This window comes from Phlebotomus papatasi, chromosome 1 (assembly GCF_024763615.1).
Source record: "Phlebotomus papatasi isolate M1 chromosome 1, Ppap_2.1, whole genome shotgun sequence".
Classification (NCBI taxonomy): Eukaryota; Metazoa; Arthropoda; class Insecta; order Diptera; family Psychodidae; genus Phlebotomus; species Phlebotomus papatasi.
The window spans coordinates 37,820,394-37,964,572 of NC_077222.1; the positions used below are offsets into that span (position 1 = coordinate 37,820,394).

Here is a 144,179-nt window from a genome sequence, read left to right on the forward strand (position 1 = left end):
AATTTTCTTAATTTTATTTTTTCTGTCTCATATTATATTTAAAATAACACGGGAAATTCTAGAACAATAAAAAAATGATAATTTATTAAAAGAAAGAAAAAAACCGTTGGGAATTTCAAAAAAAGTTGTGCATATTCAGAGAGAGAACTGTCAAAAAAAGTACCCAAACTGTGCATGTAGCGAGACAGCACTGTATAAAAAAAGGTTAATCGCACCCCCGTTTTTATCTCAGTGTATGCAGTAATTTTTAATCAAATTTCTGAAAAATTCAAATTTTGTGTTTAAAACCCAAAATATTGGGTCATGTAAAAAGTTCTAAGGCTTTTAAAACTTTATTTTGATGATGAAAATTATGATTAAGCTCAAAGGAACACGTAGAAGTTAGCCGAAATACACCCGAAAAAAGGTTTATGTCTTAGCTGACCCGAAAGGCTATAAGCCGACAATTAGTCAGTTAAATCAACATTTGTCGTAACTTTCTTTTGACAACTTTTCTGGAGACTAAATTTTCAGTTCAGCTTTATTTTCCTTAACTGTGTTATCACACTTGCACATTAAAATTTTAATATGATTCACATTAATTGTCGCTGGTGAGAGTCCAAATGTGTAATTTGTGTGTTTCAATCATTTTATATTCAAAATTTGATCTATTTTTTGATAAAAAGGTAGACTTGGCCCGCAAAATTTGATATAAATTGATTTATAGCATTAATGCGAAAAATTAATGCAATTTTCTCTTTAATTTTTTAATGTGAAAAATATTTATGCTTTAGGTAAATTTAAACTTATTTTAGCAGGCCAATTCCACTTCTTTATCAATAAATAGAAAAACCCCAAATATTAAGTGACTCAAACACACAAATAACATATTTGGACGCTCACAAGCGACAATTAATGTGAATCACATTAAAATTTTAATGTGCAAGTGTGATAACGCCGTAAAATGAGCCCTAAATGCGATTACTTTTGAGTCAAAATAATAAAAGTGGTGCTAATAAATTGTAAACAAGAGGGAGAATTAGGGTTGGAAGTGGTGTACGGTTGAAAATGAAGTGCTTGGAAGTCTTTGGAAGTGGATGTGCCCGATTGTAATGTCTTTTCTGACTAATTTCATATTTTTGAGACTACGCTTCTTTTAGTTAAGATTTTTAATTCGAACGGTAGTGTAATTTGAAAAGATCTTTTTTGACAATTTACAAGTTCGGTTATGGCAATGAAATGGAGCAAATATGCTCAAATTTATTACAGCTTAATTTGTGTTGTAATTTTTCCGAGGAAATATTCAGCTGAAAAAAAATTTGCTTTAATTTTTACAAGTATTTCAAATTCATATAGTTGCTCAGAAATAATGATATAGCTATTGCAATTGACTTTGAATCAATTTGATATATTTTTTTAATAATTTATCGTAATATGTATTGGATGATTGCATAAATTCGTGGGACTTTTTCGCAAATGTAGTTATGGGGTATCCCATAGATAGAACATATCCACCTTTTTTTTGTTAACGTTTTTGCATTGCTGGAAAGGTTTTAGTCGTTTTAGTGTATTACGTCTCCTCAAAAAGGTCGATTTCTGCTTTTCAGAACTTTTACAAAATATGAGAAACAAAAGGAACATTTGAATTATTTAATGTTTGCGTAATTTTGAATAAATCTAAGTGATGGTCTTTCGTAAAAGACCATCAAGCAAGTCTTTCCTTGCTCTAAAGATGATTAAAAGTGGCTTTGAAAATTTCGAAATAGGGATTTATTCTTCGAAATATCAATTCTATTTTAAATGGTCTCTGATATTGATGGCTATATTGTGAGTATCGTAGTGGAAGAAAATTTTTCTATAACAATTGAAGAGATTATTCAAATGTTGGAAAATAATTTTGGAGAAATTTCTCTATAACGAAATAACGAAAAAGGTCCTTCAAAAAATAACCAAGCTTGTTGCAAAAGTTAATTAGCAATCACTAAAAACCTTTCCCAAGAGTTCAAAACGTTTCAATTTTAAAGAATTTTAAAACCTGGGAGAGGATCGAGCTTAATAAAATGTGAAGATACATCTGAAGTGCTGAATTAGTTGTTCCACTCGTACTTTTAGATTCCTACAGACTTTCCAGCACAGCGTGAATAATTGCAAACGACAATACATTTTTTTAGAGATTCTATTTTCCAAAAGTAGCTTCACTGGTCTTTTAGGAAAATTCAAAATATGTTCATAACCCTTCGTAAAACAAAGATAATACAGTGGGTCCTCGATAGAGTCAACTAATTATTTCCAGGCCTGTTGACTCCATTGGATTCGGTGATTCTATCAGAGTCCGGAAAAAAATCAACTCAAATTTATTTAAGCTGTATTGATTTCCGAATTGTTCTGAAAAACTAATTTTTATTTACTTACTTAATTCTTCAATAACTTTTCACGAAAAGTTTAGAAACTTTGTGTTTGCAGTTTGCATTCTGATTGACATATTCTTTTTTTTTCAATACTTTTTCCAGGTCTGTGAAAAGGTGGAAAAAAGCTGATTATATAATTGCTCTTTCTTTGAGTTCAAGCAGTAAAAAGAAAAATGTGTTGAAATCAACAGAAGACATTTTGTAGATAAAAGATAATAAATATCGTTCATATCGTGCTGAGATTGTGGTTTTTCTGGAAATGCTTTTCTCTTGGCTTTTCTATTCTATCCACCGAAAAAAAAGATAGATGCATGTTCGCGGGTAAAATTTGATGGCTTTGAATGGAAAATGGTGAACAAAGCTATAAGTAATTTATATAATGTACAGCAGACAGCTTCATCCATTTCCCAGTATTTTCATGGATCAGGGCGACTGAGGGGCTGGGGGACTTGATGGTGTCTGGAGCATCAATGGCACTTGTCCAACAGAAGCGGATGACATACAATCAATTTGTGTCACTCAATCCATCCACAGTGAATTTCCGACCTTGTTGAACAACAAAATTAAACGTCTTTAATACTTTCCAACAAATCAATTTTATTCAATAACTGGACAGAAATTCGCGTCTTATTTCTACCAATACACTTTTCATACTGACAGCCGTCACGATCGCCTCTCTCCGTTCGCCTCTCTCCGTTCGCCTCTCTCCGTTCGCCTCTCTCCGTTCGCCTCTCTTCGTTCGCCTCTCTCCGTTCGCCTCTCTCACTCTCTCTCTCTCCTCAACCCTGCAGGCAAACACCTCCGACTAAATCCCATACTTCCTACAGACACATCTTCCGAACTTCCAAAAATCTAATCTTAGCTCCTGCATTCAACATGATCTCCCCCCGAATTGGGCCGATCTTTCGGCTTCAATTCATCGTTGAGCAATTTGGGAGTTCTGAGGATGATTAACTTCGCTACTGGTCGCTTAAACACTTTATGCTCATCTTCAGTTCGGACCAGAACCACTCGAACTTTTCCATCTTTCCCGGGGTACAACTCGACTACTCGTCCAACAGGCCACGTATTACGCTCCAGATTAGGATCCACGATCATAACACGGTCTCCAACTTTGACATTTGGGTTGTTGCTGTGCCACTTGGGTCGATGTGTCAGTGTTGGGGTGTAGAACTGCAGCCACTTCTTCCAGAAGATGTCAGTGAGACGTTGTGATTTACGCCATTCCTTTCGAAGTACAAGGTCTTGATCGGTGAAGGTTCCAGGTGCTTGTAGTCCAGACTGACGGTGGATCAGAAAATGATTGGGAGTAAGGACTTCATTTGCATCGCTGACTTCAGCTAACGGACGTGAATTCACTAGATGTTCAGCTTCTGCTAACACAGTCTGCAACACTTCTTGACTTGGAGGGTGTTTGGAGCTCCCGATCGCTAGCGAGATTGCCTTTTTCACAGGAGCTACCAGTCTTTCCCACGTCCCACCCATATGGGGTGCATGAGGAGGGTTAAACTTCCAAGTCACTTGACGTTTCGCAAGAGTCGACGTGATGACATCATGTTTGATTTCGGCCAGAGACTGACGAATTTCCCTTTCAGCTCCTTTGAAATTCGTTCCATTGTCGGATAATATTGTTTCGGGTTCCCCTCTTCTTGCCATGAAGCGACGGATAGCTAGTATACAGGAATCCGTAGTTAAATTTTCACATAATTCTAAGTGAATGGCGCGGGTCGTCAAACAGGTAAATATTGCTCCATATCGTTTCACCTCACTTCTCCCTGTTTTGACATAAAGGGGTCCAAAGAAGTCACATCCAGTATGAGTAAATGGATGTACATGTGCAGACAGACGTTCCTCAGGAATTTGGCCCATAATTGGTACATTCGGTTGTGATCGTGCTTTCTGGCATGTGATACAATCCATTTGAATTTGTTTTAATGCCTTCCTTCCGGTAATAATTTCAAAGCGTTGTCGTAACTCTGCCATCACCAAAGGAGTTCCCCAGTGACCAAGTTCTTGATGATAATGGGTCAACATTAACTGTACTGCCCGATTTCCTGCATGAAGCAGGATAGGATTTTTGAAGTCTTCGCTAGCTCGTGGCATCATCTGAATCCTACCGTAAGCACGAATTATTCCGTTCTCATCCAAACCTGGATTCAATTTATAGATGGTGCTTTTCTTTGAAAGCTTAGCGTTTACGTGTCTATTATTTTCGTGGTTCTCCAATGTACGTGATTGTGCCAAACACTCAAATTCTGCATGAAAACATTCTTGTTGTGTCTGTCGAATTATGCATCTCTCGCCACCCTTGTAGTCACTGGCAGTCAGAAATATTTTTCCGTTTGGTTCTATTAAGTTATTAGTTCTGCGGCGCTGACGACAGGCATCAATGAATTTGTACACATAACCGGCGACTTTTAGCATATGATCCCAACGCATATAATTTTCCGGATCCAATACTGATTCGTGCAACCTGTCGTCATCTGATGCTGTCGGCTGATCTAAGGTCACAACGTTTATCGTTTCAAAATCCAACTCATCTTCGTTTTCATCTATTTTCGTGTCCCGAGTACCGGGTGCAGCCGGCCAAAGGTTCTCATCTTTCCACAAGAATATCGGGCCTTGATACCAAGTTGATGTTGCACTAAATTCCACCATGCCGTTCCCTCTTGTGGCTTGATCTGCTACATTTAACTGACTGGGAACGTATCTCCATGTTTCAGGATTTGTGAGTTCATTTATCTCGCCTACTCGGTTCGCGACGAAGGCATTGCGACGCAGAGGATCTCCTCGAATCTGACCCAGCACTACCATAGAGTCAGACCAAAATACCTTCCGATGAACAGTAATATCAATGTATTGTTCTATTGTTTTGGAAAGACGACTAGCCATCAAAGCGGCTTGCAATTCCAATTTGGGAATGGTCAATCCTTTTATAGGTTCGACACGGGTACGAGCCATTACAAAGCTCACATGAATGTGTCCGTTTTTCACAAATCTTAAGTATGCAACAGAAGCAAAGGCCTCACTGCTTGCATCTGCAAAAACATGTAGTTCTACTGAAGCTGTTCGGAAACGTAAATCCGAATAGCATCTCGGAATTGAGACACGAGGTAAAAAGGAAAGTTGCTTTAACCAGTTCCTCCATTCATCTCCAAGATCAGATGGCAACTCATCGTCCCATTCTATACCGCGTTTCCAGATTTTTTGTAGAAGAATTTTTCCGCAAATGATAAAGTGAGCAAACATACCCAAGGGGTCGAAAATTGACATTAAGATACGAAGTGCTTCTCGCTTCGTGGGCAAGTCTGTTCCTTCAATTACTTCTTGCTGGATGCAATTTATCTTTACTTTGAATGTAAAGCAATCAGTTTCTGTATTCCACCACACACCGAGGATTTTCTCAAAACTACTCTCAATGTCTAAATCTTTGTCATGAATATCACGGCATGATTCTTTTGGAAGACCACTCAAGATCTTTTGGGAATTGCTAATAAAGTTTCTGATGTTGAATCCTCCTTGCTTATGTATATTGATGACTTCATTTATCAGTTGAATGGCGGATTCTTCATCATCTGTGCATCCCAAATAGTCATCTACAAAATGCTTTCGTATAATTTCATCTACAGCTGTAGGATACCGATTGATGAACTCCTTAGCATTTTTGTCCTTAACATAGGCGGCTAATGCGGGGCTACATGCTACTCCAAATGTCATGACTCGCATGCGATACTCTTGTGGAAAAACATCTCTTTTGTCTGCCCGCCAGAGAACACGTTGCGCATCACGATCTTGTTCTCGAATCACTATTTGATGAAACATCTCTTGAATATCACCTGCGAAAGCGTACTGTCCTTTACGAAATTGCAACAGAATTCCAGGCAGGTTATTCATCAAATCGGGACCCTTCAATAGGCAATCATTGAGAGATATCCCATGTGCCTTCGCTGCCGCATCATACACCAGTCGAAGTTTCCCGGGTTTGTTAGGATTTGTCACGCCGAAATGTGGCAAATACCAAACCTTTCTTGATTGTTCTGATGGTGACTCTACTGGCTCAAGATAGCCACTGTCTATATAATGTTCAAACTTTTTTGTGTAATCCGTTTTAAACGCTTCATCTCGGTCCATGCGCATTTCAATTTGTCTAAGACGACGCCACGCAGTTGCTCTAGACTGGGGTAGTGGTGCATCTGTGTCCTTCCAAAGAAGACCTGTTTCAAATCTTTGCCCAACACGTTTTGTCGTTGATTCCATAATTGATAATGCATATTTGTCCTCCTGACTTCTGGGTTTCTCGATATAGACCTTGACACCGAAATCTTCTGTACTAAAGGATGTCTTGATAATTTCAGTGAGCTCGTGAATTTCACTCTTATTCGAGTTTCTCGACATATGAGTGTATTCGGGGTGACGTCGTCTCCCCCCATCTGAGCCACTAATTACCCATCCCAAAGCAGTTTTTGAAGCTACAGGATCCTTTAGAGGACCATGTATGAGATCATGAGTGGCGATAAGGAAAGCATTATCCTCACCAAGAAGAATTTGAGGTGCTTGGTTAGAAAATCCAGAAAATTCTATTGTTTTAAGATAGGGAAATTGATTAATCAATTTCTCTTTATCCACACGCACCTCTGGCAAGATCAAATCGGACATGGTTCGTATATTTCGCAACTCATACCATTTAGCACCCGGAAATACTCCTCTTATTGCAAGTGTTACCTCCGTGGTGCTGTGAATTTCTTTACTTGAACCATCCAACCACATCAGTTCCATGGAGGCCTGAGTACCAAATACGCCCAATCGACGAATTAAAGTACCATCAATTAGACTAACTGATGAAGCAGAATCCAGTAAAGCCAGAATTCTAACAATGTTACTCTTATCAGGAGCAGCAATCTCTACTGGTAACACCCTGAGCATTACTGTTGCTTGACACTGAGACGCACCGGCAAATGCTGTGTGCCTTCCTTTGGACTGAAATTCTACCAAAGAAATTTCCTGAATATGATTTTGGTCTTTGGCACATGACTCAGATGACGTTTGAGTATTTTCATTCTTTTCATTAAACATTCTTTTTCCAGAATTAGATGCTCCGAACAAGGACACACCTAATACATTAAAATACGTTTTAAAACCTTATCTACTAACACTTTAGATTTCGAATCACCCGTATAACCGATTACTCACCACTTGTTTTTTCATCAGAACTGACGATCTCAGTCGTCGTACCTTGGCTTGTATTAGTAATCGGTATACCTGTTTAAATAAGACCAGTTTTACAATTTCAAAAATTGTGTGTTCAATTTTTCACTTTTTTTTTTTATTTTACGCTTACCGAAAAGGACACCATCATCTCCCCCCGTAAGCGTACCCTTTGAACTGCAAGACTCTTCAGCCTCACCTATGATAAACACACAATTACTTGAAATTCTCCCATGGAGATAGTTTTCCAAGACTCACCGGAAATTTTTGAAAATAACCCTTCCATTGTGAGTAGTTTTCGTCCTGATGGATCGGTCACATCCACAGGGATCTCCATATTTTTCAGATTGTTTGAAACCTTAGTGTTAGTATCTGTGAAACATTTTTTTTTTATTTCAGTTTTATTGTTTCTTTACATAGTTTCTTTTTTTTTTTTACATGTCAATGAGTCATTGCCAAAGATCACTAGTAATAATTTTAATTCAATCAAAATTTTAAACTTTCAAGATAAATCCAATAAAAATTTCAAAGAATTAAATTCCAATATGTAATTTACTGAGTACAAAATTCAACCAATTTAATTTTAATTTTACTTCATTATTTTGTTTAAAGGTTAATCTTAATTTTTAATTCACAACAAAGGTTATCAATCTTAGTTTTACGTTCTGTCTTGAATGATCATAGTCTTATATCTTATTTTTTACCTGTTTTATCGTTGTCTTCTTTTTTCTCGTCTTCAAATTTAACGGACTTCTCTGTTCCATGCAGCAGGCGATGATGCATTCGCTTACATCCATCTAATCCACAAGTGCGGCGGCGAACACAGGTATTTAAGCGATGGTTTCGGCCCAAGCATCCCCAACAGAGACCCTTTGCAAGTTTGTAACGCTCCTTTACCGTGGATTCCTTCAATTTTGGACACTCATTCGTATAATGACCTTCCTCACACACTGCACATTTGTAGCTCTTTGTTGCAATTTGGGTCGTCATAACCGCTGCACTGCGTATTTTTGGTGTTCGTGTATGTTCCTTTGTCTTCTGCTTGTTTCCAGTTGATGATTGAGTTGAGAGTGACGTCACTGGCAAAATATTCAAAGAAATTTTCGATTGGTCGTTCAGCCAAGTTGCAAGATCCGTCACAGAGTAATTTGGAATTTCTTTGGCCCTCATTGCCCAAAGCATCCTCATGGTTGGAGATAGTTTTCTCTCAATATCATTTGTCACCCATGGAGAGTCCATATAACGTCCTTTGTCCAGCCATTTCAATCCAAACGACAAGTTTTCTACGATGGTTGCAAATTTGACAATACTCTCTGGATCACCATCTTTTGGGTCTGGTGTTGAAGCTATGCGAGCCATCATTCGATTTATCACTTGTCTTGGATGTCCAAAATGCGACTGCAACACGTTTATGATGTCTTCTGGTGCTGCTGCTGTAGCAATGAGGGTTTTTACTCTATCCCGTGCATCTCCTTTCAGTGCTTTGGCCAATCTCATGGTGTTTTCAGTGGCTGTGAAATCGCCATCCTTAGAACTTTGTTGAAACATGGCATAAAATAATGGCCATTCTTCAGGGTCGCCGTTGAAATCTGGCAATTCTTTGGCTACGGCTTGACGTGCGATGAACTTGCTGACTTGCTTTTCTTGATTGGCGATAATTGTGGACATATTTGCAATATGCATCGATAGCTCATTTTCTTCGTTGGTTGTAGAATCGTCTCCTTTCTCTGAAATCTCGTATTCCTCGTTAAATTCACTTGCTTCACCCTCAATATCATCATCTGACGCCTCAAGCTTTTCCTTAAGCTTTTCGAGCTGCTCTAATTCCGCCATTTTGCGTTTTTTGGCTTCTTCAATTGACCGGAGACGCTCAGCATTCTTGCGTTTTTTCTGCGTTTTTGGAGTGGACTTAAACATTTTTATGTTGGGTCTCGAAGGACCTTATGTTGAACAACAAAATTAAACGTCTTTAATACTTTCCAACAAATCAATTTTATTCAATAACTGGACAGAAATTCGCGTCTTATTTCTACCAATACACTTTTCATACTGACAGCCGTCACGATCGCCTCTCTCCGTTCGCCTCTCTCCGTTCGCCTCTCTCCGTTCGCCTCTCTCCGTTCGCCTCTCTTCGTTCGCCTCTCTCCGTTCGCCTCTCTCACTCTCTCTCTCTCCTCAACCCTGCAGGCAAACACCTCCGACTAAATCCCATACTTCCTACAGACACATCTTCCGAACTTCCAAAAATCTAATCTTAGCTCCTGCATTCAACAGACCTCTTTCACAGAATCCCCTCTCCTTCACACAATTCGTCCTGCATTTGACCCAAAGATTTGTAAAATGACACACTTTGGCTCACAATATGACACTGGCAACCAACAAAGGGCTCCAGAGAACTTTTTTCTTGCAATTGAGTGATTTTTTGATTTTGCCCTTTATTCCTTTGGTCGGCATTTGGCCGTGAAGCTTATTCTCGAGTGTCGTTTAACGGAGACTAAAGTGACTTAAAAAACGTAAAAAATGTTTTAAAAAAAATCAGTTTAAAGGATAAATTATTGACGATAGTCTGCAAGCAGAAGTTGTACAGTTAATTGATAAAGTATCACTCTGGCTCAACATTAGAATCCGCGGGAAAATATTCAACTTCGCTAAAAGACGATCAATCACAAGTTGCCAGCACGTCACTCATTAATTACAAAAGTCCAATTAAAAGTTGCACGATTGTGCAAGGAAGTTAGTGGAAATTATGGGAAATGATCAGAAATCTGACACAGAAAATTTTCCACAAAGTTGAGATACTTTCCAAATCAAATTTCAACATGTAAATGGTGAAAGAACTTTCTTCCAGATTCAAAATAATTTACATGACTTGTCGAATTATAATTGAATAATTAACGAAATGTTCAACGTGATACAGTACAGCATGAACATAAAGTTGAAATATGTATTGCATTGTGTCATTTTAGTAAAAAACTAATTGGCTAAATTGAAAAGCTCATCCAATTCAAATAATCCTGATAATTTTTTAGAGAATTTTGTCCAGATTAATATTTTATGAATCTAAATATAAAAGCTAAAATATATAAAGTCGCTCTCTCTCTTGTGTTTATTATTACTAATAGGCCAATGAATTTTATCGAGTGATGATTTATTATTCAATTTGCGAAGGGCTAAGACCTTAGTAAGAGTAAGGGCATGTAACAAAAAAGAAAAATACAATTCTAGCAGATTATCGAATAGTAAATTTGTATATAGAAGAGTTATACACTGAAGTGAGAGAAATCCGAAAAAGTCAAAATAACATTCCGGAAATGTTAATTTTATCCTTCAGTATTTATCCAAAATCGGTGTAAATATTACCCTTTTTAGGTGTATTGTGGGTTAAAGTTACTTTTTTCATGTTGATTTTACCCTCAAAAGGTGTAAAACTAACATTAAAAAATATTAATATATTTTTACACCCGAAAAGTGTTAAAGTATGACGAAAAAAAGTTAATCGCACCCTCTTTTTTTCTCAGTGTAAAATACGTTTAAATTAAATGTTTTTGCTGCATGGACGATGAACACTTTTAATAATTATTTTTGATAATTCTTTTAATTATATATATATTTTTTGGTTTTTATTAAATTTCGTAAATAAAAATAACATTTAATAATTAAAAAGTAACAAAATGAATATTTGATGAAGAAAGAAATTATTGTGATGTTAAAGGGTCAATATGATTCATCGATAACTTAGTGGCTATCACATTATTAAACGAAAACTTCACGATTTTAGATAATTTATTTATGCTGTTGATTTTCGAATTGCTCTGAAAAACTAATTTTAATTTACTTAGGGTAAAGTGATACAAGTTGGACATAGTGTTACAAGTTGGACAATTCGCCGGTACAAGTTGGACATGGCTTTTTTCTTGATAAATACAGTACAAAATTTGTTTTTAAGCACGAGGAACCAAATTATAAAACTAAAGCATTAAAAATATACAAATAAAAATTAAGTACTAAATTTATTAAGAAGAAAAGTCCTGTCCAACTTGTACCACTTTACCCTACTTAATTCTTCAATAACTTTTCACGAAAAGTTTAGAAATTTTGTGTTTGTATTCTGATTGACATATTCTTTTATTTCAATAGTATTTAATATTTGTAACGTAACAATACATTAATAAAATAAATGTAAAAAATTGTTTCGTAAGCATTTTTCCCTGATTTCTAGGTTCTTGTTCTTTTCATGATAATTTTTTTTTTTTTTTTTTGTAAAACGTCCTTATCCAATGACTTTATTGTGACATTTATCAATTCCATTTCCTGGTGTATTGGCTTATCGATCACTTGGAGATCGCTCCGATTTTGTACACAGTTTTCTGAGACAAGAAAAAAATCTTAGATTTCCGTGGTCCAAGATCACCATGAATGTTGTCTCAAAATCAAGGATGGACCCGTGAAATAAATATGAATCGATCTTATTTAATATGAATTTGATCTTACTTTTACGCCGAAAACGATATTCCAATAACTTCGGTGTTACCCGTACTCTTTATACCATGTTTCAATATCTGATCTTCACCGATGTTTTACGTAATTGGAGTAACTTATCAAACAAGCCTTGCCAGCATCAAAACTAATCTAACACGTAAAGTAATTCCAATTACGTAAAGCATCGGTTAAGCAAGGGCTTCAATGTTAGGAACTCAGAAATTCCTTTCTGTATCTTAAGCCAACCATCACGAAGGCCAGGTACAGAAACATGGTATAAAGGTATCATTCAGGTTATTAGAACATCGCTTTCGACAAAGTGTTCGTTCAGTAAGATGAAATTTATATTTCACGTATTTATATCCGTCTGGCTATATCATGCCGTCGAGCCTATATAACGATTTAGGGAAGTCTTGAACGGTTTTGTTATATTGCACTATATACGCCTATTAACGTTATCAGTAAGCTTCGGAGTCCATGAACCTATTATAATTGTGCTCTTAACAGACAAACGACACCACAAATCCTTTCTTCGTCTTCCATACCTTTCTCATGGGGACATATAAAAATATTTATATTTCTATCCGGATTACAATTTTACTTTTATTTTCATTGAAAATCTCACTATAAATAACCTTTGAATAATATTTTATTCACAGAAAAATCCACATTTATTTTGTATAGGTATAGTTAATATTCAATTTTCAGAGAACTGTTTACAAACAGCATAGAAATCACTTGATATTGAAAGAAAAGTCTCACGTTTTCCTTTTATTATTTTCTTGTCATTCTTTGCACAACTGTGATTTATCAAGTCCCTCTACTAGAAGTTTATATTTTATTTCATCTCTGTGGTTCGATGTCTTCATAAAAGAGTCAGTAATTTTCCTTATTCTTGGCCGCATTTCACCCGTTCTTCAGTTCGCAACGTCAATTAAAAGCAGAAAGGAGCACAAAAAGACTGCCAGGGAATCTTCAATGCGGAGGTGGGAGGGTAAAATCAAAAGAAACTTAATCAATAAATTGATATTTTTGAACTTTCAATAAGTTTCAAATTACACTTCCACAAAGCTTGGATGATTGGGGAACGGGAGCGGAAAAAGAGCTGAGGTTCGTTGCGGATTGAGAGAGGGGTATGGCTAGTAATTTAATGTGCTTCCATTAAGTTCATGTTGTGCAATTAATGGAAGAAAACATGGTAGTGCTTGGCTCATACAGGCAATGTGATAATGGTGTAAGGAAGCCCCCCTTGAATTGCAGTGTTTAGCACATTTTACTGTCCCACCCGGCCCCTTCATGAAATTGCATACCTTTCAACTCACCAGAATGGTTCGGGAGTGAAAAGCTCCCAGCTGTGACCAAGCAGTATCCACTACACAGTTGAGAGCCTTCAAAGTATCCTCTACGTACGTTCTCCTTCTAATCCAAATTTAAATTTATGCTCCAAGTAAAATCACATTGCCAGCTTTGCCAAAAGTAATCCACAAAGCTCAACCAGGATAATATATATAAGCAAGAAATTGTGAAAATCAGGATATCCAGTTAATTTGTATGGAAGCTTTAAATTTGTTAGAAAAACAAATATAATTGAATTTTCTTTTGAGAATACCACTATATGTTTTAGAAACATGCGAATTTGATTGGATTTCCCAAGAAAATCGTGGATTTTAAGAAAAAAATGAGTTTTTATAGGGAAAAGCGCCTTCGAACGACTCAAGCCTCAAAAACTCATTTTTTAAATCAGTTTTTAATGAATTTTAATTAAACCATTATAATATCATACTTTAATAGCTAATCCAATGCCTCCAATCTCCTGATAAGAGCCATGAGTCAAATCCAAGAGGAACAAAAAAAAGCGGTTGCCCGAAGCTTAAGTCGTTCGAAGGTAGCGCGCTTTTCCCATACATTTTTCGATTTTCGTAAAATATCTCCGAACACCTCGAAAAGATTTCGAAAAATGCTTGATTTTGTTGACACTCATTTACATAAGAATTGGTATTATTTTCCTGAATGAAATATTCAATGGGATAAGTTACTGTCCCTGTTATAAAGCAAGCGTACCAGAATTGAGTCCCTTTAGGTCACCTGAAACTTTTCTGGCATCAACGGCGTTCTAATAGTATGCAAGGGTTGCTTTGTAAAAACTTTTGTGACCTTCGTAAAAATAGTAATGCAGCTTTAGATATCCAACTTTCGGGATCTTAAACTTCCTAACTGGGATATTATTTAAAATTTCTAATCAAGGTTCTAACAAAGGTCTCAATTCTAATTCCAAGATCAAGATCTAAATATCAAGCATTTGTAAAACTTAAAATATCTTAGCTAAGAACCAAGAATTTCAGACATGATTCTTTTGCAGGTACTCTCAAGATATTCAGCCAATTATTTTCATGTCAAGTAATCCTGGAAAAACTTCTTATAACTTAAGCAAATAATTCCTTTCGAGAGTGAAAAAAATTTTTTTTAGTATTTTCTGACGAATAATTTAAATAATAGAGAACCGGTGAGCGTCGCGGGATGGGGTAGCTTAGAAAAAGACGATTTTTCCCAAAGCTTTCGGCTCGGACTCCAAGCCTTCCTTAGTGGCTGGGTTGGGAAAGCGCACAGCCACTGAGGAAGGCTTGTAGTTCGAGCCGAAAGCTTTGGAAAAAAAAACGTTCAGGAACCTCACTACGCATAGAATCATATTGCACTCTGAAGTATATTCGATGAATGTCATGTAACGGTAGGGTCCCGTTGAGGACATTTGTAATATAAGCCTCGGGTCAAATAAATTTATAGTCAGTCACCTCCCAAACTCTGCCTTTCACTCTTCTCGATACGTCATTATTGGCGACGAGAATAAAGTTCTTTGTAAAGTGTGCAGTGAGAAAAAGTGAGTTTTTCCATGACAAGTACGGGAAGTACTGAGAGAATTGGGCCAACAGGATTTGTGGGCCATATTGAGCCCTATGTTCCTGGAGATGATTTCGTCATTTACATTGAGCGGCTGGAGAAAATTTTCTTGATAAACCAAGTGGAGAGTGAGCGGCTGAAGCATGGGTACTTGGTCGGGTTTATTGGCCAGGAAGCGTACAAGGTTCTTAAGTCAACGCTACACCCGCACACCGTGGACAGTAGAACTTATGAACAATTGGTGGAGGTGTTAAAAGCCAAGTACGCGCCAAAAAAGAGCGTCATTGCTGAAAGGTTCAAGTTCTACAAGAGAGAGCAGGAAAACGGTGAATCGATCAGAGACTATGTGGTTGGGCTCCAAATTTTGGCAGAGACGTGCGAATTTGGGGACTTTCTCTCCAGTGCGCTCACAGACAAGTTCGTGATGGGGCTACAAGACTCCCATGTCCAGATAAAGTTACTATCATTGGATCAGGGATTTGAGGAATCGGTGAAAGTGGCCATGGCTAGTGAGTTGGCGAGCAATTCAGTAGACGCAATGAAGCCCAGAGTTGATGCACTGAGGAGAGGGCGTCAACGGGACTTTGGGTCATCGACCTCATTGAAGCGACGTCAGAGAGAAAGGACTGGGTCAGAGTCTGTTCATTGGGATCAAGGGCGTGAAGCCAAAAGGAGGAAGATCCAGTGTTACAAGTGCAAACAATGGGGGTACCACTACGCCTATGAATGTCCCATGAAAAAGCATCGAGGACGTGACAAAAGAGTGCAGTTCACAGATTACAACCAGGAAAGCTCTGAGACAGAGGAGGATGACGAGATGCCTGGTATGTTGAGTGCAATGTTCTTGAATGCTGTGAGGGATGAGAAAGAGCTTGGAGATTGTGCGCCATATATGCCGAAAGGAGATAGTGCGCCAATTGGTAACGTGGTGAGTATGGATTGTAAGTATGAGACAAAAAGTGTATCAGCTGAACACTGAAAAAAAATATAACCGAGCATGACTAAAATTCAGTCTGCTCTGGTATTATGAATAACGCTTTTAGTCCTTGTATAACAGTTAGCCGGCTATAGTAAAATGGTTATACCGCTAAAGGAAAACACTTTAACCAATCATTTGACACTCTTGGTAATTTTTTTTAACTGAGAAAACATTCTTTGGTATTATGTTATACCATGTGCAAGCAATACTTTGTTGGCACCAGTAATGTGAATCACTGTATTTGTAAAATCTATTATTTCTTCCTGGTATACCGATTTACCGTATAGAAACAATGCGATATACGTTTTCTGTACAATATATTACCAAAATAAAACAATAATTTAACGGAAAATAAATTTTTATTTTTTCTCATAAATTCATTTGCACATATTTGTTTTAATATACTAAATCACATAGTTAATATTATTAATTTCAGTTATATTTTTGACATCTAAATCCTCCATTTGATTGTACTTTTTTAATTCAGTTGTATTTGTTTTTTCAACAATATAGGCATTAGCCATTTCATCAAAATACTTGGTGTTATATTTATTTAATAGGAAATAAATATCATTTTGCTTATCAATTAATATAGCTTTTACTTTAAAAAATAGGGGGTCAAATTCGTTATCATCGTAAAAACACAAAATATTATTAATTTGGATTTTTTCAATCACTTGGACCCATGTAACAAATTTTGAGTTTTCATTCACTCCATATTTTTGAGCAGTGCTTGTACTAATTTTCATTTTTTTTCCAAACGTAATTTTTTTAGAATCTAAATTGTCTATTAAATATCTATTTGCAACAGTTTTGCAAATATCGCGTCGGGAATAACAACTTACAGTCATGTTTTTTAAAACTCGGTGTTTTCCTTCGAATCTTATAGTCCACATGTTAATGACTGGACCAAAACGTTTCATTATTGTGGGATAATGAGTGATTATATGATGCTTTGGCCTGAGGGGCGCGTATAAATTTATAAAGTTCCGGTGATGTTCAGCAATTAAATTTGTCAAATCTTCAATTAAGGTTTCTGATACGGTTCTTTTTAATGAAATTTCAACAATACGAATCAGTTGCAAAAGACAAGAATAATTGACATCATCTTCTGGAATAAATTCTGCTATAATTATCGGTAATGCTTTACAGATCCACATCATTTCTGATCCGGAATAGTGCAATTTACGCTCTGTTTTAAGATTCTCTCTAGAAATTGGTTGCGGTTTATTGACTCTGTCATATTTTCCAAAATCGAAAGAAGAAAGGCGTGAGTTTAATATATTTAATGTGAAATATTTCTTATTATATATGAAATGTTCTAATACAAGGGCTATTTCCGTTCCTACTACTCCTTCAAAGAAATCGTGAAAAAGATCGACAACGTAATTTTCTACTGCGTGAAAGAAATTTGAATGATTAAAGATGCATTCTTTTTTAATACCTGTAAGTTTTTGGTTTTTCAATAAATTGTCATATTCATAATTCTGTTTGTTTCGGAGTAGGGCTTCATGTTCGTATATCATGTTCTTTGCATCTTGATTTGGAACTTTGCAGATTCTGCAGTAGAAATTTGCCTTAGAAAAGTTATCAACAAAACCAAGTATTTGGTTTAAGCCCTTATTGTCACCAAGTATACCTACGACTATTATAAAAATTTTTTGGCCTTGAATAATCAATGGGGAATTTTGAAGTGTTTTTAATTCATCTATTACGTTAATAAACAATTTGTCTTGATGCCTTTTCATGTCTAAAGAATTAAATAACATTAGCAGATGAATATGATCAAGTTTTGATAAATATTGCTTCGGAAGACATGCTAGAGAGCAGTAAAGAGCACCTAATTTTTGTTTTTTCGATCTAGATCCGTATTGATTATTCACATTAAATTCATCAAAATAAAGATATAGAGGGAGTACAATATCTGTCTCACAATAATTTTGAATTACATTTGCCCAATATTCAGTTTGCATGATATTTGTCATGAACTTATCAAATTTTAAATTTGCAACATATTCCAATATATCATCACGTAAGGAAGACATATTTAAAGTTTTTTCAAAAATTTCTCGAACTGAAAAGTAAACAGATGTTTTTTCAACTAGTTGCAATGTCTGACTTTTTTTGCATTTCTTAATTTTCAATTCAGAAGAAATTGGTATGGACTGATAGGGAATGGATATTTCACTCTGTTTTAGAATTTGTTTTCTTTTATATGTTATTCTAATATCATTCAAAGAATTTTGCATAATATCAAAAACAATTGAAGCTGCGTGAGGAAATTTTTGGACAATAGCTCTTCCTTTTGTAAATATATTCACTTCTAAATATTCTACAAAAATGTTAACAAATTCTTGTATTGATTTTTCAGAAACAGTTGTTTTGCTGTGTAATTTTTTTGAAAAACTGATATTTTCTTGTGAAATGTCTTCTTTGAATTGCTCAATAAGGTATTCGTATGTTTCTGTGATTGGATGATTTTCTTTTTGATTATTTTGTACATCATGTGGGTCAATCAATGACAACTCTTGTCTCATTTCTCTCTGAATCACAGCGTTTTCTTCAATGGTATTCTTTTCTAGTGTTAAGGAGTGTTTCGCCATGTGAGAAATAAAAGATTTTTTATTTGAACGCGAAAACGTTCTAAAAGGGTCACAATAGGTGCATTTGAGTATCTTTTCATGTTTGTGTATGATATTTATGTGTTTCTTCCATCCTACCCAGCAGAGATCCTTCTGACAAAAACAACATTTGATTTTATTCATCTTCACTGTTTTCGTGTTCAATGAAAACGGTTATCTTGTTGTGAAGATCAAAAACAGACAAAAACTTGTCAGAAGAATCATCAATCTGAAACACATACTTTTGAATATAGGTCCATACAGGCGCAGTAACTACTGGATACGTCTTCTTGCAAATTATGCATATTTTCATGTAGGCATCTAATGTCTGGTTCACGTTTTCAAACGAGTACAAAACGTCCTTGTCGACTGCAACGTAGAATTCTGAGAGGTTCAACTTACTCTTACCAACGAATGCCAAAATCGGTGCTTTATCTCGTTTCGAGAAATATTTGGCTACTTCCTCCAAAAGAAGGCGATTGTCCTAAAGTGAAAAAGGAAAAAAATAAGCTAAGATTATAAGAGATATTAGCTAGGAAAAATTAGACATTAAAAGATAAGCACAAAAATAAATTTCTAAGAATAGGAAGTCCAGTAAAAAAAGGGACAGATAATCCTAACCGGCTTATGTAGGTGAGATTCTTAACGTGAGCTATCTCGGAGTGCATGCAAATTCGATTTGGAGCTGAAGTTGGGAGACGCCATTCAGTTATCTTGAATCAAATTCGTGAAATTATACAAATTTTGTATTTAAACCAAAATATCAAGGATTTGGATGAACTGACAGAAAAGTGTTATATGGGTGAAATGTAGACCAGAATGTTCTCTATAATTTTGCCGTAGAACTTGAACTCATCGATTACTCAGAAGCCAAGATAAGCGAGGTTTTTTGTTTCTTAACTCGTTTTTTCATCCAGAGTGCCCCAAGTGCTCATTTGTTGAACTTCAACTATATCAAAGAATTGTTGTATTTTGCGGGACTTTCCATTTAAACCCCTATTTTAAGTGTCTTGGTGGAGTAGAGGCAGTCAAATTGGCATCTGAGTGATTTCAAAGCGTTATTATGGGAAAAATCAATTTTTTCACACTTAAACGGCAAAATCGGAGTGATAGCGTAGTCTGATTGGAAAATGATGTATGGACGAAATGTAGAGACAAATGTCCTCTACAATTATGTCGAAGTAATTATCAAAATCGGTTCAGCGACAGTCGAGATAATTGAGGTTATGTGATATTGAAATTAGTTTCTTGACTGTGGCGCCCCTGGTGTTGGTCCCACGAAGTTCAAATATTCTAGAAAGTTGTAGCATTTGGTGAGATCTTTCGTTTAAGCCCTCATTCATCAAAATCGGTCACATAGAACCGGAGATATGATTTTTTGAATTTCGTGAACTTTGACCCCTCATATCTCCGGTTCTATTAAAACCACAGCGCGCATACGCACCATTTTGGAAACGTCCTAGACTGGACTACAACATACTAAAATTTCATTAACTTGCACAATGCCGTTTTTGAGAAAAGTGACTTTGAATTTCGATGAATTTTGACGCTATCACAGCGCCACCTGTGGTGACTTTTTGAACTTCCATCTGAAAGTGCTCATCGAGACGAAACCAAAAAGGTAAAATTTAGGTCGCTATGTTAATTAGAACCGGAGATAGAGGCCGGTCAATGTTCGAACTTTGACCCCTTATAGCTCGGGTCAGGGGTTATGGATCGACTTAAGGTTTTTTTTGTTTGATAGGTATAATCAACGGCTACAACATACTAAATTTTCAGCCCGATGCACAATGGAATTTTTGAGTTATTTAACTTTTAAGATTTAAAAATTTTCTTTTTAAAAAAAGCGCCCCTAGCGGTGGTTTTATGAACTTGCGATGTTAGAAGGGGAAGTGGCATTTCACGAGAGCTTTCCAAAAAGCCCTCACTTTTTAAATTCTGACAATTAGAACCGGAGTTATGGCCATTTTAAGAAATTTTTTTTGGACCCTTATAGCTCGGGTCAGGGGGGTCGGGGGACCTTAAGTTTGGTATTGATGGAAAGCTCTAAGGCCCAGCTATAACATACTAAAATTTGAGTCCGCTGAATGCCATAGGGGCGGAGCTATTGAGAAAACAAAAAAAGGGGGGTCTTCAAAATGGCGGAAGGAGGGGTGGGGGGTGGGGGGTCTATGCACCAAGTTGCAATTTTCACCCGATATATAACCTTTGCCGAAAACCGCAAGTCGATATCTTTTTTAGTTTAGGAGCTATTAAGCTCCAAAGAGCGGCCGGCCGGCCGGCCGGGAACGTAACCTAGCCACATATATATTCGGAATCAGGAAGTGCTGAAACACATTTTGGCCAAATTTGAGGTCGATCGGACGACATGAAATTTTGTTAGGATTATAGTAGGTGAGATTGTTAAGAATCTCACCTAATATTAGGAGTTTAAATGTCTGAAAATAATAATCTTCAATAGGACAATTATATGATCATCATGATACAACTTACAGAATTATCTCAGAATTGAACAAATTATGCCCAAAAGTATATCGACGCTTCCATTCTATACTATGCTATCTCAAAATGACAACATTTCAGGAGCCATTTGAAGTTGGCGATTTCCTATGCTGTTTGTGTAATTTTTTTTGGAAAAATGGAATATCTCGTTAACCGGACGTCGGCGTCGGATGACCAACAAATTTTCACCAGTTGTAGATCTCAGTCCCAGGAACAACATATTTCTCAGATTAATAAAAGGCTAAGTCGACTTAGCATAGTATGGAATAGAGCCGTCGATATAACAAAATGATCTTATAAATTAATATCGTAAATGTTTAAATAATACATACCCTTGTATAAATGAAGAGCGCATTCAAAACTTCCTGTTTTGTGCACTTATTGCGCTTTCTCTTGGTTCCGTCAGGATTCGTTTCACATGATGTGTAGGATGACATGGCTACAATACAACTAACATTAATTTACATTGAGGTTTTTGATAAAAAGAACTATAGAACATACCTAGATGGAAACCCAACACATGAAGTCCCATGAGCTCTTCGTGTACCTCTTTTTGAAGATTTTTGAAGTAACGTTCATTTTTTGACAATCCATACGCTGTGAGTTCCTTGTTTATCTTGCTCCAATTCTCTATGAAACTGTGATGCTCCGGAAACTCTTCTTCGAAATCTTCTAAGAAATATTCATGCCCTTTCACTGTGCTCAAAATAGGGTATTCAGTAACGTATTCACGACAAGTTCCTAGACCTTCCAATCTCTCCGCGCGTGAGGCTGTCCAGAACTTCTTAACATTAGCTTCCGGCTGAAGATGATTCTTTACAAAATCGTGGGCATCACTTGCATCGTGGTCGCTGGACACATCAGTAGCTGTTCCCTTTTTTCTAGGCTTTGTCAGCCCCATATTGCGTTTAAAATTATTAAACGCCTTGTACAGGTGCCCTTTTGCAAAAGTTTTGGTCTCCTTCTCATACGGAACGAAAAAAAGTTTTTTATCCAGAGTTGGAAACTCACAATTAATTTCCTCTCGCATCTGTATGAAACGTTTAACGTCAATTGTGAACGTTTTTGGGCAACCTTGATTCTCAAATTCTCTTGCGATGAAGAACTCCGATATAGATACTCTCTGTTTCGCCTCAAGCTCTCCTTTTCCATTATCGTAGATGCGTTTTATCATCTGACCTTCGGTGGTTGATAAAAGTTGCTTCATTGTAGTATTAGATGTATTAGAGTCATCAGGAATCAGAAAATTCGATTGTGCGCCTTCTGATTGAGAAAAAAATAGGTTTACGCATTCTGTGGCAGTTTGACTTTCTGTGGAGGCATTCTCAATGTCCTCGCCAATGAGATCCAAGCCAGGGTCCTCCTACAAAAAAATAAAATAAAACAAAATGGAAGACATCGCTAATTTCCTTAAAACCGTTTGAAGTAATGTTTGAAAGAACAAAATTCCCCCAAACAACAGTTCCCAAGTGGTATTTATCCAAAACGTCCCAGTAAATGATTTTATTGATTTTTCAAGTGGTTGAAATTCATAAAAATTGCTTGAAAGTGGATATTTTAGATTTTTTTCATGAAAACACTTGGTTCTTTGCCCTAGAATTACGAGTTGGCTCCACAAAATATTCTCAAATAATTTTGAAATTGGCCCCCTCTTACAAAAACCCTTGCTACACCCTTGGTTTCCTGTATACACTGGCTGTCACTAACAAGCAAAACGCTGCGAATATAAAGCATTCCCTGCCATCAGGTTTGCAGGCCAAGAAAATCAAGAACATAGTGTTTTGGTGTTTTTGAGGTTATGTGACCCTTTCCGGAAAGCATTTTTACCTTCTTCAATGTCTGTAACTTTGCCCAGAATATATCTCTATGACCGCTTTTCTTTATCACTGTTTTCAATCCGTCGTATGTAATGCACTGGAAACTTTCCTGGGAAGTGTATTCTTCTTCTAAAAAGACAAGAAAAACAAAAAAAATAATAGTTTTTTTAATCGGTTTCACATGGATTCTATTGAATTTTCAGTAGTAGATTGTATAAATGGGATATTAACTTACCTTTAAACGCGTCATAAAACTCTAAAAATTGCAATTTCCCGAGCAATTTATTCAGAAAATCCATTTTCACAAGGTTTTCTTTTCGCACAATTCACATGCCAAATTCAAACTGACGCCACATTAATGTCACATCTCATGATGACCGTGAAAAAATGAAAGAGACAACTGTTATTCGTCTTGTGTGAAAGAGAGAACCATACACATTTTCCTTTCTGAGTCAAACACATTACCCTGGAAGTATAACATTATACCATAAACGCATAAAAGACCCATGAGGTTAAATAGTTTACCTAGACAAGACAACTATATTACTGGTAGAACTAAATTTACATTTTTTGGCGTTCAGAGTCATTTTAATATACCAGGAAAAGCAAAATTACTTTATTGGCTGGGGTTATATGTTTCACAAGTAGAAAATTTTTAGATTTTGTCAGCTGTAGTCAAAATTTAGTCTATTGAAGTGAATTGCTTGTCGTTTAAAATAATATGTCCCACTAATGTATGGGAACCTTTTGCTGGTATAACCATTTTACCCGGGAGGGTACCCATATTTTTTTCAGTGAATATTTAATTACTGTTATCGATAACAAGAGAATCAAGTTTGAAATAGACACAGGGGCTTGTGTAAGTTGTATGCACGAGAAATTATTTCGTAAAATTTTTCCTCATCAGAGATTGTTGAGATGTGAGTTAAATTTGAGTGTTGTCACGGGAAATAAATTGTGCGTGTTAGGATGTATAGTAGTGTCAATAGGTGTTCTTATTAATGGGAATCTGAGAGAATTTAACAAAATGAGAATTGTGATATTTAGTGGACCAAAAATTCTCCCACCTTTGTGTGGCCGCGATTGGCTGGATGAGATTTTTCCAAGGTGGAGAAAGATGTTTCATGGAATTTCATGTGTAGAAAAGGGAATTTATCACCTGTTTGAAGCAAAGCAAGTAATTGAGAAATTTCCAGATGTGTTTAAGAGCAATGAAAATGCGTGTATTAGGGATTTGAGAGCTGTGATTGTGGTTAAAGAAAACTGCGTGCCAATTTTTCATAAAGCATATGCTGTGCCGTATGGAATAAGGGATAAAGTGGAAGCTGAACTTAAGCGTTTAGTTGAGGCTAAGATTTTAGTTCCAGTAGATCATTCAGAGTGGGCGAGTCCTATTGTTGTAGTACCAAAAAAAGATGGGTCAATTCGTATGTGTGTTGATTGTAAGGTAACCGTGAATAAGGTGGTGAAAATCGCGCACTATCCTCTCCCCACTCTGCAGGAAATCTTTAATAAATTGATAGGATCGCGTTTCTTTTGTGTATTAGATCTTACTGGAGCCTATCAACAGTTAGAAGTGGCACCAGAATGTCGAAAATTCCTAACCATAAATACGCATGTTGGTCTTTATCAATACACAAGATTAGTGTTTGGATTGTCCTCTTCCCCTGCAATATTTCAGAAAACAATTGATGGTATATTAAGAGGAATTCCCAAAACAGCAGCGTATATAGACGATATAATTGTAGGAGGGGCTACTAAAGAGGAGTGCCAAGAAAATTTATTTAAAGTTTTACAAAAGTTGAGTGATTTTAATGTTAAAGTTAATAAACAAAAATGTGTCTTTTTCCGTGAAGAGGTTGATTTTCTGGGGCATGTCTTGAACGGTGATGGAATCCGACCTTTGAAAAGTAAGCTATTGGAGATTGAAAGAGCTAAGCAACCGCATGATCTTACGTCATTAAAAGCATATTTAGGACTGTTAACTTATTATGGCAAATTTATTAAAAATTTATCTAGCAGACTTTCTCCTTTATACCAGCTTTTAAAGTCGGATGAACCATTTGTTTGGAATGAGGAGCGTGATTCGGTTTTCCGGGAAAGTAAAAAATGGCTATCAGAGAGTGATATGTTGACCCATTATGACCCTAAATTGCCACTAGTGATCGCGACGGATGCGAGTGGGGATGGCGTAGGGGCAGTTTTAAGCCATTTAAAAGACGGAATAGAAAAACCGATCCTCATGGTATCATCCACACTTTCAGCGAGTGAAAAAAATTATTCTATAGTTGAGAGAGAAGCTCTTGCTTTGGTATTTGCCGTAAGAAAGTTTCACCAATATATATATGGACGTTCGGTTACAGTCTATACGGATCATCAATGCTTAAGGGAGTTATTTGGTGATGGACGTAAAAGTTCGGCAATTGCGGCAGCTCGGATACAGAGATGGGCCGTATTTTTAGGCATGTATAATCTCAACATAGTTTACAAAAGGGGTGTGCATAATGGAAATGCGGATTTTCTTTCACGATTTTCATTACGGTGTGATACTGGAGTAAATGATGAAATCGTTAAGTTCGTAGACATTAAGGGAGATGTAGCCTTAGATGAATCGCAAATTCGTGAGGAAACGGAAAAAGATCATGACTTAAAAGTTTTAATTGATTTTATAAAAGAAGGTTTTCCTTCGGATAAGTGTGTGTTGTCTAAGTGGCCTATGTTAAGTCCTTTTTTGAAATTTAAAAACTCCTTGACAGTAGAAAACGGTATCTTATATTTAGGACACAGGGTGGTAGTTCCTAAGCAACTGCATAAAAGAGTGCTAGATCTGATTCATGATGGGCACGATGGAATGGTGCGGATGAAGGCGATCGCGAGGGGTTGTGTATGGTGGCCAGGGTTGGAGAGCGAATTGGAAAGGACAGCAAAGTCATGTGAAACATGCCAGTTATTGGCTCCACGTCCAAGAAATATGTCATTGAAAAAGTGGACAGATACAGTTTACCCATATGAGAGAATCCACATAGACTTTTTCTTTTGGGATTCAAAGACATTCTTGGTAATCGTAGACGATTTTTCCAAATTGATCGATGTTAGGCAGGTTCAAAAGAATAACGTGTGGGTGACTCTTGAAGCCCTACAGCGAAATTTTGCTATATATGGACTGCCTTACGCAATAGTTTCGGACAATGGCAGCCCTTTCCAGTCTAAAGAATTCGCAAATTTTTGTAAGGTTCATAGAATCGTTCATAAAACAGCTCCACCTTATCACCCTCAATCCAACGGCTCCGCTGAGAAATCTGTGCACACAGTAAAAAAAGCTCTAAAGAAATATATGATCGATGAGAAGAAAAAGAATTGGTCATTGAATAATAAGATATCTCATTTTTTATTCAGGCACAACAATACCCCATCAACAGTGACAGGGTTACCTCCGAATGCGATAATGATGAATTATACCGCACGGACCCTGACGACCTTGTTGAATCGGAAGGAGAAGGTGCCTCAGGAGCGAAAAATCAGAGCTGCTTCGAAGGAGATTTTTAGCGAAGTGAGGGAGGAGCTGCGCGCGGGCCAGGAGGTTTTGTACTATGACACATTGGGATTGGGTCTTATATGGACGAAAGCTAAAGTGGTCAAACAACTCACTTCAACTGTATATTTAATCGATGTTAATGGATCCAAAAAAAAGGCTCATCGCGACCAATTAAAAAAATTTGTGCGGCGGGAGGTAATCGTCGATAGGAATGCTTCTCAACTGTCATCGCCAGCAGGATCTCCACAACAGCCTTCACCAGAGGAAGAAGAGTTCTGCACGCCACCGCAGCCTACCGAACCAGAATGTAAGAAGAGGAAACGAGCAAAGTTAAGGGAGGATACACCAATACCAAGACGCAGTGAGAGGATTAAGAAAAAATTAAATTTTGCATGAATTAATATGATGATAGTTTGTTTATTAAAATAAAAATAATATGGGAATTTTAGTAGAGAATTATTTGTAAAGAATTAAGTATTATTTTATAAAAAGTTTTGAAGATCTTAGAGGGGGGAAGTGAAGTATATTCGATGAATGTCATGTAACGGTAGGGTCCCGTTGAGGACATTTGTAATATAAGCCTCGGGTCAAATAAATTTATAGTCAGTCACCTCCCAAACTCTGCCTTTCACTCTTCTCGATACGTCACACTCCAGGTTCTTTTCTGAAATCTTGTGCAAAATGCGCTTAAACAAAGCAAAATACTGCTATAGACCACTCATGAATACGAATATAAACGGAAATATTTTGCAGTAACCCTTTGACGACGAGACAATTTTCGCTGACCGAAAATCAGCAAGAAAAATGAAACCGATAAACAAAACTTATAAAACGTCTTACATCTAACTTTCTAAAAGCCAACAAGTCTGATTTGTTGTATTTTTTTGTTTCTATGAACGATGAGAACAAAAATAGCCAAAAAATTTAAGTAATTTTTCTGACGATATCAATGAATGATAATTTTCACTCTAATGAAAAATATTATGCTTGAGTATTGTAGTTTCTTTTTCCAAAACGGTTTTGCTTGAAAAAAATTGGAATTATAAAAATAATTAAAATCAGTTTTCAATATGAAAATTTAAAAATTCGTAATTTTTTAGGTTAAAAATTTATTATATAGCAAATAGCTGGAGACTTGCAAAAAATATTCTAGATTCCTTAAACCCACAGAATTCTTTGCTTAAACCTTATATTTTGCAATTACGTACAGACATATGTACTAGTAACTTTAGGTAGTCAGGAAAAACTACTTTCTTTATGGGACACCGCTGTTCAAATCGTCCTTAAAGGGTTAAGAAATAAACCTGAGCTTAAAAGAAATCTTAAATTATCTTGATAGAGACGGTTTGAAACCGGTTTCATCTCTAAAAACGAGTTTTCAATCTGTCTCGGAAATAGGGCGGTTAACCGGTTTTTCGGTAACCCGTTAATTGTTGTTAGAATCACTAATTATAAAAATATTCCTTACTTTAAACAAATTCAATATTTGGATAATTCCAAGCACCTCCGAGACTTCCTTGGAATTATTTCAAGAAAACAAAAAATTTGGTGTTCTGAAATTTTGAAATATTGGTTTTAGAATTGCAAATCTTAAAATTCACACGGCGTATATCTTGGATTTTTAAGATTCCAAGACATTTGATAGATTTGACATCTTGATGTTGATTTTTTGATTTCAGAATACCAAAATCTTGAGATTTTTCTGATCTTGATCTTGGTCTCAGAATTGAGGCCAAAGTGCAAATTTTGACAATCATACTAATAAGTTTAGAACATTTCGACGCTTCCATTCCATATTATGCTATCTCAGAATGACATGTTTTCAGGAGAGCCATGTTAAGTTGGCGATTTTGTGCTGCCCAAGTTTTTTTTTTTTTTTTGAAAAGAATGAATATTTTGTTGCACGGGCGCCGGATGACCATCAAATTTTCAACAGTTGTAGATCTCTCGGAGTAATATAAGTCTAAGTCGACTTAGAATAGTATAGAATGAAGCCGGTGATTTTATGAAATAACTTACCCAGTTGTCATAACACACGTGACAGATTTGATTACTCCTTACATGAATGCCTCCAATTGAGAATTTGCATATTAGAATTGCACTTGTCATTCACATAGGTGACATAGGTGATATGTAATGAATATGGGCAATCTCAATGTTTTCCCATGATAGACACCTTTACTTGCAAACATTATGATGAACACCTATAGCACATCTACAAATAAGATGTCACAAATAATTATTTAAACAATTTATTTTATGTATTATAAAACTTATTTTCTCTATTTTCTTTACATTTCGCTAAGGGAAACAAAAAGTATCCCGGGTTATATTCTTTTTTGTTTCCGTATTGCAAGACAAAGCTGGGAAGTGGAAACTCGATGGGCGACACATAGTTGACAGAATCGTTACACGGAATTGAGCTTTTGATAGTTCACCCCTCCCTTGAGCTTTCACCCAAGAAGACCTTAAGACTGAAAACGCGAAGGATTACCCCATACACCAAGTATTTTGCTCTCTGGCAGACACAATCTTTGTCCGGAAGCACCAATAAAATTTGTGCTTGGGGGGACATCACCAGGTGTTTGAGAGAGAGACAATTTGATGATGGTGAAACCAGAAGGAAAATTGCAGCTGAGTTTCATTAACTTGCAATAGAATCAATTCAATCGTTTTCTCGTCTTTCTTCAATCTCTTCCACATCCTCATTTATATGACTATACAGGATTTATTGAAAATTTTCTTTACAAATTCCACTCTATTTGATTTTTCTTTGATTTCTCATCCTTTGATCAAGTGAATGACTTTTCAATGGAAGTTTCAACTTTTGCCCATACAGTAAAATCAATATTATGAGTGGAATCTGGTAATACCACATGAAAGAGAACTTGTTGCTGATTACAGTCATGAATGAAATTGAATAACTTAATTTCATCCACTTCAATCCCGTAAAGACTCAAGGAAAGATTCCTGGAAAACCTTCTTAAATCTCTTAAAATACTACATTATTGACATCTATTTTCAAAGAAAAGTCCGAGTGAATCTTTTCAATAAAACTCCGGTGCCATAAGTAGAAATAGAAAGCTAAGAAAACTATTAAGATCAGTTCAAAAAACTAGAAGTAGATGAAAATCATGGAATTATACCACTAAATCGCGGTATAAATTCGAAAAAATATTTAAGAGTGGATAATTTGGTAAAAATTTCTCATTTTAAAAAGAAACAGTTTTTTTTAAAGAAAGAGGGAATCATTTAAAATCCGCAAAGTATCAAAGAAAGACAAGACAAATTTCTAGAAGAGAAAAACTTCTACAGAAGATTTATAAAAATTTAAATTCAAATGATGAACTTTGATGGAAATTTATTAAACTTCATTGAGCGCAATTTACGATTATGAAAATTGAGGTGTTTTTTTTTAACAAAATTGCTGCAGATTGAGCAATAGATTTAGTATAAAAAATGGTCAATGTTATTAATTCACCTTCTAATTGTTAAATAATGCATTTTTAGTTCAGGAAATATTGATACATTGTTGGTAAAAGGGAAAGTACCAGGTTATGTAATATCTTGACATTTTTCTGATAGTGTTGAAAATCATTTTCGATCAATTTTTTATTTGTCATTGACCAAAAGGAAGTATAATTAACAGACCTGAATCTTTTCAGTATTTAGCATAGAAAGGCATGAAACCATATCAGACAATCCTTCTCTCACAATGTGCGAAAAAGTCATGAAAGCTATTAAAAATGCATTACTGTAAACTAGTTTTTTATTGCATAGTTGACAATTTCATGTGTCAAAAGTTTTCGGGTTTATATCTTGCTGCAAATGACAATCACTAAAATGAATTTCAAGATTTTACAATGGAAAGTTAAGAGTTTTAAAACTCAAGAGAACTTTGCAACTTTTTTTTACACGCAGTTAGAAAAATACTAATAAAATAAAAAAGTTTCTAGCACTTAATAACTACGATATATTAATAATTCATTATTCTCAGTTTAATTTTGTTAAAAACAATTTGAATAAATAAAAGAGGACATTGTCAAGATATTTATTTATGTTTAAATAAGACAAAGTTTCGCTTGTGAAGGGGGACAAGTATTATCAGAAGATTGTGAATTTTTTTTTTAGATTTTAATTGTTGTAAAACTTTGGAAGTGCAGTAAAAGAAATCTAGCTTTAGAAATATTTAGGGTAAGAGTGCCAAATTCCTGCCAGCTTGCAATTTCGGCCACCTTTTTTGTTCCTCGAATTTCCATGAACTTTTAGATTTTACGTACTCTAGAGATTATACAATGCAAAAGAATAACAAAAAATGTAGCTTCGACAAACGAGATGACGTGAAAAAGATATTGGAAGAATTCCCAAAGGTCAAGGAACTATGAGAATGAAGGTAGCCGAAATAGGGTACCAAAGCTATGTCTATATTTTTATTCATTTTAAAACATATTAAGAATGATTGTAGTGTAGAGTAAATAAAGACGGTAAGTTCTTTACAAGATTCCATGCAACACTCTTACAAAAGAAAGAATAAAAAAAAATCAATTTGTATTTAAAATATTACATTTCAAACTTGACACTTTGACGCTTGCATGCAACTATGCCGAAATTTGGCACACTTACCCTAGCTTTATAAATATTTATTTTAGTTGGAGAATAAAATCCTTTTCAAAAAATACGCTTGGAATATTTTCATGAATAAATGTGATAAGAAAAAATCGGGACAGCGCGTACGCAGTCCCGGCTAACAAAAATTGTGCGCACGAGTTATCTACATTAGAGATAATCGCAAGGGTCAACCCAACCGATGTGCAATGGAAGGGCCTCGCCTCGGGGGAACCGCCTTAATGATCACGGTAACCCCTACGCCAGGTAAGTATGCCTTCATCGACATTCGACCAAACTAGTCTAGCAGAGCACGGAGTGTTGTTCGCACGAAGTATACGGTTAACTGTAAAAACGAGTTTTAGTCCATATTTTATCACTTTTTTAAATTCAGTGTTATAAATTCATTTTCCTCAGTTAAAGTACTCAATTATCCTGTAAAAAGAGGAAATAATTTCCTTCATCTACTACATTTAAATTGAATTTTTGTCCCAGAAATTTGCTGTATTCATGTTAAAAGTTAAATATTTCTATAAATTTCAAGTGAATTGGACATAAATGTGATATTAATAGATTCATTAGACAATTAGCTTTAAGAATTAGATGGAATTTTAGTTCTGAGAAAAGAATTATAACAATAAAAAGGTGAAAATCAATCTCTGTAATAGGGCTGCAAAGGCATAAAATATTTCATGCTTAAACTTTATTTTTGAGCTTCCTTTTTGATATCTTGATTAGATTAAATTTAAATTAAATATCAAACGCAAACTTGTTAAATTAATTATTTAATCAATTTTAGTAGATACCCAGTGAATAATATTTCTAATTTATACAGTGGCAAAAAATAAATAATTTGATTAATTGCGAAATGTGTGCACTGTGCACTTTTATAACTGATTTTGTTAATTATTATATTTATCGTGTCGAGACTGATATTGTTAATAAAATTTGATGAATATTTTATTGTGTTTCCTATATTTATATATTTATTTATAAAATATTAGTTTTGTTGCAATATTATCCGCCTATTTAGTCGAATAAATTATTAAAATTCCGAAGAAAATAAAGCTCGACAAAACTACAGTGATTTGGTAATTTAGCAAACGAAAAATAATCAATTGTATGTAATAAGAAATTTCCTAAATCATTGGAGTTTTCGTTGACTTGAGGGGCTTGAGGGTGAATCAACAAGAATTACCGAAGAATGGGAACAAATAAAAAAGCCCTGTCGTTTCTTCCAATATTTCATCGCCTGGGAAAACTCTCGCACATGGGAAAATACTTTGAAAATTAATTTCAATTTCGCACAAACGGGAAGAGTCAAATAAGCCCATTAGCATTTTATCTTTCTTTAGCTCACTTTTCCCTTCATCCCGAGCGCATCCTCAAATCCAAATTTCACCAGTAAAACTTCCTTCCGTTCCTTCCTCCCATCCCGACGACCTATGAAGGGTTTCTCGGTTTCTCTACCTCCTTCCTCATTTTTTTTTGCAATCGATGAGGGAAAAGAGGAAGAAGTTACAAGAATTGAACATGAACAATTTTTGCTCAATGATCGTGAATTTGGGGGGTGATGGGAAAAAATTGTTTGAAAACGAAGAAGAGGTGGAAAATTGAACGCACTTGAAGGAAATTTATGAGAACTGAGAAAATATGAATAAAACATATTGGATTTCGCGCTTAATATCCTCAAATACACAACCACATCACTGTATCGACCTCGAATCCATTTAGCAATCGCCCAATCTTCTTCTCCAACCGCACCTCTCCAACTCCCCCATGAAAATGATTCAGAATCTTCTTTCTGTGGGATTGCTGCAGGGAGGCACAAGTGGTTGGTTTTTTTTCTGTTAGCAGAGGGGGCAATAACAGTCATGATTTTTTATGCCTCAGACCATTCAGACTTTAACAGCATGTCGGAAAAGAGGAGTCCTTCCTGTGGCCACGAGCTGCTCTTCTCCAACTCACCACCCACTTCAGAGTCGTTGAGGTGATTTATTTTTCAGGATCGTCCCTCTGCAATGCAAAGTGCAAGATTATTTCTCCCGCAGAGCCAAAACACGCACTCATTTTGTTCCCAAAAGGGTTTCTCGTATCCCATCGTTTCGTCCTCCAATTCACAATTTTGTGCTGGTTGCCAGTGAGTCATTCAATTTCCATGAAATGTTACACTATTAATAAAACAGAAATAGAAAAAAAATAAAATTTTTACCATTTAAAGCTTAATAAAAACGTAGAACATTTGAAAAGGATCAAAAATATTAAATATTGAATATTATCATCTTATTATGTCCATCGCACAGTAACTTTTGTTTGTAAACATGTTTTCAAAATTTCCATGAGAGTGAGCGAGATGACTAGATCTAGGTTTCATTCACTCTAACTGAAATGTCAAAAAATATGTTTACAAAACAAAAGTTATTGTGCGTACGCACAACAAATTTTGTTTGTAAATATGTTTTTAAAATTTTCTATGAGAGTGAGCGAGATGACTAGATCTAGGTTTCATTCACTCTCATAGGAATGTCAAAAACATGTTTACAAAACAAAAGTTATTGTGTGTTGGGCATAATAATAATAATAATAATAATAACATATTTATTTACAAAAGTAGGGTTACTCCTTTTACAATATGTGAAAATAAAATAAAAGAAAAGAAAATCAAAAAGAAAAAGTTAATAAATTCAGAGAGTATAAATTTAAAAGAATCACACAGAGAAATTTTAGTGGCATAACAACTCCAAATGGTGTTGTCGGACACACCAACCTCAACCCCAAAATCAACTAACCCCAATTCGGTGTTCAGAATACACCAAGTGGTGTCACAAAGTAACTAACACCGGCTTTGGGTTTCTGATTACACCAATTTTACACCAATTATTAACACCAAATTTAGCGTTGTTGGAACACCATTGTGGATTTTGTATCACACCATCTCAAGAAAATATAGGTGTTCCTTTTACACCAATAAATGAAAAATGTCTACAGATTTGCAACTAAAACTAAATGATCAAAGGATTTAGAATTAGGGCATTGGCATTCATTGGATGGGATTTGAAATTAAATTCCTGGGTGTTTCTATTTAAGAATTTTTCATTTTTCTGTGTGTGTGGTCGATGGTGAGCGACGAACACCGTTTGGCGTTGCAACAGCACTGTTTAGAAAATTGATGGTGTTACTTTTGCACCATTTCAGAGATTTCTGTGGCGGAGTTAATACAACACCGCCAAAGCATTTCATAGAACACCATTGATTCAAAACTAGGTGTTAATTTGGTGTGAATGCTACTACGTTTGGTGTTCAAGCAACACCAACACCAAATTCAACCCCAAATTCAACACCGCTTTCTCAAAATCACTTCTCTGTGTGATAATGAAAACAAAAGAAACAAGTTCTGAGCTTCTCAGACTTCAATTTGAAAAAAAGTCGAATGGCAGCTGCAGAAGAGCGCCTGTCATTCGGGACGCTATTTAAAGCAGGAACGCCCTTAACGAACAGAGTCCTATAACGACAGTCACAGTTCACTTTAGGCACCAGCAGTCCCCGAACCCTGGTTGAACCTCGCCCCCCTAACCAGAAGACTTGGCAGCTACTCAGGACATCTAGAATAATACAGAATAGATTCATTAAATAAATTTTTAATATTTTGGCAAAAGTGTCTATAGAGGTCCCCTGTCGAAGAGGTGTTTCTTGGACCCTAAATCACCTAGTTAATGTGCTGGCTGAAATTAGTCAAATAGATCACTTTTCTCACAAAATCTGAATTTTCTTACTTGAAAAATATCTAAGACTATCTTCGTAAGGAACATTTCACTCAGAGGCGTTATTGTTAATATTAACCGTATCCAGATATTGAATCCCCTGCTTAGAGAACTTAAGCTTTTAAACAAATTCAAGCTGATCCTCGAGAATTTAGTCTATAAAATTTGAAAGTAAACACCTTAAGGGGAAGTAGAGGATCTCTAATAGATTATACTAAGTCCTCAGTGTGTAACAATTTAGGATACATTTTTACTGCATAATGTTCAATATTATTTGAAAAATCGATAAATATTTACAGGGATTAGTCTGAGTTTATTTGATCCCTTTGCAGTTGTGATCAGTTTTTCCAATGATCTGTTATGGTTCCCACAAAAGTGTTTCCTTCGTTTCCTCTGTCATAAAGGTAAAATACTGTTGTGCCTTAAAGGGGGATTTTTAGAGGGCTAGTCCTAACCAATGTGGTTTTGATGCACTCCTGCAAGTTTCGCTTTTAGAATACATTGATCCCTTCTCTTAGAAGAAGCTGTTTTTAAGCTGATTAATTTTGACTTTTTTCCTGAATTATAAGCTTAATTGCTGATTTTTTGAGTAGATTTAATTGAGGAAACTCTCAAAGTAAAACTGTACAGACAGGACGCTTTATTTGGATGACTGAACTACTTTATGTACGATCATTTTCGTCAAAGTTCTTTAATGGAAATCATTCTTTTTAACTGTAGTTCTTTTTAGAGGGATTCCTAATGAACTTCTTAGTTTTACTATAGTGTTCATATCTTCAATAAAATGTTGATTTTGAAAAAGTTTGACTGATTTTGGGCATTTGCTATGCCATTGCCATTATCTGTCTCGATCAAATGACTAGATTAAATAAATTATATTAAATGCGCTTGCTGGAGGCAAAGGGAAATCTTCTGTGTCTTGGGAAATTATTCTAAACATTTTCCTCCATATAATTTCATCCCTTTCAGGACTTCGAGCATTCGGAATTTTGGCTTTCGAGACTTTGGCCTTTTCGGGATTTGGGTCCCGGTCAAAACCCCGAACGCCAAAATCCCGAAAGCCAAAATCCCGAACGCCAAAATTCCGAAAGCCAAAATTCCGAACGCCAAAATTCCGAAAGCCAAAATTCCGAACGCAAAAATCCCGAAAGTCAAAATCCCGAATTCTTAAAAGTGTCACAGCTACTCCCATGATTACAGCCGCGCTTGCTGGAGGCAAAGGGAAATCTTCTGTGTTTTAGGAAATTATTCTAAATATTTTCCTCCATATAATTTCATCCCTTTCAGGATTTTGAAAATTCGGGATTTTGGCTTTCGGGATTTGGCTGCCCCCGATCTGCAGCATATAAAAAATGAGATGGCCCGCCAAAACGTGGGCTCATAAAAGGAAGTTACCTCCTGGAGCATATGCATCAAATGCTGCATCTCTAAATGCAACAAAAGGAGGGCGTGTAAGTAAAAAGTTCATGCAATAAGGTGAGAAGAACATCTTTTGGTGCTTTCAGAACTAGTGTTGTGATCTATTAACACTTTGCCAAACTTCCAGTAGGGTGGAATCACCAGTTCTCGCCACTTACATTGAAATCGCTATTTTTCGCAATTTATGAAATAAATGAGTCGCAATTTTTTTGTATTGTTTCTGCTTCTACGCATAGAATCGAAAAATAATAATTATTCGTTTTGGATTCACGATTTTGATCACTTTTTAGAGCAATATTTTAAGCAAGTGCATCGAATCCAACATCTCTTACCAAATGTACTAAGTGTCGTCAAATTTTCATCAGGCCAAAAATACCTATTTGGGTAAATAATTTGTCTATTGAATATTTAATTGCACTTGTAGAATACATAAAATTTGTATTTAGTCAATTAATATTTCATTTTATATTATTTTTGTATAAAAATGAGGCATGGCGAGAAGTGGTAATATTCTGGAATTGATTTTACCACCTGTCGCCATATCTTTTCAATAGGCGACGCTAACTTCACTTCGTACATTCTCAGTTGTCAAATCTGCATTGTTCACTTTCTGCAAAAGCCCCAAAATTTGATTTCTCAAATAAAAGTGAAGAAAAATCATTTAAAGAGAGTAATAATAAAGTGATCACAAGGAAAGAGAAATGGTGAATGTATTCTTTTCATAGCATTGCCTAAAATAACCGAGTGTGGTTCTTTTCAAGTGGGTGGCGAGAAGTGGTTACAAATTTTACAAAACTGGCGAAAAGTGGTAAAAAGTGGCGACGAAATGGTTATTTTTGCATTATTAATAAAAATCAGTTTTTTAAGTAGTCCAGCGTTATGTTCTAGGATTATTGTTTTCACGTATCTAGAGCCAATACATCTAAGTAACTTTGTGTCAAATTTGACTTATCTTGTAACAAGGATTCAAAAGTTATGATTAAATGAATTTAATTTTTTCCTAAACATGGCGACAGCCGGTTATTCCACCCTACCACTTGACATTTTAAATTTGAACACCTATTTATAAGAAAACGCACTACTAACGTGCATTACTAATAGTATTCCTTGCTCAATAGAGATATCTTCGATCCTACTAGGGGAGACCGGGGTACTTTTAGCCAGCAAATGAAGCTTTTTTTTTCGCGCATGATTTGTGAAAAAATGATGAGGTTTGTCTAATGTTTTATGTTTCATAACTGTGTTATCACACTTGCACATTAAAATTTTAATATGATTCACATTAATTGTCGCTGGTGAGAGTCCAAATGTGTAATTGGTGTGTTTCAATCATTTTATATTATTCAAAATTTGATCTATTTGTTGATAAAAAGGTAGACTTGACCCGCAAAATTTGATATAAATTGATTTATTGCATTAATGCGAAAAATTAAAGCGATTTTCTCTTTAATTTTTTAATGTGAAAAATATTTATGATTTAGGTAAATTTAAACTTATTTTTGCAGGCCAAGTTCACTTCTTTATCAATAAATAGAAAAACCCCAAATATTAAGTGACTCAAAGACACAAATAACATATTTGGACGCTCACAAGCGACAATTAATGTGAATCACATTAAAATTTTAATGTGAAAGTGTGATAACGCCGTAAGTAGCATTAGGATATTCGCTGTATGAAACAGTGTAGTTCAAAGCTCTAAAATTCTTCACTTTTTCTAGAGAGGATAATGAAAAAAGTATGACACATTGGCTACACGTGCCCCGGCCTGGGTAGATATAGCTACTTTTGGGGTACTTATTGCCACCACAGTAGTGTTCCAGATGAAATTGTCGATATCCATTGCCTCAATTCTTTCTACTTTTGAAATACGACTCTGCAGAATTGAGCGTTTCTATAACCGCATGCGTCTTACCGCCATCCGGATGAGTACTCGCATCACTTCACTCTGCACACTTCCACTTGAAAATAACCTTGTGCTGCGGAGGAAACCTCCGGACTACAAAACTATTTTAATATTCATCCACTTCCGAAGCTTGACCCAGACTCCTCCTTCGTTCGGTGGTAATTAATCTCCCCACGGACACACGCAATCCTGCATTGTTCCTAAAAGTTAATTTAAACTGAAAGAAAAGTGCATGTTACTTTAAATACGTAATAGGCAAAATTCTCTTTAATTACACCGAGAAAAATTTGGATGGTATTTTCTACAAATCGTGTCTTTAAATTCTACTGCCTCAAAAGATAGTAGAAAATTCTGTGGGGACACTTCCGGTAATCGCCAGTGGAAATTTATTCACCTCAAGAAGAAAAACAAATTTTCTGTCTTGCCCAGAGCTTTCGGTCCGGATGTGGACCTTCTTCAGTGGTCGACTAGACTATGTTTTTTGAATTCCTGAAGTTCGTTATTCTTTAAATATTGGAGGATCATCACCAGCAGTAATCACTTGGGAAGGTTTTACTAATAGATAATTAGTTTTCTTGCTACTTTTCTAAAATTTTCTTTCTGCAAATTGTGGTTTTGATGTGATTTAATTAGGCGCTTTCTGACTACTTTAAAAGTCAGTAAAAAGTAGTCAGAAAGCGCCTAATTAAATCACATCAAAACCACAATTTGCAGAAAGAAAATTTTAGAAAAGTAGCAAGAAAACTAATTATCTATTAGTAAAACCTTCCCAAGTGATTACTGCTGGTGATGATCCTCCAATATTTAAAGAATAACGAACTTCAGGAATTCAAAAAACATAGTCTAGTCGACCACTGAAGAAGGTCCACATCCGGACCGAAAGCTCTGGGCAAGACAGAAAATTTGTTTTTCTTCTTGAGGTGAATAAATTTCCACTGGCGATTACCGGAAGTGTCCCCACAGAATATCTATCACGCCAGCTCATTATCCAACGATAGTAGAAAATACCATCCTCCATAGAAACTTTCCTTTAGAATCTACCATCTTGACATTTTAAAATTTACTATCCTATGGATAGTAAATTCTAATAGCCGGATGGTAAAATCTACTATCCTCCTTTAGATTTTACCTTGACCTCTCTTAGATTCTAATATCCGGGAAGTAAATTTTACTGGCCGCATATTAGATGTTAAAATCTTAACTGGAAGACGGTAAATTTTAACGGAGGATAGTAATTTGTATTGGAATTACTATCCAAGGCAGTAAAATTTGCCATCCTGCTGTTAGAATGTCATTTTGGAATATCGTGAGTGCCGATGAAACGGTGCCCGATATGCTTTGAATACATTATAGCTATTCGTGGCGCAGATGGAAGATGCTCGACTGTCATCACAAAGGTAGCGTGTTCAAATCTCGGCGCAGTCGTCAATTTTCACGCACCAAAATGGCTTGAAATACAGAGAATGTCATCCAAGAAGGGCCCCAAGCCCTCAAACAATGGCCAAAAATTAATGAAAATAGGGAAAAATAAATTTTTCCGTCATTTTTCATTCTAATATCTGGCTAGTAAAATTTACTATCCTGCCAGTAAAATTTACCATCCGGCTAGTAAAATCTAATATCCGGGATATTAAAATTTACCATCCGGCTATTAGAATTTACTATCCATTCAATAGATTCTACAATTTTTGACAGTCCAATTTAATATCGCGTTTGCTGGGTGACTTTTTTACTATCCGGCCATTAGAATTTTGTATGGAGGATGGTAAATTTTACCATCCACATTTTTCTCGGTGTTGTTTATAAAAAACTTTAGGTGATCACCCCATTATTAGCCCATAAAGGATGTTATAGTGTAACAGGATGAAACTGCTTCTGGCATGAAACTGTCTCTATCTTCCTAAGTAAATTTTTCCCGTAGATTCCCTGCAAAAATGTTTTTTTTTAATATGGATAGAAACTGGAGGAATTAGAGGAATGTCAATTTCTTTCATTGCGAATTGTACATTTAAATCAGATTCAAAATGTCTGTTTCTGTCACTCTAAGAATTTTTCTGAACAAGTCAGTGAAATGCTCTTCAAAGCACTGTCATCGGGGTGGAAAAGAGCCACCCACAAATTGAGGGATGTGGAGGCATTTCTTCTATTTTTCTTTTCTGAACCTCCCCATCAACTTAAATCTCTCTCAGATTCTCCCTCATAAAAATCCATATGTGATGTCGAGGGATAATGTGCAGAAGTCGTCTTTTTTTCTTAGCTTAGGTCCTGAAGCCGGAATGGGAAAATGTTTATTCTCTCATATGTCGAGCAATACAATCATATTATGTACATGACAAATCAAACAGGGGCCTAAACTTTATCATTTCCAAGTTGAGTGCAAACATAAAATAAAGTTAAAGTGCTTACATACCCCCTAAGGGGGAAAAAATCCGGGAATTCTGGGCTAAAGAAAATCCCAAAATGTTCTGCATGGTGGTAACTTTTGACCTCCATCCGAACTTCGTGTGGACTTTGTGGAGGCCAACACGCAAATCTCATTCCCACTTGGCATTGTTATTTTATTAGATTCCCGTGTTCATATTTGGCTCGGGGAGATGCCTCTCTGCAATTTTCTCCTATTGAGCATTCCAGCGAAATTATGGGGCCACTGACATCTCACCAGTGAAAGTGTCTCAAATGATCAATCACATGCCCTTAATAGGAATACAGGCCATCTTTTTTGTCCATGAAAGTCTTCCTTTTTTTCCATCTCCACCCAGAAAGCCCATTGTGAATGAAAAGATTTCCCTACTTTATGACACACAATGAAATAACCCCGAGAGAATGGGGTTGAAATCCCTTGTCTGGGAATTTCTGTCCCGAAAGTATTTTATCTCATCTTGACGCAATGATTGACAATCTCTGAAAAGGGTTACGGTCACCAAGGAATCCCATCTCCTTCACGTTCAAATGGGTTAAAGAGGAGAGTTTTTTCCAACGTAGAAAATGTGTGATAAGAAAAAATCGGGACAGCGCGTACGCAGTCCCGGCTAACAAAAATTGTGCGCACGAGTTATCTACATTAGAGATAATCGCAAGGGTCAACCCAACCGATGTGCAATGGAAGGGCCTCGCCTCGGGGGAACCGCCTTAATGATCACGGTAACCCCTACGCCAGGTAAGTATGCCTTCATCGACATTCGACCAAACTAGTCTAGCAGAGCATGGAGTGTTGTTCGCTTGAAGTATACGGTTAACTGTAAAAACGAGTTTTAGTCCATATTTTACCACTTTTTTAAATTCAGTGTTATCAATTCATTTTCCTCAGTCAAAATACTAAATTATCCTGTAAAAAGAGGATATAATTTCCTTCATCTACTACTTTTAAATTGAATTTTTGTCCCAGAAATTTGCTGTATTCACGTTAAAAGTTAAATATTTCTATAAATTTCAAGTCAATTGGGCATAAATGTAATATCAATAGATTCATTAGACAATTAGCTTTAAGAATCAGGTGGAATTTTAGTTCAGAGAAAAAATTATAACAGTTTAAAAGGTGAAAATCAATCTGTAATACAGCTGCAAAGTTATACAACGTTTTGTTATTTCCGTGTTTCTCTTATAATATATTGAGTAGATGAAGTTTAAATTAAAGATCAGAGAATGATTTGATAGATGATTTATTTGATTGATAGCCAAAATGAACCCTTGAACAGTATTTATAGCATAAACAATGACAAAATGAAAAGTAATGACATTCCTAAAATGTGAACATTATTGGCAAAATTGATGATGTTAAATAAATTAATATATTTACGTATTACTTAATTTTAATTACTTAATTTAGAGTAATAAAAGACTGTTCTAAGTTCTGTGTTAGTAATCCATTGTTCTTAGTATCTTAGTTAATTAATTAAGACATAAAATGCATTTCACTTTATCTACCACATACAATTATTATACTGAGAAGTGCTCAATAAAAGTTAATGTTTCTGCATTTTTGTGGTAATACGTTAATAGATATGCAGTCAGTTTTCAAAATTAATTTATTAACAAATAATTACAATTTCAACAAAATAAATCGCGCTTAAAATAACCCATTTACTCCGATTCCTTTTTAGCATGATTTTGAGCTTACTTCACATTTACAGCATGACCACGCAAAAATTGTGCCCAAGAAAAATGTTTCAAAAACAAAAACTAGATAATATTAAAAAAAATAATTAACTTTACTTTATTGTAGATTACATAATATACTTATTTTTTATTCAGATTTTTGATTGGATATAAATTTCGGAGCTTTTCTTTTTAACTCCTGTCATGGGCTTCACAAGATCATCAGAAATTTTTTCCATTCTTTCTTGACGTCTTTCAAACAATTACCAAGACAGCAATATTACACAGCAAAGTCTTGCACTGGATGTTGCAAAAAGTACATTCTAGAAATGACAAGTTTTCGAAAAAAAATCATGGTTTGGATGGCGATCTGCACATGTGGACTCCAAAGGAAGGCATTCTTCACATAGATGAGCTTGGCCATTTACGCCACGGAGTGCCTCCAAAAATGCCTTATGCCCTCGACACACTTACGACTTAAGCCGAGAGACGACTTATTGGAAAATGATGGAAATGTAGTTTAATCATTATTTCTAATATAATTACGCTAAGCCGTCTCTCGGCTAATCCTCAGGTCTGTCAAGGCACTTATTGTCTTTGTACAGAAGTCATGATATGCTCCCGATATTCAGGCCAAATTTGGCATCATGTCATTACTCAAAGACAATCAAAGAATGATAGAAGGAGAATTATGTCCGTCACTTAACCCTCTAACAGTATTTTCTTTAATACGCAAAAAAATAGTTAAATAATTTTGTCTAAAGTAGTGCAATAAACTAAAAAAAATCATCCTTTCCTCATTATCTCTTTTCGTTTGGGTGCTAGGTGAGAAAAGGTAAAGACCACCTGGAGACGGTCATTTCTGTTTAAGGTTTAAGGCATCAAAAGACTGAAATCTCTTTATTGAAAAATGGTGAACAAATAAAATAAACAATTTTTGAACGTTTCTTTATGGATGAATGTTCTATAATATTATCTAAAAAATGATAATTTTTATAAGAAAAACGATTCATAATTTTTAGAATTAGACGTTAATGAAGCTGCAGGTGTGTCAATGAGACTAATTTTTAACGAATAGGTTACAGGTCATATATGAAAACGTCACCTTCTTGTATAATTTGAAGGTACTTTGAAATATAATGCTCATCTTCTGACTTTATTTCACGATCTGGGACATTAAAGGGCGAATTAAAAAATTCTTCATCACTGTTGAAGTCTGCTTCTTTATCAATTTCGCCTAATTCGCAGAAATCGACAATTTTACTCATTCTGGGCAGTCTTTGTGTCATTTCAATTGTTTTCCATAATTAATAAATATACTGCGAAACAATAATATATTTTACCAGAACAACCAGGGGCATGACATTTCCTATGTTTCCCATATATTTCTAGTGCGCCGAAAAAACTTTTGAGTTTATTAGCTGTTTTCTGTCAGTTTAGAATAAATTAGCAAAAAATATAAATGTAAATTAAAAGCCAATTTAATATTGAATAGGCAACCGAAAACTCCAAATTGGCTACCTACGTAGTTTTGGAGATATCTCGTGAAATTTGTACGAAAACAGGGAAAAATTTACAATAAAATCGGTCGCATTTTTCAGAGCTAATGTCACCCCCCTGAGAACAACCAAATGAATTAAATATGTATGTTCTATATATGTATATTCAATAACATGTTTTGTAATTTTTGAACATTTTACGTCTTTAACGATAACACCGTCCACAGGCTGTCTTCCTTTTTTCCTTCTAGAAGTCATACTTTTAATTTTTTCTCATTTAACAATTGGAATATACAAACTAGAATAACGTATCTGTCAGGAAATAAAATTCTTACTGCAGTTAGATTACTTTAAAACGATTTTTTTTGCACTTGAAAACGAAAAATGTTGCAAACGAAACTTTGTTGTTTTTTCTCTGACCTGTCACACAAAACTGAAGATGGTAAACAAACGAAAGGTCAAAATGAGTTCAGCCTCAGAAAATATGATAGTAAGACTATAATTGAGGATACTGTGGATATTGTTTCTTTAACTTCGAATAAATTTTAACTTCAAATAAATAATATTATCGCAGAAGGGGGGAGTGGGGCACCTTTGAAATTCGGATTTCTCAGCTATTTTTAACTAAAATTGAGCCTTACCATGATATAATTTAGCTACACTAAGAGATTGAGAAGCTAAATTACATTTTGATATGGCTCAGTACCCCTTAAAAATAGGAGAAAAATCCCAATTTCAAAGGTGCCCCACTTTCAAAGGTGCCCCACTTCCCCCTAAATGCGATTTATAGAATGACCGTCTTGAGACGGTCTTACCTGATAGAGGGTTAACCAAGGAGATGAACTCAATGCACACCTCTAATATTCATCCCCTTCATCCCACTGAAGAGACATTGAATCATTATCAAAAAGAACCTCTGAAGAGGAAGGCTAAACCTGCCCAAAATATGAAAAACTTCAAAAAAAAAAGAAAAATTGCAATAAAAGGTCAAACACCGCGGTTAAAATAAAATGGTGAAGACCTTGATGAGGGTAATCAAAGGAAACTCTGAAATTTTGATAATTAATAAATTGAATAAAAAGTTTATATAAATAATCTACAATGAAGTAAAGTACTTTTTTTTTAATATTTATGTTGTTTTTGTTTTTAAAACATCTTCCTTGAGAATAATTTTATCGTGGACACTCCTTAAAAGATCTACGTTGCAACTCTTTTTTATTGAAGTTACGAAATAAATATCACATTATTTAAAATTGTATAGATTTAAGAGGAACGGAACTAAAATAAATTGAATAATTTATATAACTTACAAAAATAGTCTGAGAACTAATGCCTGAGACAATATTTTAAATTTAATGTGAGAAATTCAAAGAGTTCATACAAGTCTCGTGTTATGTTTTATGCCTTTCTTTTCGTAAGCGAATAATATATTTTCCTATAAATTAAGCATAAAGCAGTAGACATTATAAATATGTATTTTCGCGAAAACTTATCTGAATATTCCTTCATATCACATTTTAATTATTTTTTCACCTTCATGATCATTATTTTTCTTCAAGGAATATTTTAACATGCATCATGTCCCTTTTCTACGTAAAGCAGAAAGCATTACTGAGCTTTTGCTATAGAGACATAAATTTTTCCTAAGGATTTTCCATGTCTTTTGCCTTTTCTTCCTCTGGGAATGCGACGAATAAAAATAATAATTCAAGGCAAAGTGTCCTGAACTCGTGTCTTTGTGCTTTTTCAACTCTCATTAAAGTGCAATCTTGAATTGTCTTAAATCTTTTCAGGTGGAAAACTTTGCCCGTGTTCAAAGGCATTTTTCTTGTCGTCCAAGAATGAGATTGATTAAAATAGTGAATTTCCCATGCTAGACTTACATAAGTATGATAGAGAAAAGTATGTCGCAATGCTATTAAAGAATGTACGCTTAATAGTATGAAGGGGCAAAAAAAGCGAAAGGGGATAATTTTCAATTTGTCTCAATGATCCAATGTCAACCATCCTTCTCACCTTATCGCCTTTTTTCTTCTTTCCCAGAGAAAATTCTTCCATTTCATCCAGCACTTCAGTGACGGTTTATTTAACAAAAGTGACAAAGAAACACGCACCCATTGAACGTGTTGAGCCAATCATCCAGTTTTGCGTGTAAGAAAAAAAGGTAAATTGAATTACTTTTCTCACACTCCCGCGAAAAAAATCACAAGAAATTACTGAAGCAAAAAAAGAAGAAAAAAATGGTAGATTCTGTTAAATTTAAAGCTCCCCCGAAATGGGGCCAAGAAAGATTTAAGTATTTTGTCACCGATCTCTTAGGAATTTTTCAATAGGTCCATAGAAAAGAGGAGAAATACGATTTCACCCATATTTTCGCTTTCTCGGCGAGAAAAGCGCACGAAGTCTCTAAAATATTCATTTCAGTCCTCGGTGAATCTTTCAATGGGATTTCCTAAAGAGGCCAAAGGTGTACAAATACTCCGATGTCGTTAGCCAAAAAAAACTCCACAAGTAGTAAAGAATTCACCGTCCTGCTTTTTTTACACTTTTTTTACCAAACGTGTAAAATGGAGCCATGTAATATAAAAATAGTACTAGTACAAGGGCATGAATTTTCACCAAAAAATTTAGAAAGGCATCCTTGAAATTTAAATAAACTTTAAAAATACAGGACTTTACAATTCAAAGAGGTAAATAGCATTTCAAAAACTAATATTTAATTAATTTTGTCTTCTTGTTGTTCATTGTGAGACTTATTATAACTTCTAGCCAGTCTTTTCTATATAAAATTCCCCAACTGGGCTTTAACATCTCTATTTTTTCCTACAATTTCAATTATAAAATCTCCTTTTCACGTTCTAAATAATTCCAAAAATCCGCACTTTCAATCTTTAGCAAGCAAAAGACGAAAAAACAATTAAAATAGATGTGGATTTTGCCACAAAGATGTGTTATTACATCCTTTTTTCGCAAAGTGCAACATCGATAGTTCAAAAGAATTAAAACTAGTATCATGTACATTATAGTAACACCTACTATAGTGTAAATGAGTTTATTGATTATGTTGTTACGTGGAAAAGACATTCGAAAATCGGTTTCGAAAGCAAAAGAAAAAATATTTTTACATATCATCCGCCTCAGGGCTAAAATATTTCCTATTAGATTTTTTGGAATATCTTAAATGTCAAAAAATAAGAAAATAAAGGTTAATAAAAACTTGAACTTGAAATTAAAAAGGGATCAGAGCCTGTCAATCTACTCCAAAAATAAGACTCTTGTGTAATTATATCCCAGCATAAGATTTATTTGGTGGCAGCCAAAATCCAGAAAGCCAAAATCCCGAACGTTGCCATAGGGATTTTTGTAAAATCTTTTCATTTTCAACAAGATATCATGTTGATGCCGGATACTCCACATTTTTTACTAGGGGAATGTTGGCATGGTTCGCACAGCGTGAACCTTCAAACAAATGGAGCCGTCGTTATAAAGAGCTAGTTCGTCATTTCGTAGCCATAAGATAGATCATTATTAGGCTCATGAAACGAGATGAGAAATGGTAGGCCAGCTCTATGCAAAGAAAGAGAAAATTCGCATCGTTTGAAGGTTCACTCTGTTCGAACAATGCCTACATTTCCCTAATAATATATAAGATCTTGTAAAAGTTTGGTCAGTATTCTTTTCTTTATTCATCAAAAAATGACAATTTTGTAGTCGGAAATGGTCTCTAAAAGTTCTATTTAACCTTTCCTGCAGACATCATACCGGTGTATAACAATTTTACAGAAAATATTCCAAGACCATTTCGAGAACAAAGAGATAAAAATTAAAGAGAAAACGATATATTTTGCAACGCCATCTATTGAGATATTCCTATGAAAACCAGATTTTGAGAAAACTTTTACAAGAATGTTGTTAATTAATTTTGGTGGATTCGCTTTTAACAAGATATCTTGTTGAAAATGAAAAGATTTTACAAGAATCCCTATGGCGACAGGGGTAGCCAAACATCTTGTTACTTTTCCACATAAATCGACCTATTTTACAATTTTTTGCGAGATTGTTTACGACGTTTACGAGATACTTTTTTCAGAGTAGAGATAGGAAAAGTTACTACCGATCCTACATCTATCCAGGCTTGATCTAGGGACCTCTCTACGAGAGGTCCTCAGTTAGGTGATATGAATGCTGCATGTAAAAACACCTAAGGTAATGTCTAATGTCATTTATAGAATTATGGATAACACAGAATCTTAGACTAACAAATTTAGAGTTTGAACAATATATTAAAATATCGTTTAAAAAAATTAATTATTCTAAAATCGAGAATCTTCTAGAATTGCGTATAAATTGCTAAATAATTAAGAGATTATCAAAATCCGAACCAATAAGCACGTTATTATGTAATATGATATTGTTAAAGATTACTACTCGTAAAAATAAAAATATTTTAGAAATGTCCTAAGAACAATTCAAAAGAAAATAAAAGAAATGACACTTTTTAATATGATAATTTAAATCTTGATATTTTATTGTGAATTTATTTGCTTAGTTACTCGCTATATTTTATTAGACAACAAAAAGATATATTCAAAATAAGTAATCGTTATATTAAATGTATAATGGACCTTTTTTTGCAGTTAGATAGATAGTACAGATATATGTACAGAGGTTTCCACCTATGTTTATTACTTTTGCTTGTTTATGCTAAAAAAAATATCATTTTCGAGATAATACTTCCCCATTTTCTTCTTGAAACATTTTTAAGCATTAACTTTTTTCAATACATCATATAACACGTCGTGTTTGAATTACGACCCTGAAATACATATAACATTTCCATATTCCTTTTATTTGGCAAATCTTTCCAGTGAAGACGTTAGGGAAGGATTTTCGTCAATTAAAATACACACGGTAAATTGAACACTGCTGTATTTCTTCTAGGAAATCACAAGAGAACAAGAATAATGCACTCGAGGTTTTTAGGGGGAAATTTCCATTTTCTCGGAGAATGTGGATGGGGATATGAAAATTGCAGAGATATGAGAAAATGCACTAAGAGGGATGATTAAAAGGTAAACAGGTTCTTTGAGTCATAAGTGATTTCCCTATGAAAAGAATATGAAGTGAGAAAGGAACATTAAAGGCAAGAAAAGTTAATGAGGACTCATGAAAGATCCTGGAGTAGGATTTCAAAATATTTTGGCGAAGACGTATCAACCTCTTTTCTCAAAATGATAATTCACTTCAAAAATAGGAATCAAAGATGAATTCCCTTAGGAGAAGTTGAAATATTTCCACTCGTTAAATTATCACACTTAGGAAAAGTGCGTATTCCATCGGCCCCCTGAGGAGAATTTTCCCGAGTGACTGCGTCCGGGAGGTGAGTGAGTGACGTGGAAACTGCGAATGGGGTTTAAGGTATGAAATTTATTGCCTTTACTTCGCGCAGAAAGCTCACATTATGTGAAACATATTTCAAGTTCCATCGAAAAGGCATAAATGTGTGAGGTTTTTCTTCCCTTCTCCTCACATTTCAAGTGATTCTGTGTCAAAAGAAAGTTTGGATGGGGTTGCTGAATCGCCACCCTAACATTACTTTCTCTTTGGATTTGATTCCAATTCCAGAAGCCTATTTATTTTTATGTGAGTCTCCATATCGCGTCTGAAGAGAGAAATGTTAATGCTCGAAATGTGGCAAAAATCATCTTCTACTGCTATTGAAGGAGATTATGATAAGGAAAGGATGAATAAAATCGTATACTTTTTGTCAGAGAAATATCCTAGCTGTAAAAAGAAGTTTCTGCTATTTTCGTTCAAAATGTCTCACTTTTGTACTGCTAAACTTTTGAGGATTAAAATTTGGATGCCAATTAGTTAAAAACATTCCATTAGTAATTTTTTTCCAAAGAAAAATCTGCATATTTCTAAATTGCAGGAATTCGTGAATTTCAGGATAAGAAAGAATTGCCCAGATCAAAATTAAATTTTGCATAGCTTCAAGTCAAATGTCGACTATTTTACAATTCCACCATTTAATTAAATAAGCTGGTTCACAAATTTTTACGTTCACTTGTGCATCTAACATTAGGGGAAAGAGGGGAAACTTTGAATTGGGGAAATTTTAATGCCTTCTACACACCTTAGAAATTTATGCACATATTGAAGCAAATACCCTACTCTTGTGTGGGAAAAACTCATCAATATGGACATAAATTGCTCGAGTGTGTAGAAGCCATAAAATAGGGTCTTTTCCTCCTATTTTTAAATGAAATTGGGCCTGATCATGATTTAATTTAGATTCACAAACCAATCTCGAAGCTAAATTGTGTGATAATAGGGCTCACTCTGTGCCATTAAAAAATGGGAGAGAAAAGCTCAATTTTAAAGCTGCCTCAATTCAAAGAGGTGCCCCACTTCACCTCCCCTTAAGTGTCTTGAGCATAACATCACTGAGAAAAATCCGAAAAAGTTAAAATAACATTCCGGAAATGTTAATTTTACCCTACAGTATTGATCCAAAATCGGTGTAAATATTACCTTTTTTAGGTGTATTGGGGGTTAAAGTTACCCTTTTTCATGTTAATTTTACACTTAAAAAGGTGTAAAATTAACATAAAAAAATGTTGATATATTTTTACACCTAAAAAGTGTTAAAGTTACAAGAAAAAAAAGTTAATCGCACCCCCTTTTTTCTCAGTGATGTGGTCTCACTCTCAAAAATCTGTATAAAACTTCATCTTTCAAAGTCAGGAAGATATGATTATGAATTATGGTGATATTCTAATGAAAAATGAAAAGGTGAAATATACTTCTTTAACATATTTTTTAGCATTTTATTGTTCACAAATGCTTCTGCATTATCGACTTTTCTTCGTGTTGGTTCCTGCCTCGACTATTTTCTCCAGTCCTCGCCAAGTCTTAAAAACACTAAGCAGTCGTGACAGAAACCAACACAAAGAAAAGTCGATTATCTAGAAGCGTTTAACAACAGTAAAATGCTAAAAAATAATAATTTTTCATTGAAATAGCAACATTAGGGTAGATCGGGGTAGAATTAACCAAGAATGGAATTAGACAATGGGGTGTATTAGTTTTCCTTGAAAAGAATATTGTGTTAATTTACTATTTATTAAAGTATTTGACTCTATTGATTGAAATATTTAGTAATATGATTTGAACTTGTTTTCCAGCACAGACCAGTGATAATCGAGTATGGAACCTCAATCCCGCTTGTAAAATCAGTCCGTAAGGCGCGATGGAACTTCCAAAAAGCGAATTGGAAGGGCTTCTCAGAGGAATTAGACCATGTAGTACGGTTTATCCCCCCGACAAATAAAGACAGCTATGATCGATTTGTTGGGGCAGTAAAGGCAATAGCGAAGAAATATATTCCACGTGGGTATCGTCGTGAATACATCCCTGGATGGTCGGAGAAGTGTGATACTCTCTTTCGTCATTACCAGCAAAACCCATCTGATTCAGTGGCCAGCGAACTGCTCTGTGAGCTTAACTCGGCTCGCAGAAAGAAATGGAGGGAATCTACAGAGAACATTAATTTTACTCACTCAAGCAGCAAAGCTTGGGCTTTGCTTCGAAAACTTGGTTCTGCCCCAGCACCAGAATCAGGATCTACCCACAAAATCTCACCAAACGATGTTTCCAAACGACTCCAGGACATTTCAAAAGTGCATGTCGATAGGAAAATCACTAAAGATATAGTGGGAAGACTTAAACAGGTGAAGAAGAGTCTCAGTGGTAATCCAACTTTCTCAAGGGACTTTACCCTAGCGGAGCTGACTATTGCAATTAGGAAGATTAAACTTCGTAAGGCCGCGGGAGTCGACGAAATGTACCCAGAATTTATTCGAAACTGTGGAATCGGGACAAAAAAGTGGCTGCTGGCACACTTCAATAACGTCCTTAGGACAGGGGTATTACCCCGTGTTTTCAAGCACACTAAAGTTATTGCGATCTTAAAACCCGGGAAGGATGGTAGTGACGCCAGCCATTACCGCCCAATATCGCTACTTTCGGTGTGCTATAAACTATTCGAACGTCTTATTCTAGGGCGCATTGAGTCGACAATCGAATCTGTATTACCAACAGAGCAAGCGGGTTTCAGATCTGAGAGGAGTTGCTGTGAGCAGGTCTTGGCCCTGACAAGCCGAATAGAGGCAGCTTTCCAGCGAAAGAAAAAAGCCGCTGTAGCTTTCATTGACCTTTCTGCGGCTTACGACACAGTTTGGAGACATGGTCTCCTGTTAAAACTTGCTCAGACTGTTCCTTGCTTAAATATTGTCAACATTATTTCTGAGATGCTCTCCAATCGTTATTATACCGTCTATTTGGGGTCAGAGTACTGTCGTACTAGGTCTCTGAAAAATGGCTTACCACAAGGGTCGGTCTTGGCCCCGGTTTTGTTTGGTCTTTATACACATGACATCCCACAAATGAAATCAGAAATGTTTCAATACGCGGATGACATTGCACTTTTAACCGAAAATGCAAACCTCTCAGAGTGCGCAGAGACTCTAACAGGCGATCTTTCCTATCTGGATGAGTACTTTCGGAAATGGAGACTTAAGCCAAACCCAACCAAGACGGAGGTATCCATTTTCCACCTCAATAACAGACTTGCAAAGTGTGAAATCGAAGTTGTATTCAGAGGAACACTTCTCCAAAATAATCCAACTCCGAAATACTTGGGAGTAACCCTTGATCGTACCCTCACATATGAGAAACACTTGCAGAGCCTATCGAGAAAGCTTGGTTCCAGAAACAATATAATAAGCAAAGTAGCTGGTTCGACATGGGGAGCAGACGCTGAAACACTACGACAAGCTTCGCTATCGCTAGTGTATTCAAGAGCTGAATACTGCGCTCCTGTCTGGGCTGGTAGTCGACATTGCAAAAAAGTGGACACTCAGCTCAATTCCACCATGAGACACATCACGGGTACCCTAAAACCGACTCAAACGCAGTGGCTACCAGTATTGGCTAATATTGCTCCACCTCATATTAGGCGTAACGAGGCTACACTAAGGGAGTGGTCTAAAACTCAGCTTGTTACAACGCCATTGCAAAACATTGTTAACAATGCGCCTAGTTTACGGCTGAAGTCCCGAAATCCTTTCTGGAATAGATCCGAAATGCTGAGGAATGGCAATTTTAGCTCCAAGCAGCAATGGAACAAGGAATGGGGAGATGGAAATTATAAAAACTCTCATCTAATTGACGATCCATCTAAACCTGTAGAGGGGCTTAATCTCTCAAGAAAGGACTGGGCAACTCTGAATAGAATTAGAACTGGATGCGCAAGGACCGCCGCAAATTTACACAAATGGGGCATCAAAGATGATCCCAAGTGTGATTGTGGTTGTCCTACGCAAACATTACAACACATTATAAATGAATGCCCACGTCGCCGGTTTGATGGAGGATTAAACAGTTTAAATAATTTGACTGCTGAGGCTAGGCTTTGGCTTTCTAATCTTGACGTGCAACTTTAAAATGCGAAATTTGGAATATCCCTGTTTATTTATTTTGTTTTATTATTGTTATTTTTTTGTTTTTGGCTGTCAAAAAGAAAACCATACGAATATATATATATATAACTTGTTTTCCATAAGTCAAAGAAAAATTTAATTTGTTGGCTAATTCTGCCCCGGTCCCCACTATCCAATTGTATTAACTTCGACTTCTGACGCCTTAGGTAATGAGATGTTGCCAAAATTTGGAATTGTAAAGATTCGAATTTTGTGATAGCGTAGCTATTTTATGATTTACCGTTTGTAGACCTTACATGTCAAATAGTTGGAGATAGGGGGAGGCTTTGAACTTTCGCACACAAAAATGATGTTCAAGTTCAGTGATTTTTTTCGACTACCATGCAAACCGTATGGATTCTCCAACTATGCCAAAAAAATGTCTTACTTATAAGGTTCATAATCCCACCCCACAAAATCCCAGGGAATCCTTAGATTTTCCTCCATAGGAAAATGAAAATTTAATGGTGATTTGTCCGATAGATGAATCAAGTTTCCATTTTCGCACACGATTCACGCCATCATTGAACACCCCATTTTCACCGTAAATTTTGCACCGGACACTAAAAGTTGCACATAATTGTTTAAAGGGAACTCTAATCTACTTGATTAAACCGTTTGTACAAGGAATAAAACATTTTAATATCACTATTTTGGAACTTTTCTGAGAGATGTTTTATTGACACTAAAAACCATTTTTTTGCTTGATTCTATGAGAATTTCACTCCGGAAACGGTTAAATCTGATGAATACTTTCTTAAAAAGTCCAAATATCACCAAATTTACACTAATCAATAAGTTTTTAAAGTTAAAAATTGACTAAAACTCTGCAATCGAGAAGACCACACAAGATTCCACAATTCCTCCACGGAGCCGGATATGCACAAAAACGTTTGAATGCGCATCATTGAAGATTTCTCTATTCCTGCAGCTGCAGGAATCAGGATTTATCACAGATATTGAGCTTCAGCAGGTGAACAGGCTAAAATTTTCACAAAACAGCTTCTCACGAACAATTTTTTTTATAACACGACTGACAACTCACTAAATCAAATATCTGCGAGGGCGCCACACGTCAAATGCTGTGGCCTGGCCACAAGTTATTATTCTTATCAAATTGGTCATAACTTATGGCCTTGTCATTATTTTACATTTTTTGCTTAAAAAATCATCAAAATCAAGTGGAAAAAGAAAATATAATTACTAAGAAAACAAGTTTTGAAAAACGGTACCAAATATATTTGATTGAAGGTATAAAATTTAGTCATTAAAAATTATGAGATCGTTAGTGAATTTCTTACCGATTTGACGCATATTTGATCGTCACCCGCATCAGTGAAATAATTTCCACAAAATAATTAAAATTCTACCGAAATATAAAGGAAAATCAGTTTAAAAGTTTCATTTAGTGATATTCCTAATTTTGTGGTTTTTCGAAATTAATTTGTGGGAAAAAATTGAAGATATCTACGAGGTGAGCACAAGTATAGACTGGCCATAAGTAATGCCACCACTCTATTTGTTTAATTAATTAAATTATTAAAATTAATTTATATCTCATACAATCGATGGTAAATAAATCTTCTACAAAGTTCAATAAAATTCTCTACTAAATAAATTAGACAAATAGCAATGTTTGCTTTTATCAACCCTCATATTTTCTCTCTATTGCATTTTTTGCAGTTCACAATATGCACTAAATGCATTTGATGGTAAACAAATAAAGAGCTTTTAATTAATCATATCAATCACCCAAGGTATAGAGGAATGTTTGAGCATTCTTTCTCTCATTCATCAAACAAAGTGTATATAACAGAAGGGGATTAAATGAAACCTATTTGGAAATATTCTGTTTCGGTGCACTGAAATGTGCTTATATATTTTTTTTATTAAAAAAAAATTAAAAAAATCCCAATTCCAATCGATTTTAATAGCATTTGTTTCATAGGGATATATACTACCTATTTAAAAAAAAATACAAAATAGATGTTCGAATTTAAAGATTAACAAACTGATGCAATGGAAAACTAAATAAAATATTAATTTACCAATTTAGAAATAAATTGCTTATGTCAGGATCAAGATCAATAATGACTTCATGTGGATAGTGCGAATTGGAAAATATTCAGGACTTTCAAGTGAAATCCGTTGCACTCTCGAGTCTGCACTAAAGTTTGTACACTTGAAAGTGTTTGTTGAAAAAAAGGGGGAGAAATTCATTTAATTTTGCTTTTCCTTCTGCAAACTTCCAGCAGGGCTTTAAGAGCTTAAAATGTCGTCATTACAATAAACCCAAGAGAAATGGAAATTGCCCTAAGTTTTAAACTGAAAATTCGAGGAAGGAGATAAAATATACCAAGATTTTTTATTGAAATGCTTTGTTTATTTTTGTATATTTTTTTCCACTGAAAAAAGGAAAGGATCTAATAGGGCAATATTGGTATATAACGATGTCTGTAAATAAATTTAAATCACTTCCGTGATCTTTGGGTATTGTTTTCTTAACCCTGGTGGATCTAAGAAATGAGACAATTAACTTGGTGATGGGTAGAGAAATTTCTCTTTAATACGGTATACAAGAAAATTTATATGCAATGTTGGGTTTCATTATGGAAATAAATAACAAAGTGCGTATAAAATGGGAGTTATTGAAGCTTATGTAGCCTTTTTGGAGTTGTTTTTGGTGTGATTTACATCGATAATAAAATCTGAGTCGTGATTCTCTGGTCATTATTTGGTTTGTTGCAATGTTGTAGAAATGGATAGATGAGGAGATGGCTAGTTGGCTATATTAGCAGAGATTTTGGAGGAAAACCAAAAAGTAGCCAAAAGTACTCTGAGAAGCTCTCCACCAGAAACCCTCAAGCTCTCTATGCTGCAACAATCTTTTGCCAAAGTTCTGAGAGCTTTTGCAATTTTAGACACACTTTTGCAGTAGAGATGGTATGGTTTTATTGCTGGAAATTTGTTGAAAAAATACTTTATATTCACTAAATTTGCAATTAAGAGAAAACTGGGGTACCACCAAACACTGCGATTTTTTAATCAGCTATTCGACTTCTAAGGGCAAAACCTATAGGAATTTATAGGCACTATAGGTATGCTTGTCTACTGAAGAAATGGTTGAGATAGTCCAAGTAGTTAAGAAATAAAAATTAGTGTTTGGTGCTCCGGTTTCCCCTACACAGAAAAAAATATTTTGTAAAATTGTTCGTAAATGTTTGTGAAATCCTACGGCAGACTTATGAAATGCTCGTGAATTGTATAACCCACAAACAAGTTCGTAAAATTTTGTACTTTTTTCACAAACATTGTTCGTAAAATGATTATTTGACGAACATTTTTTATACTTTTACAAACATTTGTTCGTAAATGTTCGTAAACGCACAAAAAAAATGTTCGTAAAATTTTGTCATTTGTTGGTAAATTTTTGTGTGTCTGGCAAAAATTTAAGAACAAATACGAACACATGAGAAAATTTTACGAACATTTTTTTGTGTATTTACGAACATTTACGAACAAATGTTTGTAAAAGTACAAAAAATGTTCGTCAAATGATCATTTTACGAAAAATGTTTGTGAAAAAAGTACAAAATTTTACGAACATTTTTGTGGGTTATACAATTCACGAGCATTTCGTAAGTCTGCCATAGGATTTCACAAACATTTACGAACAATTTTACAAAATATTTTTTTCTGTGTATGTATAATAATTTTCATTATATTCCTTAAAAAAAAATCATGCTCTAATTCCTTTAACTGTTTAGATAAAGGAAATTGTTTAAGAATCGCTGAAATGACAAGAATACGGGAAAGTGCTCATGCCTAGTACGATCCCAAGCTCTATAATGACTTAATTTAAATAACTCCATGAATAATAATAAATCGGTAATATTTCATTTAAATTTAACTCTATGATATATTTTTTAAAGCTCAGGACTTTCCCTTGTTTTTAAAATGTAAATGCCATGAGTCATGTTTATTAAGAAATATAGGAAAAATTTAGTCATTACAAAGCTTGGAATCATACGAAACATCGAAACTTTCCCCTATTGCTCACAAATTTAAGCTTTTCACGAGGATTTTCGACAGTTTATTTTGTAAAATCATGTAAAATTTGACAGAATTAATTTTTTTTTATAAAAGACAGTTATTATGTAGAGTAAATTGAAAATAGTTATCGGTTCAAAACCGGATTAAACCTATCAGACCTATCCGGAATTTCGAATCTTTTCTAATTAGTCCAATTAGTCCATATATGGCCCTGTAAACTTTGTTCTTAAATTATTGTAGATTAGAAATCATTCAATGTTCTTTCGTTTATGGACGAGATATAAGTTTAGACAATCACTAAAACGTATTCGAAAATAAAAAGAATTACATAATAGAATTGGGAAATATCAGAGTTTTTTGTAAGAATAAGTCAGTCATGAAGGAAAATTGAAGGCCACGTACATGGAAAATTCTACGCAAATCCCGAAACGTATAAGCTTTGTACTCGCCTCGTGGCTTTTAGGTAACGGGTAGGCCAGGTGTTAGGATAACATCGATACGTAATTTTTCGGAAATTAACTGATCTGCAAAGATCATCATCAACATTATTATCAAGCGGTTATATCCCTATTGCTATTGGGGTCGCAGGCTTAGGATAGGGCACGCTTGGTCTATCCTTAGAAGCCCACGCTTGGCGATTCTCCGCCACTTCGGGAAAGTGTTCACAGACAATCCCAAAGCGCTTCGAGGCAAGGTCTTGAATTTGATTCCAGCTACCTTGTCCTAGGTTTGCCTCGAGGTCGACGTCTCCTCAAAAGGCTTGCATAGCTTTTCTGGGGAATCTTTCTCAAAGATATGTCAGAAAATGTATCCCTTGGAGCTGGAACGTCAGAATTTCAAACCAAAAAATGAAATAAGATTCCAAATTTTGGTCCTCTTATTAAGTTTACGTAATAACAAGAATACGATTCATAGTGTTGACACCCTTCTTCAGAAATCTAGCTAGAGATCTAAATATACAGCTCTGAATTTTCTTACACATCTATTCTTTTGGTTTGCAAGCTTTATTTCTTCATTTTAACACTTCTTTTCTCATGTGGATACGGCTATCAGGCACCCAAAATAAATTTCTAGGCTTCCTCAATCCTTCTTCTCTTCCGAAAGACGATCAGCAGAGTCATTTTAGTGGTGTTCTGAAGCAAGATTGTGCAATTGCTTCAGTCATCTTCGGTCATAGATCTATTCCAAAGCTGCGTTACCTTCATAAATATTTTGCAAAGCTTTTCTGGACACTTTCTTTCCCCCTCACGACCCCTACGTCGTTTCATATTAAAGAAGCTATGTTGGTGCATTAGACTATTAATACGCATGCAAATACTTTTCGAGGTCAAAAGTTACAAAGGTTTCGGAGATCGCATTTATTATCCGATTGCAATAAGTCTGGATTTATTAGATGCTCGGTCAATAGATAAATTTGAATGAAAAGAAACACGGATTTTGACCTAGATCCTTCTCCTCCTTTATTACTAGGACAACGTTTCGGAGCTTGTTTGCCCCTTCCTCAGGTCTACAATGTATAACATTTAACAGGATAAAAAAATATAATTAACAAATTTCTTCCAACATTTTTCTCATAACTTTTCTTTTGCCCGGGGCCTCGAGTGGGTCAGTGGATAGAGTAGTAGCTCTATGACTGCGAGGTCTGGGGTTCAAAGCTGAGCAGCAGCAGAAAAAGATTTCTCATGCCATATCGGCTTTGAATTCGTCCAGTGAATGAATGAATAGTAATGTCAATGGTGCATATTGACAAAAAAGTGAACCGCCTAAACAATAGAGGCTGGTACGAGAACGAGTTTCGGCTTGAAAGTGGTACTTCAGTCGATACAAGTATTCGCTGTCACTGATCCCAAACACACACCGAGAAGGGATGCTGTGACATAGTAACGGCACTGACTGCTCACAGAGCTGTGATATAGAGCGGCTACCCGTATCGGGGGATAAGATAGAATAGGAGTGGGGAAGCATAAGGGGCCCAATTGGTGGCCTGGATGCATCGGAATATCCGAAATGGAGAACTGACCCCTGGCAAAATCTTATCTTATCTTATCTTTCTTTTGCCCACTCATTACTTTGTCTGGATTTATTTGAAAGGTGTTTGAATTTGATTTGGAGACGCTTTATCAATCTATTTCAAATAGATGTGAACAAAAAAAACTTACAAAAGAATAAAGTTAGAATGATTGTGAAAATAATTTAAGGGCCATTTGTAGTTTTGAACTCATCAGCTCAAACAGTCCGCGAACTCTGCTAGCCCTGCTGCTATCGGAATATGTACCTAAAAGCCAATATGCTAAAGCTAAAGTAGTAGCACGAGTCAGGATATTTCCACTTCCTATCATATTGTCAAACAATTTCAAAATATCCTGAACATACAATGATGGAGAAAATGGTTTCAACATTGAGACATTCATCAGGAATTTATGTATATTTATGAGAAGTATTAAGGAGGAAAATTTAAACAATTTTATCAGTGTGTGACCCCTCTTGTTATTTGGATACCACTTCATTCGCCCCCCTGACAATCGCAATATTCTTCACTTCAATAAAATGGCCAAGAATCCTTAGCAACGTACCTCGAATATTAATGAGGCGGACAAATAAAACACAAACACCAAGTGAGATCCCTTAGAATACAACAAAGAAATCCGAAATTTGCACCAGATGCTGCTCATTCTTTTAAGGTTTCGTGGTGGCAAATAATATTCTTTTTTTCGTGAAAAGAAGTAGAGGGGTGGTAGGCTTTAGGCATCAAGGAAAAGCTCCAAAAAGTTTTTCTTAGCGACACCATTCATACTCCCTCCATGATTGTTGCGTGTGGCAGGAAGTTGGTGATATCTTTTGACTTGGGCCTTAATTCCTGCTGTGTCGTCAGAATATCTCAGCATCGTCTCACTTTCTTATGCTTCTCCTTTGTATTCAGCATCAGAGTTGAAATGTTGCCTGGGTTTTAATATAGATGAGTGGAAAATCAACTTTCAGTATAAAGATAAAATTACACCGGTGGCCTAGTCACAGCATTTAGTTGGTCATCTGGAAGTGTCATGGCTTGAAAGACATAGGTTAGGTATGAGTTTAAAAAAACCAAACAGTAGATGACGTTTTTTTCGAATTCGGGGCACTCAATGGGTCAAGTGGTAGAGCACTCGCTCTACGATGCAAGTGTCCCGGGTTCGAATTCCCTTTAGGTCACCAGGAATTATTCTGGCGTTAAAGGTGTTCGGATTGCATCCAGTGAGCTTCACTGCACTTGATTCCACGGGAATGGGACTGACAACCTCATCTCGTACAAGAAAAAAATAATAGTGCATGTCTAGAAATACCCTTGCGGGAAGGCCTTGTTCCTTCATGGAATGTTGTGTCAGCATTATAATTATTATTATTATTACTATATTGACCGCAGTAGGGGAAAGTGCCCATGCTTGATACCATTGGAAGCTTCGTAATGACTAATTTTCTATGTTTCACAATATATTTATGACTTATCGCAACCAAATTTTAAAAACTATGGGAAAATGGCCAGTTTTTAAAATATATTGCGAAGTCACGTTTTTTGAGAAACATAGGTAAAATTCAGTCATTACGAAGCTTCCAATGGTATCAAACATGGGCACTTTCCCCTACCTAATATTATTTGTTAGGTGTTGCTATTGGTTATTCAATTATTTTTAGATAACAATTCCTCGTAAGACATTTATCTTATCCAATTAAAAAATGATCCTTTTAACTGTTTATCATTTCTAGTGCTTTTGATAAAGCAATATCAAAGATTCCTTTTATTTTCGAAAGAAACTGCATTTACTTCTTTGGCTGACGTGAGGAATTTCTTTTATAGTTTTTCTTCAGCATTTTCCACTCATTTTTAAAATGTAAATTTCATATATTCTTTGATGCATCTGTACATAACATTGTAATTCATTTTACAATTGTTACGACTTTAGCTGTTTTCCCGTTGTCTTTATTTTTTCCTAATTGTATGTGCATGTAGTTATTTCCATAATATTTCTATTTTACTGCTCGAACTCAAAGAGAGAGCAGTTATATAATCGACTGTTTTTTCAACTTATCACCGTCCTAGAGCTTAAACGATAAGAGATTTCAACTTCCGGTCTTCGGTGACCCACAATAAAAAAAACGTTATCTCTAGACTTTGTTTTTCTTTTTCTTCCACCTCTAGCATCCCATCCAAAAATTTTAGAGGAGATCCAGGCGAAACATACCAATTTTCCACTAAGCCGTCTCTCGGCTTAAGTCATAAGTATGTCAAGGGGTCTAGGGCATAAGTTTAACTTGTCGTGAAATTAGTAGGGGAGACTGGGGCAAAAAGTCACAAATCGAAAAATTCAAAATTCAATATCTTCCAAGGTAAAAAAGATAGCGGGTCAATTTTTTTCTATAGATAGCCTCCATAACCCTTCATAATTGTCGTAAGTTTCTTAGAATTCGAACAAGAAATTTAGAAAATAAAAAATATCGAAATTTTTAGTCCTATTTTTGAAATATTTTCCTTGCAGAAGATAACAATTATTATCTACTTATTTTCCAAAATTGATGCACTGGTGAATATTTTCTAAATAATTTGGATTTTTTGAATACGAATTTGCTGTCTATTTTAGAATTTCACAAAAGTTCTTCTCTCCAGAAATCCTTTTATTAAAAATGGCCACTTGGGGTAAAAAGTAACAAAAGGTATAGAGCAAAAAGTAACAAAAAGCGAAGCTATTTCTGATGTCTCACGTCGAAAAGAAACGTCATTATCATGTCTCGCCGCTTGTTGTTAGCATTGGTCAAACGATTTGCAGTCTTTTGTGTGTTTTTTCTAAAATAGCTTGAAAAGCGCTTTTCTCGTTTTCTCACTTTTCTCGCAGACAAAACGGTGTTTTACAAAAGTGTAGATGAATAAATTTTCTCTGAAAATATGTCCTCCATGTATTTTTTCAAATTTACGGAAGCCTGCAATGAAGCGAATCAAAATATGATAATACGCAATATTTGGTACTATTTGCCCCAGCATTTTTGAGAATAATCACAAAATTACCGTTTAGAAATTGGCTCGATAAACGTATTTCCTTACAAAATAAAGGAAAATTACTTTCACAAAGTTGTAGAGCGGTAAATTTCCTATAAAACTGCGCTAATTAGAAATTTTTGAAGCGCTCGAGTAGCTTGTAAAAAAATAAAATATCCGTTTTGTGACTTTTTGCCCCAGTCTTCCCTAATGATTCAGATAAATATCCGAGAATGACTTATCTTGCTTGTGTTTACATTTTTTGTTTGCCAGTGCTTTAACTCATGACGAAACATTCTAAAATGATCATTTCTTTACCAATTTTTGATTTTGAATTGCTTTTGTGATTTATGAAGCAATTTGATCTCTAGTAGATCAGTAAGCACCAAAAGATACTACGAAAACTAATTCACGGAGAGAACTATTTCATGAGTTCGAGCAATCCGCAAAGCTGTGATGCTTTGCCATCTTTTTAATTTATAATTTTGAGATTTCGTCACTGTACTACACGGGTTGAACAAAAAAAAACACACACACACAAGAAGGACTCTCGAGTGTAATACGGGCTTCAGGCCTAAATCTTAATCATACGGCTTCACTCCTCTAATTTCTTATCTATTGACATTTTTGGGAAAAATTTCCCTTAAAATTTGATCTTAAAAGCATATGGGAGACTGGGGCAAAAAGTCACAAAACGGATATTTTTTTTACGAGCTATCCGAAATTTCCCGCCCTTGAAATTTCTAATTAGCGCAGTTTTATAGTAAATTTACGGATCTACAACTTTGTGAAAGTCATTTTCTTCTATTTTGTAAAGAAATACATTTATCGAGCCGTTTTCTAAAAGGTAATTTTGTGACAATTCTCAAAAATGCTGGGACAAATAAGTATTTATCTGGGAAGATATTGAATTTTGAAATTTTCGATTTGTGACTTTTTGCCCCAGTCTCTCCTATGGTAAATGACACCCCGAAAGAACCCTTAAAACTGCTTATGATTTGGATCGTGAAACCTTCGGGAACTGGGTTAAACCCTCAGTCTGAAGTCTGCATAAGAGTCTAAGTCGATTCAGGATAATTCCCGAGAAGGATAAGAGATACTTAGCATATTTTTTTTAGTGTTCTGGAAGAACAGCCCGAATCTATCTGTTGAAGTTGTGTTAGAGAACTTTCAGACTAAAGGTTGAGCCCAGTTTCTATAGGTTTATAAATTTTAAATAACAGCTAAATTTAATAGTTGTTTTTTTTTTCAAAATCTAACTAATCAAAATTTTCCTAAATATATTCTCTGATAAGAAAATAAAGAAATTAAGTATCGCTAAACCTTAAGTTTCAAACCAATAATGTGCTGGACACACTTTCAACTTGAGCCGAAAGGCGACTTAACGTAATTATTATCAAAATAATGATTAGATTACACTTTCATTAGTTTCTGACTAAGCCGTCATCCACCCAGCTTAAGCTGAGAAACAGCTTAGTTAATGGGAAACTGATGGCAATTTAGCTTAATCATTATTTTGATTATAATTACGTTAAGCCGTCTCTCGGATTGAGTCGTAAAAGTGTGTCTTGCACATAAGACTTGTATGGAATCCGCAATTTTTCCGATGTTCGCTAAAAGATTAGGGGAAACTGGGGCACCACAAAACACGGGGTAGCACCAAACACTGCAAATTTTTAAATTGGATATTCGACTTCAGAGGACAAGACTTTAGGAAATTATGAGGCATTATAGTGATGCCTGTCTACTGAAGAAATGGTCGAGATAGTCCAAATAGTTTAGAAATAAAAATTAGTGTTTGGTGCTACTCCGTGTTTGGTGGTGCCCCAGTTTCCCCTATGTCCTTTATATTTCAAAAGATTGTGAATTTTCTCCCAAGCTTTCGATCTTCGGTATGGTTCTTCCCTATAAGGTCAATTAAAATCGTTTAGATGATTGGGAAACGTCTTTCATCCTTTTCAGAACTATACCACTAAAATTTTACTTGTTTTCTAAGTAAGGAGTTTTTTTTTAAACACTTTAGGCTGTTTTTTTTAAATATTACTTTCATTTTATTTTGATACGGGTTTTCTATTTTTGGTTTTGTCTCTATAACGGAAAAGCTAAAAACCAGTTAAATTAATTAAATAGTTTTGTTTTAAAATATATAGATAAATATTTAAATTTATTTGCAATAAATTTATTTAATCTAAATTCCCAACTGTACGAAAGTGAGTCAATATACATTTCTTCTTAAGCCCTCGATTCTGAACCCACACCAGGAAAAGTTGCGTGCTTTAGCTTCGAGCATAAGCAGCAACCAGGCTACTCCATTGTCAACGAAGCGGTAGACTCTTGAGTCAACAATGGAAGCGAATAATTAGTCAGAGGGAAAGGTGGAAGAAGGAAAAGACAAGAAAATTCCACTCGAGAGTGTATCGTGGAATTGGCATATTTCAAAATGGATTACTTATTATCTTTTATTGCTTAGTCCTCCTCCTGATGCTCCTACTTTTTCCCACTTTCAAGTACTTCTCGCGCCCGAAGGATTCTGCTGACGACTGGTAGAATTCTTACTTCTTTTTCCAGTGTAAAGTGAGCCATTTGATACAAGTTGATGCTCATTAATGCTTCTTAATTGCTCCACAGCAGACTGTTGCCATTGGAGCGGAAAAATGAGTAAGATGGGAAGAAAAGGGATGGTTTTTGTGTTTGTGTTGTACACCAATTGCAAAATTTTCCCAAAGCCCAAAGATAATGAGACGTCAGATAGAAATTTCTTGCATTACTATGCACTCTTGGAAGTTCTCCTGAAAATTTTCTCTCCTTCACATAGCTTTTGATTCACTGTGGAAGTTGATGTGGAAAATTTACCACTTATGCTTATAGTGAGATATATTATTTAACTACACTTAATTCTGTAATCTTTTAATTTAATTACATATTTATACACATGCTTTATAGAAGTTTCTTGCTTGTCGAACAATACCAATGTGGGTTGCAATTTGCAATTATATTATCATGAAGAGCAAAAGCAAGAATCAAGTTTAAGGTGAAAATGAAGAATAATACTGAATTTCATTGCCTTTTTTCGCACTTTCCTCCATTGGAATACGTGATGGGGGAGGATACGAAAAAAAAAGAACAATTTCTGACACAGGCAGAATGTAAGAATAGTTATAGGAGAAACTTTATTCATTTGCGCAAATACAAACAGGAGCTTTCAGCGAATTAAAAGTTTTTCGTGAAACTTGTGCTGAATTTTCCACTGGAAAATGTGTAAATAATTTCATCGTGAATCTTTCTTGTTCACCAACATTACATAATTATACGGGGGAGTATAATTCTTGGAGAAGGAAAAACTTATGCGATGAACTATTTTATTCTCAAACACAGTCAAGAATTAAAATAAATCAACAATTAAAATATAAGAAATACTTCAGTGATATCATCTCATTGTATATTATTTTCGTTTCTTCGAAATTTTATAAGAAAAGGAATAAATATTTGAATGTACTCTAGGGGAAAGTACTATATATTCGAACGTTCATGCCTTCGAATAATGTGAATTTATTTTATATTTTTCTAAAAGACTTAGGGGAAGGTTTTGAAGGTTCGTATTAAAAAAGGAGTCCAAGATTTAAGATTTTTTACTGAATGCCACACACCGAATCAATTATATCACTATATCAAAAAAATCTCTTATTGGGTTCATAATTCTGTCTCACAAAATTCCTGGAATTCCTCGGATTTTCCTCTACAGGAAAATGAAAATGTAGCGGCATTTTTTACGAAGGTGCCCTGGTTAACTCAGCTTCGTACCACTTTTTCCCACCTCTGTAGGCCTCATTTTTGCCCGAAAAAATTACACCGGACACAAAAATTTGGGCATCACTACTTAGATGGAACTTTCATCTACTTGTTTTCAGCATTTGTAGCATTTGTAAGAGCTATCATGCATTAAAAATCAATTTTAAGCTATTTTTCTAACACATGTTTTTTTGACACTCGGAAAACCATTTTTCCCTGCATTCTGACAGTCAGTTAAGAGCTTGGTTAGGTATGATTCTTTCATAATCACACCTAATGTAATCCTCGGATTTTCTCTAGCACCTCCAATTGGTCTTACAGAACATATTTCGGACGTAACTGATGCCAAAAATGACGAGTCACCAATTTAAAGTGAAATGTGGGAAGTTTCACTTTAAAACAAAGAAAATTGAATGAGAAATACTTAAATTACATCAAACTGGCAATTAAAGAATCACATCTACCATAAGCAGTCTAGTTTCATCACTGTACAAATCAGAAAGAAGTTATCACACCTATTGTAATCCTTGTTTTTTCTCTAACGTCTCGAATCTGTCTTACAGAACATTTTTTTGAACATCAGTGATTCTTAGAATTACCAGTGATCAATTTAAAGTAAAATGTGAAAAATTCCGCTTGAAACCAAAGCAAATTGGATGGAAAATTCTAAAAGCGCACCGCATGGGCAATGAAAGAATCACACCTACCATAAGCAGATTCAGGCTTAATGTTTAATTTGACAGAAGTGAAACAAAAACATCTGATGAAGTCTCATTTTGATGAGGAAGTGAGTGTTTTCCTTCGAGATTTTAGTGAAAATTCTTTAATCCCAAAATTTTCTTGTGAATTTATTCAGTGAAATCTCTGAAGAGTCAAATATCCCGAGCGACGTGCACAGTGTGACCCAAAACATTGAGGAATTCTCAAATTCGGTGGTAAAATAATTTGGACAGATATTTTTACGAAGCTGCAAAATTCAATTTTCCTGAGCTGCAAGGGTGGTAATTTTTATGAATTTTCCTCCACCCACAAAAACGACCCCTTTCAAGCAAAAGATTTTCACGGTAAATATTAACCCTAATAAACCCTCTATAACTTGGAATAATTGCTTTTTCGAAAAGACACTTGCAGTGTGCAAAAATGCTTAAAATATTACACATCAGAATTGCGATTTTAGGCCCATTTTTTTATTTTTGCCTTTTGAACCCAGGAAAAAAGCCTAGGATTCCAAGTTTGTCAGGAAAATGTGAGATGTAGGATTAGTTTTTAGGTTATATGTCCATGGATGGAATTCATTTAGTAACTTGGGAAAAAATCAACTTTTACGAAGCTGCAACATTCCGAAGGAGCAAAACCTTCTCCTACACATAATTATCAATAATTGAAAATAACCTAACTAATATTTAATGGGATGCGTAAGTCTCTTAGGAAAAATAAACGAAAATTCACATTATTCGAGCGAGAGCATGAACGTTCTGAGGGAGAGTACTTTCCCCTACACTGCTCTTTCTTAGAATTCGAGCAATAACAGTTCGAAAGAATAAAGAATATTTGCTAGTGTTTTATTTTATCAAAAATGTCTTTTGGTATTATATTTTATTTAAAACATTTAAAGAGTATTTAAAGAGAGAGATGTGTATTATCAGCTCCTTAAGATCCAAGCTTTGTCAGCTCTGTAATCAATATCTCCATTCACGGGGTACTAGTCCTACACTCAGAAAAGAGCTCTGTGGAAACAGCTCTTAATTTAGCTCTTGATATAAGAACGGGCATTCGTGTGTTGAGCTTAAAGACTATTTTACTTGAAGGAAAGCATTTATTTTAAAATATGCTTTGGTTCAAGAACGTACAGTCTTTGAATTTTCAGAGATGGCAAAAATAGTCTCTGGAAGAATTTTAAGTACTAACAAGTTCTTGGAGCAAAGCATAACGAGTTTTGATTCTAGTATCAGATTTTTTCTGCTGTATCGCAACAATTTTGACGTACACTCACAATTAAAAACACAATAGAATTTCACGTTTTTTTATTGCCCTATGCCACCGTATACACTTCTTAATTTATAATATTTCACATTCCCTATTGTTTTCCTAAAATCCAAGCGAAATTGATCAATTTTTGACTAAAAAAAACTCACATTTGGGAAGATATTTCTCCATCCGATTATCGCTGAGCGAGATGCCCGACATGTTTACAATTTTTTTTTCACCCGAACCATCTCACAAAAATCTTTTAATTTTTCCTCTATATAAGTTTTTCTAAATAAAAAACCACCTTTTCACAACACTCCAGACACTTGAGCGAGCTCGTGGGGCACAATATTCTAATTTTCAAGAAAAAATATTTTCCTATTTTTCGAGCTTCACTTCACCAAATTTCCACGTAATTCTTATCGGCACTGTATTTTTTTGCACCACAAGACACTTCACTACTTGTAGAGGCTTCTCCCCACAATTTTCACTATAATTTTATTGAAAAAACTCGCGAAAACAATCACAACTTTGCGAATTAATTGCACTGTGAATTATTTTGTCTGTCATTTGACAGCACTGGAAGCCACTGAAAATTTTCTCTGGAGAAACGGTACTCTCTCTCTCGCTCAAGACGCGGCAGCTCTTAGTTGATCTGTTTTAGAAAACAGCTCTTGATTCTAAGCACGACATGTTTAGGTTGATTCGGCTCTTAAAATATTCTTACAGACAAGAGCTGCATTTTTACAAATCCCATACAAAGTTAGAACTGCCTTTTTCTGAGTGTAAATAAGCTATTCAATTGCAGTAAATTGGTGTTAGCTGATGTATTGAATAAGAAATCAATGAATGTTCTTCAATAACACAAATGATTATTCATTATCATCAATTTATTTCCTTATCCTCCAGAATTCGTCGTTCTTGACAGTGCTCACGTTTACAATTGAGTTTCGAAAATACAAAAAAAAATCCAAAGAAAGGATAAAGAATACGGGAGCAATGTGTGAAGTTTGTGTTGGTATTTAACCTAAATCATCCAAGTTAATGACATAAACACCTTCCAGGTAATTTATTATTCAAGTTTCTTGGGGCAGTAAGTTACATTGGGACGCGCTTCTCCAAAAGTGCGCTTATAGTTTCATGGTGGGTGGACATTGATTTACTCCTTGAGCTCACCCAGCACTTCCAGAATTCCTTTTTTGGCACGAGTTTTGGTCCTTGCCTCACTCCCAATACGAGACCTCGTGATTATTTCATCCCGCAGGAACTCTATGGGGATATCTGCGCCTCTTCTCCATGCTGACCGTTTCGTGTCTCATGGGGGTGGTGTCATAAAAGGTGCATAAATTCACTGCACTCTACCTGCCGTACTCGGTGTGTTAATCCACTTAGGAATTCAATTAAGAGCTTCCGCTAACTAATTTCCTACCGCTCTACACAAAAGTCCATGTCGTTCTCCAGGATATACTCTTCAATGAAGAAATTTCCTCTGCAAATTTTCCATAAAATTGCATCATTCCAATCGGTGAATTTTCTTTTGTGCAAATAGCCATACTATAATAATAATCCAAACCAAAATGGAGAAAAAATCCATATCAAATCCAAAACTATTGCAATGATGACCTGGGCAATTTAGCTTGCAATATTCAGTGCAATTTCCCGACTAATTCATCCTCAATAAATGTCAACCATTTATCATTTTTGGCTGTACGCAATTGAAGGGGGAGGATTCTGCTTTTTTTTTGGGTTGGAGATGGGGTAGCAAATGTGCAAATCCAAAGGATGAGACGTGACAGAGGGAACATTCCACAATAGCAAACAATAGAAATCATTTCTATCTAAGGAAAATCCGTACAAAATCGCAAAGAGTGATAGATAAATATTATTCTAGCAGCAAAGAAATGAGATGTGGCAAGAGTAAACCTCGATTGTGGGTGAAACGAAGTCCAGGACCATTGCACCAGTGCACTCAGATCAATTGAACATTTATTTGTTTTTTTTTTATTAGAAATAAACAAATAACATGAATTTAACATCTAAGAATAACTTAAAAGATTTCAACATTTGTGGAAAACTATGAACCAAATTCAACATATACTTGATTTTATTTAATAAAGATAACTAAACTTTGATATTTTTGTTTAATGTTTGTTTTTCTATGAAAAATGATATTTATTTCTACTTGCTGAATATTTATTCACTACGTATGGCGAGGGTTACACCTTATTAATTAAAGTACCATAAAATAAAAAAATAATAATTATATATTTGATTTATTTATCTTTTCTACAGTATTATAACTACTGTTGTACTTTGTATTAGGGTTAAATCTAGTATGCAAAAATGATGAAAGAAAAATCTCAAATTAATTAAGGGCAAATAAGACTATCACTCCCGCGATTGCACTCCCGTTCAAGGGGTTATTCAAGCAATTAGAGTGGCTCGAGTTACCCGTTCCCTTAAAAAAATATTTGGGTTCCCTTAATTCTCTGAAGAATGTATGGGCTCCTCGGGCTGCCGGAGAGTTCCCCGGAACGGTGGCACCCAAAATCCTGAAAGCCAAAATCCCGAAAGCCAAAATCTCGAATGTTTAAATTCCTGAAAGGGATGAAATTATATTGAGAAAAATGTTTAGAATAATTTCCCAAGACACATAAGTAGCTATGAGTATGGAGTAGCTATGACACTTTTAAGAATTCGGGATTTTGGCTTTCGAGATTTTGGCCCATTCGGGATTTTGGCTTTCGGGATTTTGTCGTTCGGGATTTTGGCTTTCGAGATTTTTACTGGGACCCCCCTTGAAAATGTTTGAGTTCTCCGAGAATTCCTTAATAAATGTATGGGTTCCTCGGGTTCCCTGTGAGTTCCCTGAAAAAATATATAGGATCCCCGAGAGTCCCTTGAAAAATGTAAGGGATCCACGAGTTTCCAGAAAAATATATGAGTTCCCCGGGTTCCTTGAAAAAATGTATGGGTTCCTAGGGTTCCCCGTGAGTTCCTTGAAAAATGTGTAGGTTCCCTAGGTTCCCCGTGAGTTCCCGGAAAAAATTGTGTAGGTTCCCCAAGTTCCCCGTGAGTTCTCTGAAAAAATATATGGGTTCCCCGGATTCGGTGAAAAATGTTTGGGTTCCCAGAGAGTTCCTTAAAAATGTATAGGTTCCCGGAGAGTTCCCTGAAAATTGTGTGGGTTCCCCGAGAGTCCCTCGAAAAATATAAGGGTTCCCTGAGTTTCCCGGGTTCCCTAAAAAAATGTATTGGTTCCCCGGATTCCCGTGAGTTCCTTGAAAAATGTATAGGCTTCCTAGGTTCCCCGTGAGTTTCGTAAAATAAATGTATAGGTTCTCCGTGAGTTCTCCGGGGTGCTTATGAGATTTCTGGTCAGATTGGCTCAAGTTCCCTAAGTAAACCATTGTTAGCGTTTTCCAGAGACAAAAATATTCCCTGTTGAATAAATGTACTTCGAACCTAGGGTTGATAAATAATTTAATGAGCTATAAATTTATCTATAACCTTTCTTGCAGATGACCTTGGTTAGTCCAGTACTTGAGTCCAAAAGAAAATCTACCGATCAGTCAAATATGAAAAATCTTTGAAACTTTAAGACAATTTCATTTGTTTACGACTTTTGAAAAAGCTTAAGACATATTTAGCTGATTTTATTACTTATCCTTGTTTTTAGGTTATAAAAACCTTACTGTTGCATTTGTCGTATACCAACTAAGATTCAAACAAAAACAACTTTTTGCAAAATGGGCAAAATGCTATGCAATTTTTCATCTGAAAAAATCTTTGTAAAAATATTAATCGATTTTTTTTATAATGTAGATTAATATTTAAAAAATCAAATTACAAAAAGTGCCTTAATCATGAAATATTAAAACAAGAAAGAAGGGATTATTAACATTGAAGACGAAGTGCAATTTTTTGAGAGGGAAAAATTATAAAAGTTCTATTAACTCTTTCGTCTCTTTTGGGACTCTGAGTACCCAAAGCAGCATATGAATGTTCTGTGAAAAACAATGTTTTTTAATTATTCAGAACTGATAAAAATCCGATTCTTGTGGATGATTACATACTATAAGGATGTCCAAATATAAGACATTTTTTGTAGGACCTCAATTAATTCCTGAGCTTAGATATTTTTGATTAAAAAATGTTGAAATTGGCTTGCAGCATATGCTGCGGTCCGGAAAGAGTTAACTGTTGTATTTGATCTCTAATCTGAAGCGGATGTACATAAATCATATAAAGAGCTCGGATTTGTTTAAAAGTTAGAGTGATCAATGAAAATGTAACCAATTTGTGTATAAGATAGGTTTAATTAGAGATAAATAGAATCGTGCAATCCTTATCACTTAAAGTCCTTCCTTGTGGAGAACAACCCGTGAGATCCAGAAAACGTGAATTTTGGAATTGTTTCTTGGTATTGTAAATTTAAGGCTCTGGTTATCTTATATGTAGTTTTCTTTGGGTGTATCTTCAGAAGGGGACTGAAAGTGGTACTTATTGTTTTATTTGGTGCTAAGAACGTGATACTGGCGCCCTCATGATATCATTCCGACCGTCTCTCAAGCAGCTACATGTGAATCCATATCGCCTTTGCACTGTCTTTGCACATGGAAATCCGATAATGCCCTCTCTCACACCTTCCAAAAGCATAAGAATGCAATTTGGTAACCCCCATTTTTTTCCTCCCAATTGTTTGCTCTATCGATTTTACTTTACCCTCCTTCCAATTTTCAGTTGCAATTCTTCATGCTGGAAGATCTCACCATTTCGAATGCTGCAGAAGAATAATTTTTCCCTGTAGCACAGTATTTGGAGCTCTTTTATCTCAAGAATATACAATGGGATACACAATAAATACTGCCCCCTTGTCCAGACACTCAATCCCCCTTCGAATTGTACAATCGTTTTTTCCCCTTTTTTCTTTGCCCTTTATGTGCTGCAAATATTTTTGTATGAAAATTGTCTGGAGATCAAACTGTGGAATCCAATGAAATTGAGATGAATCCAGGAAACGAGGCTGCACACTGACTGAGAGTGTGCTCTATACAAACAAATCATACTTGAAATCCTGGGAGATAAAATCAAATAGAAGCCCTTCAATCCTTTATATAGAACCTTAATTAGATTCTGACATATCTTGCACATTTGGTATTATCATCGTAAATCTCTTTATTGTTAACATTTATATTTGGGATTCTACAAAACTGCGATAAAATTATGTTTCAAAATGATATGTTTTCTTTATTATGTTTTGGATTGTATAAGTTTCAATTTATTTATCATGATAGTGACTGGAAAATATGTTTATAACTGTATTAAGTTTTAGTTGGTTGTTACACTACTTGAAAATCTGAAAATAAGTATTGAGAAAATTGTACTTGACTGACGTTTTTCTTTAAAAATTAATATATTAAGGAAACTTTATAGTTTTTCAAAGAGAATTTAAATGAAACTTATTCTTGGAACATTTTTAAAAATTTTCCTTAAATAACTTTTTGAATGGACTTTATAAGTTAGCTCAGCTCAAAGCAAATTAATGTCGTGGTTGTTTTAATACGGCTATTTAAGTTAACAGTTTATGGCTTTAAATGCTTAAAAAGGAATGTAAACATTTTGGGAACAGGCTGTTCTTGCGCTTTTTATAATATTTATGGATGGAGTACACAAAAACATAATCTATGTAAAAATAAGCCACGCCTCTTTTAATCTATGATGGAAATAAAAATATATTAACATACCGAATGTCTCACAAAATCAACGATTTTTAAAGCCTCTATTAAAAAATAAATCACCATCATATTAGGTTTTCGGAAAGAATGATAGTTGTAATATGTGGTACAGAAAAATTACTTCAAACTTAAATATCTGTATTTTTTTTTTATATAAAATTGCTGAAAGTTTTGGCAATAAAAGGTTTTATAATTTATTATTTTGAGAAATATACGGTTTTCACTTAATTATTATTGAGGCTTGGTGTGTGTTTTTTCCGCGGTCTCTGCGGTGTTATTCAGGCCATATCCGGAAATAATTTGCTGTTGTAGATTCTCTTAATCGGTGTTATAAGGCCGTTATAAGGGTTATTATTCGACATTATAGAAAAAATGCCATTTTAAGTTTGTAAAAGTTAAAGTATTATTAAAGTATTGTATTTTCTAAGATGAAAGCGACTGAGAATTTACTATTATAAGCCTTAATAAATTCCGGTCCAGGACCTTAAGCATAAAGACTAAGCGGATCCCGGTCAAAATCCCGAAAGCCAAAATCCCGAATTGGCCGAAATCAAAATCCAGAATTCTCAAAAGTGTCATAGCTACTCCCACGATTGCACCCGCGCTTGCTGGAGGCAAAGGAAAATCTTCTGTGTCTTGGGAAATTATTCTAAACATTTTCCTCTATATAATTTCATCCTTTTCAGGATTTTGAACATACGAGTTTTTGGATTTCGAGGTTTTGGTTTTGGGATTTTGGCGTTGGGGATTTTGGCTGCCTCCGAGACTAAGCTACTACTGTATGGGGCTATGATCCTGCCAGTCCTCACATATTCGTCTGGAACGTGGGTCCTCCTGAGTAAACGGAATTGCGAACTCTTGGCCACGTGTGAGAGGATTCTACGACAGATTTTTGGCCCCCTATGCGCGGATGGGGAGGGACGATTCCACACTCAGAAAAATAATCGAGTAAAACTTACTCGAATCGATGTTGAATTAACTCTTTTTCGTTGTGATTTTCGATTAACTATATTTTAAGAGTTGCTTTTACTTCTATTTAGGTGTAATATTCGGAAGAATTGTTTTAACTTTTTTTCCTTAAATTTACAGGACAAAAGAGTGTGTAAATAACTCTTGAAGACTGAAAATAGCTCGTTTTAAGAGTTAAAATAACTCTTTCAAATTCCAAAATGAATGTGTTTTGCAATTTTAGGTTTTTTTTTATTTTACCATTTTCTTTATTAATATTTTCTTGACCTCAAGTTCCCTATGTTCTGAGCGAAATATCACGTATGATGCAAGCGCACATATCTTCATGAAACACTGTTAGGCTTCTTATTGATGTCCCTTATGAACTTTGTCACACGAAAATCTTCTTGACTGAAGTATATTTTTAAAACGAAAACACTTAAGCATATACTTCAGTAGAGATCGAAAAAGAGTAAAAATTACATCGATATCTGACGAATTAATTCAACTCGCACGAAGAGTTGCTTCAGATCTATTTACTAAAAATTACAACGAAAAAGAATAACAATTACATCGATATTTGTAGAGTTAATTCAACTCTTGTATAGAGTTGTTTTAACTTTTTAGGTTTTTTCTTTGTGTAGAGTATAACCATGAGGTATATGAGCGCTACAGAGAGGTAACTGTCTTCAAGCAAATATGGTTCAATAGACTCCTGTGGGCTGGTCATCTGGTTCACAAGGATGAGGATGACCCAACCTGGAGAGTCTTTAGGGGCGGACTTTACGCTTCAAGGAAACGAGGCTGACCCAGCCTCTGATGGACCGACGATGTGGACCAGAACGCTAGCTCATTAAGGTTTCTGAATTGGAAAACAATGGCGTGTAACAGGCTTGAATGGCAGCAATGAGTCCTGAGTCAGGCCAAGACCAGTAATTGGTTGTAACGCCAGTTAACTAAGTATAAGTAAGCCTTAATAAAGCTTTACAATACTTTCGAGGATCCGAGTTTCACTGATGACTCAAATAAATCATATCTTTTAAAAATGTTAATAAAATATAGTTTTCGTTTGAATCGTGGATTATCAAAGGTTTAAAAGTTCAATCTTTCAAATGATTTAATGATTTGTCAGTTTTAATTAAATTTTGTCGGGTTCCAGATAGGCTTAGCCATATGACTTAGCTTCACTACTTTATATCAGGCAAACTTTTTTCAAAAAAAGTAGGTGAGATTTTTAAGAATCTCACCTAATATTCGGTTCAGAATTTTACATTACGGTCAAATGATTAATTAAATAAAGTTAGAAAAATCATGAAGATTGCTTGTTATTTTAGATTCAGAGACATTCAGAAACTGGGCTAAACCTTTAGGCTGAATTCGATATAAAACGATTTGGGAAAAATAGAGAAGATATATTTTTATATTTTAAATATTTTTCTGTAAATATTTTACTTATGTGACTTATGTAATGCTGTGCTCTTAAAGGTTAGTACAACTTAAAGTAAGGTTTAATCAATGCCTTTGCTATTACATTAGGCCTAATGCAAGGGATTTAAAACCATATCTTCTAATATATATTTTACTATTTATATTAATTTCTAGAGTTAATATTATTTGTGGCACAATATATTTATTCATCACAAAACTTCTGCAAGGTATCTAGGGAGAAAGTTAGAATTGGAATGAGAAGTAATGGAAGAATTTTTCTTTAATTATCCATAGAGAAATGTGACAAAGGGGAATATTTGTGGGTGATGCACAATGAGAATCAAATCCATATCTGTATGGATTTTCTTCACACTCGCCCTTTTGAATGGCGAGAAGGGATTTAGTGACCCTCTTTGTGGATGAGAAAAACGTCTGCCATCGACTGATATCTTTCCTGGACATACAAGGTGAATTGATCCACGCACCCCAAATCTCAGTTCAAACATACCACTTGGAGGGACTTTCACAATATCATAAGCCGTCGCCTGGGATTGTTACCAATAAATAATTCCTTTATACGCGTTTTGATCGTGATTTGAAATTGCTTTCTTGCATTATTTCCGTGCGACACGGTGAGATGAGGCGAGTTCGCTGTTGGAAATGGCCTGGGTCGTAAATAAGGGTGCTTAATGGTCATTTCTGGACTTGGTGGTGGAGAGGATGTGTGGCTAGTGAAAGTGCCATGTGATGAAATAATTCCTCTACTACGTATAACTTTCCCATAATGTCTTCTTGCCACGTAGTTCCCATAATCATATTTACTTATATTTAGGCCACACTTCGCGCTAGAGAGAAGAATTCCAACAGCCGCATCACACATTCCATCTACCATCCCCCTCTACGAAAATTTCTCTACGTGGAATATCATCCCCTGCCTCACTAAGAAAAAAAACCAAGAATCAAATATCTCTGCCGAAGTAATGAAATCGAATTTTTACAGTCACATTGGAAAGACGCACGCGAAGAAATTACCAGTGGACAAAGTTTTCCAGTAAATTGAACAAATTGTTTACGTAAATCAACCGAAACACATTCACTTTCTCCCATCCACTAAATAATCTCTTTTTCCTGCGTGCTTTCCTCTTGAAATTGGTTCCAGGCTGAAGATGGTTATAGCAAAAAAAAAGTTCATGTACATTCAAAAGTGGCAGTCAATGAAGGAACTTCAAGAAACTGGAGAAAAGGAAGAAAAAATTGAAGAAAATTTCCACGAGCTCATAACAATTTTCCACTTCGGCCTCTTCTTTCTACTCCATCCAGTTTATACGCACTTTACGAAGAGGGTATTGAATATTTTTTAGGAATACACTGAAAGAAAGAAATTAAAATAAAAAGATAACAATTTGTAACCCAACCAAACTTTAAGAATTGAACTATTCTTTCATTATGGTCTCTACATATTGGAAGAAATATTTGTTAAAAATTGAATTGTTTTTAATCTTTTTAATTTTGACGTTTCCGCCTATAATGATAATAATGGAAATTTTCCTTAAAAACCTTTTTTTTTTATAAGAATACTGATATGTTGATAAATATAGTACAAAGATCAAAAAATAACATAATAACAAATAAATATTATTAAATGGTTCATAAAAATAGATCTAGGTTTATAAAGAATTTTAAAATCTTTAAAATGAATCTGTTATTTATCCTATTTGCTTATGAAACATACTTCTTAGCAATAATTCAAGCAATAATTCAAGGTTATTATCGTATCAATTTCCAATAAAAAGCTAGACTTGCCTAACAAAAATTTTTGAAATAGTTTTAAATAGAATATTCATGAGAATGTTATAAAAGAAATTAGAAAAAAGATATGATAAAATTTGCAAATTAACACATAAACTTCGGTCGAGATGTTTTTCTCTTAACAAAAGCTTTATTGGAATAACTTTAAAATTTAAAAAATTGCATTTAGGCACGTGATCATTTTCGGGATTAGTTAAACTGTTTTTTGAATAAATCAATTCATGTCAGTATAGTGTAATTAAAATTTCACAATTTCGATTATTTTCACGTGGTTGTGGTACAAAAAAAAAGTAATAGTAAAATAATGCTAACCCGAAATTCGATAGAAGAACTAGGCCTTTTCGTAAGGGGAGTTCGGAACTAGCGTTATTATTTTAGCCGAGATTCTTTACAATCTCAGTTTTTGTGGTTCGAAATGAAATGTGACCTTGTCAGATCGGGCTAAAATTTTGGATTTACACATTTTGACTGCCACAGGTCGCGAATATCATATGAGCCAAAAATCAATATTCGCCGCCGGATTGTTCCGTCACATCCGGAATACAAACGCTTCTAAAGAGAGAACGGAGAGAGATACCGACAAGCGGTTTCGACAAAGGTAAAATGTCAATAGCTCGCTAGAAGTTGGTTATGTTAGATCTATCCGCCTGCCCTGCCTCCGCCATTTTGGAATATATCCAAATATTGCTTACTCAATAACTACAGCCCCTGTAGGAATTATCGATCTCAAATTTTAGTATGTTATAGCTGGGCCTAGGAGCTTTCGATTAAAAAAAACTTAAGCCCTCTCGACCTCCTCAAAAAAATCATTTTAAAACTGCCATATCTCCGCTTCTAATTATCAGAATTTAAAAATTTTGGTGATTTAATCGAAAGTTCCGATTAATGGAAAAATCGATTTTCGAAAATTCGATGTTGAATATTTTGCAAACTAAATGATGTTTGTTCTTTATATTTGTGGAGCTCAGAGGCAAAATGACACATATCCTATGCTTTAGCCATAGGATATGTGTCATTTTGCCTCTGAGCTCCACATTTTAGAATATTGTAGCTGAGATCGAGACCTTTCCAAAGGTGGGTCGCACTCTTCGCTCGATGTTCTCTGACCGGAGCTATAATCGAAAATGTCTTGACCGGACTGTATTTCCGGTATTTATGAAGCGATTTCGATGAAGTTTTAGTATATTGTATCGGAGACTGAGACCTTAATTGAGATAGACCGTATCCGTCCCCAGTCCACCCCGCTGTACCATGATCCTTTCCTTACTGTATTCAAATGGACCGGAATCTATCTCTAATGTTTATTAACCGATTTCAATGAACTTTTTTTTCTTTTGTTGCGTTCGATTGTGAGTAGAATTGTGAGTAGATAATATTGATTCGACGCGATCCTTGACCCCCAAAATTTAATTCACAATCGAATTTTCAAGTATTTTGAATTGCAAGCATTACGAGGTCACCTGTAAAGAATCTCAACTACCATAAGCCTATCTGAGCTTATCACTATTTCTTACAAGAATGTGGTTGCCAATCCCATTTCCAATGAAATCAATTGCAGTGGAAGTGGAGCTCATTGGAAGTTATTCCAAATTCTAGGTAGGGGAAAGTGCTCATGCTCTGCACGGTTCCAGTCTTCATAATGACTAAATTTTCTTATGTTTTTCAATAAATGTGACTCATCGCACCACGATTTGAGGAACTAGGGGAAAGTGTCTTGTTTTTAAAATGTATCGAGGAGTGACAGTGGGCACTTTTCCCTAACCTAAAGGGGATTCGAGCCTAGGACATTTGTATTATACAGCGAGCACTCTACCACTTGAACTATTGAGTGCTCTGGTTGTAGATTTTCCAAATGACTATCCCCTTGCCCTTCTCCGAATCTAATCCTAAAGAATGTGGTTCGAGGGTGAAGTATCATCGAACGGAAGTTTCTAATATTGAAAGAAAATTCCAATTATTGGAGAGGAATGAGAGACTTGACACTCGCAAAAAGTGACGGGAAATTCTTGAACGCAGGGGCATGAGGTTCTCTGATCCGTAAGGCATTTTAAAACCACCATGAAAATCATTTTGTTAGACATCAGAAGAATTTCACGTAGTCTATTGAAGGCCTCCGGTGGCCTACAATAAAAATTATTCAGAGAAATTCATTAAAATTCTAATGACATTGAATTATGAGACCTTTTGAGTAGATTTCATCTAATTTCACTTCATAAACTTCCTGAGAGGATATCATGAAAATTGATTGGAGAAACTTTTAGATCCGATATTTCTTTCCTTTCTACATTTTTCAGCTTTTCCATTGGATTGGAGCTGAAGGAGTAATTTTGCACCTTTATCTTGGTGAGAGGTCATTTTTTTCGAATCTTGGAGTCAGTTGTTAAACCTATAAATTCCGATTTCTTCGACATTTTTCCTCCCAAATGGTAAATTTTGGTTCTGCTCGTACAAAGTTTCCGATGGTCTGGCTGCTTTTGGATGTCTCCTAGAATATTTTCTTGGCTGAAAAAGTGATGGATGGGCTAGTGTAAAATTGTATGTAAACAATACAAAGTTGTGGCAGACGACACCATTTAAATATTCCAAACGCGAACTTGGAAAAGTGTATCGAAATCAATTATGTGCTCTTGAATAACATTTCTGTGGCACTCACCCAGAATCCCTCGCCTTTCCCTTCATACATCAGTGAACTTGAGAATGGATGCGGCACAAGGGAACAACTAAATCGATTTATGGACGCAACATTTCCTCCAGCTGGGGGTGGGGGGATGGGAAAGGAAATAAAGAAAAAAGTTCTAAATTTGAAATAGCACCAAATACTGTTTCGAAATCAAAAATTCTTCTATTATTTTCTGTATTTTATAAAATTAGAAAATTTTGAGAAATCCTATTTTAAAATAATTCTTGATAGAAAATCAAATTACATATATTAAATTCATTTTTTTTTCAAAAATATTTGTATTTTTACAAATATTTCTGAAATTGTCAAATACAAAAATATGAGAAAATTAAATAACTTAAGCTCAATAAGGTCCAAATGAACATTGCGAACTTACTAGTTCGGTTATTCTGCAAAATATTATTCGCTTCATCACCGCTTTTCAAAAAATTCTTAGCTTCACAACAAAATTATTAAATTTATTTATGCTTTCAATTTTCAGGAAAGTTTAATGTAAAATAATGTATTGTATTAGGTGTTATTTTCATTGAAGCAGAAAATGTTAATTAAAGTAACATTAATTATAAAACCTCGATGACTTCACAATTTTCCAATTTTATGTGTAAAATGAAAATATTTTTTTAAGCAAAAAAAAAGTTTATATTGATGTTTGATTTTTTTAGTATGAGAAATTCCACGAGATAAAATATGAATGTTAAAATGAGATTGGTTGCGGGGAGTCAAACAAAAATTCTACCATAAAATGCACTGAAAAGTTTTATGAAATGACATTGTGATGTTATAGTTAGGTTTTAAAGTTCTCTCCAACCAACTCCATCACAAAATGTTTACAAAATTCTGTGTGATTGTCATGTATTTGGATTGTTTTTACAATTTTCGCAACAAAAAGAGAAAGAAAATAAAGTAGATTTACTATCACAATGGCTTTTTTATGAAGATGCATAATCTTTTTTTTTATAATACTCAACAAGATTTGTCGTAGTTCAGTCCATAAAAGAGATTTCTTTTAAAAGGGTATAAGGTATTTCCCTGTTTTACTTTTCCATTTTATTTTTTTTCTCTTTGGAAAAATCTGTGAGAATCAATCAATTTAATTGGTAATAATTCTTGTCATTTACAGCTGTGGAGAAGAATCCTTTTGACGTGTCTCTTACTCCCTAGAATGATTCTTCAGTGTCCTTATGCGCAGCGGTAAGTGCAATTCTCTGTTTTCATGAAAGAACCACAAAATTGAGCTCTCAAGTAAAATTGATTTTATCCCACACTTCCTGGTCACATCGACAACGTCCTCAATCTCATCCCGCATCGTCGCGACGTGAATGACATGGATGATGGTGGCCAGAAGTAGCGCAAGGAGATAGGGAATCGCATTAACCAAATCTTTGGGGAATTAACTAACTGACTCCCAAGTGATTGATTACTGTTGTGTGTGGGTGTCATTAAGTCAAAAACTTTCCACACAAGTTTTTTTTTCCTTCGTTTTCACCCTCAAACTGGATATATTCCGAGTTCTTTTTCCCTATTTGCAGCACATTATTTGCTATAAGAGATTTTTAAAGAATTTATTTTGTCAATATTTCACATCTTCCAATTCAATGATGAACTGTACTACATGATGAATGCACTGCATTGAACCTTTTTCTTTTGAAATCACTTTTGAAAAATCGTAGATATTTATTTAGATTCTCTTTATACTCAAATGTTTTATGTTAACCTTAAAAATTATTCAGGATAGAAAGAACAAACAAACGAAAGATTAATATTGGATGGACTCTTGATGAATTTTGAATTAGTGGTTTTTGGATTTGCTTTATTAAATGTACAACACAAAAATTAAATGATAATATTTAATCACATAAAATTGTATAATCTCTATTTTAAACCATTTATGGAAATTTATTTTATATTAATACATAAACACATTATTAAAACATTAATTAGAGTAATATTGCTGTTTTAAACCAATTAATAATCTTGACTAGTTGTTTACAAAGCAAACTAAATAAATACCTTTATAGGAATTAAAGTAAACACAACAAAAACGGCTCATAGGGGGAAGTGGGGCACTATGAAATTGCGGCAGTTTTGAAATTGAATACAATTGATTTTCGGATAAAATTACTTATCGATCATGAATGGGTTCATTACCGGATCGTACCGTAACCGATTGAAGTCGGTTCAGGCTTGTAAGGAATTCCAAAACCTTGGGCCAACTCATGAGGAGGGGGCTGTCCTCCGAAGGTCCCGAGTCTCTACCTCTAACAGTTCAGCGCGTTTAGACCGTTTGGCCTCTAGAACTGCCGACAGCCGGACGGACAAATATAGCAGAGTGATTCCAAAAAAAAAACTCAGAAGTTCATATTTCCAAAATTCTAAATTTTACCAAAATTAGGTGGTAAGGAGTTGAAAACTATATATAAACATTGTTCATATAGATCCAAAGACAATGATATAACTCAGAATCGAGGGATTATAATACTGCTTGCTCTGTGGAGTTCGAGCAGTAAATAGGAGAAAAGCCCTATTTTAAATCTACGCCAATATAAAGATGCCCCTTTTTTCCCTGATAGAGATTAAGTCTTTTCAAAAGGATTACGGAAACAGGGAAATATTTCGAACAGGTTGAATATAACTTCCAATTATATGGTTTAGATCAATAATTTTTTTTTAATACAAATTGATTTTTTTAGTTCTTATTTTTCAAAAGTTTGCTTTAGACCTTTTTAAAACTAGTTTAACATTTGTTTATTTTAATTTAACTCCCCATAACTTGTGATAAATTTAAAATTAATTTTTAATACAGACAGACTTAATGTAGTTTGGGTATTATAAGTTTTAAACTGGAGGTTTAGCCTAGCTCTCGAAGTTTTCAAAATTCATAAGACAAGCAATGTTATTGATTTTTCAAAATCGAGTTTCATTTTTTAACTTTAGAGGGAAGTGGAGCACTTTTAAAATAGGGTTTTCTTCTCCTATCTTTAAAAGGAACTGGACTTTATCATGATATAATTGAGCTGCATAAATCATTTGTGAACCTAATTAGAATATAAGGCTCAGTTCCATTTGAAAATAAAGGGAAAATGTCTTATTTTAAAAGATGCCCCAATTCAATGGTTCCCACTTCCCTCCCCAATTCTATCTTAAGTCATCATTCTCTCCAAAAGCTTGACAAATTAGAAATTATACACGTTAAGTCATTTAGATAAAACTTTATGTCTAAAATATACATAACGGACAGCGAGTTCTAACTTTTCCGGAAATTTCCCAAGACTGACATTGAAAAATTAGTTTGTGGAATAAAAAGAAAACAAATTTAGAAGTTGATAGTAGAAACAATATATCTCAGTCGTGAATTACTTTCAGAATGTCTTATTTTATAAGAAATATGAAATCCACCTAGAGCATAGATGAAAAAGACATTACCTAAAAACGTTTATGGAAAATTATGGCAAAAAACAAACGAACAGTATAAAATTCTAAATGGGCAGTAAAAAATTAAAAATGAGCAGTAAAATATCTTATTATGGTCAGTAAAAAACTTAAATTTTTACAAAAATGGGCCTAATTTATTTATTTAACATTTAAAATAGTTCCATATAGAGTGAAAAGCCCTTTATTTTCCCTTTGCCAAAATTTGGACGATGATATCACTGTTTCAGTTTTTTTGTTACTGGTCAATTTATACTTTTTACTGTTCATTTATTCAATGCCGAAAATTTTCAGTATTTTACCAGAGACATTTCCACAAAAATTTCAATAAAAGAATTTAAGCAAAATTAAACAAACAATGAAATAAACGAGAAATTTTAATCGTATTCATTCCAGCGGTTAGAATCAACGTTAAAGTGAAAATGACCGCACGGGGTGTGGGCAGGAAGGCGACTAGAGGATAGAGATGGCAATCTATCAATTCAATTCAATTCAATTCAATAGTACATTTCGAAATTAAATAAAAAATTTAAAAGAAAACTGTATTAATTAATTAATTTAAGTTCTGAATGATCACAGGAGATGTTTCCCCAAACGAAAAGACATTCGAAGATCGGTTTCGAAAGTCAAAGGCAAGCCATATCTACTTACCGTTTTGTCTTCATGGTCGCTAAAGTGTGTTCTGGTCGAATTTCTTCTCAAATGATCAACATGTATATATTTCTGTTCCTGATCCTGAGTAACTTTATTGCCAGCGTTTTGATATGGTATTTCATACATTTTATTTAACCTTGTACCAATTTTTAGTATGAAAATTCGAAATTCTGTTTAAATTTTTTCGAACGTCAACGACAATATACAGTTAATATTATTTTTTAGTCGAGAAACTTGGAGAATCAAACTCCGATTGTATTAAATCATATTCCATTGTCTGATATTTTATCCAAAGTGGGCGATATTTCAAACTGTTCGAAATATTGCATCTTTCCCCTATTGCTAAATATTGTGATGTTAAAAATCTGTAGATCTCAGCTCCAGTTATAAGAATAGTCTTCTGAAGAAAGTTATATATCATTTTTTTTAACTCTTTCGTCTCTTTTGGGACTCTGAGTGCCCAAAGCAGCGTAGGGAAAACTGGGGCACCACCACACACGGGGTACCACCAAACACTGTGATTTTTTAATCGGATATTCGACTTCAGAGGATAAGAAATAGGAATTTATAGGCACTATAGGGATGCTTGTCCACTGAAGGAGTGGTCGAGATAGTCCAAGTGGTTTAGAAATAAAAATTAGTGTTTGGTGGTACCCCGTGTTTGGTGGTGCCCCAGTTTCCCCTATGTATGTTCTGTGAAAAACAATGTTTTTTAATTATTCAGAACTGGTAAAAATTCTATTCTTGTGGATGATTACAAACTATAAGGATGTCCAGATGTAATATATTTTTTGTAGGACCTCAAATAATTCCTGAGCTTAGATATTTTTGATTAAAAAATGATGAAATTGGCTTGCAGCATATGCTGCAATCCGGAAAGAGAAAAAACATAAACGTGAATGCATAAGGAAAACTAACACATAATGAAAAAACTTACGTTAATGAAATCATTCTTAATTTCTGTCAACTCTCAATTGCATATCATTATGAGGAATATTTAAAATTGTATAAGAATTTTGTATTTAAGGTCTCTTTCATTTTGTTGCTGGTGAATTATTGCCACCATCACCAAGTTAATGGTTTTTTGATATTCATTCTATTGAATAAGTGTGAGGGTGTCACTAAATTAATGGCACTGGAGATTTTACCAGCGATTGTCATCTAAATGCAACCACCACAGTGAATGGAAAAATAGTTACAGAGGCTGAGAGGGGATTTGATTGAAATGGTGGAGGTAGACAGTCCTTAAATGATAAATGTGCATGGTCATAAATTTTTCACCTTTCCTTTAGGAAGCATTCTTTATACGAGAAAATCCATATGAGATATTTTCTGGGTGGTATTTCAGCACCTTGAATTCATGTCACTGATTCACCAAGAACCTCACACTCCATGGTATCTCCTTCAGCATCTTCCTAGGAATTTTCTCCCATTTATTCTCGTACATGTCTAACGCCCCAAAAATTGCTATATATGAAGAAATAAACGATTTGTGTGTTTGGTGGGAAGTGTTGGGGGAGGAAAAAAAGAAGCAATTTCAATAATTATTATTTCTTTCCTCACACCCCATTTAATTTCTTTCTTTTTTTGCCCACCTTTCGATGTTTCTCTCCATTTCACCAAGACCAAAATTATACAGAGAAAATTATTTGAGTATTAAATTACATGAATTATTAGTAGAGCGTCACAAGAAAAGCGAAGAACAAAAAAGAGGGTGGAATACACGCAAAAGTGTAGTTATCCGAGCCTTGGGTGGCCACAAAATGGGGGGTATTTGAGGATATAAAGAAACATTTGAGTTGTTGAGGAGGAAAATGTATAAGAAAATTCTTCGAATTACAATGGGACTGGAGAGTTATTAATTGAAAGCAAAACCTTTCAATTATACTGAATTACAAATCCCATCGTGATTAGTGTGAGAATTCCAATTATTTCTCAATTTTGAACTTCAATAATTCTCGGATTTTATTGTTTAAACTCCAAAAAGCGTAATGATCTTCAAAACGTTTAAGAACCTTTAATTTTATTTGTGAGTATGTTTGTGTTGAGTTAGGATAAGTGTACTAAATTTTGATCAGCTTGCAATTTCGTCCACTTATTTTGTTCTTCCAAATTCCATGAATTTGCACATTCTAGAGATTATATAATGCAAAAAAAGCAAAACATGTCGCTTCGACGAACGAGATGATATGAAAAAGACTGTAAGAATTCCGGAAGGGCAAGAAAATATGAGAATCGAGGTGTTCGAAATATTACTCAAGGCTATGTCTATATTTTTATTTATTTTAAAATTTATAAAGAATGATTTTAGGGAAAACAAAGACGATAAACTATCTAAAACAAGGTTCCAAACAACACTTTTGTGAAAGAAGTGGCAAAAAAATCAATTAATTTGTATTAAAATAAAAATATTATATTTCAAACTTAAGACTTTGGCGCTTGCACGCAACTATGCCGAAATTTGGTACACTAAATGCAAACAAACCTTACTTATGTAAGAAAACAAGAAAAGGATAATTCAAAAATATCTTTCAGATGGTGAACAGGGAGACGAAGGAAAATAAACTCATTTAAGAATTGCCTAATTTTACAGGAGAATTTCAGCAGTTTCATGCCTGTGTTGTATCTAATGAACATTTTTATGGCCTCTACACATTGGGAGCAATTTTTGTCAAAAATTGCTTTTTTGAAGGAAATTCCCTGCAGCGTTGTAGTGGGAAACGTCAAATTTCTGTCAAAAACGCAATTTTTGACGAAAATTGCTCCCAATGTGTAGACACCTTTAGTCAGTAAAATATTTAATTTTTGTTTTAAATAGGGGTTATTTAATTTTTTTTTTAATTAATCGCTTCATGCCGAGATATTTTATTTACAATGTAATGATTACAATGTCATATCTCGCGTTATAAAACCCTCTTATGGCCTCTACATACTATAGAGAAATTTATGTCCATATTGAAGCAAATTCCCTACGCTTGTGTAGGAAAAACTCTTCAATATGAACATAAATTTCTCTAGTGTGTAGAGGCCATTAAGTTCATCGTAATTCGCCCAGAAGCGTCTCTCCGCAATGTAGAAATACCAGAAACTGTGCTATCTGACAATTTTCCGGGAAACTATTTTCTCTTTAATCAATTTAGTGAAAAATTAACTGAATTTCTATATTTTGCATTGCAATATAAACTATAGTGTAAATGAATAATAAAATTTGTTAGCAACGTGTGCAAGAAAATTTTGATATGGTTAGTACAGTTGCTGATAAGCTATCATATCGTGACGGATCATTTTCGGAATTTGAGATGATCCAAAACTCAAATACACAGGGTAAGTGTGCCAAATTTCGGCATAGTTGCATGCAAACGCCAAAGTCTCAAGTTTAAAATGTAATATCTTTAATATAAATTGATTTTTTTCATTCCTTCTACTTAAGGAGTGTTGCTTAGAACCTTGTAGAAAGTTTATCGTCTTTATTTACTTTAAAATCATTCTTAATACATTTTAAAATGAATAAAAATGTAGACACAGCTTTGGTGCCCTATTTCGGCCATCTTCATTCTCATAGTTCCTTGCCCTTCGGGAATTTTTCCAATGTCTTTTCACGTCATCTCGTTTGTCGAAGCCACATTTTTTGTTATTCTTATGCATTGTATAATCCCTAGAGTATGTAAAATCTAGAAATTCATGGAAATTTGAGGAACAAAAAAGGTGGCCGGAATTGCAAGGTGGCCGGAATTTGGCACACTTGCCCTATATCCTGTGAATATGAGGCTAATGAAAGATGTTTCATTGAACGGCAGCATCATAATAGATGGAACTATGAAATAATCATCGTTAATCGTCATATTAGCTGTGAATATTATTCCATTAGATTGGCTAAATCTATCGGAGCATATCGTAAAATTACGGTGCATTAATTTTAATTAATTTGCAATCAATATTATGTGGAAATAGTTGGTCAGTATAGTGCTTTATCCATCATCAGATGCATTTCATTTGATTAAATTTCTTGTTAACATCTATTTGACTTTGGGACACAAGGAGTTTTCCTTGAGGGATTTAAACTGAGATATCAAAGAACAGTTTAGTAGATAAGAGTGTCTGATATATGAGAAATAATCGCAAATTGGAAGTTGACAAGAAATCACGTTGACACCTAGCAATACTATGAATACCTTTCAGCTTGAAAATGATTATGGGGCCTAGGGGGACAAATGGGCGTCATATTCTCTGGGAGGTAGCCCCTTAGAGGAAACTGAGTCACTTGGGAAATTGGAAATTTGCTTAATAAACCATGTGACGGTAGATCACATAGAAGCAGATGTAGTCAATCAATTGATTGCAATTGGTCAAAGTTCTTCATTCTATCCTCATGATGTCTCCAATTTCACCTGGACATTTACTATGCAGTGACTCAGATGCAGAGATTGCAATCTCTTTATGTATATAGCCATAGCAAAATGTGATTCATGTAAAAGGCATAAGCTTCATTTAATTGAGATTGCAATTTCCTCTCTTTTCTTCCTCGCTGGATGTGTACTTGTCCACAATTGCACGTACATTAGAAAAGTTTCACAGAAATAATTGCAAATGTTCTCCCATGCAAAGTCAATATTACAATCGTCATTTTAAATTAATTAAAAGTAAATTAAAAAAGGTTAGAAAAACACTCTACATAAAATTTTCATTTGTTTTAAATTATTGACAAGCTTTATAGTACAATGGTTTTGTAAAATATTACTGAATTTTAACGGAGCTTTAACAGTGGAGAAAAATATTTTCAATGCCCAAAGCTTTTTCCTATGAAGTTGACATTTATGCAAAATAATGAATAAAAAGCTATCAATGCAATTTTTGAACATAAATTGACATTTTTCCCATCATTGTATTTTTTTTTCCATGAATTTCAGTTCTTTGTTCAAAATGACACATTAACACTGCCTGATTTAACCCAAATGAGTTAACCCATTGTAAATCATTATAAATATTTAAATTAGGTGTAAATAAATGATAAGAAAAATTTACTATTTAAGTTTTTGAACTTAAACAGTATTAGTAATAAGAGGACATCGAAAAATACCGGAAACATTTTTACGAAATCGTTTTAGAAACAGTCAAAGTCTAGTTTGTATGGGAATTTGGGGCAAACTGTGACAAAATGAATATTTAATTTTTCTAAAAGTGTTCGAAATTGGAAAAGATAACTTTATCAATCTTAACGATAAGGCTTCTTAAATACAATACCAAATACTTATTTTTTACATTGTGTGTTCTACTGGTTGGTCATTTTTTTTTAAGCATTTTTGGGGGAAAATTTCTCTAGAAAATCCTGAAATGCTCAAAATTATTATTCTGAACATTATGTCGATTATGTTCATTTCATTATCTATACGAATTTCCACTCTTTGTCGCCAGATATCACTACTTTTAGCCAATATAATGCCTTAATTAAGGGCATGATTTGTATTTATTAAGGACTTATTTTACGTACTTGCAACAAGATCTCATTTAAAATCATGACCTATAGGGGAGACTGGGGCAAAATTTGTCAAAACGAAAATTTCTATATTTACTATTTTCTAAAATAAAAGAGACTGAGGCTTGAAATTTTTATCATAGATAGCCTTCATGAACCTTCTTAAACTTGCAAAGTTTCAAGGGATTCGAGAAAGGATTATGTAAAATAATGAATTTTTGAGCCCTATTTTTGGAATAATTGGCTTACAGAAAATATCAATACTGGATTGGCTTAATATAAGCACATTTCCCATTAAGACAGAAAAAATTATCTTCGACAAAGTTGTAGAGGAATAAATTTCCTCTAAAAATATGTCTATTTGATATTATATTATTAAAAATATGTCTATTTGTGCAAGAGTAAAACGTCACAAATTATCCGAAGACTGACAAAATTTGCCCCAGCAATTTTGAGAATCTCCACAAAATCGACTTTTAGAAAATGATTCGAAAATCACATTTCTTTCGAGATAGAGAAAAATAGTCTTCTGCAATGTTTTAGAGCAGTAAATTTAAAACGTTTAAGTTTTCTCAGAGCTCGTGAAAGAATTAAATATGCGTTTTGACAAGTTTTGCCCCAGTTTCCCCTAACTTTAGTAATATCTCAACTTGTGTTACCCGAGGGATACAGGATTTAAAAATATATTCCAGGGCTGATTTGTTTGACCGAATACTTTAAAATTTTGCACGTTTCAGGAGGTTTAAGATGGCTATCAATATGGTAACAAATTTATAATTTTTTAAACGGTTTACTGGCAAGATGTTTATAGATATGGCTTAATTGATGCAATATCGTATAAGAAGACATTTTTGGGTAAATGCTGATTTTGTATTAACGGCAATGAATTGAGAAATTATTTTAAGTAATTGATCTTTATTTGAACGTTCCAAGCCTTTTGAAATCTGGATTAAACCATTAGCTTGAATACCGATTCATTCTCTTTCATATGAGATAATATCAAATTTTAAAACTTTAGAAAATCTTCGACTGACAAGTTTGGTCCCAGGCTACCCTATACTATAATTTAACGTATATTAAATATTAATTTATAGTGTCTGCTGCTTTACATTTGATATTAATACTGATATATCAAAAGTGAGCTTTGATTTGACCTATTTCTCTCATCATTAATTAATTAGTGACTTTATTGACGGGGTATCATCCAGTGGGTTTTCCGTAGTCTATAATTATTCTAATGCGCTGAAACTCCTCCATATATATAAAAGAGAAACTCCTATCTAATGAAAATTCTTATTTGAAATTACTTTAGTTCTAAGATTATAATCTGTAGATTTAATTTTCTATACTTTTTTTAAATTTATCCTTACATATTTTGAAATAGAGAGGGTGGAGTTTTAAATCCCTTCAAGGTAAAATTTCAAATAGAGTTGTTTTCGAAAAACTTTTAGGCACTGAAATTTTTATTAGAATTTTAATGATTTCAAATTTGCTATAATATCTAAATTGAATAATTAGTAGAACTTTCAGTTCTTATTAGTATTGATTTTCTATGAAATGAGAATTCAAAATTTTGAAAGTGACTCCATTTTTCCAATTATCATTTGCATTAAGTATGCTAAATAAAAATACTTTTTTGTTAAATATATACAAATTTGTGAGAAATATGCATTTGACATGAAATTATTCCATGAAACTGCTTACTGAAGCATTTAAGTTATACAATTCATAGGATAATGGTAATGAGCAAAACTAAATATAGCTGTACGATTTTTTGAACAAGTGAAATAATTTACTGCATTAAAATAACTGCCTTTACTTGAATATTTTTGTATTGAGGAAAATATAGATACCGGACATGCCGAAATAATTTCAAATCGATTTGAGGCAAATTTCACAATAACATTTTAATAAAATAAAATAAATTGCATTGTCAGAAAAAAGTGATTTTTTACATGAAATAATTTTGAATAATTGAATATTTAGGTCAGCTAAGTTTTAGTATGTACAAAATTTATAGAGGAAACTGGGGCACCACCGAATATGGGATAGCACCAACCACTGATTCTTATTTCTAAACTGCTGAGACTATGACAAATATTACTTCAATGGACAAGCATCCCTATAGTATACAGTAGACTCTCTCTCAATCGGGAATATGGGGCAAAATGTCATCCGGTTTAGCGATAGAATTGAACGTCAAAGCCTTTGTAAATTCCACAAAAAGCGCTCAATTATAAAGAATCACGATAAAATAGGAAGAACTACAGCGAATTTGGGCGAATTAGCTTCATAATTACAGTAGAGTCTTCTAAATTCGAACGCTCGGGGGGTATTTTTGACATTTCTCACCTCCCAAATTCGAACGATTTTTTCAAAACTAACGAAATTTGTGTGAGATTAAATTGTACATTGAATCAAATTCCCGTACTTTCTCGCAAGTCTTAGTGGTAACATACTTCCTTTTCTTTTTATACGATCATAATGTATGTAAACTTTCAGGAAGAAGCACATAAATATGATTTTCATTCATATAGAATGCAAACTTTCTAACATAACCTCACAATTGACATTTTGAATCCAAACGGCGTTCGAATTTGAGAGATTCAGATTTGAGAGACTCTACTGTAAACGTGAAAATTGTCAACAAAATTTGTCGCCCGATTGAAAAAGAGCCGATTGAGTGAGAGTCTACTGTATATGAATTCATACAGTTTTCGTCCTATCTACACAGAAAAAAAAATTTTTGTAAAAATGTTTGTAAATGTTTGTGAATTCGTATTGGGGAGTTACGAAATGCTCGTGAATGGTATAACCCACAAACAAGTTCGTAAAAGTTTGTACTTTTTTCACAAACATTGTTCGTAACATGATCATTTGATGAACAATATTTTGTACTTTTACAAACATTTGTTCGTAAATGTTCGTAAACACACAAAAAATGTTCGTAAAATTTTGTCATTTGTTCGTAAATGTTCGTAAAATGTTTGACAGGAAAACAAACATTTACGAACAAATGACAAAATTTTACGATCATTTACGAACAAATGTTTGTAAAAGTACAAAAAATGGTCGTCAAATGATCATGTTACGAACAATGTTTGTGAAAAAAGTGCAAACTTTTACGAACATATTTGTGGGCTGTATGATTCACGAGCATTTCGTAACTCCCCCATAGGAATTCACAAACATTTATGAACAATTTTACGAAATATTTTTTTCTGTGTAGTCTAGTATCCAATTAAAAAATCGTAGTGTTCGGTGGTGCCCCAGCTTCCCTCTCTTGTCAAATTAGTGGTGTAGCTTTCTATAAAGACCCAAAACACCTTAAATTTCTTCTGGAAATACATTATTATTTTTAAATTTCTGTATCTTAAAAATTGCGGGACAACAGTTTCGTGAATCTAGTCACGTAAAGTAGTTTTATAACAGAACAGGTAAAAGTTGTAAAGCGTCCCATCTTTTCCACATTAATTATTTTAATTGGGTTATTTTAATAGATTAACTGGAAGGGATGTATAGGGGCTTCGTTGGAATGATCATCAGTCACCTCTGTGGCTGTGAGATCCCTGCCTCAACTATCCCACCCGGTACAAGCAACTGAATGTTTCGAAAAGAGCATTTTCACACGTAAAAAATCGTAATAAAATGCATCGCATTTCCCCAAAAATTCGTAAACACTAAAAGTATCTATATAGTGAAGTATCTATAGTGCGAGGAGATGTTCCTTGGCGGTCTACAATAAACTTAGCAGTTTAATTAAAATTTTTAAAGTTTCTGCATTTTTTATGGTATGTAGGAATGCAATATAATTTCGTGAGCAAATAGATCTCTCTGAGTCTTTAGAAGCATTAGAAATAAACCATTAACGATGAGCATATGAGGTGAAATTTTGCTGTGTTGTGAAAGAGTTACAAAAGCACTAAAGCAAACCCCTTTTGAAAGAAGTTTCAAGCTCTCACGTGAGCTCCTTTGTACTTTCACAGTAGTCATTTATACCTTGGAAGTGGGTGAGGTAAGGAGTATGAGTGGTATTTATTTCATTTCTTCCTCACCACTTTCTCATGGAATTTTCCCTCCGTCTCATACCACTCTTGCAGTTCTGTAATAGTTTTATGTCGCCAGACATCAATCATTCTGTACATTATTTGTTTGTTTAACTTCCATTCGACTTGTGTGCTCTGTGTGAAATGCTGTCACAGTACTTTTCATTATTGTGCAATTGTATGTGCATAAAATTAATATAACCATGCTGGATGCTCAACAGAAAATATCCCATGAATTTTTACATTAATTTTTAATTGCACTTTTCTGTGCAGAGTTTGTTCAGCAAAAGGGCTGAATGTTTATGAGTTTAATATTGCATACGGAGTTCTGCATCAATATGGAGAAATTCACAGTGAATCAACTGCATTCTTCACAAATTTTATTTTGATTTATAAAATCTAGTAAAATTGCAGGTGAATTATTTGAACATAGATCTAAACGTAGGGGAATGTAGGCATTTTCGCACAGAGTGAACCTTCAAAAAATGTGATTTTTTTTCTCGTATGCAAAGAGCTGACTTACCATTTCCTATCTCGTCTCATGAGCTTAATAATTATCTATCTTATGGCTAAAAAATGACGAACTAGCTTTTTGTAAACAAAGAGACAATTTGCGTTGTTTGAAGGCACACTCTGTGCGAACCACGCCAACATTCCCCTAATAGGAAACAGAGGGGTAGTTTTCCTTTGCTTAGCTAAGTTCCATGAATATTCAGTCAGTTGAGTATTTACATACATTTGAGACAATTATCAAATATTAATTGTCTAAAATATATATAATCCAATATAATACATGCGTGATGTGACCCCACTATCTCCTATTACTGTAAGCAGAAATGAGAAATGGTGCAGTGCGATAACAGTTCATAAGGATGAAAATGATGCTGGTAGGCTACATGAATGCTGTAGGTATTTTCTCCAATTCATATAGGAGCAATGGGGTAGCTTCATTTTTATCAAATGTTTATATTCACTCAATGGGTCAAGTGGTAGAGCACTCGTTCTATGATGCAAGTGTCCCGGGTTCGAATCCCCTTTTGGCCACCAGGAATTTTTCTAGCGTTAAAGGTGTTCGAATTACATCCAGTGAGCTTCACTGCACTTGATTTCACGGGGCATGGGATTGACAACCCAATCCCTGTATTAGAAAAAAATAATAATGGACGTCCCGAACTCCCCTTGTGGGAAGGCCTAGTTCCTCTATGGAGCGTTGTGCCACCATTATTATTATATTATTGTTATTATTATATTTAAGCTTAATAAATCTGATACGTTTCTCTACAGTATTGGTTACTTGAAAATATGCAGCGCATTTCCTATGTATTATCGAGGGTAGAACGGGGTTATATATAGAATAAGAGTATTATGATAAGCAGTAAATTTTACCTTACTTATCAAAGCAAATAGAACTAAATCAGCATTCTGAAACACTATTTTTCTTGTCCAAAAGAATGAACATACTTAGATTTATGATTTCCATTCTTAAAAAAATATCTAAAATGGTATATTTTTGATTTATATACTTTTTCTTTAATATTTAAAATAATAAAGAATAGAAGATTGATCCAGCGGGAACATTTAAAATAAATTCTAATATCAAAATACTAAAAACGCTTCTTCACAATTCAAAGTTTGAATCTAAAAAACGTAACTGAAATACGTGTAGGGGCCACCAGGGGTGCAATTCTGAGTTGCCTCTAGTCCTGATAAGTACCTCTAGTCTCAATATTAGCTAAGTAAGATAAGAGCACCATTAATTTTACAATTTAATTTAAAATTCTTTAATTTTACAATTTAATTTTTTATCTAACATTAGTATTGAACTCAGTAGCGACATCACTAAATTATTTAAAAATTTTAAGTCGCTACTTATCCCTCGAAGTCCGGTATAAAGTTAAATTTTAAATTTTACATAACGGTGTTTAGGGGATGTTGTTAATGTCATATATCAAGAATTGTTAACTATGTATCCTACGAATGTTTGGCATATACAACCTGTGAAGGAGTTTTCCACCGTTTTCGCTCCGGAGGTTGGTCATCAACGCTAAGACGGCGGTGGCCGCATAAACGCAAAACATATAATTACTTGAAAAGGACTCGAGTGTAAGCACAATAAATAAAATAAAATAAATAAATTGGCCCGTCTTCTTATAAGGGATAAGCTGATTCGGACCGTCAACTTATCACCGTATTGTTACTACAAAATAAAATAATTTTACAAAGAGAGAGCAGTTATATAATTCACTTTTTTTAATTATTAATTTCTGTAAATAGTAAGAACTCAAATGAACAGAAATAGTTTAAACTGATCACTAATATACCTACTAGGGCGTTTCAACTAGGAAAAAATTTTTTTGGCACTATTCTCACGGTGCTGTATTTGATGAGACAAGAAAGTTTTTCTTCTACGACCATATGATCAGACGCTGTTTAGAGGTGGCTGAACGACCCTCTCTGTAGTGTAAAATCTGGTAAAATCAGAAATTTGTTCTACAGAGAGGGTCGTTCAGCCACCTCTAAACAGCGTCTGATCATATGGTCGTAGAAGAAAAACTTTCTTGTCTCATCAAATACAGCACCGAGAGAATAGTTCCAAAAAACTTTTTTTTCTAGTTGAAACGCCCTAATACCTACCTTCGCATATACCTACCAAATTTCAAATAGTGTTTTGAAAATTTCATTTTCAACGAAATATCGAGTATTTCTAAGCATGCATCAGTTTGTGCTCATGCCTATTATGTACATTTTTAGGAAAACTATTTAGAAAAACTATAAGAATATTATTTCAATAATTTCAATACATCAAATACGAATCTGATAAAGATAATTAAATATGAAGAAATGATTTTAATAATCTTAAAATAAAATACCTAAATATTAATTTTTCTCTTAAAAATTATAGGGGAAAGTGCCCATGATTTATACGGTCCCAAGCTTCATAATGACTAATTTTTTCGTATGTATTGGAATAAATGTGAATATATTTTAAAAACAAGACACTTTCCCCTGGTTTTTAAAATAAGGGTGCAATGGGTCACATTTATTGAAAAACATAGGAAAAATTTAGGCATTATGAAGCTTGGAACTGTGCAAAGCATGGGCACTTTCCCCTATAACTTTTATTGAAGTAAGAGCTACTAGAAATACTTCAGAATAGCATTTTTGTTTAAGAGAAATCCTATATAATTTACTTAATATAATTAGGATCTGAACCAATTTTTGGCATTTTTATATAAACTAGACCTCTAGTATTCCGTTTATCTATTATCTGTACATTTGAATATTTGTTAATTAAGTAAATTAATAGGAATAGGTATAATTGCAATCATTTGCTGTACAGGTGGCATTCACAAACGATGATAAATCGAAGTTTATTGAGTTAAACAGTTATATTTTCTTAAAAAGTCTGTGGATTATATATGACCAAACAAGTTACAGCAGTAAAGTCATTTGCTTAAGCCTTAGGTCTGAAACCCACATAATAATCCGAGCTGCACTGTCGATATTTCCTTCTTCTTACCTTACCGGATTCAGGGTGATTTTTCAACTAGTCGCTTAAAAGGAATTTTCAGTGGGACTTGGTTATTTATACTATCTTATTTTGTTGAGTTTGTGTAAAATGCTAAAGTGTCTCATTTATCACATGATAAAAAGCACATTAGATACTTGCAAACCAAATTGAGATTGTCGTCGGAGGCTGCCAATGGATCGAAAATATTTGTTAGGATTTTACAAGATGAAAAACCCAACGGGGATGAGGGCAAAAAAAGTAATCAGTCTCTAATCCCGAGATAGAAAGACGATTTTATCATCAAAGCTATAATCAATTTTCCAGCTAAAGACATCCAAATATTTTCTCGAAGTTTCCCTTAAGGAAATAGCGTTGGAGGTAGAGCTCAAATTTGAGAAAATTAATGATATTGGAATAGGTCATTGGGGAATGAAATTCAAGAGAAAAAGGCGTTATAAAAACAAGTGGATGAATATAGTAATTCTTTGAGAAATGGACAACTTCGCGCACTGCTTACAGCCCACGCACTATCATCATCTCGTTTGGTGTACTGTCCGTAATATTGAGTTTGAAAACTGTCCATCTCTCTAGACATTGCTATATGTATATCAATAAAAATTCCCTGCGCTCTATTTTTGGTATACGTGTATTCAAGCACACGAGATTAAATCACCTCTTTGGCCAATGAATCAAAAATGCTGACTTTTCCCGGTTGCAGACTGCTGTTAATATTTTAGCATTCAACATCAATTATGCATGATGACACAACGAAACACGAGTAGTTTGTGCAATTTTGATGAAACATCCACAAATTCTATATTGAATTCCGTTAAAATTTAAACACTTTCTGCTTTGATGAACTTTCACTATTTTGAACTACAATAGAGTCCTCAAGAAGCCAAATAGCTATTTTAAATACTCGAAAAGCTGTCTCTGGAGTAAGTTTAGGGAACAATTCCAGTGACATAACACTTGAGAAAATCTCACGTGCATCAATCTTATGGTTCTTTGACGGATGCTCGGAAATAGTATTTTAAAAGGTCATGTCAAATAAATTTGTGTGTTTATATTATAAGAAGTATTTCTGGCTCCTGTAAAATGAGAGCAAAATTATTCGAGGAAAGGTTCTTATTTTTATATATCAGTCTTACATATATCTTAAATACATGTGAAATTCCGAGTTTTATAAATTTAGTTCTAAACTTTTTGAACATTTATCAGTCTCCTATAGGGATGTTTTCACATCGTTTTTATGAAATTCTTTAGATTTTTACAAAAACTTTATTATTTTGTCTTTTTTTTTTTATAATTGACATAAAACAAATCAGTAGTTTTTAGTATAACTCATTAATAAAATTTATGGCAATCGTATATAACTTTTGAAGATTTTATAAAGAAAATTTATTTCCCAAACCATTTAAATCCATTTAAAATTACTTGTCATAAGAACTAGTTTAAAAATCTTGGACATATTGAAAATTTAATGGAAGTTTGAAATAAATTCAATACATAACAGAAGTCTTTGAATTTTAAAAAGTTAAAATAGTCGATATTCAATCTCATAAAAAACTATTTGATATCAAAGTATTAAATTATTACTCTGACAAAATAATAACTTATTTCCATGAGGAACATAAAATAGTTTTAAAAGTACAATAAATTGATATATTAAAATATTGAACTTTTTTGCGTCGAAATATAATAAAATAACTTCAATCAAAACTTAATGACGAATTCATTCAAATTAAAATTTATTTTTCCGGCTTAGAGATATTTTTGAAAAAAATTAAAACAAATATTTTTTCAGCATAATAAAATATAATATATTTAATTCAATCTCTTATGCATATGAAAGTACCACATTTTGGTCCATTGATCATAATTCATTTTACAAGACGAAATTAGTGTAAAAGGGACAGATAATCCTAACCGGCTTATGTAGGTGAGATTCTTAACGTGAGCTAACTCGGAGTGCATGCAAATTCGATTTAGAGCTGAAGTTGGGAGACGCCATTCAGTTATCTTGAATAAAATTCGTGAAATTATACAAATTTTGTATTTAAACCAAAATATCAAGGATTTGGATGAACTGACAGAAAAGTGATATATGGGTGAAATGTAGACCAGAATGTTCTCTATAATTTTCCCATAGAACATGATCTCATCGATTACTCAGAAGCCAAGATAAGCGAGGTTTTTTGTTTCTTAACTCGTTTTTTCATCCAGAGTTCCCCAAGTAATCATTTGTTGAACTTCAACTATATCAAAGAATTGTTGTATTTTGTTGGACTTTCCATTTAAAACCCTATTTTAAGTGTCTTGGTGGAGTAGAGGCAGTCAAATTGGCATCTGAGTGATTTCAAAGCGTTATTATGGGAAAAATCAATTTTTTCACACTTAAACGGCAAAATCGGAGTGATAGCGTGGTCTGAGTGGAAAATGATGTATGGACGAAATGTAGAGACAAATGTGCTCTACAATTATGTTGAAGTAATCATCAAAATCGGTTCAGCGACAGTCGAGATAATTGAGGTTATGTGATATTGAAATTGGTTTTTCGACTGTGGCGCCCCTGGTGTTGGTCCCACGAAGTTCAAATATTCTAGAAAGTTGTAGCATTTGGTGAGATCTTTCGTTTAAGCCCTCATTCATCAAAATCGGTCACATAAAACCGGAGATATGATTTTTTGAATTTCGTGAACTTTGACCCCTCATATCTCCGGTTCTGTTTTAACCACAGCGCGCATACGCACCATTTTGGAAACGTCCTAGACTGGACTACAACATACTAAAATTTCATTAACTTGCACAATGCCGTTTTTGAGAAAAATGTCTTTGAATTTCGATGAATTTTGACGCTATCACAGCGCCACCTGTGGTGACTTTTTGAACTTCCATCTGAAAGTGCTCATCGAGACGAAACCAAAAAGGTAAAATTTATGTCGCTATGTTAATTAGAACCGGAGATAGAGGCCGGTCAATGTTCGAACTTTGACCCCTTATAGCTCGGGTCAGGGGTTATGGATCGACTTAAGGTTTTTTTTGTTTGATAGGTATAATCAACGGCTACAACATACTAAAATTTCAGCCCGATTGCATAAGGAATTTTTGAGTTATTTAACTTTAAAGATTTAAAAATTTTCTTTTTAATAATAGCGCCCTTAGCGGTGGTTTTATGAACTTGCGATGTTAGAAGGGGAAGTGGCATTTCATGAGAGCTTTCCAAAAAGCCCTCATTTTTTAAATTCTGACAATTAGAACCGGAGTTATGGCCATTTTAAGAAATTTTTTTTGGACCCTTATAGCTCGGGTCAGGGGGGTCGGGGGACCTTAAGTTTGGTAGTGATGGAAAGCTCTAAGGCCCAGCTATAACATACTAAAATTTGAGCCCGCTCGATGCCATAGGGGCGGAGCTATTGAGAAAACAAAAAAAGGGGGGTCTTCAAAATGGCGGAAGGAGGGGTGGGGGGTGGGGGGTCAATGCACCATGTTGCAATTTTCATACGATATTTAACCTTTGCCGAAAACCGCAAGTCGATATCTTTTTTAGTTTAGGAGCTATTAAGCTCCAAAGAGCGGCCGGACGGCCGGCCGGCCGGCCGGGAACGTAACTTAGCCCCCCATATATTCGTGATCAGGAAGTGGCGAAACACATTTTGGCCAAGTTTGAGCGCGATCGGACGACATGAAATTTTGTTAGGATTATAGTAGGTGAGATTGTTAAGAATCTCACCTAATATGTATATCGAAAATGGATTTTTCTTGTACAAAATTATCTCATTCATTCATTCATTTTCAACCGCTTATCCCTATTGGGGTCGCGGGCCCATGACATCCAATCTAGCAGCCCACGCCTGTCGGTCCTCCGCCACTTCAGGAAGATGTTCGGGTTCGATCCCGAGGCGTTCCAAGGCAAGATTCTGAATTTGATTCAGCCACCTTGTCCTAGGTCTGCCTCGAGGCCGAGGTCTCCTCACAATGGCTTGCATAGCTTTTCTGGGGAATCTTTCTTCATTCATGCGTTGAACATGTCCATATCATCGAAGTTGTGATCTCTCAACCCGAAGAAGCAGCTCCTCGACTCTTAGTTCCTCACGCACGGCCACATTCCTCACTCGATCTCTACGAGTGATTCCCTTTACCGCTCGAAGGTACCTCATCTCGGCAGCTTGTACTCGCGATCTTACCCTTTCGGTCATTACCCAAATCTCATGACCATAGGTGAGAATAGGAATGAACACAGCTTTGAAAACCGATAATTTAGCCGATCGACTAAGCTCGACCTTCCTCAACACGCTTCTGCCAAGCTCCCTCATTACTGCAGAAGCCTGACCGATTCGCGACGAGAGTTCTGCCTCCATCCTACCATCACTCGTGAATAACACCCCGAGATACTTGAACTTCTCCACCTGTGTCAATGAGTCTCCACTAACATGTAGAGTGCATTTCACAGATTGTCGGGAAATCACCATTACCTCCGACTTTTTGTCGTTCACCTTCATACCTGTTTCGGCACAAACATTTACAAATCGGTCAAGTGTGCGCTGAAGCTCTTCTTCGGAAGATCCAAAAAGAACCAAATCATCTGCATAGAGGAGATGGCTCACCCTGAAATCCCCAATACGAATCGCATTCCGCCCCCGACTGCGTTCCATAATCTTGTCCATGTATATTATGAACAACAATGGTGATAGAACACACCCTTGACGCAGTCCAACACTCACTTGAAAACCTTCCGATTTGGATCCGTTTACACGAACACAGCTACTACAGTCTCTGTACAATGACTGAATGGCTCCTACCAATTATTCATCCAGTCCGTACTCGTGCAGTACATCCCAAAGTTGTTCTCTCGGTACTCGGTCATATGCTTTTTCCAAATCTATGAAACAAGCATAGAGTGGAATTGCATACTCCCAAGCCTTTTCGACAATCATCCTCAGGGTAAAAAGCTGATCCGTGGTGCTTCTACCAGGTCTGAAACCGCATTGTTCCTCACCCAGTCTGGGTTCGACTATTTCTCGGCATCTTCTCTCAAGGATTTTGGCATACACTTTGCCGGGCAAACTCAGAAGGGAAATTCCCCTATAATTGGAGCAATCTTTCTTGTTTCCCTTCTTGAATATGGGTACAATGACCCCAACTTGCCAGTCCTTTGGTGCTCTCCCACTTTGCCAAGCCACCTTAAAGACACGCGTGAGCCAATTGACACCCGCTATACCCATGAGTTTTAGCATTTCGGGACGTATTTCGTCAATTCCTGCAGCTTTTCCATCCTTCAATTTACTAATCGCATACAGGACTTCACTCTCTGAAGGACTACTTTCCTCCCTGCCTTTACTCCTGGGTACGTCATCATCAGTGCCTTGCTGAGGATTGAGCAATTCTGAGAAGTACTCTTTCCAGCGATTTAAAACCTCTTCCTCTTTGGTCAGAAGATTCCCTTCCTTGGATGTTACTCCTTGGATGGAATTGCTCTTCTTCCCTCGGAGTCTTCGGACTGTTTGCCAGAAAGTTTTGTTTGCCGACCTATAGTCAAGCTCCAGCTTTTCACCGAACTTTTTCCACGCCTCCTCTCTAGCGGCTTTAACTACGAGCTTTGCAGCCTTTCGCGCCTCAACATAACGATCACGAGAATCAGAATCCTTACATTGTATGTACAACTTGTAAGCCTTCTTTTTCTCTCCAACGGCTTCTTTTACTCCCGGTGTTCCCCACCAAGATGACCGTTTCACGTTGTTCGTCACATTAATGCGCTTAACGCCACAAGCTTCTGTAGCCGAGGCCAAAATGGCTGTTTGGAAGCAGGCCCATTCAGCCTCTATGTCAGAAGGAGACTGTGGAATTTGTTCAAACCTTTCCTGTATGCCCTTCACAAATTTTTCCTCAACGTCTTTCTTCTTGAGACTCTCCCACCTAATGCATTTAAGCACTTTGCTCTTACCCTTAGGTAGAGCGGGAGGATCTTCGTTGAGGTTAATTTTTGCAAAGAGCAGGTGGTGATCAGTTGACAGTTCAGCACTGTTAAAAACTCGAACGTCTTGGACAATTCTTCTATCAACACCGGGTACCAGGACAAAGTCAATTATTGACTTAAGTCCTCGTTTTGTGTCTTCCCAGGTGTATTTATGAATCTCCTGTGCTGGAAAAAGGTATTCATGATCGAATAACCTTTGATTGCGCAGAAATCCAGCAACATTTTACCGTTCGGGTTCTCACTCTTATCCCCGTTCTTCCCAATCACACCCCTCCATGTCTCAGAGTCAACACCAACATGGGCATTGAAATCCCCAAACAACACAACTGAATCCGCTTCAGAAGATGCCTTATTCAGGACTTCCTCCACTTCATCTAGGAAAGCTGGGTACTCTGACGATGCGTTCGGTGCGTACACCTGCAACACCGCCAGGGAAGATCTCTCAAGTTTGATCTTGATACCCATCACTCTTCCACTGTGTGTCCAGACATCACAAACCCTGTCTGACAGCCGAGGGCTTGTGAGTATCCCCACACCCGCCTGTGCAGACATTTCCGGTGCCACTCCGGACAGGAAAAGTTGCCACCCTTCCTCAAGATCCACAGTTCCACTACCTCTTTGCTTAGTAGACGAAACACCAATTATATCTAATTGGAATCTTTTTGCTTCGCTCTTAAGCTCCTGGTGCTTCCCTGTGAGTGAAAAGATATTCCATGTAGCCATTCTGAAGTGCCGTTGTCGTCGTGGTAGGCTTGTCAAACCTGATGTCACTCCAGAGCCTCTTCCGTTACTCTGGTGCCCTCCGACCCCGGGACCAGCGGTTGAAGCAACAGCTTGTCCATTGTCTCGCGTAGGTCGTTTCCGGTGCAATCCGTCCGACATCCGAGGCTCTTTGTTGTGTTTTTTTGCTGACAGGTTACTGTGACAACAGGGTGCAAACCTGATGCACAGGCCTCCTTACCCAGGAGACACGGGTTTTGGGGTGGTCCGCGGTTTAGTATTCACTAAGGACTTCTCGTAGACGCAAAGATGCCGATACGTGCCTATAGCTATTTCCAAACAAACTATAGCCAGTTCTAAAACCAACTACAGCCATTCCCTATCCGCCACCTGGGACGCGCCCGATGGGTACCCCAACCACACGGGCAAAATTATCTCAAAAATACAAATTTTATTTTTTATAAAAAATATTGATTCAAGTACCAGTTTAACGACTTTAATATTTACTTTCTTGACTTAAGATGAATAAACTCTGAGTAATCGTGACTACCGAAAAGTAACGTTTTTCAATGAAGATTTCCAAAAGCGATTGAATTTTGAAAATTTCTAATTGAAAATTTACGAAAATGTATTTAAACTGTTGCACTTTTATATGCTTAAGAGCTTGAATTAAAAAATATTATGTTGAAAAAAAAGGAAAAATATGCTGTTTTCTTAGTTTGTGGCCCAAGTAACTCCTTAAGATTGTGCTTCGAAGTCCATAGTTCCAACATCTGAAATTGTCTGTTGCGCTAAAATATCTTGGAAAAGATATTCCAAGAGCTTCCAAAATTAAAGATATTATTACAAAAGTTTATAGGTGCCTTTTGAAAATTTCCGGATTTCTTTTAGAGGTTTTGCAGGAGTTATTTTAGAAACCATCTAGGTTCTTGATTTTAGAAACAGAATACTTTGTATTAAAGATTTTTGGATTAACATTAGAAATCGTGTAGGATTAATTCAAAAAATCACCTGGGTTGTTGATTTTAGAGAATATTTAGTTTTTAGATTTATTTTATAAGTTCAATAAGGATTAACTCTATTAACTGGGAAATTCGGTCACTTTGGATTGTAAACGATGAAAAAGACACGGATTGACTTTACTGCTTTTCTTACTACTTAAAGTAAGGAGAATAAAGGAGAGAAAAGCAGTGAGGTAAAACCGTGTCTTTTTCATCGTTTAATTCTGTTAATATTCCGAGATGTTTTAGAAACCTGAAAACTTAATTTTAGAAATGTTCAGATTACATTAGAAATTTTGTAAGATAAGTTCTAAAAGCCCCCTGGGTTAATATTAAAAACAAAATAATTTATTTTAAAAATTTTCGGATTGATTTTAGAACTTCTGTAGGATCAATTCTAGAAAACCTGTGTTAATTGTATTTTTTGAGTTTTAGATAATAAATTTTCTAAGCGGATTTAGTGAACCTTAGGGGAAAGTGGCCTGCCTTTGAATGCGGCAGCCTTTGCATATTTCAATTTTTCTCTTATTTTCCAAAGCAAAAATCATATTCTCTAAACTATAGTCAATGCAACTAACTATGTTCTATTAACTTCGATTAAAAAAATAGAATTTTTGCTCTGGGAAATATGAGAAAAAAATAAATGTTCAAAGGCTGCCGCAATCAAAGGCAGACCACTTTCCCCTATATTAATGTGAAAGATTATGGAATCTCTGTAAATGTGTCTACACATTGAGCACAATTTTCGTCAAAAATTGCTTTTTTGAAGGAAATTGGCTGCAGTGATGTAGGCAGAAACGTCAAAATTCTGTCAAAAATGCAATTTTTGACAAAAAATGCTCCCAATGTGTAGAGGCCTTAACGTCTGATCTGGATGCATGTGCTTATGACCTGGTAATGGACCACTCCTAAACAATTTATTTATTTATTTTATAATATTCCAGCCCAATGTATCCCATACAACTAAAGCCCACAATCCGCCCATACCCTGACACTGTCAAAGAAAATTCAAGATCCGTTAACTTCTTTACAGAAAACGTCCATTGATTTGCTTTGTATTTTTTGCAAATAAAACGTATTAAATAGTATCTCTCTTCTTGTCCACCTCAAATCCCATTGTGGTGAAAATTAGTCAAAGTTGAGCATTTTAAAATATAAATTAACTACCTACCAAGCGACCCAACTCAATAACATCACCAGAAAATAACGAAATAATTCAAAATTCTTGTCGCGACAACCACACAAATTTCGTTATCGTGCTATTGTCACATAAATATTATCCCACAATGAATGGCTCAAGGGGAAAGTTTGGGATGTTTTCGCGTGTGATGTTTGGGGCGAAAAACGCATTTTGGGCGAGATTAACTTTGGTCGGATCTAACAATATGTAGTGTCTGTATAATACGTGAATGCGGTGAGTTATGTGAACAAAGGCAACGAATAATTGTGTCTAATCATAAAATTGTTTTGTGGTGGTCAAATTGTCAGTATATTTTGGGGGAGGATTTAATACATTCATACGCCAAATACATTCATTCTGCGATTTTTACCACCCTCAGTCCACCCCAATATTTCTGTGATAGCGAATGTATGATCGAAAATTGTCGGATATTTGCCAAAAATGTCAATATTTCGTTAATTGTATGAAAAATATAGGCTTTTGCATGCATTACTTTCAGTGCAATAACAATTTTTCGCTGAATAAAGAAAGCAAAGTGGGCACGTAAGACTTAGGAAGCTTATAGGAGGGAAGATTTTGCAGTAGCTAAATAACTTTAGCAATTTGTAATCATATTCTTATGTTATTGCTGTAAAAAAATTAATAGTTAACCCTTTAAGGACGATTGGAACACCAGTGTCCCATATAGAAAATAATTTTTCCTGACCACTTAAAGTTATTTTTTCTTATGTTTGAACATAATTGCAAAATAGAAAGTTGAAGGATCTAGAATATTTTTTGGAAGTCTCCAGCTATTTGCTATATAGTAAATTTTTAAGCTAAAAAAATGACGATTTTTTAAATTCTCATAATGAAAATTAATTTTAAATATTTTTTATACTTCCAATTTTTTTTAAGCAAAACCGTTTTGGGAAAAGAAACTACAATACGCAAGTTTAATATTTTTCATTAGATTGAAAATTATCATTCATTAGTGTTGTCAGAAAAATTTCTTAATTTTTTTGGCTATTTTTGTCCCTATCGTCTGTAGAGGCAAGAAATACATCAAATCAAACTCTGTTGGCTTTTCGAAGCCCAGATATAAAACTTTTTACTGGTTTTGTTCATTGGTTTCATTTTTATTGCTGATTTTCGGTCCGCAAAAACTGTCTCGTCGTTAAAGGGTTAATGATTAGTTCTATTGTTATTTAAAAAAGAAAACTGAAAATTTTAGAAAAAAATAAAAAAAAACATTGTTGTTCGATAATTTTCCTGTAAAATAATAATTTTTTTTTAAATTAAATTATTTTTATACATTTTTTTTAAAATTTATTTATTAATTTTGAAAGAAAAATTGCATAATAGACAAGAAGTATTTGTGTCCACCGCCGGCTTAGCGTTGGTAATATATTATTTCTGTATCGTTATTTTCCATTATAGATGGTCTTTTAATTACTACAAATTTATATAAAAGTAGCGAGATTAAAAAAATTATAGTAAGTTCCGTAAAGTTTAAGCCCAATTTTAAATAAAGAAATTTCGTAATGATTGCATTGGCTCAATTTTTAATGGACCTTACCTAATTTGAAATATTGGTGTTTGATGTAAAATTGCTACCACCAGGGAGCATCAACTGTCCAGAATTTTCATATTAAATTTCAGTCGTCTCCTCATACCATTTTGTGCCACTTCCTTTTGAATTTTCTACCCCATCGTGCGTATTTTGCCAAGAGAGAGACTATGCGCGAAAACGAATATTATAAAACTCAAACTCCCAATAAAGGGAAGCTACAAAAAGCATCATTCATATTTTAATATTACACACTGCAAAAGAGTTATTAAATGGAAAAATATTTGGAGAGATCTAGTGAAATGGGGTGGTAGACGGTGCGAAATGGGGTAAAATCAAGTTACAAACATTTTTTGTAGACGCTTTTTTCTGTGAGTTTGGTTTCAAAATTATTTTTATTGGTTATTTATTTGATTTTTTTGTCTGACTCTATCTTGCGCAAAACCAATATTTTTCCAACATACTTTATGGCGTCATCCCTTTCGTTTCATCCTTTTTTTTGTAAAAGCTTCCTGGATTATTATTACATTTGAAAATTTGAATTTTGAATTTACGGATTAATATTTGTTTATTTTTGTTGCTGAAAGAATTATTCAAATAAATCATTTGAAAGGTAAAGAACTAATAATAAATTAATTCATAGAAGTATTACTATAATGTTTTGGCATACAACGTATTCGACTTTTAGTTTTGTAATCTTGTTTTCCAGGCTGGTTTTGCACTTAGTTTTTTCATCCGAAATTTCCAATTATTTTCCCATATGTAGAACGCATGTAGAGATGCATATCAGGAGAAAGCAATTTCCACGATTTTGCTATAGATAAGAAGCGTAAAGAATTTTGGTTAAAGAATAGGCCATCTGATTAAAGACTATTAAAAGCAAATGTTCTGAAAATTTCTTTGTAAAAGTTTCAAAATAGAGTTAAGGTAAATTAAGCTAATTCAAAACCTGCTCCAAATGGAAATTTTTGCTATTTTAAAAGGAAACATCACTGTTTTCATGGTAAATTACTATATTTATATATTTTCTATACCACAGTTTCATTATTTAGTTAATTTTGCTCCAAATAAAGCGAAAATCCGTTCATATTCACAAATTTTAATTTGTTAATTCCTCAGAAAAATTAAAAGTCTACCTTATCACCATCGATCGATCATGTTTTCCAATGAAAAACACAATGAGGTGACTGTTGTTTATTCGTTTTATATCACATTTATGTCATATTTCAGGATAATTTTAGTTAAATTAAGAGCTAATCTTTATTGTTAATGGTACGTGGAGTTTTCAAATGAAATAATTGCCTTATTTCGTAAACAAAAAGGATTTTTAAAGAGATTTTCTTATTGTTTTAGATGAGAAAGGATAAAAGACCAGGAATAAGAACAAATCCTGCACTCAAGAGCAAGTCAGCAAGGTTTTGGAAGCCTTTCGTCGCGGTCTCACTTACGCTGTTTGTCTCCAATTAGAAACATTCCCTTGTCTCCATTTGGATGAATTTGTTTCAAATAGAAGTATGTTACACTCGCATATTTTTCTTATATTTAAGATGTTTTGAAATTGTATCTAAATAATTTTCACTAAATAGTAACATTCTAGAAGAGACAAGGAGAAAATTTATCTCTTCAGAAAAAAATATGAACTTAATGTGTTGAATGTTCTGTTAAAGTTAAAGCGTCTGGAAATGGTTTAGAATTAGGACATTTACCCTAGGTAATAAGATTTAATTATACATGTGTACCAAAAGTTAGGTTACAGTGCCTGATAGGTTTCTGTCTACCAAGAGTTAGGTACCAGCAACTGGTAGGTTTCTGTCTACCAGGAGTATGGTAATAGGGAGACCAGGAAAAAGTAAGATTCCATTAAGTGCTAGGTTTCTATCTATTAAGAAATAAAGCGTGTCCACGTTAAGATTGCTCCAATTAATATGATATTTTTATGACAAATGTCATATAGCTCCGCATTTTCGTTGTATGTAAACATTGTAATACGTGTTTTCACCTTTCTTTTGGTGAAACTCTCATCAAATTCTGTTAATTTTTCTCTGAGATACGAAATAATAATGGAAAAGAGATGGGAACTGATCGTTTACACGTATCTCAGAAATCCTGGAATCAATTACGCGGATCTTGGAAAACTCCAAACCGTCCGGAGGGTGATTCTTAGATTCATCGACAGTAAAACCACTGCCTAGAAACCTGGATGTGGAAAAAATCGGGGTATTGGTGAAAAAGGTGATCATGCGCTACAAGAACAATCCTTCGACATCTGTGAGGGATATAGCTAAAAGACTTAAATGTTCTCCCGGTCTTGTGCACAAAATCAAACAGAGGAATGGACTGAAGACTTTTAAGGCCCAAGCAGCCCTTCATCGCACAGATGCACAAAGTCAGTCAGCTAAAACACGAGCTCGAAGGCTGTACGATAAGTTAATGTCTGGCTTTAGTGGGTGCATCTTGATGGATGATGAAACATACGTAAAATGAGACTTCAAACAAATACCAGGACAGCAATACTACACCGAGAAGTCTCGCACAGGATGTAAGAAAAGTACGATACAAAAATTATGAAAAGCTTCCAAAAGAATACATGGTTTGGATGGCGATCTGCTCATGTGGACGCCAGAGCTAAGCGTTCTTCATGCAGGGCAACATGAACTCGTCAATTTACATCATGGAGTGTCTTCAAAAACGCCTATTGCCTCTGTACAGATGCCGTGACATACCCCCGATCTTCTGGCCAGATTTGGCGTCGTGCCATTACTCAAAAGCAACCAAAGAATGGTACGAGGAGAACGACGTTCGTTATGTACCCAAGGAGATGACTACGCCAAATACTCCAAATTTCCGTCCAATTACAAAATAATAATTATAAAATACGATCTGAAGAAGAAGGCTAAATGCGTCGAAAACATCGAGGACTTCAAGAAAAAAACAAACAGAACCGCGGTGATGATCTTGTACAGACCTTGATGGGAGGACTCAAGAAGAAGATTCAAAATTTTGCCAATTCAATACTTGAATAAAAAAACTAATATATCTAATAAATCTACAATTAGTTAAAGTTTCAAAAAATATTTTTCTTTTTTTATATATTATGTAGACTTCATTTTTAAACCATTATTCCTGGGAACAATTTTATCGTGGACACGCTTTAGATACCAGCGGCTCGTCGATTTCTGATAATTAAGGCACCAGTCAACGTCTCAACAGAAGTCCGCGCACGGCTGCTGAAAGCCAACAAAACCTATTTCAGTCTATCAAGCGTTTTCCGGTCCAGAAACTTAAGCATAAAGATTAAGCTACTGCTGTATAGGACTATGATCCTGCCAGTCCTCACGTATTTGTCTAAGACGTGGGTCCTCAGCAAACAGAATTGCGAACTTTTGGCCGCGTTTGGGAGGAGGGTCCTACGACGGATTTTTGGCCCCATATGTGAGAAGGGACGATTTCGGAGCCTATACAACCATGAGGTGTATGAGCGCTATGGAGAGGTAACTGTCGTCAAGCAAATACGCCTCAATAGGCTCCGGTGGGCTGGTCATCAGGTTCGCAAGGATGAGGACGACCCAGCCTGGAAAGTCTTTAGAGGCGGACTCTATGCTACGAGGAGACGAGGCCGACCCAGCCTCAAATGGACCGACGGCGTGGACCAGGACGCCAGCTCATTAGGGGTGCGGAATTGGAGAACAGTGGCGCGGAAGAGGCTCGAGTGGCGAAGAGTCCTGAGTTAGGCCAAGACCAGTAACTGGTTGTAGCGCCGGATAAGTAAGTAAGTAGTAAGGTACCAGTAGCTGGTAGATTTTTGTCCACCAAAAATTAGGTAAAAGCAGCTGGTAAGTTTTTATCTACCAGGAGTTAGGTACTTGCGGTTGATATAGGTTTCTGTCTATAAAAAAATAGTTGCTAGCGCTTAGTAAGTTTCTACCGACAGTTAGATACGAGCAACTGGTATAGGTTTCTGTCTACCGAGAAATAGGTACCAGTTGATGGTAGATTTCAGATTATCAACACTTGCCAGGAGTACGATATTGCAACCATTTTAAACTGGAAAGGATCCTAAATAATTACATGCATAAAAAGGTCACACTTTAAATGAATTTACTTATTTAATAAAAGTAAAAATTACGTGATTTATTTTTTTTTACAAATTAAAGGGAATAAGTTCTATATTTTTCATAATGAATTTAGATAGTATTTGAGCTTAAAAGCTTGTCTTCGCCTTGAACAACTTTTGGTCAAGCTTTCAAGCTATCAAGAAACTTCCAAATTCTTTCTTTGAAAATTAAAATAAAATAAATTTTGTGGAATTTTTCAGCAAAATGCTTTTCCTCGTGTTAGAACAACTACGGTTTTTTTTTCACTGCGAAAAGCTACTGCTTGTGAAGGAAGAGTTGGTAAACATATTTATATTTTATACACATTTCTGTGCCGAATTGAGAAATTTTCAAATAGGCGGGGAGAACTCTAAAAAGAGGGTGGTAAGTGAAATTTAGGTCTCAATCTTTCATACTCACATTACTTTCAACACATTTCCGGTATCGTGTGGCGGTGAGAGAAAAAAAAAACACAGAAGCTTTTCACAATTCCCTGGAAAGTTTTTCCTCTGCGGTGCTTTTTTCATCATTTTTTTGTTTGGCACAAAAACTTCCACTGTTTCGCACTTTGTCTAGAGCGAATGGGGAAAGTGTATTTTTCTCTGGTGCGTTTTGGGATGTTTTTGTCGAAAAGAGCTTATTTACAAATTCACTTTCATTCCCAAGGTCCCATTCTGTCTCTGACAATATGAAAATTCTTCATGTACATAGACAATATGTGTGGAAAAAGCTCGTCTTTTTGCCCATTATCCACGTCAGTCCCATATAGCTTTTCTCCCAATGTCACACGCATGAGAAATGTAAAATGCAAAGCGTGAACTTTCGTCGGTGATGGAGAAATTTTTACAGATCATTAAATATTAAGAGACATAAGAAGAATTGAGGGTTTTTGTGTCTTCATAATGGTGTGTGTTGTGTGCTCTGCACGACAATAAGCTTAAGACACTGAATAACAGGAAATGTACTTATGGGAGATGGTTAAGAGGTTTGAGACATGTAATGTTGAAAGAAAAAAAAAAGACGTGCCACAGAATGAATTTATCTACCATGGAGGCTCAGTCATATAGAGGGGTTGTTCCTATCTGACATGTTGGAAAATAAATCACAGATATTGCAATATACTCCTCCAAATGTCACTAGCAAAACTTTAATGGAATATTTCAAAAGATTGATTCACTCGCCTTTCATACTCACCTTCAGCGTTTTTTCTACTTGTTGAGCTTTTTTTTTACCACACACTTCTGATGCAATTTAGTGTGGCATGAAAAGGTAATGGATGAAATTTTTTGATGAAAGTACTGTGCTTTATGTGGCATGTGATCCTTCAGTTTTAGGTAATAAGAGCTGAAAGCTTAGCAGAGAAAATCTGGGCTACATCTGAGTGAATATTGAAATGTTCCTGAAAGTATCAAAGCAAAAAAAATCATTTACAGGAAAAGCATAATTGCTAAATTAAAAATCTTCAATAATAAAAAGATCTGAAAAATACAAAAAATTATGTTGTTTCATAATGAGCTACTGGCTTAAACGTATTTGTATATATAAATATACATATACAAAGCAAGGGGTAATTCATTTTAATTTTACTGCTCGAACTCATAGAGAGAGTAGTTATATAATCCACTTCTTTTCAAGTTGTGACACAGCTATAGGCCAAACGATAAGAGATATCGACTTTTGGTCTTCGACGACCCCCATAACTCCACATTAACTAGGACAGTCGTTTTTTTATTTTCCCTCACCCCCTCCTTTCGGAAACGACTTCTAGAATTTTTCATATTCGAATATCTTTTGGAGGTACTCAAGGTGATCTCGTCCATGGACACCTACGTTCCAACACCATTTCTATATCGAATTTTCGAAGATCGATGTTTAACCACCTTGGAGGGCCTATTTTTCAACTGATTTACTCAAATTTGGATTTCTTTTTGAATGATTTTGAAATTTTCAACCCGACTGTGTCTGATTTAAGGGGGTTTCCCGAATTACAAGGTCAAAGGAAGTCGATATTTCTTATTGCTTAAATCGACAGATAAACTATCTCAAAATACACCACCAAGATTTCAGAATCCTATTTCAAGTATTTTCGAAGATAGAGAGCTGAAAGCAAAGGAGCGCGTAGCAGTTTTGCAAGCGCCCTAATGAACATACAAAACTTTGAAGTTCGTTTTCTCCACTTCTCATTTTTAAGATTTTGTCGAATTGGCGGGAAAGATAGCAAAAAAACTTATGGACCGATTGAAACGCATAAAGGCTTATTTTCTTCACAATTAAATGCCCTTCTGGTTGAGTCTAAATAATATCAGAAAATCTCTTTTTTTTCTATTTTTTACGGCATGTTAAAATCAAAATTTTATCCGAAAAACTATTTTTTAAACCTGTGAAAAAGGTTCAATTTTTTGATTTTCTTCGGTTTTTCTTGGTTTACCTATGAAATAAACTGATGAATTTTGAAAATTAATTTGGTTCTTTTCTTTCAAACAAAAATTATAAGCTGCAGATTTCTCGCCAATTATGTTTTACTGTGACGGAAGCGCTCCAATAAATTACTCCGCCATTTTGTAAAATTTTTTTTCGAAAAAAATTATTTAAGCACTTTGAATGTGTATAAATATATAGGGGAGACTGGGGCACATGTAACCATTTTCGATAGATGCGAATTTGAGGTGATTTTCCAAGGACACCGTGATTTTTTGGAAAATATTTCTTAGCTCATGTTTTACCCTTGGGTATAGGCAATTCGTCGAGGGTAATGCGGATGCTGGAAAACAATTGAGTTTTCCATAAAAATAAAATTTGTGTCACTGTGCATTTTTCTCTTTTCACAAAATACCTGGGGTAGAAGTAACCACTTTCTGGGGAGGATGTAAACACCTTTTTTCCCACCCTTGAAATTAACTTTGCACCACTTTCGATTATTTTAATTACTTAAGAGATATATAAAGACTATATTTTTCAAAAAATCACGACACTTTTTACAAAGAATAATTAAAATAGCAAAAAAACTAAAAGCATGCATATCAAAGACATTTTTCAATGGATTTTCCCCATATTTTGACATCATGTGACTTTTTATTGAACACAGCGCCACCAATTTTTTTCGTAATCTATGAATTATAGATATTTCGCATGAAGGTCAATTTCCCGCTCTTTTACCTACTCATTTTGTGAAATTGAAATTGCCTGGTTACATCTACCCCAAATGCTGTTTTCTGACCAATTATTAATTCTTTTGAAATAATGAGAATCTCAATTTCTCTAGTAAATCCATAAATATAATCCTAAAAGATGTAGGAAAGAACTGGTATTGCTACATTTCGAGTATTTTACACAGTTTTTAATTTCCAGGTGGAAATCCAAATGACCAAAATAATTGAAATATCAACATTTTCGGGAAAAATGATTTTTATTTTTAAAGTATTAGGATTTTATTGACCAATTCTTCTGTGAACATACATCCCCATGGTATCTATGAATGCTTATGGGTTTTATCCTCTGGAGTCTTAAAATTAATGAAAAAAATCACAGTGTTTACAACTACCCCAGTTTACTACTGCCCCAGTTCCCCCTACCCAAAATTTCATAAAGCTTGGTCGTTTCCTTCTCCTACAAAAAAGTCGCGAAAACAGGTAAGTTTTGGGTTTCTAATTCGGGAAACCCCCTTAATTGATCTTGAGTCTGTATAGTACCAAGATTTACCTTTCTCGTATTTACTTTTTATTTATTCAAAAGCATGTTACTCATGGTAAATATAGTTATTCTAAAACTTACTTTTCTTAAGCAATTTCTTATTTCGGAATAGTTTTTTTTTTAAATTTATTAATCAATTTAATCGGCAGTAAAGCAGTATGTACCTAAAAAGCATGTGAAAAGTTAATACACGGATAGCACTTCTCGTGAGTTTGATATCTGGGTTTCTCATTAGGTTCACGAGTTTTACGAAACATATTTTTGAGTTTTTCTTATGGAATTCAGAAGATATTTTTATTCCGTGTTCGGCGGAACGTTACTCAGGCAATTGTTAAAAATTTTTCCATATATGAATTACTCCTTGTTTTAAAAACTTTATTTAACAAAGTTAAAGTTAACATATTTCGATTAAAGGAGATCTCGCGGTTAATTGGTAAGAGTGTCAGCTTTTGGCCGTTAAGATCTCTGGCTTGACTTTTGTTGCAAAAAGATCGAACATCATCAATTGACATAAGGAACTGTATTTGATTCTCGGAAGCTTGCAAATTTAACTCTTCTTATATTTCTCAAAATTCCATTCTAAAAGTATAAAAGGCTGTGGAAACATAAATTAATGAAGTTTTATCAGGATTGTTGAGTAAGGGTTGATAGATTCATATCAATAGTTTCAACTGGGATAATCCCAAAATCTACCAAATATCCGAATCTAGCTAGATCCATTATCCCACCGCCTTTCGTCATATTGGAATACCACAATTTTATTTTCTCAGTATATAGTTCGGCCTCTACGGTATGGGTCTATTTTGGGCATTTAGTGGATCTATTGTCGGCAGAATAAATGGACGCATTTTATTAAAAAATATTATATTATTCTTATTATTAATATTCTTTTTATTTATGAGTCTCAAATGATGGTCTTGCACAGTTTGGGACCAATCAGACAGGGTTGTGTTTAACTTTAGACCATAGAAGCATATGACTTCTCTTCATTGTTGACAAAACCACAGAAATGTTCATACATTTAATAAATTTGCATATTTTTGGTATTGTGATTAGTGTGACCTCTCTTAATCAGTTGAGTCATCCTCATTATTAAATTGCATTGTACTCAATCACGCGCTAATTAATCATGAATTCGTTGAATTATACACAAATACTTCTTAGTGGAATCCAATTGGGGGTTTAATTAAATAATTATTGTTGGCTTATAGAGGTGACTATCCAGCATCAATTCTCGTTACAATTGCGATTATTGGCATTAAATGTGCAAAACTCCCACAAACATTTAATGAGAAAATTTAGAGTGCACTTGATGTAGATTTTCATTAAACGAATACACTTTATTGTGCTTTCAAAGATCAAAAACCAAATTGATTTTAAGCGCTTTTGAAGGATAAAAAGGATAATTTGTTTTGAGCTATATCCTTAGCTTCTAACTATGTTTGATCATATTTTAAACTTTAATTTCTTAGGATTTTTCTAAGACTGTTTCATAATTTAATATATATTCATCTTTAAGTCACATTATCTAATAAGAGTTTATTCCAAATAAATAAGTGCTCAGGGTTTTGGAGTACTTTATTTTTAGTGATGAAGTTGTTTTCTTAGTAAAAACGAATTGATCTGTATAAGCAATACACAAACATAACAAAAAATATATACTTCTACATTCCCAAAGAATTCAGTTAATATTTTTTATTTTTACTGGTATTTGCTTCAAAATCTGAGCTGTTGCTCATTTGTTAAAGAGAAAGCAATTGCAATTTTTCAAATTTCGGGTTATCAGTTCATTTTGGTGCCTTTGGATCGATATCATAGCCCATTCGCTTCTATGACATATTATTTTAAAAAAAGCAATCTAGAATATTTTTGATAATTTGTTTTTGCGCAACTAATCATTTTTAGTTATACTTTAATTCTTGGAAGAGGTAGAAAAAATAGGTCGTTAAAGGTCGAACTACATTTTCTTGCCCTTTTGTCAATTTACGAAAAGTTATATCAAATTTCGCTTGAAGTTAAACACCGAAAGTTTGGCATGGGGTCGACTTTGATAAAATTTTCCTTTATTCTCATTAATGATTTGATTTAAGTGTGACAAATTCTTTTCTTCGGTAGTTGTACTATCCAAATAAATGGCGTTCGTAATAGTTTAATGGATTTAATGTGAAGAATTTAAATTAAGTGACCGTTCACACGCGTATTTCATAACGTTTTCTCGTGACCCCTTGAGAGATAATAATATTTTCTATTCTAAAATAATCATCTGTTAATGTGTAATGAGCTAGTAGTCAAATACGAACATTCCAATTCCAGTATTTTCACTACATTATTCGAATGGATTAAAAACATTTGTGTAAAACTAGTTTGAAATGATTATACGAGCTTCAGATTTAAGGTTCACCCTTATGACTTAATTGCTCTCATTTCTTAAAAGGCAAATTTTTGTGGAAAAAATATGAATTAGGATTGCCGATCAAAGGCTATTAATTGTGTCGAAACTTAAAAAAATAGATATGCCTTGCCCAAAAACAGACCACGTCAATGGCAAGCGGACTTGCCGACATCAAATCTCCTGTTCCACATGGGGCAGGGAACAACGGAGAAACACACAAGAGGGGAGTGGTTTGGATCATCCCACTTGAGGTGTTCGTCCGTTCTTTCCGACACTCAAATTTTAGCCTCGTGGTGGAAGGATCAGTCAGTCCTCGTGTACTGTCCAGGAGCACCGATTTAGTTCCGATAAGAGCTCTAAATACGCTCTCAATAAAGCTCTCTAACGACTGTTAGAATTCAAATTAAATTTAAAAGTTGCCCTGCATGAAAAACGGCGTAGGGGAGACCGGGGCAGAATTAGCCACGTATAGTATTAGATAGTGGTATTTTATTGTTTGCCTTCGAAGGAATATTGAGGAAATCACTTTTTATTCTAAATATGCATATACTTCCCTTACTATTCATTGAAATATTTATCAGCCTCATATAAACATTTTTTGTACAAGTTTAACGTAATGAAAAATTTCATTTGGTGGCTAATTCTATCCCGGTCTCCCCTACTGGCGTTCAGAAGAAAAGGAAGCGAAAAGTCTGTTAGTCGAGGGACCGGAAGCAAAAGGGAAGGTTGAGTGCGGATGGCCCGGTGTTCCGGGTGTGAGGATTGGAAAAAAAAATGTTCGGGCCCCATGGGTAGGGCTACGATTAATCTTAAAGATTTTAAAGAATAACATAAATTACTTTTTATTTAAAGTGTAAAGACCTTCAGAAACTGCTGGGCTAAAGCTTTTGTCTCAGAGCCGTATTATACAGGCTTCAGACATGAGGCTTAGCCATATGGCTTAACTTTTCTAATTTCTTATCAAGCAAGTTTTTTGGGAAATTTTTTAATTAGGATTAGTTGTTAAGAACAAATTAGATTTTAATAAAACCTATAATAGTGCATGTTATTTTATATTTTGGAATATTCAGGAAGGATGTAGAAGATTGGGCGGTATATTTTCGTTATAATGGTTGGTAAAAATGCAAGTTGGTAAATAATAAAATATGGAAAAAAGAGAAAATGAAGATGACTATGAACCATTTTAATATTTTTTATTCAATTTTTTTATTTATTTATATTTTATTCCATTAAAAGTACAGGTATATATACAATTTAAGTAAGTGTTCACTGAGAAAAAAAGAAGGTGCGATTAACATTTTTTCCTCACAACTTTAACACTTTTTAGGTGTAAAAATATATCAACATTTTTTAATGTTAATTTTACAACTTATAAAAGGTAAAATTAACATGAAGAAGGGTTAATATAACCCCTAATATACCTAAAAAGGGTAATATTTACACCGATTTTGGTTCAATACTGCAGGGTAAAATTAACATTTCCGGAATGTTATTTTAACTTTTTCGGATTTCTCTGTGTTCCAATTTTAATTTAAATGCTACATCTTTAATTCAGAGTATATTATAAGTATTAGACAGAGGTTTAGAATAGAAGAATATATAAAGTAGATTTAGGTGACTTTTACTTAATAAATGATTTAATCAATTTGTATTTTTTAATTAAGAAATTTTCTTATTTACTGAACAGAAATCTTTTTCCATTCAAAACTGCGCTAAAGGTTACGCATTGTGAATGAGTAATAAACCCAAATATTGAATTCGAACAATCTGCTAAGTCTTTTACATTTCGCCAAATTTGTTTTAAAATAATAAAAAAAACTGTTTCCCAGATTTAATCATAATTCTGTTTGTGACCTTCAAGGAACTAAATCTTACTCAAAAATTTTCAATTGATGCTGATAACGTTTGGGAATTTTTATGGTATCAGCCATACCACAAACATTAGAATTTAGTTTCTTCGTAACAGTGTTGGAGAGATGCTGCCCCTTGTGAAATTCTGCCTTTTTCTCTCACTACTGAGCTTGGTATCTGTAGAAGAGCTTCCAGAAATTGTGAGCTTTCGTGAACAGTGTGAATGGGTATATCGGTGTAAAATACAATTGCAAGCTGATCCATTTATATGTGCTGAGTGGCATGAACCTGTAGTGAATTGCACCAAAGTGGAAATCCCCATCTTCTCACACGCCATCATTAGAGCTCCGTGTCTTCAGGGATACGGCTACGATCGTACGGGCAACTGTCGGAAATTGTGGAGACGCTAAAGATAGTTTCCCCACCACAAAACACGAAAGGTCACAGGTTATCGGATGCGTATTTTTGCTGCCACACACTAAGAAATCTCGTCAGTCTAGCAAGAGTTTAGTCGGCGTCAAGATCGGGAGGAAAATGAAGAATTTAGTTGGAGTTGTGCTAAGTGCTGTTCTGCTAATTCTCCTTGTAGTGCCTAAAGTTGCTTCTCAGGATGAGCTGGAAGCAGATTTAGTCGTGGCAAGGTCCAATTGTGAAGTTACTTATGTTTGCTGTCGACTCCAAGTCAAGAAAAGGCGGTTTAGATTCCGGAGAAGGCTTCCTTGGCGAAGTAGGGCCAGATGTGTTCGATGGTGCCCTCAGGGAAATACTTGTCCTGAGATTCCAACACCATTCGAAGCCTACGATATTGATGAGGCAGCTGAGGAGGATAATCCCAATGAGTTCCTCCATGGAACTTCAGAGGACAATGTTGAAGTGACAGAAGTAGATCTAGAAGCTGCAGAAGAAGTCCCAGAAGAAGAAGTAGCCGAACAAGAAGATGAAAATCCAGATGCAGATGATATTATAGATATTCCTGTTGATGATCCTGCTCCTGTTGGGATCTCCACGGCCAGTGTCATCAAAGTTCCTTGCAATGGAAACCATCGACCCGATCGCTATGGCGTCTGTCGCCCAGTTTTTTAAGATATTTTAAAAAGACAATGGAATATTTTTCTTTTCAAAAGTTGGTGATGGTGTATCAATTGGTGTGGAAAAATAGCATGAAAAAGTGGTTAAAATTATTAAATAAAAAAAGTCAATTGAGTCATATGAAGATCATGAGACATTTTATAATTTTTCTGAAGATAAATATTTACTTTAAATATTTCATTTCTCGACTTTTTCTCACGACGGAATATTTTGAGAATCAATATAACTGATATTGAGAATATGATTTGCACAGTTTGCACAATAAAGTAGTTTGACTTCTGAATTCAGCTAATCAAATATTATTGAGAGTGAATGGAACTTCACTATTTGAGCAATACTCTGTAAATATCATCTCTTAAAGTTTTATTACTGGAGCTTATTGAGAGAGGCATAGTGAAGGGTAGGGCCGTTTCAAGCAATTCAACTTTATTCATAGCTAAACAATAATAAATTATAGCTCTCTTGAATATATATCAGAAACATTTGATAATATGATTTTAAAAAAGAATACATTATTTTTTTCTAAAAAAAATGAGATTGTGAAAGAGTGAGATCGGTCTCTATCTTCAAGAAATCCAATTTTGTCAGTATTTTACAAATTTTTATTTTGTTGGTTAGTCGATCTAGATTCTAGAGGTCAAATAAAGTGAGATTGCGAATTAAAGTTTGCGGTGACCCACCCTGGAAATCGATCCTGTGAATTATAACATGATTTAAGTATTCCCAAATGTCTGCGTTTCCCATAATTGTTTTTTTTTTGTTTTATTTCATAAACTGATTAAGAAGTTCTTCTTGGATATGGAATTCTGGAAAATAGGGGATACAAAGCTTAGTTCTTCAACGCCAGTTGGAAAGCCCGGAATCTTCAAATCCACAGAAGTTGAAAAGCAGATCATTTCGTTTTTGGGTGTCTATGGCATTAAATCATATCTTTGATTTACATATTCTTTTTTCAAATTGAAAAAAAAATGAACGGTTGCAAAAGATGTATAGGGTAAAGTGGTACAAGTTGGACAGTGGTACAAGTTGGACAATGGTACAATTTGTACAGGGCTTTTTGTCTTGATAAATTTAGTACTTCATTTTTATTTGTATATTTTTAATGATTTAATTTTATAATTTGGTTCCTTGTGCTTAAAAACAAATTTAGTACTGTATTTACCGAAAAAAATCCCTGTCCAACTTGTACCGGCGAATTGTCCAACTTGTAACACTAATTCCAAATTATATCACTTTACCCTACTGTGGTCAAATTTCTTTCAAAATAAATTTTCTTAAAAAGTTTTCAAATCTCGAATAATTCAGCTCCAATTATGGAGCTCAGAGGCAAAATGACACATATCCTATGGCTAAAGCATAGGATATGTGTCATTTTGCCTCTGAGAGCTCCACAATTAATATCGGTTCAAATTGGTAATTTTATGATTTGCTTTAATTTTACAATTTACCCCATCACTCTTTCTTAAATTTCAAAATTACGATTTTTTCTATGATTTTATCGAACTACCACTAAAAGTTCTCTGAAACTTTTTTGAGTACTAAGCTTTTAGTAGATCTAACCGTTTGTCCTGAAGCTCTACAATCGACTAAAAATATATGATTATTTTCTTGAGCATTATTTATTTGGTAGCAATTTTACAATATTTTTTTGTTTTATGTATATATTTTTTTATTTTCCTAAATGCAGCATACAATATTTTCGTTAATTTTTTGCGAGCGTTTAATAAATCCTCAGTAGGAATTCAAAAATATTTACGAACAATTTTGCGAAGTAATTTTTTTCTGCCTAGGGTAATTCAAAAAACTAATTTTAAATTTTGAGATTTCCAATCCGTTTAAGATGAACAAAATAAAAAAAATTACCACGAAGAAGCATAACTGTGTTATCACACTTGCACATTAAAATTTTAATATTAATTAATTGTCGCTGGTGAGAGTCCATATGTGTAATTTGTGTGTTTGAATCATTTTATATTCAAAATTTGATCTATTTGTTGATAAAAAGGTAGACTTGGCCCGCAAAATTTGATATAAATTGATTTATAGCATTAATGCGAAAAATTAATGCGATTTTCTCTTTAATTTTTTAATGTGAAAAATATTTATGTTTTAGGTAAATTTAAACTTATTTTTGCAGGCCAAGTCCACTTCTTTATCAATAAATAGAAAAACCCAAATATTAAGTGACTCAAAGACACAAATAACATATTTGGACGCTCACAAGCAACAATTAATGTGATTCACATTAAAATTTTAATGTGCAAGTGTGATAACGCCACCTACACTAAATTAGTTACTAGTTTAAAGTAACTTTGGACTAATTTCTTGTTTCCCAGGCGATTATAATAAAACTGGATTCATAATTTCGAATAAGACTTTATTTTACATGCTACTAAAAATCTAATCTCATTAAATATTTCAGTTGCATCGTTTTCCTTACACTGAGAGAAATCCGAAAAATTTAAAATAACATTCCGGAAATGTTAATTTTACCCTGCAGTATTGATCAGAAATCGGTGTAAATATTACCCTTTTTAGGTGTATTATGGGTTAAAGTTACTTTTTTTCATGTTGATTTTAACCTCAAAAGGTGTAAAATTAACAATAAAAAATGTTGATATATTTTTACATCCGAAAAGTGTTAAAGTTATGACGAAAAAAAGTTAATCGTAGCTTTCTTTTTTTCTCAGTGTAGAATACACTTTCCTAAAAACATTTAAAGATATCAAGCAATAGTTAATTACGATACGCGAAAATGAATTCGATTTTTATGAATTTCAATTTGTACTAATTATTCTACACTTTAGGCTCAACATCTTCTCTGATCGGCAGGAGTTTTGATTGATTTTAATGCTTTTAAGATCTACCATTATAACAAATATATAATAATAATACGATATAGCCTTCAAGAAAGAACTAGGTATTTTCACAAGGGAATTTTTAGTCTCGTATTATTATTTTTCCTTTTAAATAATAGGATTAATTATTACTAAATTAAATACTAGAATTTGATCTAGTACGATTACCTTTATTGCCAGAAAAATTCTTGGAAGCGGAAAGAGGGTTTGACCTAAGGCAGTTGCATTATACAACGAGCGCTCTAAATCGTAACTCATTGCGTACACTATGTGATAAATTAATCATGTAAAATATTTTTTATCAAAATATAATTTCAATGTATTTCTCTAGAGAACGATATAAAGTAGATTTAAAGAATTTTTGATCTCTTAATTTCCCAACTTTGGCTCTTAGTTTTTGGAATATTTACATGTAAAATAAATAGTTATTCAATGAAATCTTGGTTATTTACCTTCTCTTCTCAGGGTTTCTATTGTGAACGCTTCCAGACTTTTCCGACTAATTTAGTAAATTTTAAACTGAGATTGATAAGACGAAAAGTAGTTTCTGTATTCTGAATATTATCTATTTGTATCCCCCTAAGTGTATCGGATTTGAAGTTTAACTGCAACTTTTCCCAGATATTTATCCTCACTCCCGATTACAATTTATTTGGGACAAAATATCCCCAAGCATATTCCTAGGAATACATACATTTTGACTAAAAGCTCAAGATAAGAATAGATGGAATGGGGTGGATTACATAAAAGACGATGTTGAGCGTTTTAGAAATTGGATATTAAAGCTATATGGAATGCCAGAATTTGTATTGAATTTTGCACAAATTTCTAATCCATGGGTGTTTTATATCCAATAAAATGGAAAAGTTGGATGAAAGTAAAATTCAGCAAGGAAAATTGCTTTTGTTTCGTGCAAACATCCTTAAAAGCACACGAAAGAGTTTTAACAAGTTTATCTGCTTGAGAGTAAACGAGAGAATTAACGTATAATGTTTATACACAATTAATAAAAAAAATTAAATGTTTTACAAACAAGCTCAAGGTAAAGCAATGGCAGGCAATATTGTCATCTATTTGAATGAAGTTTCATGTATTTGGCCAGATGAAATGAGTCTCGAGTGTTCTATAAAAGAGGCACTTTGTTTAAATAAATTTATTTATGCCGGTTGTATATTCTGACTCAATTAAAGTAATGGCAATTGTCGTATTATATAAAATTAACCATTGTGAACATGTGCAATAGATCTTCCACTTCTCCACATTCATTTCCCCAAAATTTCTTATGCTTTTGAAAATGAAATGCACAAAGAAGATTAAATTGTAAGGTAAAGTACCCTTACTCGACCGGGTTCCTCTATTCGACCGTTGGGTCAATTTTTGAATATTTGATGGTGAATTTCATCAATTTCTATGAATTTGTCACTGATTCGTATTATTTAAAGAATAATTGACCTATTAATGTTAGATCATACACAAAATATTATAGCAAATATAATTAAATTGAATAAATAAATCTACCGGTCGAATAGAGGAACCGGTCGAATAAAGGGTACTTTACCTTACTGGATTTCATGAGTGCAATTCGTACTAAAGGATTTATCCATTTGTACAGTCACATACGTTTTATGTTATATACCTTCTTTTCATCTTCCCAACTTTCACCCAAATGATACTAATATCACGAATTGCATGTTAAAATTTTCACTGTGGGATTTTCCTTTTCACAAAGACCCGTTTTTGTCACAAAGTATTTGCCAAAAGATTCACTATAATAAATGTATAATGGTGTAATTGTAAAACAAATTCCACGCCGCATATTTTTTTTACAAAAAAAAGTAGTTGGACAAAAAATTTATTGTGTTAACTATTCCATAGAGGGCGCTGTGTTTACTTTTGACGTTTCAGAATTGTCACAAAATTTCGGATAATGCGGAAATTTTAATACACCATTTTAAAGTTCGACCACTCCTTATAAAATTTAACAAAAAAATATAATTAATAATCTTCAAAGTACTCTAGAATTCATAGTTAATACATTTTTAATTAAGGTCTGATGCTCTAAATTAGCTTATCCGGAATTACGCGTTGTTCGGAATTCCAAACTTAATCTTGTTTTGTAGATTAAAACATTTTAAGGTATTACACAAAATTTTGAATTTTGTAAGAATTCCTAAACCCTTAATAAGTGCGACATAGTGATCATATATACGAGCTTCAGACCAGAGACTTAGGCATATGGCTTAACTGCTCTAATTTTTCAATAATGAAGATTTTTTGGAAAAAATTACCTTAGGATTGAATTGTTAAGGACAAAACCTGTTAAATTCAGAAAAAGCAACAAAATTGGTTGCTATTTAGAATTTTGAGACCTTCGGGAACTGGGCTAAACCTCTAGTCTGAAGTCTGAAGACCACTTTCAGGTATCAGATTAGAGGTTTAACCCAGTTTCCGAAGTTTTGAAAATTTTAGACAATAAGCGATTTTATGATTTTTCAAAAATGGTAAATGGATCGTTCATCAAGGATGAATTAAAATTTTTCGAAAAACTTTTCCTGACAATAAGTTAAAGAAGTTATCGGAAACTTGGGCACTATCGTACAGGGGTTAGCACCTACCGCTGATTTTTGTTTATAAACTACTTGAACTATGACGACCATTTTTTCAATGAATAAGTATCCATATAGTATCTATTTGAATTCATAATGTTTCGTCCTCTGAAGTCTTAATATCTGATTAAAAAATTACAGTGTTAGGTGCTAGGGGAAAGTGGCCGACCATTGAATGCGGCAGCCTTTGAATGCTTCAATTTTTCGCTTATTTCCCAAAGCTAATGGCTCCGGAACACCATTTAGATCAGAAAAATTTCATGAAGTCGAAATTCGAATCCTTTTCTTTCTCACATGCTTTGCATATGTGATATGTCTATCTCATTCTCTCGCACTCTTCTTCTTCTTTTGAACATCACTCCAAATTCAATTTAGCTCAGTCGAATTTGGTATGTGAAAGAATGAGACAGTCATATGCAAAACACGTGAGAAAGAGAGGTATTCGAATTTCGACTTCATGAAATTTTCCTGATCTAAAAGGTGTGCCGAAGCCATAATATTCCATTTTGTTAATCGAAGTTAATAGAAAATAGTTAATAGTATTAACTATGGTTCACAAAATAGAATTTTTGCTTTGAGAAATAAGAGAACAATTGAGGCATTCAAAGGCTGCCGCATTCAAAGTCAGACCACTTCCCCTACCCTGTGTCCAGTGGTGCCCTAGTTTCTCCTATAATTAGGAAATTAGGTTAATCGGTTATGAAGCGGTAATTATAAAATTGTCAATGTCTAACCCATCACAGCTTCAAAATTACGAATTGGAGCTTTCTGAAATTTTAGAACATTCTGACACCTGCTTTTACCTCAAATATTAGAATCCAAATATAATACAGATGAATTAAACGTCCGATATCGGATAAAAAATCCAATTTCTTAAGTTTGTGGGGCGTTCTAATTAGGGGAAATGCTTCTAATTTTGTCCAGTTTCTTATTTTGGACACTTTGAGGATAACATTGGACACTAAAAATAAATTGATTAAAATGATGGATTTTTATTCCAATATTTGATGAATAATGAATTCTATCTAAATATTTGTTCTTTTTGGAATATTTTAACACTAAATACGTTAAAATTTGAATATGATTTGAGTTGAAATTGCTTTGTTGAAAATTCAGTGTGAGCAATTGCTTACGAGAAATATGACAGAACTTCGTGGCTTACTTCAGTCTTATTTAGTTTTGGTGAAGTACTAACAAAGTTTGTTCGCTGTTTTTGAGTGATATTATTGAATATTCATTGAATATTGTGTTGATTTACGTTACTGATGATTTGTACATTTGACCTGAAGTGAGATTTGCCTTGTGAATTATATTTTTCGTGTGAAAAATGGGAAATTTTTTAAGACATTCACCAGTGAGGTGATGATTCTTATTTTGGACAGGTGTTTTTCTCACGAAATTTCGTGAAGTTTTAGCTTTTGTGATGACTAGGTTGGACAAATGCCTGGAGAAATGAAGGAGCATCATCTCTACGAAAGAGATGCAGTGAGAAATGCCTTGAAAGGCTCCCGGAAAGGGCAGGGAATGAGCGAATCCGCACGTACTTGGAGTACCGAAGTCAACTCACTTTAATGAATGATATGGAAAGTTTCTGGGCGTCTTGTGACATTCCACGTTTCCCTTACATGACCAGGAAGAGGACTTGGTAAGATTGGTTCATAAAATGAAGAACAATGGGCATCCTGTTGAGGCGGATTATCTGTCCAAATTTACAGACAAGTTGTAAAAATTAATAACCAAGTTGTCCAAAATAAGAGTCAAATTCACCTCTACATATCAATTCATTTTTAAACGTATTAAAACTAATTTTAGTAAAAATAAGATGATAAATAGCTTGCCAAGTTTCTAAACAATCCTTCTGAAAAGAGAGTAACAAGAAAAGTCAATTAGTATTGAAAATATGGCACTTCAAACTTAGGATATCGATGCTTATATGCAGACTGTCCAAAATTATAAGCACTTCCCCTACATACTTTCTCTAAATTTTAAATGAAGACCATCTTTCAAAAACTGTAAATCAAAATGATTTACAATAATAGCAAAGCTAGTTTAATGTGGTAAAGTGTCATTAATTTTAAAAAGTGAACTTAACCTGTTGACACGGCCTACAACAATGTGATTTGTTTTAAGGACATGACGTGTCTGTGGTATCAATAACATAAAAAATCAAGGAAGGAAACTTTGGCACATGCAGAAGTTGTCAGGTGAGAGGTTCCACTTCAATTTACCACTTTCTCAAAATGGAAATGCTTTTTCTCTCTTGGGGCATATGTCAACCCTCTTCCTCACTATAGCAAAGAGTACAGGAAACAATTCAAATACCCCAGAAGATGAGGAGCATTACCCAGGAGGATGAGGAACTTTCCCATTTTGCAACCATAAATTTTTAACCGAGATTCTCCCCAGTTTTGTGGCACGTTGGAGGTTGAGGATCACAAGCATGAAATTCGCATCTTGCGAAGTAAAAGATGGGGATTGGTGTGTCTCCTTTTTTTTGCTCCTCCAGCTTCTGCCGGGATCTCAGAAAAGCTTCCGATGTGAAGAAGAGGACGTTCATGGAATATAATGTGAAAGGCTTCAGTGGTCGTAGTATGAGATTCAACGTGAAAAGCTGGTTGATTTATGAAGAAATTGTTATCCATATTGTAATTTATTGTTTCAAAACACAAATTCTTGGAGGTTATCGTTTCTCACATGAGTCACATTCTCTAATATATTTGTCCAAGGCATGAGTTACACAAATTTGTCCTTTGGGATAAATTTTTCAGATATGGATTTGAACTAAACTGACACAATCTATTGATTATTATCGAAATTTCAAGGAGATTTCTATCGTGAAGTGAAGTATAAAACCAAGAAAATGTTCATTTTTTTTTCCATTTAAATCAATTTAAATGTCGGTGCACAGGGAGAAAAAGGAAACGTGAAGTACTTAAATTTTAATTTATTCCCGCAAAAAAGATTTATGTTTATGTACTATTAGCATGAGAAGACAAACATTCCAGTATTTGAATTTCTCTATTTTTCTTAAAGCTTGCAAAAAGCTCACTTTTGAATTGAGTTCAAATACTCCTACTTCTGACATTTAATGGTTTTTACATTATTTGCAATATTAATTAGCTAAAGATAAATGTAAATTCTCATTGAGGCAAAATTGGGGCAAATATCACAAAACGAACATGGACAAGATTATGGAACGCAGTCGGGGGCGGAATGCGATTCGTATTGGGGATTTCAGGGTGAGCCATCTCCTCTATGCAGATGATTTGGTTCTTTTTGGATCTTCCGAAGAAGAGCTTCAGCGCACACTTGACCGATTTGTATATGTTTGTGCCGAAACAGTTATGAAGGTGAACGACAAAAAGTCGGAGGTAATGGTGATTTCCCGACAATCTGTGAAATGCACTCTACATGTTAGTGGAGACTCATTGACACAGGTGGAGAAGTTCAAGTATCTCGGGGTGTTATTCACGAGTGATGGTAGGATGGAGGCAGAACTCTCGTCGCGAATCGGTCAGGCTTCTGCAGTAATGAGGGAGCTTGGCAGAAGCGTGTTGAGGAAGGTCGAGCTTAGTCGATCGGCTAAATTATCGGTTTTCAAAGCTGTGTTCATTCCTATTCTCACCTATGGTCATGAGATTTGGGTAATGACCGAAAGGGTAAGATCGCGAGTACAAGCTGCCGAGATGAGGTACCTTCGAGCGGTAAAGGGAATCACTCGTAGAGATCGAGTGAGGAATGTGGCCGTTCGTGAGGACCTAAGAGTCGAGGAGCTGCTTCTTCGGGTTGAGAGATCACAACTTCGATGGTATGGACATGTTCAACGCATGAATGAAGAAAGATTCCCCAGAAAAGCTATGCAAGCCATTGTGAGGAGACCTCGGCCTCGAGGCAGACCTAGGACAAGGTGGCTGAATCAAATTCAGAATCTTGCCTTGGAACGCCTCGGGATCGAACCCGAACATCTTCCTGAAGTGGCGGAGGACCGACAGGCGTGGGCTGCTAGATTGGATGTCATAGGCCCGCGACCCCAATAGGGATAAGCGGTTGAAAATGAATGAATGAATCACAAAACGAATAATTTATTATTTACTGGTTTTTATTTGACGAGAGAGATTTGTAAACAGCTCATTCTTAAAGCGAATTTCCCTTTCTGTGATGTTGTGGAAGACCATTTTTGTCTATTTTAATAAGAAAGTACCTTAATAAGTACTTTGCGTTATTCAATAGGGGAAGGCTTTCATGTTTCATATACAGTCTGGTTTTCGAACATATCATATTTTCCATTATTCTTTCAATTTATGTGACCTTGTGAAAATATATTTTAATAGCTAGTCTTAGGTTATATTTTTTCTCAAAAAATTAGGTTTAGATTCATTAAAGGATGATGGGAAAAATCTAAAATGTTTGAAGCCAGAGTGTGTGCGAAGCCTGAAGGGCTTCTTCTAACATTGCCTCTAAGGAAAAATATTCTAACAACGACTTTAAGGTAAATCGGGTAAATTAAGCTGATTCAAAACCTGCTCCAAATGGAAATTTTTCCCTATTTCAAATGGAAACTTCACTATTTTCATGATAAATACTGTACTAAATTACTATATTTATATATCTTCTATACCACAGTTTCATTATTTAGTTAATTTTATTCCAAATAAAAACGAAAATCCATTAATATTCACAAATTTTAATTTGTTTATTTCTCAGAAAAAAATTAAAGTGTACCTTTTCACCATCAAATTTTTCATCGATCGACAATGTTTTCCAATGAAAAACACAATGAGGTGACTGTTGTTTATTCGTTTTGTTTAACATTTATGTCTTATTTTTGGCTAATTTAAGTTAAATTACAGTAGAGTTCCTCAAATTTGAAAATTTGGGGGGTGTAGATGACATTTATCACTCCTCAAATTTGAACAATATCTTCAAAAACGTAACGGAATTCATGTGAAATGCACTTCCTCTAAATTAAGATAAATAATTTATCAATGTAATTTGTTGTGAAATACATGGAATTTGTTGCGCAAGTTAATATAATATGATTATAATGAGGAAACACCAAAGAAAAATAGTTCTAATTCAGACTCCACGAAAAACTTTCTTCACATAACCTCAAATTTTGCATTTTGAACTCAACCGTTGTTCAAATTTGAGGAGTTCAAATTTGAGGAACTCTACTGTAAGTGCTAATCTTTATTGTCAACGGTATGTGTAGTTTTCAAATGAAATAATTACCTATTTCGTGAACAAAAAGGGGTTTTTCTGAAGTTTCTGCAAATGCTTCAATAGGAAACCCCGTAAATATAATTTTTTTTGGAGAGATTTTCTTATTGTTTCAGATGGGAAAGGAGAAAAGACCAGGAATAAGAACAAGTCCTGCGCTCAAGAGCAACTCAACAAAGTTTTGGAAGCTTTTCGTCGCGGTTTGACTTACACTCTTTGTCTCCAATTAGAAACTTTCCCTTGTCTCCATTTGGATTAATTTGTTTCCAATAGAAGCATCTTACACTCGCGTATTTTTCTTGTATTTAAGAAGTTTTCAAATTATATCTAAAGAATTTTCACTAAACAGTAACATTCTAGAAGAGTCAGTGGGCAAATTTATGTAATTCTCTTCAGAAAAAATATGAACTTAATGTATTAAATCTTCTGTCAAATTAAAGCGTCTGGAAATGGTTTTGAATTAGGACATTTACCCTAATGTTTAAAATAATTCATAGAAATTGGGGAATATAGGCATGTTTCGCACACAGTGAACCTTCAAACGATGCGAATTTTCTATTTGGTCGCAAAGTGCTTCCTCATGTGAAGTGAAACCTTATGAGACGAGTAAATTAGCTCTTTGCAAACAAAAAGAAAATTTGCATCGCTTAAAGTTTCACTGTGTACGAACAATGCCTACATTTCCTAATTTTTTAATCCCAAAACTCTTTCCAAACGTACTACTTCTTTTGGAAGGGAAGGGTTGTATGAAATTTTCAAAATATTTTCCACGAATTATTCCCTTCTTTTGGTAGTTTTGGTACACTGAGAAGAAAAGAGGGTGCTATTAACTTTTTTTCCTCATAAATTTAACACTTCTTAGGTGTAAAAATATATAAATATTTTTTAATGTTAATTTAACACCTTTTTAAGGGTAAAATTAACATGAAAAAGGTAACTTTAACCCCCAATACACCTGAAAAGGGTAATATTTACACCGATTTTGGACCAATACTGCAGGGTACAATTAACATTTCCGTAATGTTATTTTAATTTTTTCGGATTTCTCTTAAATAAAGAAATAATTTAAGAATATGTTGAATTTTTATCTTACTTTTTCTCTGAGTGTGGTGAAAAGCAAAAGCTTATTTCTTATCAATCTGAAATAAAATTGAAGGGATGATTATAATTGTCAGCACGATCTTTTTGATCCACGGTATTGAAAGGGGAGAATTTTGAAGGGTAAGTAATAAATTTTCTCCTCCATCCTGTCGACCACTTCAGCATCGTTGTCTCCATTGGTGGCATTTTGTCAATTTGAAATTCAAATTCCAATTAACCCCCATCAACTTTTGGTCGCTTGGCGATAAAATTCAATCAATGGAATTTTTCTTTATTATACTTCTCGATGAATTCTTGGGGTATTTCCAGTTCTCTTGGGTTGCCGATGACATAGAATTTTAATTATATTAAAAATTTTACTTCCTCTAGCTTCCTAATTTTTGTCATATTTCGACTCCTCGTCATATTGCGTATATTCTTCATTGGCTTCCCTGCGAGAGTGATTAAATTGAGAGGAAATGAAACTGTGACAAAATACGAAAGAGTTTGTGAATCAGTTGAGGTTGTTATTTATAGGATATGTCCAAAAGTTATTGGTTGGAATTGAACTCTGAAGCATTTGGAATTGCCAAGAGAGAGAGAGAATGGAGAATGATAACCTTTCACATTGAATTGATTCCCTCCCATCAAATATACCTTCCGAACTCATCCAGATTTCACCATCCCCATTCCTGACAAGTCATGCATCTCATCCTCCAGACGTTGGTTCATCCATCCTCAAGTTCCAGGATTTAATTCTATTTTCACTTGCAGACATGTAAATAACTCAACGTACACTCCCCTTTCCAAACTGACTTTTACCCAGTAAACGCAATAAAAAGCATGTATACTAAACTAACAAGGAGAATACCCTCGTTCTCATTTCAATTCATTCACGCCTGCCACCGTCCGAGATCTGAAATATGAGATTGAACAGATTAACAGGGAGATTGCATCGTAAATCAATTTGTCTTCATCACATAGCAAAGAAGTATGTTAAACAAAAAAAAAATGAGAGAAAAAAGAAGGAAATTTCTAAACGAAAAACAAATATTGATTATTGAAATTAAATTTACTTGATGGCAAAATAACATTCGTTGCACACTTCTCTTGTATATTTATTTTCTTTTTGCCACCACTGCAGAAGGAAGAATTCAATGCATTTTTTTTTGTGGATGTAGTAATATAATTCAACAACTAATGAGAATTTTTAAAATAAAAACGATCTTGAATTGTGTTGGATAATATACGTTTTATATTTTTTTTTATAAATGTGGAAACTTAATTTAATTGAAGTTTTCACGATTTTTCCTAAAACTGTTAGTAAAATAATGATATTTTTTATATAGTTATATGCTACACATAACTCAAATAATGCTAATTGAATAACGATTAAGAACAAAGATATCAAATTTTCTCATTGGAAACTTAATGCTCATTAATTTACACTGAAAATGGTCGTCTTGAACCTGTGAATCTGTGTTTGGAAAGGGGAATCTTCGCTGCAAATGGATCCTAATTATTACCTCATCGTCAAAGTACCTAGAGGTAATTACATCAACCAAAAAAAAAAAACCGTTTCGTTTGGATATTTTGAAAATAAATTAGTGTGCACCAAATGCTAACCGATTTTAATGTAGCTAGAAACATATGAATTTTCAGCTGAATTCTGCTAACCTGAAAGCAACATTCGCGAGATAGTGCCATTTCCATATATTTGGTTAGCACTTTTTGTTCAAGAGCTGCTGACCGGTGAGCATATTTTTGCTGATCGACTCACCAAAAAAATGCAAAAAATGCTAGTCTTTTCAGCTAGCTGTACCTGCTGGGTACTTCGTATGACTTTTGAATTTTCGGATACGTTTTTGAAGTTGTTGGGGCTTAAAAATTTTATTATAGGGTGGAATCACCACTTCTCGCCATGTAAAATAAATTAGGCGTAAAAAATATTTGTATCTTTGCTGCTGTTACTTATAGACTCGAAAAACACGATTTTTTTTCTTTTAAATATAAATGTTTGAGCATTTTTTAGAGGAATTTTTAAACAAGTGCATCGAATCCAATATTTCTTACCAAATATACTATACTGTCATGGAACTTTTATCGAACAAAATTCACGATTTTGAGTAAATAATTTGTCTATTGAACATTTAATTATATTCCGTGAATACATAAAATTTGTATTTAGTTAGTTAATGCTTCTTTTTATGTTATTTTTTATGTAAAAATGATCCATGTTGGAAAGTGGTAATATTCTAAAATTGATTTACCACCTATAGCCATTGCTTTTAAATAGATTCTCAATTGTCAAATCTGCTTTGTTTACTTTCAGCAACAGTCTAATAATTTGATTTTTCAAATAAAAGTAAAGAAAAATCATAAAATGTGAGTAATAATAAGATGATTGTTTTGGCTTACCTAGGGAAAGACGGAGGATTTAGTGCATAAAGAATGTCTAATTCTCTTCGCCGGTTCGCACAACATATATGATGAGGTGGTAAGTTTGGTAAGGTTTTATTCTGACTATTTATTAACTATTAACTTGACTACAGATTACTACATTAACTTCACTTCGCTTGATAAGATCCCTACGGCCACTGGTTCGGTCCACAGTTGAGTGCAAAGTGAATCTGGTGGAATTTGACCAGATCTTGTGTGGCCAATTCTTGCAGATGCAAGAATGCATTTTGGCGGGAAATGGTTGTCCCAACAATGATCATGAGGAAAAAGAAATGTTGAATATATTCTTTGCATAATATGGCCCAAAATAATCGTGTTTGAACTTTTCCAAGTGGGTGGCGCGATGTGGTTACAGAACTGGCCAAAAGAGGTAAAAAGTGGCTACGAAGTGACTATTTTTGCATTGTTAATAGAAGTCAATTTTTTAGGTAGGGCCGCATTAAATGGTAGGACTATTGTTTTGACGAATCCAGAGCCAAGATATATCTAAAAGTAACTTTGTGTCAAATTTGAGTTATCTGATAATAAGGGGTCAAAAGTTATAATAAAGTTATTTTCACTTTTTCCTAAAAGTGGCGATAAGTGGTTACTCCACCCTAAGAGCCTTTAGCTTTTCAAAGATTAAGCTTTATGGAATTTATTTAGTAGTTCATGTGGACATGTAATAAACTTATCAGAAAAGTCTTGAGTAGCCTGAATCGGTTAAAAATCTGACAACCAATTTTTATATCAAAAGCAGTTCGTTTATTTTTGATCGATTTTTTGGTTATTTTTTGAATTGTGAATTTGTTGAAACCGATTGTATACCAGTAAACAAAAAAAAAAACAAGAAGAAAAAGAAAAGAAAAAAATCAAAATTATTGGAAAAGGGAAAATTAATTAAGAAATTACGAACCGTTTCATATTTTACTTACCAAAATTGATTTATTTTTTACTTATCAAAAAATTACCTTAATTTAATCATCAAAAATGTTTTTCGCCTTTTACGCTTTTTCACTTAAAATTGATAAATATCTTTTTACATCGAAACAGTAAAACAACCAAGTAAGTTTCATTATTTTTCATTTTGCAGTAATTTAGTATTATTAATTTCACTGCGTTGAAAAACTTCAGCACGTTTAGAATGAACTTCAATTGTTAGAAAATTTAATTTTGGTCAGTCAAAAACTTCATCCCTAAATCCGCCAGGTTATAATTTTAGGAACTTCTTTCAGCGAAAATAAAAAGGAAAATTTACTATTCAAATGTAACGGCGTTTCAGCGGGATTAGTGAAATGTTGATCCAGTTAAAGGTACTGCCTCTGGGTACTAAAATTCAGCGGACTTTCCCATTGAGCCATCCTTCGTCGATTGCCAGAGTGGATGAACCAGAAATTTATTCATATTCACGCCAATGTCTCCCTGGGCATTCCAAAAGGATTGCGTTGAGCCGCGTGTGAACATTGAATGGAGATGTAGATGAGGAGGTGCAGTTCATTGGTATCACATCATTCTCCATGGACTCTGAGCCTCATTTTCGATTTTCCTCTAGAATCAGACGGACTCTGTTCACAGTTCATGGAGAACACTTCTCTGGGGAACTCCCGACAGACTCTGGTCAATTACTGTCCCCAAAAAAATAATATAATTAATATCTGCGTATATCAGGATAATGTTTCAGGGCATTTGCCTCATGCTCCAATTTTTAATTACATCACGTACACGGAGTGGCAGGGAGTATTTTCTGGACGGGGGGCCTCTCCATGAGGAGTCCTTTAGCATTTCCTTGCGCCCACTCAGGCACGCGCGTGAGTATGTGTTCGAATGAATGAACAAAGGTGGAATGCGGTTGTTCATTTGAATTTCCATTCTTAATGATTCAAAACATGAAATTTATTTACGTATAAATTGAATAAAGCACGCAATAGTGTATACACATTTTCCAGCCATTCTTTTTTTATGCAAACAATTCCTACTTTTAGAGAGGGATACTTTTCTTAGTTTAAGGCACGTGTTCTAGTACATCTACTACTGTTCTAAAAAGTTATGAAAACAATTTTCTGTTTAGATAAGATTTATTTTTTAATTACGGGTGGATTTGATAATTTTCACTGCTTTTTTTAGTTTTTTTTTTCAAAAGATTGTTAAAAGACCCTTTTGGGATCTTCTTAAAATTGCAACTTATTATCCAGAAATATCACACTTTGGTAGAATTAAATATAGATAGCGATAAATTTCTATACCTGAAATAACCCCCACTATTTTGTATGTTTTACTTGCAAAGTACGTCTCAAATATTTAAAAGCATTAAAAAATTGTTAGAGGTAAAATGGGAAAGGCGGACATATAAAAAGAAGTTTAAGTTTAACCCTTTAAGGACGATTGGAAAACCGGTGTCCCATAAAGAAAATAATTTTTCCTGACTACCTAAAGTTATTTTTTTCTTATGTCTGTACATAATTGTAAAGTAGAAGGTTAAAGGAATCTAGAATATTTTTTGCAAGTCTCTAGCTATTTGCTATATAATAAATATTTAACCCTCTAACGGGTAACACCGCCTCCAGGCGGTCTTCACAAAAATCACATTTACAGCGACAATAAAGGTTTTATTCATTTAAAAGTGCTATAATGTCTTCGGTAATAGTCTTATAAACATCTCTTGAAAGTTTGAACTCATTTTGACTCCTAGTTTTGTTGCTATTCCCAGTTTTGTGTGACAGGTCAGAGAAAAAGCAACAAAAAATATTTGTGCAAAAAAAAATCATTTCCAATTTCCATAAAAATACCGATTTAAAGTTATCTCACTAAAATAAATTTATTTTTTACTGAAAGATATGTCATTCTACTTTGTATATTTTATTTAAAAAATTTGAAAAATCTAAAAATGTGAATTTTAGAAGCAAAGAGTTTCAAAAAATTTTTATATTTTCTCACCTAGCACCTAAACTAAAAAAGATAATGAAGAATGGATGGTTTTTTCAACTTTAGTCTATCATAATTATCCTAGAAAACATTGTTTTAGAACTTTTTTTCGCATATTAAAGAAAACACCGTTAGAGGGTTAAGCTCAAAAATGGCGAATTTATAAATCCTCAAATTCATAATTGATTTTATTTATTTTTTATACTTACAATTTTTTTTAAACAAAACCCTTTTGGCAATAAAAACTACAATACTCATACGTAATATTTTTCACTAAAGTGAAAAATATTATTCATTGGTATTGTCAGAAAAATTACTTAAATTTTTGGGCTATTTTTGTCCCTATCGTTCATAGAAGCACAAAATTCACCGAATCAGACTCTATTGGACTTTTCAAGGTTAGATGTAAGACTTATCATTGATTATGTTTCCCAGTTTAATTTTTATTGTTGATTTTCAGTTCGTAAAAAGTGTCTCGTCGTTAAAGGGTTAATAAATATATTAACAGAATATTAACAAGTTTTAATAAAAGGATTGTCTATTAATAAAAAAATTTACGCAAATTAGATAATGAATTATTTTTAAAACACGGACAATAACTTGACAAGGTTAAGAGTGACAAATTGAATTTTCTGAATTGTTCTATACAACTCTTCAGGAACTCCAAATACCAGGAATTCTCTGGACATCCCTTTACGAAAAAGATCTGTAACACAGGAGCTCCAGGTTGTCCAGAAATTGAACATCTTTATTTCGATTTAATTCGAATTTTTGGTTCCCATATATTCGTAAGTTTTCCACATAATAAAATTCAACTAAATTTAGTAAATTTCTTTAAAGTGCCCTAAATAAAAAATATTTTGTAAAATTAATTTTGTGAATCACTAATATGTAATATTAGTTTTTGTTTTTTATCTTTCGAAATAATGCCAAAATATGGATTAATAATATTTTGAAGGACAATTAAAATATTCAATTGATATTTTATCAAGTTATAAGGGAGTTAGCTGCCTTTCCGAAGTAGTTGGTAGGGGAGACCGGGGATGTTTGGGACACTTTTTCATGTTTTGACTTTGAGACACTATTACAAAAAATCACGATAGTGTATCATAATTTTATGCGGTATACAGGATACTTATGGGTATTGACTTTATAAAGAATACTCGATAGAACTTGGAAAACGGCTGAGTTTTCTTGGAGAAGATAAAACATTTAACTTGACGCTTTGTCCCAAACCTCCCCGATTTGGGGCAGTATGGGACGCAAAAGAGGATGTTTGGGACGCATTTTTTCTCGCATAATTTGCATTATTGGAGAACGTTAATTCATTTTAAATACTAGATTAAAAATATTTCTGATAAAAATAAAAATGTTTCATCTTTAATTTCATACTTAGAAATGAATATCACTTTTATTTGTCCAGTAGAGTCATTTATTGTCAATCGATTATTTAAAGTATTTTCTTCTTATTTTCCATTTACCTTTCCTTGCCTTTTTTTATTCTAAATATTGCAATCATGATCATCAAATTCCTCAGGCGAGTAGATTCTCTTAACACTTTTAATTTTGAACTCATTGGCGGATTCCTATTTGATTTTACGACAACTGCATGGTACTTATTTTTTCTTATTTCTCTGAATTAGCTCTTGTCTTGCCTTTTCTGGAGAACTTTTGAGAATTGTAGAGGATATTGCTCGAGAAATTTTTTTTTTTTTTTTTTTTTTTTTTTATACTGCCAATAGGACGAGTTTATTCACTATCTGTCATGTTGATTTATATTACATTAATGACAATTAGTAGAATTCAAGACAAATGTAGTTTGCAATAATTACATAGACAATAAACTGATTATAAAATACTTAAGAAAAAACTTGAAGACATTAACCAAATGTTAATGTCTTCACCCATCGCCGACTTTCCTAATGTTTTCGAAACATAGGGTCATCACTCCCATCTTGAGGGCAGATCATGAAGATTTACCCTCTTCAGGCGGTTGTAAAACGGCTTGTCTGCTAACTCCATTGCGAGGTTGTTTGGATGCTGCTGAATCCTTCTTTTATATTGAAGGCTTATTTTCTGGATTTCCTGTTTGACCGTGTTTATTTGTAAGTCGTTGTGAATAACTTCGTTCCTAACATACCACGGAACCCCTGCAAGTTGTCTCAATACTTTAGACTGGAAACGCTGGAGCACACTGAGGTTTGAATCACTGGTAGATCCCCATAACTGAATTCCGTAACTCCATATAGGCTTCAATACGGCTTTATACACTAGTGCTTTGGAAGAAATAGACAGTTTGGAGTGGTGTCCGATCAGCCAGTAAAGCTTTTTGTAGCTAATTTTTAACTGGGCTACCTTCTGCTTCAGGTGATGTTTCCAGGTGAGTCTTTGGTCAAGATGCATGCCAAGATACTTAACATGCTTAGCGCGAGGAATTTTAATCCCATTAAACTCAACTTGTGGACAAGACATTTTCTTCAGAGTAAAGGTAATATGGGACGACTTGGTCTCATTTACTTTCAGTCTCCATGCCCTCATCCATTTCTCGACTTTTTTCAGGTGGTCTTGCAATTCTCTACTAGCCGTATTTGGGTTTTTATGTGAAGACATAATTGCAGTGTCGTCCACGAATGTAGCAATTGAGGTACAGTCAGAAGTAGGTATATCCGCAGTATAGATTTGATAAAGCATAGGGCCAAGCACGCTTCCCTGAGGCACTCCAGATTGTATCTCATACAGATTGGAAGTTGCTGACTGGTGCTTCACCCGAAATCTTCTTTCTTTTAAGTAGGACTCAAAAAACTTGTGATACTGGTTAGGGAGCCTTTGTTGAATTTTGATTAGAAGACCTTCGTGCCAAACTTTATCAAAAGCTTGAGCTATATCAAGAAAAACAGATGAGCAGTATTTCTTCTGATCAAGTGCTGACTGGACCTCTGCCACAACTCTATGCACCTGCTCCACCGTCGAATGCTCAGGCCTACAACCAAATTGGTGGTCGGGTATAATATTATTAGTGTTCAGTACTGGTCTCAATTTCTGAAGTACTAATTTCTCACATAGCTTAGACAAAGTGGGCAAAAGACTGATTGGACGATATGAAGAGACAATTGTAGGATCCTTCCCAGGCTTCGGAATCATTATAATAGAAATTTTTGAGAAAATAGTTTTTAACGAGATTAAGCTAAGATCGAAGCCCCTCTGAGAAGAAATTATTGATTCCCAAGACATTGATGATTTAATTGTCTCTGTAGTTAGAAAAATCTGCTTCACTGGTAAAGTTTGCACAAGAGGGAGATTTTCAGTAGAAACTGGGCATTATTCTTCATTTTGACAATAAACAATTGCACACCACCTACAATATTGTCGAAAATCAGCGTCCCATTCATCCCCGTTCAGGTGTCCCAAACATTCCCGCGGATAGTTTTGATATTTAAAACCTTTATGTAAAAAACAAGAGCGTATAATCTCTGAAACTTTTATAAAAATATGTTCCCAGATTACACTGCTACCTAATGAGATAAAAAAGTTTTGATTATATATCGCTGATATAAAATACAAAGAGCAAAACTGAGAAATCAAAATATACAATTTTTATCAATTTTTAAGAAAGTGTTCATAGAATTAAAACTATAAAACTGAGGATATCCATTCTTTTAGTCAAGATACATTTCAATATTGCCTACGATTGAGTAGTGGTTAAATCCCATTTATTAAAAAAAATAATGAAAAAATCGCCTTGTCCCACACTACCCCTGTCCCAAACCTCCCCGGTCTCCCCTACGTATTTCCACATTGACTGTCTTTTAGAAAATTACTTTGCTTTTCTAAATAATTCTATTAAGTTTTTCAAAGTTTTAACACAAAGTATTGCAATAAAAAACGTTTTTTTTTATCATTCTAAGCCTGGGAATTAGAATGTGTAGCTTATAGGATTCCTTCCCTTTAAGATATTTTTATTTTTATTTACAGTAAATCCACATGGAATTGTCGGCTGTTGAAGGTGGTATTTGGGGTGAAGAGTATAATCAAAAGAGAAAACACAAAAAATGGGTAAAAATTGACTTAGAGTCGTTTAAATTTACACTGGTGCTCACGGGGGAGAACCCTTTTGCACAAGACGCACCCCTGGTTATATAGTCTCACAAGGGTGCACACGTGTTCCTTTATGTACACACGCATTCGGAGCACCCGCCTCACCAAACCCACTCATCTAATTGTGTACAGCGAACAAGTTTGAAAACACCATAAAATCACTCGCAAATTGAATTCCAGTTCCATGAACAAATGAGGACTTTCCTTTTTTTCATACGTTTTCCTCCATCCACGCAAAGGTTTTCCGCCAAGAAATGGCTTTTGGTGCTCTGAAGTGAAAAATCAATCGGTAGCGCAATTTTGCAGCTTTTCATCGCATCATCACTTCGACAGGGGACTCACCTGGAAACTTACTTATATATATAATACCCAATTACTGTCAGCTACTGCCATGACACCTGGGAATCAAATTCCATTCAATAATTTACCCCTTATTCATAGCACCAATTAAATGTTTAGCTGTGCCACATTAAAGTCCTCATATGTTTGCCTTTGCGTGAAAGCTCGTTTTATAATGTATGGAGAGGGAGAAGCAAATGTTATAAAAGTTATGGCAGAGTTTGTGAAACTTTCAATCTTCAAGTAATACAGCATTTCCATTTCAATTTTCTAAAAGAAGTTTTCCAGGAAAATTTTATTGCAAAAATTAATGTATTGAGCATTGCAAGGTAATACTTTTAGATATTTCACATTTTTTTTTCATTATTAATGTTCAACAAACAGATTTTATATTATTAGAGTTTAAAAGAAAAATTACAAAAATGCAAATTATGAAAGAATACTTTTTTACAGGGGAGAAAGTCTTAAATGTGCATAATATTTTGAAAAGTACTGTAATGTTAAGGAATCAATAGTTTATTATTGTTGTAATATAAATTTTGTACGTTTAATTTTGTTGGTATTAACAAAATAAATTGCTTAAAGCTTGTGATACACGAAAGCTATAAGTTCGAAATCAACTTACATACAGAAATTGTTAAACATTCCTCTCAAGAATAATTTTCGAAATAGCAATTTTGTTTAAGATCTCTTTAATTAAAGATATCACATTCCATTAAATATTTTATCCCAAAACACTTTTATCTCATCCAGTTTTTCTTAATGTTTGAATCATAAGACACTTAAAATTAACAAATTCTATTATAAGCAGACAATGTGATAGTATTAAAATATTTAATCAGAGGAAGATGTGGCCACTTTACGTACAAAATGAAAATTTGATTTTAAAAGTTTTTTTTGTTATAAATGATCATATATGAATTGAAGGAAAATATGATGAATTAAAGTTGAATTTTAATAAAAATAGAAAAATATTTGTATTTTAAGATGAAAATAATTGAACTTATATCGACTGTATACACTGAGAAAAAAAGAGGCTGCGATTAACTTTTTTTCGTCATAACTTTAACATTTTTTGGGTGTAAAAATATATCAACATTTTTTAATGTTAATTTTACATCCTTTAAGGGTAAGATCAACATGAAAGAAGGGTAATTTTAACCCATTATGCACCTAAAAAGGGTAATATTTACACCGTTTTCGGATCAATACTGCAGGGTAAAATTAACATTTTCGGAATGTTATTTTAACTTTTTCGTATTTCTCTCAGTGTATAAATAGAGCCGTTTTCCAAAAAAG

General features: G+C 34.4%; 3 protein-coding genes, 1 long non-coding RNA gene and 2 other non-coding genes across 6 annotated transcripts; 1 reads left to right on the forward strand and 5 right to left on the reverse strand.

Annotated features, from left to right (window-relative positions):
• Nucleotides 1-3,245: 3,245 nt before the first annotated feature.
• LOC129809521 (uncharacterized) lies at nucleotides 3,246-7,460 on the reverse strand. Its single transcript, XM_055859478.1, has one exon. The coding sequence runs from the start codon at nucleotides 7,458-7,460 to the stop codon at nucleotides 3,246-3,248; it is 4,215 nt and encodes a 1,404-aa protein (XP_055715453.1).
• A 219-nt stretch (nucleotides 7,461-7,679) lies between these two features.
• LOC129799038 (uncharacterized) lies at nucleotides 7,680-9,861 on the reverse strand. The gene is made up of 2 exons (XM_055842636.1): nucleotides 7,851-9,861; nucleotides 7,680-7,791 (listed from the first exon to the last, which is right to left on the reverse strand). Exon 1 carries the CDS (start codon nucleotides 9,507-9,509, stop codon nucleotides 8,286-8,288), a length of 1,224 nt encoding a protein of 407 aa, XP_055698611.1. The 5' UTR covers nucleotides 9,510-9,861; the 3' UTR covers nucleotides 7,680-7,791; nucleotides 7,851-8,285.
• Nucleotides 9,862-31,138: 21,277 nt separating this feature from the next.
• LOC129800137 (U1 spliceosomal RNA) lies at nucleotides 31,139-31,300 on the reverse strand. Its single transcript, XR_008751608.1, has one exon. It is a non-coding gene; the product is annotated as a U1 spliceosomal RNA (small nuclear RNA).
• Nucleotides 31,301-32,714: 1,414 nt separating this feature from the next.
• LOC129809606 (uncharacterized) lies at nucleotides 32,715-104,637 on the reverse strand. The gene is made up of 3 exons (XM_055859599.1): nucleotides 103,998-104,637; nucleotides 103,066-103,920; nucleotides 32,715-32,872 (listed from the first exon to the last, which is right to left on the reverse strand). The coding sequence occupies exons 1-3, from the start codon at nucleotides 104,635-104,637 to the stop codon at nucleotides 32,715-32,717; spliced, it is 1,653 nt and encodes a 550-aa protein (XP_055715574.1).
• LOC129800112 (U1 spliceosomal RNA) lies at nucleotides 41,112-41,273 on the reverse strand. Its single transcript, XR_008751587.1, has one exon. It is a non-coding gene; the product is annotated as a U1 spliceosomal RNA (small nuclear RNA).
• Nucleotides 104,638-139,123: 34,486 nt separating the features above from the next.
• LOC129799039 (uncharacterized) lies at nucleotides 139,124-143,474 on the forward strand. Its single transcript, XR_008751487.1, has 2 exons — nucleotides 139,124-139,234; nucleotides 142,419-143,474. It is a non-coding gene; the product is annotated as an uncharacterized LOC129799039 (long non-coding RNA).
• The last annotated feature ends 705 nt before the right edge of the window (nucleotides 143,475-144,179 follow it).

Excerpts from the sequence above, each read along its gene's own strand:
- LOC129809521 (XM_055859478.1), bottom strand. The coding sequence starts at position 7,460 with ATGTTTAATGAAAAGAATGAAAATACTCAAACGTCATCTGAGTCATGT.
- LOC129799038 (XM_055842636.1), bottom strand. The coding sequence starts at position 9,509 with ATGTTTAAGTCCACTCCAAAAACGCAGAAAAAACGCAAGAATGCTGAG.
- LOC129809606 (XM_055859599.1), bottom strand. The coding sequence starts at position 104,637 with ATGTCGGACGGATTGCACCGGAAACGACCTACGCGAGACAATGGACAA. Across the intron at positions 103,921-103,997 it reads TGGGAAGAACGGGGATAAGA|CACAGGAGATTCATAAATAC; the intron begins GTGAGAACCCGA and ends ACCTTTTTCCAG. Across the intron at positions 32,873-103,065 it reads TGAAGTCCTGTATGCGATTA|AAAAAAAACCAACCACTTGT; the intron begins GTAAATTGAAGG and ends CTCTGCTAACAG.